General features: G+C 40.5%; 2 protein-coding genes across 4 annotated transcripts; one reads left to right on the forward strand and one right to left on the reverse strand.

The window, feature by feature from the left end:
- Positions 1–12,293: 12,293 nt before the first annotated feature.
- On the reverse strand, positions 12,294–48,397 carry SFXN1 (sideroflexin 1). Of its 2 annotated transcripts, none has more exons than XM_030573364.1 (11): positions 48,330–48,397; positions 32,864–33,038; positions 31,945–32,115; positions 29,960–30,058; positions 29,267–29,342; positions 27,072–27,157; positions 25,501–25,628; positions 23,882–23,931; positions 17,318–17,367; positions 16,419–16,466; positions 12,294–14,653 (listed from the first exon to the last, which is right to left on the reverse strand). In XM_030573364.1, the coding sequence occupies exons 2-11, from the start codon at positions 33,031–33,033 to the stop codon at positions 14,557–14,559; spliced, it is 975 nt and encodes a 324-aa protein (XP_030429224.1). In that variant the 5' UTR covers positions 33,034–33,038; positions 48,330–48,397; the 3' UTR covers positions 12,294–14,556. The 2 variants fall into 2 exon arrangements, with proteins under 2 accessions (XP_030429224.1, XP_030429225.1); XM_030573365.1 differs by lacking the exon at positions 12,294–14,653 and adding an exon at positions 21,195–21,295.
- Positions 48,398–72,415: 24,018 nt separating this feature from the next.
- DRD1 (dopamine receptor D1) lies at positions 72,416–78,155 on the forward strand. Of its 2 annotated transcripts, none has more exons than XM_030573879.1 (3): positions 72,416–72,556; positions 73,279–74,184; positions 74,355–78,155. In XM_030573879.1, the coding sequence occupies exon 3, from the start codon at positions 75,002–75,004 to the stop codon at positions 76,355–76,357; it is 1,356 nt and encodes a 451-aa protein (XP_030429739.1). In that variant the 5' UTR covers positions 72,416–72,556; positions 73,279–74,184; positions 74,355–75,001; the 3' UTR covers positions 76,358–78,155. The 2 variants fall into 2 exon arrangements, with proteins under 2 accessions (XP_030429739.1, XP_030429740.1); XM_030573880.1 differs by having other exon boundaries at positions 74,994–78,155.
- The last annotated feature ends 37,698 nt before the right edge of the window (positions 78,156–115,853 follow it).

A 115,853-nucleotide genomic window follows, 5' to 3' on the forward strand; every position in this document is an offset into this window, starting at 1 on the left:
TACCAGGTTGGCCTAATCTGAATTTCAGTCCCAGTGTATCTTCTCTATTTTCCAAAAACATTCAATCCTTTTACTTTTAGACTCTTGCTGAAAAAAGAGTATAATGAAGACATCAAATTTATAGCTTTTTAAATGCCCTTTGAAAATTCTGCAGCTCGTACTAGTGCTAGTTGGAGTAGATGGCCTCTGCAGTGTGTAATGTAGAGTTTAGAGTTACACTTTTCTCTGAGTAAAGCTTGTACTCCACTTCCAGAGAAGTTTGTAGCTCCATCAAATGCACAAGCAGCCATCTCTTTGGGGTTCAATTTGCAAGCATTTAACTTTTCTAAGATGTGGGTTGTCAGTGATGCAGCCAATGTGTCTTCTATAACCTGAACATCTAGAAATTCATCTACTGGCCTACCACTGACATCAAGATAACATATACATTGACTTAATACTCGACACCCATTTGCTATGATGCATTCATCAGTCATGTATGCACATTTTCTGAATGCGGTGAGAGAGTTTTTCACTTTTTCAACTGCTGTGTCTTTCACTGTTTTACTGCATACTTCTAATCAACCAGTTGAGTTTCTTGCAGAAAGATAGTGAGCATTTGCTAGTCTTGGTTGGAACCAGTGTCCATTTTCAGGATTAACAAATGACAATGCACTTAACATTGCCCTCCAGTTTGCAGTGTGTGTTATCTCTTGCTTAAAGAGAAAGTATGATGTGACAGCCATGTGTATTTGAATAAATTGTGTTGTGTCTCCAGCATTTATAACAGCTTCATTAAATACTTCTAAAATTGGCTTTGACAATGACTGGTTTATAAGGCTTTCTACATGTTGATGCAGTCCAGAGGATTGATATTTTGCAGCCTTTTCACATAGTTTGTCAGTATTGGCTTTGCTGATCAGTCTGGCAAACCAAACTCCTCCAATACTGCATGCAGTTCTGGTCGCCCCCATCTTTTATGGAACAGCTTCCATATGAGGAGAGATTAAAAAGACTGGGATTTTTCAGGTTGGAAAGAGAGGACTAAGAGGGGATATGAGAGAGGTCTATAAAATCTTTACTGGTGTGGAGAAAGTGAATAAGCTCCTTCACATAACACAAGAACTGAGGGGTCACCCAATGAAATTAATAGGCAGCAGGTTTAAAATAAAGAAAAGGAAGTATTTCTTCACACAACGTCCAGTCAACCAGTGAACTTTTTGCCAGGGGCTGTTGTGAAGGCCAAGACTATAACAGGGTTCAAAAAAGAACTAGATAAGCTCATGGAGGATATGTCCATCAATGGCTATTAGCCCAGATGGGCAGGAAAGCAACACAAAGCTCTGAGAGCAACCGTTTGCCAGAAGCTAGAAGAGGATGACAGGCGATGGATCACTCAGTAATTTCCCTGTTCTGTTAAGCACCTGGCATTGGTCACTGTTGGAAGACAGAGTACTGGGCTACATGGACCACTGGTCTGACCCAATATGGCCATTCTTGTGTTCTTATGAAAAAAATAAGTATAATATAATAAAAATGTTTAGTATAGAAACTCCCAACACCAACCAAAACTGGTCACTTGGGCAACACAGCTCTATCTGCTCGATCCTTAGGCAGAGTAGGTGAATTCACGAAAATACCATCTTGTCCCAAAGCTTTCCCCCTACCCCTGGCTCATCATCAGCTGTCCAGGGGAAAGTTCATTCAGACCTTGCTTACAAATCATAATTTGAAATTATAAGGATGGCCAACAATGCCAAAATGAATATGCCAGCATTGTCAGAAAAAACAACAGCTGTGTGAAGCTAGTCGTTGTTCACACTTTTCAAACCTATTATACTTTTTCAGGTACAAGTATTTTATCATACATTGTATCTGCTTTTAAGGTGTGTATTAATGTTTCAATTTCAATTCAAATTTCCTAGCAGTGACTAAATTGGAAACACTGCACTAGTTGACCACTGTGGGGTGTTGTGGAAATTCAGGGTGTGTATGTGTAGGGAAATCACTGTTCTGTCCTGCTAGTTGGCTGAGCCCAGAAGCGGCACTCCACCAAGTGAAGCTATTCCAGATAAACGCTCTGCAGAAGTAACTGCTCAGTGTCATTCTCTTGCTCCTCCTCTACCCGTAGTTGTATTGCTACAGCCTTGGAAGCCATAGCTATAGCCATCTGGTTGCACAAATGATAATTGCTATGCATCAGCTTGTTTGTATTAATGACTGTCACAACTGTGGTGTTCAGCTGTGGGTCCTCCATGCTGCCTGACAGCAGTTAAAAAATGGCACTGGAAAAATATGGGTAAATTATTGGATGCCAGGGAGAGGAATCATGGAAGTTTGTTAGTCTGACCACAAGTCCCAGAATTCCTGCAGGTTCTGGCAGACAACCCACAATGCACTACCTGAAAACTCCCAGAGCTCTCTAGAGCTGAGTAGTAGAACAGTGCTGCAGGGGATAAATGTGCAGAATGCTGCACAGTTAACTCAAACAAACACAGCGCTCTGTGGACTTAATGATTAATAAGGACAGTGCCTCAAACAAGCATAACAAAGTGGTTTGAGTGAACCTCAGTTCAATATAGTTCATTTGTTGCACTTGGTTCAAAGTAATCCAGTGTAACATCCTCACGTAGAGAAGCCCTAAAACGTGCTCAGAGCTGGTTTACAGCTGCAGAAACAGATCCTATTTTAACTGATTTAAGCAAGGTGAAAGCACCTCTTGTCCGCACTCTAAGGAGATGGTACTTTTTCAGAGGAAGGCACTGAGCTACTTGGTTCAAGATTTTTAAATGCAAGTCTGGTTTGCTTTCCTTCTCCACCTGTCCTGCACTGTGTTCTCAAGACACATTGCCCTTCCCTCAGGGGAGTTGCTTTTGCTAGGGTCATACTTTCTAGGGACCTGTAGCATTCTCAGTGATCCCGGTAAGCGAAGGCTTCATTTCTTTGTCTCTTTTATTTATTAGAATGGCAGAAGACATTTCCATGAGTGATGGCGTTCTGCTACTTGGATGAGTTCTCAAACAGCATGGCCAGAAACACACTATATACAGAGACAGAACATTCTTCACTCCCTCTAACATTTGGTGTACTGTGTGGCTGGGAGGTGTTCTGTGATTCCACTGTTGACTGTAGGTAGGGGTGAACTTACTTAATCTTTCCTGTTGGTTAATTGTTTTCTTACATAAAGTAGCAGTAGGGCTGTGGGAAATATTTGCTTCAGAATCATCTGAAATAGAGTGAATTTAAATTCTATTGATACCCATAAATCTTTGTGCACAGTATTAGCCTCAGTTGGGACCCTTTCCTGAAGCTGGACTGTATTATATCCTTCTCCTCACAAACTCCCTCCAGCTGTCTCCCTTCCCTATCACACCTTAGAGACCCTTACCCTCAACTTACTATTTGTCTCCTTGAGGATATACCTCATCTGGTTTAGCCCTAGGGCTTGGGATCTACTGCCAGACGTGGCTTAGGCAGTGTCTGTTGGTTCCGTGCACTAGAAGGGGCACCAGATAAAAATCCCCTCAATCTTTAACAGTGTTCTAGGGGGTAATATGTGCTTGCTTCTTGCTCCCCTAAAATCCTGCCAACTAGATCCTCAAACACCACCCGGACCAAGGCTGAAGCAAAGAACAGGTCACAAGAGTCACATAAAGGCATCAAAACATGAAGAAAATGCTTAGCTGACATTGGGATGGAGCAAGGAAAGAGGGTTCTTGACTGCGCAGAATGTGTAGAACTTGATCATCTGCCATGGTTAGGCTCACTACCAAGCCCTCTGAAAAGGCTGTTATTAATTACTGTTATTCTCATGGTACAAAGCACCATAAAGTCACATCACAATGAGCAGTAAACGGCAATGGGATTATTGGTCAGCAATCTTCCTCCACGTTTTGTGATCTTCAAACAGCCTTGAGAAGAGTACTGTACTGCATCCTGTCCAGGCCTCCCCTGGGCTGGCGCCCACCCCTACAAAGCTTGTTGCAGCAATCTTCCTCATCCGACCTACATGTGTCGTCAACTGACATTTTTTCATCTGACTGTCTTGATATCAGGTATCACTCCAGTTAATTTTGGAAATTACCTTAGCCATGTATGATGTAACCTGGAGCAATCACTTGTGGCAGTTCAATTCAAAAGGCAGAAAGCCTCTTAATGCTCTGTTTCCTTCGCACCCATGTCTCACATGCGTATATCAAGATGCCGAGACTGCAGCAATTTCATTTTCCACTTCAGAGTAATATGTTTGCTTCTCTAAATGTGGCTGAATGTCATTAGAGTAGCAGTTGTGAGTCCAAATCCGTGTGAGATGTCCAAGGTTACGTCTACACTTGGAGCTAGGGGTGTGATTCCCAGCTCATGTAGACATGCTCTCATTGAGCATGTGGTCTAAAAATAGTAGTGTAGCCATGGTACTATGGGCTGCAGCAAGTGGCGGGCTAGCTGGCCCTAGCACAAACCTGTCCGGACCTCAGGGGGCAGCTAGTCCACGTCACTGCTTGCACCTGCCCATGATACTGCAGCTACACTACTATTTTTAGCAACCTAGCTCTCATTGGGTTAGCGTGACTATGTCTATGCATGCTGGAAATCACACCGCTGGCTCCAAGTGCAGGCGCAGCCTAAGTGATGTTTAGCATCCCTTATAATCATGTTACCCAGATATCTGAAGGACTCAATGCTTCCTCATATTTGGGTAAGAATATCTTTGTCATTTTTACAGACTTAGATCTTTTGTCTTGTCTTTCATTGTGAACAGGCTGTATAGTGGCTTATTTGTGTGGCCCATGCAAACCGAACACTTTCAGAGCAGTAGCCACGGTGCGAGACAAAGCAATACCACTGGGTCTGAGGATTTGGCCCATATTCTAGACAATGACTGTAATGTTCCAGGTTTATGAATACCTCTCACATTTGTTCCGTTTACAAGTAAAAGACAGTTTCTCTAGCTGACAGCACTGCAAACCCAAGATGGGATCAGAAAGACAAGCTGTGTTCTTTGACAGTAGCAATGACAAAGGTTCTGCAGCTGGAGGGTCACAATGGACAAATCATACTGGCATCTAGCACTCTTCCCACAGCACTATAAGATGGACTTGCCACATGAACAGCAGAAAAAAATTGTGAAGAATAATTTGTCAGAAAATTATACAGATTCAACACCCGAAGAGCAGGTCTGTTGAATAGGAAGTTAACATTTTATGTCATATTTCTCCCAAAGCCACACTAAATAGAGGAAGTTAGATTAGGGAAATCTTAGCTTGATGCAAAGGTTGTAGCAGAGCACAGGTTTCAGCTCTCTCTTGGGTGATACATTTCATCATCTAGTTCATGTATAGACACATCAGGATTTAGGACACTTTTATTGCTATGTTGTGGTATGACATTAAATACCTACCTAAATCTGCTCTGCCTTTCACCTTCTGTGTCATCAACAATTGTGTAGAAAGGGTACAAAATGCAGCAAAATCAGAATTCTTCATCCACTCTGACTGATGGTACCACCTTTGCATAGGAGGAAGTGAAGGTGAAAAGCACAGGACTGTTGGGCCTTTCTATTATTTGGATTAACTATAAATTTTTTCTGGGGGCGGAGGAAAGCTTATTTTAAGCATTCCAGTGGAAAACATGTTGGATAGGCAGCGAAATCTGCACTAGCAATCCCAGCTCTAAAAGGCAGCCACCACTCATTAAATGCTAAATTATCCTTTAGGTTTCCAGGGCAATATAACTTGACCTTTAACTAGAACTCTATCTGTATTAGGAAACAAGGGTTGTGCAGGTCCCTGGAGGGATCTTCTAAAGGGAAGTTTCACTGCATTTTGTTTTTCAGTGTGCAATGTGTGAGACATTTTATGAAACAAAATAGTCTGAAAACACTGTTAAGCGACATGCTATTTAGTTTTATTTCAGTTTCCTTCCATTTGCTATATATCATTAATAAATGTCAGTTAGGATTATTTTGTCTATTTATTGCACATGCTATTTAGGTCCTTTCCCTATCATAGCTCAGTCAATATACTTTATGCTTCCAATCACTTCACATTTGAACCTGCCCATGCAGAACCTAATAGCCATTGATGGACCTTTCCTCCATGAACCTATCTAGTTCTTTTTTGAACCCTGTTATAGTCTTGGCCTTCACAATGTCCTCTGGCAAGGAGTTCCACAGGTTGACTATGCATTGTTTGGAAAAATACTTCCTTTGTTCGTTTTAAACCTGCTGCCTATTAATTTCATTTGGTGACCCCTAGTTCTTGTGTTATGAGGAGTAAAAAACCACACCCTTACTTACTTTCTCCATACCAGTAATGATTTTATTGACCTCTACCATATCCCCCAGTTGTCTTTTTTCAAAGCTGAAAACTCCCTCTTTTTAATCTCTTCTCATATGGCAGCCTTTCTAGACCCCTAATAATTTTTGTTGCCTTTTACTGAACCTTTTCCAATTCCAATATAAAATCATGCCACCTGCTATTAAGCTTGCCTAACATTTCATATTATAAAACCTTCTTTTCAATTGCTTATAACTTAGGCAAATTTTAGCTGTTTGGGCTGAAAATTTTCATGGCAGGTGTCTGCCTTAGAATGTTATTATTTTTTTTTTTTGAAAATTTCAGTTACAATGGTTTAGCTGTTTCTAAGACTGAAGCCTGAGAAACGTACATTATTTTGGGTATGTTAAAAATTTCTAGTGACCTTATCTTTGAATGGCTGTAGTACCCCCAGGCTGTGAACTAGAGACTTGAAATTTGACAAGGGGGTGACCTTTGTGTCAGGGATGTGCCTTTTGCCACCCATGTGAAAATCTCCCTAAATATGGCCAAGTTATAAACCTCCAGAAACATTGCAGCTTGCAAATACTCAGACTTTTCATTTTAGCAGCTAAAAACCCAGCCTTCAGAGAGCAAAGTGAATGTGCACCATCCTCACTATAAGCAACTGAGCATGCTGCAGCCCAGAAGTATATAGGTGAAGCTGGACTTTCCCTATAATTGCATTTGCATGTGTAACGGGTTTGATGAAGGCAATATGCTAATATCAGGCACGGTCTTTTCCTCCCCCTTCCTGTACCTCAGCTTCTCTTGTTGCTGTAGTACAGACCAGTTTTTTTCAGGACTATATATTACACAGAGTTAAATTTCTATTAAAAAGAGAGTGACAAAATCTCTAAGAGAAAGTTTACTAAATTTCTCTCTCCACATGCAGATGTATGTGACTGCATAAGTTTACTTATAACCCTAAAAAAAAATGTATTATCAATAATGCTTCTAAAGACACTATCATGACTTCCCCCACAAGTTTTAGTCTTGTTACTATCACAAGTTCAAATGCAAAATATAATTATGCATGTGCACATACATATACTGGGCTCTTCTCTGGGAAAATTTATCCTTCTCAGTCTCTGTGGAATGGCATCCACACCCAGGGCCGGCTCCAGCTTTTCTGCCGCTCCAAGCGGCCAAAAAAAAAGATGAGAGGCGGCAGCTCAATCGCACCACTTCTTTGGCGGCAATTCGGCTGTGGGTCCCCTGTCTCTTCCCCTTCAGTGGCAATTCAGTGGCAGCTCAAAGAGGAAGAGAAGGAATGAGGGGCCCGCCGCTGAATTGCCGCAGAAGACCTGGACATGCCGCCCCTTTAAATTGGCAGCCCCAAGCACCTGCTTCCTACACTGATGCCTGGAGCCGGCCCTGTCCACACATCATCTGTAGAGCATGCAAGCTTCTTAACATCTGGGAAACATGCAATAATCCTACACTCTCCTTCAGACTCCCTTTGAATACATTCTGTTCAGAACCACCCTACTGCTGAGATTCTCAGCCTGTCTCCCAGTTTTCATCTATAAACTCCTCCCCTTGAGTCCCCACTGCTTCAACATTTGGAGAGTGACTCTGGGTGTGTCCTGCCAGGCTGCTTGCCCACAATGGAAATCACCCAAGTAGCTTCAAACAGCTAATGAGCATGCCCAGTACTGGCCATACCCACTTTCAAAATGATTCTGGCCCATCCAGCAATGTCTGCAGGCACAGTGTCTGCAACCACACAATCCTGCACAAAACCAAACCAAGAAATTATATTAAGGAGGGTGATGGTGATTACTCCTTTGGGGGTTAGAGGGAAACATGAGGTGACATCATCAATAGCAGTGCTGTAATTAAAACAAAAATTGAAAAAGTAAAAAAACAAACAAACCCACTTTTATTTCAGAGCTATTGTCATAACTAAGCCCTGGAAAAATTAATGATGCAACTGAATGAGCCATTTCCCGGAGTCGGAGAGGTGGTTTTAATTACTTCAGCAAACTATCTTTTCTGTAGCTCTGCTGCCTTATCAACACATATCCAGAGCTTCGAGTATTTTAGAGTATGGTCAGTCTTTAAATCAATGACTCTCAGCCTTTCAGACTACTGTACCCCTTTCAGGAGTCTTGTGTACCCCCAACTTTCATGTCACTTAAAAACTACTTGCTTACAAAATCAGACATAAAAATACAAAACACACTATTAACTGAAAAATTGCTTACTTTCTCATTTTTACCATATAATTATAAAATGAATCAACTGGAATATAAATATTGTTCTTACACTACAGTGTATAGTATATAAAGCAGTATAAACAACTCGTGTGAACTTTTGGTTTGCACTGACTTCGCTAGTGCTTTTCATGTTGGAAAACCAGGCAAATATCTAGATGAGTTGATGTGCCCCCCAGTAAGACTTCTGCATATCCTCAGGGGTACGTGTACATGTACCCCTGGTTGAGAACTGCTGCTCTAGATGCATGTGTAGGTCGCATGCTGGCAATGCAGCATTTACTGGTGTAAATATGGGAAAAAATAATGCCCAGTGGGGAGAATACATAGTTTTTCCTTTCTGCTCCTTTTATATCTCCTGCATTGGCTACCCCCCTCTTTTGCTTAAGAGGAAAAAACAATCAGTATGCTACATATTAGCTTAGTTTTGTGGAAGATGCTGCCCTCTAGTGGGCCTCATGAACAAGCCAGCATTGCTTCTAAATTTAAGTAGGAATTCAGCATGTAAAAACTGAAATACGGGTATATGTGATTGTGACTTTTTCTTTCTATTTGTGAGCGTACTTAGAGCGTATCTTAGCATTTTCTATTGCTGTCCATCACTGTGTTGTCTGTCTGCCTTCAGGCACAGGCCAAATATTGCCCCCAAAGAGCTCTGCCAACACATCTCAATCCTGACCTCCAATACAACTCAGCCAGGAGTGAGCAAGATTTTTCTTTTCTCGCTGTGGTTGGTAGTTTTGTGACATGAGAATGGAAAGGGAGTTTGATTATTTATTCCTATGTGACCCAATCAAGGATTTGAGCCAAATGTTCAGAGAGTAAATATGAGTGCTTACAACTTAGTCTCTGTGATACCCACTGTAATTTTTTACAAAGAACTAAAGCTGCACGACATAGTCATGTAAACATTAAGGACACATGTTGCTTTAACTCCACTTAGGTATTATATTCTAACTGGAATGACACAGTTCATGTTCCGAATGGGGAGTTATGTTGATTTTCTTTCAGTCTGTCTCCATTAAGCGTAAATGGAGGTGTTCATTGAATGTACAATATTCAGCATAAAAAGAGCTGCAAAATACATGTAATGTGAATATAGATTTGAGTTTTTCCAGTTTTTATATTATATAAATCATCTCTCTCTATATATAGATAGAGATAGATAGAGACAACAAAAAAGAAAATGTAGAGGTCCAGAATAAAGGAATGCACTGCATCAAACACACAAACAAGAGAGAGAAAGGCCCCCTTTATAAAACTGTAAGCAGGTCAGAAGTCCCAGTTAAAAATTGTCATGTTGATAAGGTTCAACCACATATATTTAACTGGGCTAAAGGCTTCAACAGTCCAAGGTTTTAATCTTGTGTAAAGACAGGTTAGATTCCATCTAGCTTTCAGCACAACTGTGTAACCATGTCAAGAGACAACTGTTGTAAATGGGTCATCTATCTTAGCCCTGGTCTATACTAGGGGGTGGGACTGATCTAAGTTATGCAACTTCAGTTACATGAATAACGTAACTGAAGTTGACGTATTTAGATTGACTTACTATGGTGTCTTCACCGTGGTGAGTCGACTACTGCCGCTCCCATCGACTGTGCTTGCGCGTCTCGCAGTGGTGGAGTACAGGAGTCGATGGGAGAGGGCTCGCGGGTTGATTTATTGCGTCTAGACTAGACGCAATAAATCGATCTCCACTGGATTGATCGCTGCCCGCCGAGAGAGAGAAGCCCAAAACAAAGTAATCTACCACTAGTCCTGAAAGAGATACCATTTATTCTATTTTACTATTTCTGTGTGATCAATGAAAGGGGCTCTAGTTAACCTCTTTGGAAATCTAGGTGGGTTCTGATTTTTCTAGTATCTTAATAACTGAGATACAAACCTGACTAAATTCTGGCAAAAGAAAGAAAAACCTTTCAAAAAACCCTATGTATAAAGCTTATGAGTAAGTGGCAGATCATATCCTCCATTTGCCCTAACAGAGTATGTTCAGATCACTTCCAGTAAAGTCAGCATATCAGCATCAGAGACTTGCTGTTAATGAAGGAACACAAGTTAGTTTTCATGCAGTCTCTTCTAGATGGCACAGCAGAATTTATTTAACTATGATGCATCAGGTACCTGGACAGGCCTATTATTCACTTATAGCCAAACCCCTGACCCTGCTCCCTGGTGGGAGTTCGAGGGCTGGATAAAAATGTCTGACTCGCTGGAAGTGGCCCGTGGGCTGTAGTTTGCCCACTTCTGCGCCAGGCACTATCTGCAATACAAATGTATGCATCAGTTACACAAACACAATTGTTACCTCTTCACAAAATCATTTTCTTCTCTATCACCAGATGGGAGTAAAGAGTAAAACCACAAGAACAGAGTTTTCACTCCAGAGGTAAACCTACCCAAGTCCCTCCATCCATCGTTTGCATCACTGCAGGACCTCCACGACTCAGAGCTCTGTGGAGGGGCTTCTTCAGGCTACAAGGAAAAGAGGAAGTTTGCGATGGAGATGGTGTTACTCTTACCATAATGCCCCAAATGTGCCCAGGATGGAGGCAGGTGCTTAAAATCACATATTAAAAGCATCTCCGTTCTATACGGAGAAGGAATGATCAAGCTCATGATCAAATTCATGAATTTCCATGAAATTTAGGATTGGAACTTCCTTTACCTTATGCTCCTAGCAGATAAACAATTGTATGTCTGAAATAGGCATTTATGTACAGGATACAGGTTTCCATGGGAGAAATGCCACCAACCATAGAAATTTTGCCTGCTTAAGGACTGATTAACATTCTGCAGACCCTCCATCCATCCTATGCATACATACCAACTGCAAAGTCTACCTAAGGTACCATGCTATTAAGGAAGATTAAAATCCTAAGAAACCAAAGTGGAACGTCTGGGTAACATCATGCAGACAGGAACTTTTGTTTAGTATTGTAGATGACTTCTAGTGCCCTAAATTTGAATTTGTTTCTTGGTACTCAGAGATAAATTTTCCTGGGGCAAAGTCTGTTTGTACGCGATGAAATGTGACAGATTGACGTACGAAAAGACTAGACATATCAGCAAATATGCCAAATTGGTACATGGTTATATAGAGGCTGCTATTGTAAACTGAAAGTTCCAAAATTTCAATTCATTGTGCCACTTGAAAATTTAGAACCTCCAACATGACAGCAGAAAATATGTGGGCTTTTTTTTTGGTGCAAGTACTGTTGGCATGAAATGTTCTTATATATCGGTAGAGGGCTGACAGCCTGGGAATGAACGACTGAGACTGCCACTGAATTTCAAAGGCATAGCTGGGAGTTAGGCATTCACCTCCTGGTAAAAGTCCATGGAAGCTGGGTGCACAACTGCCCTACATGCCTTTGAACTCCTCTCCCCCATGTGCTTTTATTGTTTAACACTGCACAAGTATGTTTTGTTTTTAAATATTAGTTAAATAAACACGTGGGATCTTTCAGCTATGAGTCCAAATATTGTCAATATTAATATTCAGATTTTCTCCTATGACAAATTTACATTAGAGTTGTACCTGCCTAAGACTATTAAAGAAGTTGCAAAACAATTATTTATGATGGCCCAAGCCATTATAAGCTTTATTGAAGCTTATCAATCAAGAAGCTTTATTGATTGCTTTATTATGAATTTTCAGACCTCAGCACTCAAAGCTTCTGAGGTGCAAAAGATGATGAGCTGGAGTCGACTACACCATAAAATTCAATGTACAAAAATCTATATTTAGAAGACAATACAAGAAGAGAAAAATCAATTAATTTCAGTCTGAGTTTATTTAATATTTTTCTAGTTCACTTTAAATGGAACATTAACTCCATCAATACTGGAAAGACATTGTGATAATACTTAAATTAAAAATGTACTCAGTCACTGCATCACTAAAAATTATATTCCCCAAGTGGAAATATAACTATTTTTCTAGTTTTAAGTAAGAGTTATTGCACTTAACTTGGAAATATTTTTTTAAAAACATTCTATTTCTAGCAGATCAGTATAAATTGTCTGATCTTTATACTATTTTGTTCTGCTTAACAATATCATGAAACTGTACAGATCCTAGTTCTGTAGAAAAGCATTAATAGACTGAAGCTTCAAAAAAGAAAGTTAACAAAAAAAAATATACCCATGATTTTTTTTTCTCCTCAGATCTATACTTTGGTCACTGAAGAATCTCCTTTATTGAACTGAAATCTATCAATAATATCCTTTAAACTTGGTTATATCGTTTATATAGAACATTTCACATAAAATATATCTGATTGCAAGAGTTCAAAAATCAATGGGTGGAGAAATGGCATGTTTAAAAATGAGACAAACTCCTTTAAATAGGAAATTGTAATCATTAAATAAATTCCTTCCTGGCTTCTCTGCTGATGTGTGTACACTTCTACATGTATTCCTAAATCATTCAAGCATAAAACAATTTTTTTGGAATTTATGTTTTTTTCATTTCTTCTCATGCAGAACTATTTATTGCAATAAAATATGTCTAGAGTCAGAATTCACAGGGAAAGCAGCTCACTCCCAACTAGAAAGGTTAAGACAAAAATGTGAAGGTAGATAATTACAGAAGAAATGCAGATAAGGCTTAGTGGCATTCAAGGAGACTAAAGCTTCAGATCTGTTAATCCTTTCAGATCAAACATAAACATTACAAGCTATCAAACAAATCTCTGCTTTATGAGAAAAGTCACTCTGATCACAGTAAAGCAAAATCTGCCACTAGACTGTTCTCTAAACTTCCAGACATTAGCTGTTATATAGTCGCGCATAACAACATACTGTCAGTAAAACACTCACCAAGCATTATGTATATTACTTTGAACATCTAGAAATGTGGAACAAAATTCTCTGCTGGTGCAAACTGGCACAGTGTCAGTGGATTAGCATAAATCTGTCCCAGTGGAGAATTTGGCTCTTTCAGCTCTCTAATGTTACATTAAATATACTGTATATTAAATATAGGTGGGCCTTGATAATACAACGGGTGTGTATTGGATACACTGAGAATATGGTGAAATGTAATAGAAAGTGGTCAGTAATTTTGTGCAGTAATTGATTAAAACAGCAGCATACAATATATTTCCTTTGTGCTTTTCCAGGAACAAAGAGGCTGGCCAAACAATCATCATATGAAAAAAGGTTAGGCAGATTGTACTTGCTGCAATATTGATCACTCAGAAAACAAGAGCACTCTTAAAAGACTGAACACAGCAGGATTGTATGTCCTGAATGTAGTTAAAAAGGAAACCGCAGGAACTTTCCATGAAATTTGAAGATTATAAGACATAAGAAAATAAAGCAAAATAAAATTAACTGCTGCTGCCATTTACTAGAAATGGCAAATGAGGCTAATAGGGCATGGCTGTTCTTTTAGCTTACTCTTATGAGGTTAACACTGGACAGGGAGAGCCTGAAGAAAAGGATTTGTGGTCACAACTTCAACCATGGGGCCAAAGACATTTACAAAGAGACATCTGCCCTACATTGAAGGGAAAATCTAAGTTCCTTCCCACTCTGAGTGGAACAGGTTGCCAACCCTCCAGGATTGTCCGGGTATCTCCAGGAATTAAAGATTAACCTTTAATTAAAGATTATGTCATGTGATGAAATCTCCAGGAATTCGTCCAATCAAAGTTGGCAACCCTAGAAATAGGTAGCAAATCTCAGAAAAGATCATCTGATTTTCTTTGTGAGCTTGATTCCCCACCCCCCTTTTGAGGAGTTTTGTCTTTAGAAGCTTGCAAGCTAATGTAAACATTTTGGATATGTGCGGTTAAACTTTCAGTTAAAAAAACTGACGGCTACAAAGTGGGCAATACAACAGTAATGAGTTTGTGATTTAAGATAATTTTATCATAATTTTTTAAAATATATTTATATAAAATAACATGGATGGTCAAAATTGTTTAACAATAAAAGGGTAGGTCAAAATAGAGTTCTCTTCACCAACATTGGCACACAATTAAAAAAGGAGCTCACGAGATTCTCCTAGAAGGGTATCTACCTTCCTCGAATTATAATCCTTTATTAAAGTACACACGTTCTAAACCAGGGCTGAACTCTTGGATCTTGGCTCGCAATTCTGGCTCCAAGCGTGTTACGGACATGGAACTAAACAAAAGAAAGATAGTAAAATGAGTACACATAAAAATGTTTGGATCTAAAATAAAAAAAGATGATGAATCTGCTCAAGGCTTTTTGGACTAGGAAAGCTGGTTCTGGATCTATTTTTCCCTCCTAATATGATGTTCTTAGATCAGAAGCAAAATAACTTAACTTGCTTGGTAATGAGATGTTCTGCCTATTCAAGAAATAGCTGTTGCTCTAGTATCTTGGACTTCAACCGTGATGGTTAGGTTCTCATGTAAATGTAGTGCTGGAAGATACAAACTATACCCTTTTACGAGACTTTCAAAAAATAGTGTATTTGGCTGCTTTTGACGACTGTGTTATTTTATTCTGTTGAATCAAAGGAACTAGTCTGTAGACGCAACATTTATTTTTCATTTGTAAAATGAACTCATTTGACAAGACATGTAACAGCTGCAATTTCTTAAATACATTTTTTTTAAATTAATTTCCTTATAAAATTAGTGAGTCAACTCAGGACACATGAAGGTGAATTTCAAGAAGCACTGATCTGACTCAGAAATAGCATGTGCTCACTACACTGACTTGCCAGTGCAACTGTGTCAATCCAGCTCAACATAGCCCTGCCGTGTTCCTTGCTATTGCAGCTCTTCGGCCTGTTCTTAGCTAGGAGGGCAAACAATGTGTAACTGCATTGTTGGAATCAAGGGAGTTACACCAGTGTAAAAATTATGTAAGTGAAATGAGAATGAAACCCAGGGTTTCCAGAAGAGAAAAGCCGGTGAACTCACCCACTAACTTTGTTAACCAACTAACCTCCAGTTGCAACATTTAAATCACATTAAGTATTTTTTCCACTTGATGCAGTAATCATGACTTCCATTAATGACAAAAGGAAAGAACACATGTCAGTGGAGTTTTTACACCAAGTTTGCATAATGTATTGCATTTGAGCTGACCTTAATATTTAGTCTTTTCAGGCTGCTTCAGGATCTCATGGACAATGAATGTCAGCTCCATGTTTATTTTCAAACAAAGCTAATGGTTCTGAGACATATTAACATGGATGAGGCTCTTACCTGGGGACAATCTTATTACTCAAACTACAAATAAAGCACACACACTTCAGGTGGCATCCATTCAGTGCGAGTTTTCAATTGAAAAAAATGGATCTCACCATTTTCATACATTAAAATGATGCCACCACCTTAAGGCACAAATATGCATCCTTTTGAGCACATCATCTTCCCCTCTTTGAATCCCTCTATTGGTTCCTCACTGTGCTGTGCATCAGATCCAAGCTCCTTGTCCTGACATTCAAGGCCTCACATTATTCAACCCCAATATATATGTCCAACTGTTTCCTTTTCTCCATTCACCCCATTCTCTCTGTTCCATCACTGATGCCCACTTTAACATCTCCTTTGCATCCCCTCCACTCCTGCTTCTGTATCTTCTTCAGATCTGCCCCACAACAGGAATGCCTTCTCAAACCCCAAGTCCTCCCCTCTCATTCAAACCCCTCCTAAAACTCATTTCTGACACCTAGCCTATCAGAAGTTAAACTCCACGCCCCAACTAAACAGAACTATTAATAAGCGCACCTGCCTTACTAAATAACTGTGGCAATTGTCTTCTCTTTCCTCCCATATGTCATATGTGAATTTAGATTGTATGCTCTTTGAGGCGGTGGTGAGGGGGGCGGCATTGATTTACTTTTTGCTGTGGAACGTCTTGCATGCTTCAGGGCTCTCAACATTAAAAGAATAAAAAAACCCACATGTACCTTTTTTGAGGAAACAATGCACAGCACAGAGGTGTAGCAAACACCAAACTATAAAAGACAAAAAGAAGATTACAATATTTAGGGTAGAATCATACTTTTCCAAAAAACATTGCTAGACACACAATTCAATCATTTTATTCTCTTTTCTTCTCAAGGATGGCAGGGCTCAGTCCTGTGACATGAAGTCAATTCTTCACTGCCTTGCACTATGTGTAGTCATTTACACCTATACAGAGTGCAAAGACGGTGCAAAGCACTATCACCCATATAAAGCAGTAAAAATCTGATTTGGTGACATTTCACATCCACTTTGCATAGATGTAAGTGATGAACAAGAGGTTAGGCAATGAATAATCAAGCCCCTTGTTGACTTCCATGTGAGTTGAGAGCATTCACAACATTACAGGAATAGGTTCTATATGATCACCTGTTTAGGCAGTGGTCAAAACAGCAAAGAATCCTGTGGCACCTTATAGACTAACAGACGTTTTGGAGCATGAGCTTTCGTGGGTGAATACCCACTTCCTCAGATGCCTGAGCCACCACCTGTATCCCCTTCTGCCCCCTTTCTTTGCTGGTTATATCTACATTTGTAATTTCTCCATGCTGATGGCTACCATAAAAGAAGCAATGGAAGCAAGAGATTCGTGATTCATTTTTAAAAAAACGAAGAGGTAATACGATATAGAATATATCATTTACATCTGCTCAATCGCGTTAGCACCTCATCTCACAGAAGGAATGAATCGTTGTAAACGAGTAAACGAGTAAATGAGTAAAGCTCATTGGCTTTACTGCCTAAAAACATACAGCCTTGATTTGCAAATTGTGCCTCTTTACATCTTCCAAGGAAGCTATAGTCACACTTGTTCAAAATAGTAGACAAGAAACTCACTCACCAGACTCCAACTAATCCAACTTGAATGGGGGCACTCATCCATGGGAACCGCTGTGTTAAAAATAATTATTACATAGTGAATCAAGTGTGCTTTTCCCTCCCCACAGTTTTGGAGATTTCATGTACTCATAAGAGAGGGACTGACAGCTGCTAAGAGCTAAACATTGTGCAGATATACTGCGCAAGTTCTCCCCACAGCTTTGCCAGCACACTTCAATCCTGACCTCTAACATTGCTAAATTTGAGGGCCTGGTCCCAAGTCCTCTGAAGTCAGTGGAAAGATCCCCATTGACATCAATGTGTATTGGATCAGATCTGAATAAGTCTCCACTAGGAACTAGATTAATAGATGGCTGACAACCCACTTTGCTCATGACCGGATTCTGATTTGAGTCTAGGGCCCAGTTCCATGGTGAGACCACTTTGCGCTGCACTGCTTCAGAATGTAGCAGCAGCATCAGTGTCTGGCCCTGAGAGGATCAGCCCAGTGAAAACAGAACCATATGGCAGAGTAGAGGCTCATATGCTGCCCATCTTCCTACCAACATAAGGAATTTGGTCAAGACAGCCCTATGCTGTATTGAATCCTGGCTATTGTTTCAATCTGTTCTGCACCCTCAGGTTGCTCTAACTTATGCCTGAGGATTTGCCAGCAACTGCTTAAGGATCATGGGAGTGCCAAGGTAAGGTTTTGCACCAGCCTCTCTCCTCACCCCTTGATTTGCTATGTATGCTTCTCAGCTATCGCTGAGGTTCTGGCTCTAAATTCCTATGGATAAAACTAGTACTGTGCAATCGTGCGAGGGAATCACTCCTTTTACAATTAAAGAAAAACATAAAATAGAAGCTGTGATTTGTTTAGCAAAGCAAATTTTTTTTTATATAAATGTGATATTTATGGCTGGTTCATCTCTATTGCACTTTCTTTTGCAAATCTCATCAAATGTACTTGGAAAGAAGACAAAACTTTTCTTGCAGGTCTTTAGATGATTTTTAAAAAAAATACTATGTTAGAATTTTAGTTGAAATTAAATACTAATGAATAAAACCAGACATTTTAATGAAACTCTGCTATGACGGGCTTTTTAATTATCATCAAATGAAGGTCTCTAAAAAGCATGAAACACACAATTGCTATCACAACAACATGTTGATTTGAAACAAAGCAGTTAATTAGCTAAGATTACACACTACAGTTGGTAAGTATAAAGATGATGTGTCTACAAGAAGCATTCCTCAAGCTGTAGGAAACTGGTGAACCAACAACAAAAGTGAATGTCAGTATTTTGGAGGGGAAAATGGAAGCAATAGGGAATGAAGGCAAAAAGGAATTTAAGAAAGTATGACAAGGTTGGTGCTAAAAGATCACATCAGAAACAAAGAAGTGGGAAAACAATACTGGAATTAGCTCTTTCCTCAGGGACAGAGAGAAAATAACATAGCAGATTGTGCCCTTCTTTGTTTGAGGCAGTCTGTAGTCCAGAAATGGCTGCAGGAGAGAACCGTCCAATTCATCAATTACCTACAAAAGTAGACAACAGATGGAAAAAAGCAGCATCAAGGTGATAAAGGAGGATGAATTCAGTGCTGCTGCACTGTTCTGATATTCCATTAATGCATCTTCATCTGACCTTTGCCCCAAATAGATTGGTTCAAAAGGCTTTGGTTTCATACAGTGGGAGAGTTAATGACAAGAGATGGTAGGAACAGCATCACAGGAGCAGAAGTGCTTGGAGACTCTATGCTTATCACAGCTTGTGTACCAGCAGCAGAGGACTGTGGGATTGCTATCCTCTTTGTGGGAATGTTAGTCAGATTCCTTACTGTGAAAGGCTATGATCAAGGGGAGGATTATGGTTGAGAGATTCCAAGTACTGAAAACTGAGGGAGTTGAGATATCATAATACAGAGGCATCAGGTCACTTGGGGTATGTATGACAGATCTGTGCTTTTATCACAGTAAAGCACAGTGGTATATAGCCTTCATCTGAGTGGGATATTACTTTGAAAAACACAGGTGTGTCTACCAGCCTAGGCAGCATCATTAGCATAATCTGGTTCGTTTGATGAAACGTTTTTTGTTTCATGACAGTAGTATGTAAAAAACACCTGTTAGGCAGATAAAGTTCTGACCTTTACTTTCCAAGAATGCTGCTGGACAATGCTAATATTAAAAAGAATAGGCGGAAGAAGCCAGCATTAAAGATAAGTTTTAAGAACAAATATCTGGAAGAGTGAAAAAAATACAACCAAACAAGGAGACATAAGTAAAATACACTTAACTAAAAACAAGTTAGAGGCATCAGACTCAGAATGTGCATCTGTCTGGAGAGAAAACAAAAACAAAGAAGCACAAGCTAAAATAATTTGGCGAATACCAATTCTCTCATTGAACTCAGGAAGACAGTAGTTCTGAATGTACCAGGACTTAACTTCCAGATAGTTTGTGTGGCAGGTGTCATGGTTGAATAGCGCACATAAAGAGGTTGTAGAAATGAAAATTAAATATGAAAACTTAGTATTTTAGTTATTGCTTCTATTCACTGTTAGAAGGACTTATGAATATGCCACCTTGCCCAGTGTGACTATGCACGATTTGCAATTAGATAAATAAATAACATGACTGGAAGCAGTTAAGGAATTAGAGGCATATGGAAGGAACTTGAATGTATCACAGGATAGTTCTTTGAAGAGCAGAACTATATGAGAGAAGACAACAGAACAGGCTTTCTTTCTAATTAGGGGAAAAAGTTTGCAATGGTTGTTACAGTTGCAAACTAAGAAAATCTGATTAGATGGTTATATTACATGAATGAGGAAAAAATACACAGGAATCAACCTGAGTATCAGAAATGATGTATAGAGCAACAGGAGAATGTAGGATGAGAACCTGTATGAGAAATTATATGAATTTATGAACCATGTTAGAATTGGTTTAAAAATCTCCAAGTTCAGGCGGCAACAGCGATTTTCAGAAGTTTATATGGAAGAAGCATCCAAATTGCCTCTAATGGAAGGGTTAGATGAGATGAAAGTTTACCTATAAACCCTGCATTTCTATACTAACATAGTTTATGGCTCCTGCCATTGGCAGCAGCTATTGTGACTTGGTTTTCAGACATATATACCCAAGCATGAATCAATAGAGATGATGAATATAAGTAATAATCATGTAGTCATATGGCCTTTGTTTTTATTTTCAATATCAATGGAGTTTACCATGATACCATTAAAACTGTTAGACAAGAAGAAACAGAAAAGAGATGATATTCTATGGCAGAATATAAAGAAATGAAGACTTGCTGATTGACACGCATTTGTTTATTTTCAGGCTTTTTGGTCTCAAAGGTATGTCTTCGCCGCAAATAAAAACTGGCAGCTGGCCCATGCCATCTGACTTGGCCAAGGGGCTGTTTAATTGCAGTGTAGATGTTCAGGCTTGGGCTGGATCCTGGGCTCTAGGACTTTCTAAGGTGGGAAGGTCTTGGAGCTTGGTCTGCAGCCCGAGCCCAAACATCTACACCATGGTTAAACAGTCCCTTAGCCTGAGTTCTGCAAGCCCGAGTCAGCGGGAACAGGCCAGGTGCAGGTTTTTAACTGTTGTGTAGACATACCCAAAAAGAGTTTTACAGGCACATAAGAATTATTTTTCTGGAATGCCGGTGTGCAAAGCAAAGACTGAGGTACATGTGTTAGTAAAGCAGATTGTAGGTGGTGGTGTCACAATACTGCAGGTGGAATGGTGCTTCTGGAAACCTCAAGAGGACATGTACAAGCTGCTAGTTAAAAATGCAGCTCATTCCTTAATAGTTTTAGAACTAATCTACACCAAATGTTACCACTGACTAATTGCAGAGCAAGATTTCACCTGAACTCACAGTCTGTGAGGCTGAGGGGAAGGAACAGGAGAGCATAAACGATCATGATGGTACCAAAGAACATTGAGTAGCCACTGAAGAAATCTCTCATGTATGCTGATCTGCAAAATTTACAACACCCTTATGTTGATTATACTGCACAATAAATACTTGAAGTTTGACTCCAAAGACACACTGATTCCTCCTTCACTCTTTTTGCCATAAATGTCATGTTTCTGCCATGCAAGTTGATATGACACATGACCATTCTTTCATGCCGTGCACATGTATAACCATTTTTGCTCTAAATTTGCAACCCCCTAGATTTCAGAAAACAAATGTCCTTGCTCTTTATGGACAGTGAATTTTCAGGCGCACTGCTGTAGTTATCATGCCTCAAGTAGTCTAAAGGTCAAAGGAAGTCCATGAATAAGAGTTAGGTCAAATCAATATGTATTTCATTTATACTAGGGAAAACATGATGTGTGTATATGGGAGCTTTACTCCTATCAGTTAGGAGAACCATGCAGTTTAAGTCTCTAGAGTAAAGATTTTCATTCCAAAATTCAACAGCTTTATTCCCTGTCTTAGCACTGTGAACACAATTTTCTGAAGAAGTGAGCATTTCAGGAAAATGTAGTTTTCTAAATTTGGTGTTAAAAGAAAATAAAAATTAAACAGTCTTATGGAAATGCATATTTATATACACATGTGAATGTGCATGTGCACACACAGTGTATATTTCACTAGTGTAGTGGTGAAATCTAAACTCAACATAAAGACTATGAAGAACAGAAATATAAGAAATAATTCCTCAGAGTCAACTAATCTAAAAACTGATTACACTAAAAATATACCTTTCCAAGGAGTGTCGGTAAGTTTACACATAGTACTTCTTTTCTGCTTCTAACAATAAGCATGTTCCTAACTCAACTTGTGTGTTTCCCATACAAAAATATGAGTTTGTCCATAGTCACTGATGCAAAAGGAAGCCAGGGACATTAATGGGCAAAGAAATTCTACCTTTGTAACTAAAATACAGCCCTGGCTCAGGTCTCATGTGAAATCTGTATGATATTTTATTCATAATGTATTAGTTATTACTGCTGATTACAACCTCACGTATATACACAGTGTAAAGAATAAACCAAAATACCTTAATAGATCAGTATTAGATTTATATGAACATAATATGAACAATTAGATAAGGCCATCATTTAGCTTCAATAAAATATGAGAAACATATCATACTTGTTGAAACATGCACACCCAATATTTGGTTTACCCATCATTCTAATGGGTCATTTTCAAATCAGATTTTTTTACACTTCAAGATGCTTTTTGACTGCAGCTAAGCGGAACCTCTCTTTATTGACCAAAACTTAAAAAAAAATATTAAAATGATTTGCGTTGTACTTGTAATAAATTCAGTGTTTACAAGTATTCAACTGAAACAAGCAAATCTTGCTGAACAGAGAAGAATTGCATATTTTAGATTTTTTTTTAAAAACATAGTTATTGTATTTTATAATTTGGTAGGCTCATTCATTTTTTGGGTGGGTGGGAGCAAAGGAAAGGTAGGTGATACAAACATCATCCGAAAACAGATTGCAATCTGTGTGCAGCCCATTGTGCTAGCTGATTCAGATAAACGTTCCCTAGATTTTAACCAAAATATCATCTACACATACATGATGCTATGCAGAGTAATCTACTCAGTCCTTTCATAAAACTTTTATTTAGATAGTGCTGAGATGAAGGCCAGGGACTGTTCAAATGAATTATTTAAATAATTCATAATACTTCGATAGCACCTCTGATCAGAGCGATATAAAGCGCTCTGCCAACCTTAAGCAAGCATAACACCCTATTATTTCTGCTTTACAGATGGGGAAACTGAAGCACAGGCAAGTTAAAAGGGCTAGATTCTATTTGGTGCTGAGCAACTCATTTGAAGTACTTAAGCATATGCCTAAGAACCCACAGACTTCGATGGGGCTTCTGCACGTGCTTAACGTAAAGCATGTTCTGAACTGTGTTCGTGAACTGGGGCTTAGCTCCCTCAACTCCCACTGTCTTCAAAGGCAGTTGAGGGGACTGAATATCTTCAAGGAGCTGCTCAGGTCCTCACAGGATGGAGCCCTAAGTGATATGACAAGAGTCAGAAATTCTTGACTGGCAGAACAACCTTTAACCATTAGACAGCATTTCCGAACTATTCAGTAAAAGATTTAATAATTTAATTGGCAAAACTACATTACTGAAAATATTCCAAATGTTTCTTTATACATATTCAGAAACAAAATGTTTCCTTTTCTAGGGAATATAATAGTTAGCTGTTGGGTCATAGAATCATAGAAGAAGATTAGGGTTGGAAGAGACCTCAGGAGGTCATATAGTCCAACCCCCAGGACCAATCCCCATCTAAATCATCCCAGCCAGGACTTTGTCAAGCCTGACTTTAAAAACCTCTACAGATGGAGATTCCACCACCTCCCTAGGTAACCCATTCCAGTGCAGATATAGACTAACTTTTTGTTTCTGTGTGTATTTGTGGTTAAGTAACTTAAACAATGTTTTGTGAAAATACAAATATTATTGAAAATATAACATTGTAATCTTTCTTCATGTAACATTTACTTAATACTTTGTATATGAAATACATGTGAATACGTCCTATATGCATATATTTAGCAACAGGGACTTACTTTTAAAAAGGCTTTTTTTTCCAAAGTATTCATTATAAAGGGAGGAATAGCTGAAAGTCAAAAAATAAAAAACAAAACAAAACAAATGCTTAATTCTTTGCAAACAACACATATTTTTCCATAAACCTTTTTGTGGCAGTTTAGAACACTAGTTGGAAATCTTATGCCACCTTTAGAATCTGCAATACTTTTTGGTGACTTCTTGGAGTGTGAACAATAACATCCAAATAGCTTAATTATGATGGTTTCAATATTTACACATATCTCTATCAATGTGTGCAAGCATTTTGCTTGGACAATTCAGTCTATTGTAAATTTTCCTCATTCTGGAGCAGACTTATCTTCTCCTCATTTTCCCTAGTGCTCCTTTCCCATTGTGTAGGCTGTTCCAGTGGCATCTCCACATTTCCCACAACTCCAGGTCAAAAAGAGCAGCTGACTTTCAGCAAGCTGAAAGCATTGGTTAGTAGGACCCATTAACACCAGTAAGAAGGTGATATACCATCATCTCCTTCTACTGCTTGGCTTTTGCCAGCCTGCACACAAATTTTAACATTTACATCCATTGTGAGATTACATTATCAAGGTATTCACCTAAATTAGTGTAATACTAAGCACAGAAAAAACAATTTCCCTTACAGTAGAATCATCTTAATTGAGACACCTCAATGGATGACCTATCATCCTAATTAAGCACCTGCCTTGATTAAAAGGAGTACACTTTAAAGCAGCCAGTTAAGACTTAAAATGAAATGAGTACCATATTGAAGATTTCACTGCTTTTCATTTTGATCTGACTTTCCTTTTCCTGCTTCCCTGCTGCCCTTCACAACCTCTCCTTATCTTTATTTGACAACTTTTCTTCTAACACATTGGAATGGAAAATTTCTTACCTATTTAAAATATGGTTAAGCACTCAACAACCCAGCACTGGTTAAATATGTCCAGACTTTTAGCTAATTCTGTTCCATTTGAGTAGAAGTTACCACCACTCGCTGAAAGCAGCCAAAGAACCATATCCTCAGAAGTATTTAGGCAACTAGTTCCTATCGATTTCAACAGCAGTTAGGGAGCTAAATACCTTTGAAGATTTGGGCTTAAGGCCCTGTCTACACTACCACTTATGTCAGTAAAACTTACGTCACTCGGAGGAGTGAAAAAAACACCCCCTCGAGAAACAAGTTTTGTTGCCATAAGTGGAAGTGTGCACAGTGCTGTCAGCGGGAGAACTTCTCCTGCCGACATAGCTACTGCTGCTTGTTGATGTGGTTTTATGATGTCAATGGAGAGCTCTCTCCTGTTGGCATACAGCGGCTATACAAGCCATCTTACAGCGGCGCAGGTGCATCGGTACAGCTGTGCTGCTGTAAGATCCCTAATGTAGCCATGGCCTAAATCTCTTCCTGGGGAATCATTCCAATAAATTCTGTTCCAGTTAAGAGGAACATATAGCATGGTTCCTCCTGGAATGTCTAAACGAAGGTGCAACTATTGTCTCTACAACCTTAGGAGGGTTTGATCTATTACAGAAACATTTATGTAGAATTCAGCATCTCTCTAGCTGTGTTTATTCTAACAATTGTAGGACAATGATTATGTTTGACTAAAGTTATACTAACCCATGCCAGGGGCAGCCATGAGAATCCTTGAGACAACCACCTGAGTTATGGCCTGCTGAGCAGCTTTGGCTGATTCACCTAACCTGTTCCCATTTTCATCTGTAACAGGGATACCAAATTTGAGTTCCCTGTTGAATAAAAAAAAAAAAGTTAAATAACAATTAGTGGCACTCATTTTTATCCTTTTTTGTCATCTGATCCTAAATGATTTTTCTTCCTATAACTATGTCAAATTGAAAAAATACTTCCAAGCAAGTGACATAGGCCATGTGTACACTGCTTTCGTCCTTAAAACTTTTGTCGTTCAGGGGCATGAAAAAAACACCCCCTGAATGATAAAAGTTTTGACAATGGAAAGCACCAGTAGGGACAGCACTCTCCCGGTGACAAAGCTACTGCCCCTCGTTTGGAGTGGTTTCATTCTGTCACCAGGTGAGCTCTCTCCTGGTGGCAAAGAGCTGCTACATTGTGCACCTTACAACCGTGCAGCTGCAGCGGCACAACCACGCTGTTGTAAGGTGCGCAGTGTAGATACAGCTGTAATATTTTATGAACTTTAAGTGAAGACTTTAGAGAGCTTTTAAAAAATAACTGCTTTGGCGCCAAACAAAAATATTTCTTTTGTTATCTTGTAGGCTAAACATAGGGATTTTTTTTGCAGAGGATTAGGGGGTGGAGGGGGGGGGATAAACACACTAAAGAGTGCTTCTCTACACTGTGCAGTCAACAAAAAAGGATTAGCTATATTGATGGAGGACAGGTCCATCAGTGGCTATTAGCCAAGATGGTCAGGGATAAAAACCTGTGCTCTGGGTGCCCCCAGGACCGGCGCTAGGGGTTTGAGCGCCCTAGGCGGATAGCAATTTTGCCGCCCCGCGCACTGGTCCCGCAGCTCTGGTGGAGCTGCCGCAGTCGTGCCTGCGGGCGGTCCACTGGAGCAGTGCGAGGAGCTGACCGTCCGCAGGCACGACTGTGGCAGCTCCACCGGAGCCGCCTGCTGCCGCCTCCAGCAAAACGGCGCCCACCAATTATTCTGGCGCCCTAGGCGATTGCCTAGGCTGCCTAAATGGTAGCGCCGGCCCTGGGTGCCCCTAAACCTCTAACTGCCAGAAGCCAGGACTGGATGATGGGATGAATCACTTGATTAATTGCATTGTTCTATTCATTTCCTCTGGAATCATCTGGCACCAGTTACAGCTGGAAGACAGGATTCTGGGCTAGATGGACCATTGGTCTGACCCATTATGGCCATTCTTATGTTCTATAAATCTCTATATATCAGATCTTGAAGGACAGGTACTTGGCTTTTGAGATCCAAGAGCAAAGATCGATGGGATACTTATCTTGAGAGAACAAAGATGCTCTATTTTATACTTGGGATATTTAATCAAATGCCTTTAAAACCTAAAAAAGGCTGCCCTTGAAATGCCATACAACACTGAAAACAACTAACTTAGGTAGAAACATTACAAAACGGATAAATTAACTAAACAAAACAATAGTTCATCTGCAAGTGTTGCCACAAAAATTACATTTCTTCTAGAATGGATGTATCACATTCTCTTTCTTACCTTTGCCTCATTAATGGAATATTTATGCAATTAGCAGCAGCTACAGCAGCAAAAGGAACAAAACGTCCTATAAGGGGCGAGACATGCTGTGAAAAGGGGAGGAAAAGGTTTTCAGGTTTCACAATCTTTTTAAAGGGTTTTCTTAAGCTATTTTTTTTTTACATATAAAGCAGATTGTTCTCTTTGACTTAAAATTCAGAGAACCCACTGTGAAGTCAAGGGCAAAAAAAATCTGACATAAAACTTTTAACTTACAAAACTGACAATCCTCTCTGTCAGGGGAAGCATTGGCAGGAAGGTTGAAGGAGAGATAGCCCTCGTCCAGACTAACCAGCGGCATCGGCGGGTTAAAATCGATTGCTCGGGGATCGATATATCGCGTCTAGTCTGGACGCGATGTATCGATCCCCGAGCGCGCTTACATCGATTCCGGAACTCCATCAACCCGAACGGAGTTCCGGAATCGACACGGAGACCCACGGATATCGATGCAGCGCCGTCCAGACGGGTGAGTACCTCGATTTTAGAAATTCGACTTCAGCTACGTTATTCCCGTAGCTGAAGTTGCGTATCTAAAATCGATTTTAATATCTAGTCTGGACGTGGCCATAGTCTTGACTATTAGCATCACCGTTGCCTAGAAGTGTGAGCTTCCTGACACACCCATCAGCATAATAGCAAGGAGTGGCACCAAAGCGACCTTCAATTTAATTCCATCCACTGGCAAGGTTATATCCACCAGGCATCAATATTAATAGCTTTGTAACTAAGGGCACTGACTATAAAGAAGCTATTGATCAAATCAATATGTTGTATAATCTGTTATGCTCTACTTAAAATAGATTCTCTTGAACATTTTGCCATCACTGCATTTTATCCAAAATTGAAATTTAACGAAAATATGTAAGACATGCTATTATTTTCTGGGGAGGGGGGGGGAGCAGGTAAAGGAAGAGGAAAAGGTAAAGAATCTTCTTTAACAGTAAATCTGAGGATTTAGTTAAAGAACTAGACAATTTTCAACCTGGAATCACTTTAACAGAAACATCCAGACATACTCCATAGCAGCTTTATTAACTCTGTAATGCCAGTTTGGGACAGAGTTGCAAAAAACTGCAAAAATCGCAAGCAAAGAAATGTGTATCTTCACTCATCACTGAAGAACTCAAGCACATATTAAAATTAAGCATTTGGGGAACAAGAATATATAAGCTCAACAGAATCCTTGTGCAAGATCAGGTGATAAAAAAACTTCAATTCCCTACATTTTAAAAGTGAATGCAACATAAATATAAAAACGGAGGTAGTGAAAACTGTTGCAAGTATTGCTATTGCAAAATATAGTATTCTTGCAAAGTTTACAAGTTTTAATTGAAGATTTTGATTGGAAAAAACTTCTTGCCATATTTTCAGGAGTTTTGACAATAACAATAAGTAATAGTAGATAAACAGGTACATGAATAACTACATCCTACATAAACATTACTTTATGCTTAAATATCAGACTACTTATTTCACACTTTGGCTATGTCTACAATGCAACTGAACTTCAAATCAAAGGTGTGATTGCAGCTGGAGGAAGCATACCCACGCTAGCTTTAATCTAGCTAACCTGGCTAACACCACAAGTACATACCCAGGGACTCAGAAGGGCTCAGACAGCCTACGCCAGGGTCTGTGGCGTCACGTCTTCACCGCTATTTTTAGCCATATTAGCTCGACTAAAGCTAGTGTGGGTATGCCTACCTGAGTCGCAATCACATCCTTGATTACAGTTTGACTGCAGCATAGCCGTAGCCTTTGACACATATGGCCAAACTTTCAGCCAGGCTGAGGTTCAGCCTTCATGTTTGCTGGTTCAGTTTTGCATCTACAAATATGTTCCTGCACATTTTGTTCACCTGAATGGATTATGAGCATATATATCTTAGTGCTTACTGGTCTAATTTCCTGATTTTCTTCCAAAAGATACTTAGATATGTAACGCTGCCAGTGTAAAAATGGAGTACATGCAATTTGCACTAGCAAGAGGGAGGGACGGGCCACTGAAAAATCAATCTTCAGTTCTAAATGAGCAGTAGTAATTATAGTTCCATAATGGGAATTGTGTTTAACAAGATGTAGAGGTACCAGAGGATGACTAAGCCACTAAAATTCTACGAAAAATAAAAGTTTAACTAAGAAAAATTCAATACCTTGGTTAGTGCATTAAGTCCTAGAGCTGTTGCTACAGCACCTGTAGTGGCAGAAACATAGGCTGTTCCCAGCTGGCTAAAACAAAAATAAAAATGATTGCACTTGCATGACCTGCATTTGTATTAACTTGCAATATCTTCAAATTCTAAAACAACATGCATCAATACTGTACTAAAATAACTTAGTTTAAAAACAAAGCTGCATTTTATTAATGTGGAATCAAATTTCTCTCTGAATCTTATCCTGTTCATCGCATTTTAGCTTTTGCTCATATGTCCAACTCTCTGCACTGAGGCTGTGAAGGATCATATGTCCTATATTTAATCTATTGATGTCCTTAATTAAAGACATTAACCAAAGCTTCTGACAAGGTAACAAGCTAATTTAGCATTTTCAAATGACTGGTTAAACAGTGCAATGAAGATCTCTATTAGAGATTATGTTGGCATTTAAAAGATTGTTTAACTCATAGAAGTTATATTCATTTTTAAAAGGTTAAACATAACTGTAATCTTAAATCATTCTCAAGCATCGCTTTGCAACTGTGCTAACTTCTTAGCATGCACTCACACTGATTTGTGCAGTGACTCATGCCCACATACTGCATCAGAAATTACTGAAGCTCAACCATCTTCAGATAGATGGCAGTGCTGGTTACAAAGATATTTGAACTATTTGGTTAAGCATCTGACCTGACAGTAATTGGGGCATCTCCACTTCTGTTGGTGTAATTTACAATAGCGTTGAAGGACTGGTTAATCCACTGCCAGAAGACCACTGCTGGAGTAGTTCTTAAAACAAGAAAAAGTGTTTTTTTTTTAAATGGACATCAACAAAAGAACGATGTTATACCAAGCAAGGTGAGTATGAACCTGAAAAGCTGCTTGGCTGTTCTTATTTCTCTGAGCAAAGTTATTCCGAAGTACTTCTGCCAATCAGAAAGTAGTTTATTAATCAAAATACAGAATATGTTTTTAAACAAACACAACTAAAAACCATATCAGCTGTCAGTATAATAAAGCACAATCTTAATTATTCACTCAAGATGGGAGGTGAACTGCAACAACTGAGACGTTATGGCAAAAGCTTCACTACTAAAAATTGAACAAAAGTATACGAACTTACTTCCACCTTATGACTACATTTACAGACCTGGTTATTTCTCACCCAGGTCCACAACCACACGGATTGGTAGCTTTCTTTGGAGACTCTCTCTCTCTCTCTCTCTCTCACACACACACACACACACACACACACACACACACACACACACACACACACACACACACACACACACACACACACACACATCTTTTAAATCTACTTACTCCAAAATGTTCTTCAGTCTGCTACCATGACATAAAACATGTCCTCTGACACAGAAACATTTGTTTGAGTTCAGGAGTTAACAGGTGATTTTTTTTCATTATTAGCTCAAAGCATAAGCAAACATTTCTGCATGAACTAACAATAAATATTGATGTTGTACAGGAATGAATGTAAAATCTGTTTCAATATAGGATCAATGACAGATTCACTTGAAAAAAAAGTCTCCGAGATGTCCTGTAAATTGTGTGAATGCTAGTAAGGTGATGCCTCAAGACAGAAATCCTACCTTGAAAGTATTTAAACACTTTAGCTGTTGGGATAGCAAGAAAGCTAAAGATCATGCTCAATTTTCAAAGCTACAGTCGGAAAAACTGATGTGACTGCTGTAAAATTATCAAGATGGGTGCTTTAAAAATGCCTATGTGGGGAAGGGGTAACTGTTCTACTGTGAATTCTGAGATGGAAAACAACCCATTCATGTGAATAAAGAATATAGATTAGAACATTCTTTCTATTGTGGGGCCTTTTCCAGATGGCAAAATATTACAATTACCAGGTTGTTCAGTGGAAAAGCTCTAGAAGACAAGTAATTGGCAGAGACAAAGAATCCAGAGATGAGCAAATCTTTTACATTTCTTAGTATGGATTGCACTGATAATATAAGTGATAAGATAAAAGTGAGGAAAATTTTAGAATCACTGAATTAAATACAATAATATTATTGCCTCTAACTTCTCCACTGGTTCTTCTAAGAAAAATAATATTTCAGAAAATAAATAAATAAACTAAAATAAAATTCCAGTGCAAAGATTGCTCACAGAAGATACTAAGACTGGCCATTGAAAGTAGACTCCACTGAATTTGTGAAGGTTTGGAGTAAGGATAATTCAGGCACTTTTGAGGACAAGGGAGGTAATAAAAGGGACGTGGGACTGGACAACTGATAGACTGAAGGATGTTTAACACTTACATTGCAGAGAGCATCCTACATACCAGATCTCTACAGTAAGAATTCTCAGATAGAATCTCCTCCTCTTAGTTCTCCAGATAAATCTCCTACATGGATGTGATTTTGGAACATTCAACTTCTTCAGTGAAATGAGGAAGAACAGGATATTTGGTGAATTATTAGAGGGGGCTAAAAGGTTCACCTCACAGCTACTTCTAGAGGAAACGACCAATAAATGCAGGTAAAAGGGATGCAAGGACAGAAGAGGAAATGAGGCAAAATTTTATATTAAAAAAAGTATTTATAAAACATCTTTTAAAATATTCTGATGAGCTAACTACATTAAATATTACCTACTTAATTTACTGACAATGTTTGTGTTATATTGGCATCACTTACCTATAAAAGGTCATCATACAACCTGTGATAGTCATGTTCATTGGTACCTGAGCTGACATTCGGCCAATCAAAATCATCTTTTCACCGGTGTCTGGGTGAAAAGCTGAATCATACACATATTTTGCTCTCCATAGTTCATCTTCTGTCAACCCAGGGGCCACAATACCCTGTCTTGGAAACAAATAAAAAACGTTGTTATAAAATATAGCAATTAGTAAAAACAAACAAATAGGGTACCAAAGGACTTTTGGATCAACAGAATAAATGTAAAAAGATAGAATTGAGTATTGTACTTTAGCTTCTATTGTACTGCATGTTAAGAATCCCATTGATAAGTGCATTTGGTAGACTAGCCTCTATATAGTTTGCTGAAGAAAGAATCAAAATTCCCTGCCATGGTTGGGAACCTTAGCTGATGCTGCCCGTAACAAAATCCTGCCTGTTCAAAAGAATGTCAAAATTTCAGCTATATAACTTCTATTAAAGTCACTAATAATCACATAGACAAAAACCCATGCCCAAGTCTGAAAATTTATCTTCAGGTATCTGAGAAGCTATTTATCTCAAATAATAGAACAAGTAGTCAAAGTTAGCTCTCAGTATTGCTGTCATACCAACTATTTATCGAAATTAAACAGCTTATCCATAGACCAGAGTGCTTTCTTAGCACAGGATCTCAGACCATGTCATTTGTTAATTCATAACTCTAGATCCTACTATTTTAAATATCATATATATATGTGGCATTACAAGAAGATACAATAGAATACGTAAAGGAAGCAATACTGGTTTGAAAATGTTTTAAATATTTCATTAGACAGATATAATCACCTATTGATATGAGCGACACTAAGCAAACCACAATCAAGAAAAATAATTGTCATTATTACTGATGGCCAAAAATATTCAACTATCATACCTGTAATCATGAACAATTTTTCTTGCATTTTCTAGTTGTTCATTAGGTAATAAAATATTCCTGGGATCTGTTACAGTAAAGAAATGATTGGCTCGTCCAACAAAAGTGCTTTGATCCCAACGGGGTTCCTTGATATTAATGCCTAATGGTATATGTGCTGACATTTTCATGAACTCTACATGCAAAGAAAAAAGATTTCAATTTGATAATTCTTAGCAATACATAATATACCGAGAACCTCTAAGGGTGTAATCTTGCTAGGTGCCAAACATTTTAAAATTCCATTAAAATCTCTAAATGAGCAAGTGCATACTTTGAATGCAATGTATTTCTCCCATATGCTTTCCACAAACAACAAAGTGATTGGCATTAGTCAAAAGTTTATCTGAACATACATATACATTTCTACATTCCTTCTTTAAAATAGCTGCACAGTAAAAGAATGGTTCTCAGAAGATGAGTAACTGAAGAGCAGAATTTTATTGATAATAGCCTCACAAAATAATGGATAATGAAAAATACTAATTCAGTATTTGCTTTACTTGAATTAATTATGTATTCTCTCGACACTCCACCAGATTGGAATAAGGTGACAAAGCAAATTAAAAATTAAATGTTTTGAGAAGACATGCTTTAAGTGAGTTAAACTATTCTTCTGCCACGGTATTTTGTGAGAAAGACTGTAAAAAATTCTGGAACCGCAAAACAAAATTAAAGTTAGAAACACACAATAGAATATCTTTTACTGTAACAGCTGCATTTTCCAGAGCTTCCTGTAGATATTCTTTATTTTAAAAAGTGTTACCAAGCAATCCATAATACTAAGAAGGTGTGCCAGTTTTCCTAGGCATAAAGGCAGGGAACAGCACCTCTGCCAGTTAACCTCACAGACCTAGCAGTGTTCTGCCACCTCAGTAGAAGAGGACAACTTATTCATAGTTTGCAGTAATAACAGTTGCTTCCACACCAAGAACAAATCATCTGCTCAGCCATTCATTCTGTTTAATTACTAAATAAGTCTGTGGAAAATGCTAATTAATAATGATTGGTTGGGGTCAATAGACAGTTGTATTTCAAAGGCAATGCTGTTCTCAAAGCCCTCTAAAACAGGCAGATGGATGTTAAAATACGTCTAACTTAGAAGTTATGTTAAAGACAACCTGCTGTGTTTCTTAAGGGTTTAAGACTGAATGGGACCATAAAAACAATGTTTTTTCAATGCATTTCTAAACTAAACTGTATGGTATTCTGTCTAGTACTGAAACAATCACAAACTTACAGACTTTAGTGAAAAAAGAAAAGTAAACACGTAATACTCAATATGTGATCAAATACAAGAACTTGAGAGAATGATAGTTTCACGATTGACACTACAGCAAAAGTAGGCAAAAGATCATACCAGCAAGAGCACATGCTCAGCTCCCACTGACGTCACTGGGGCTGGAGCATGTCCATGTCCATAAGGGTTAGGGCCCAGAAAATTAAAAGTTTTGTGACTAAAATAATTTTACCATCCTGATGAACGAAGGCAGTTCCTAGTATAATACAGGCTGTATCAACCACAGCATTATTAAAAGCGGATTTCTACAACCTGTTCAAATAAAACCTGAAAGTGGATTTCTACAACCTGAAACAAATAAAAAACCCCAAACAACCAAAGTTAACTAGACTTAAGAAAGGGAATGTTATGTGAGAATGATATTTGTACTATAATGTATTAATTGGTAATATCTTTGTCAGGAGAAACCAATACGCTATGTACCAGTACTCTACCATTAAGATCTAGTTAATAGTCCAGGTGAAGTTCCAAAAGTTAAGACTTTTAATTGTTAAAATGCCAAATTTAAAGATATTTGCATTCCTGATGGGTTCACTGTTATCTAACTGGAGCTTTATTTGGGGTGGTGACTTGCATGCATATTATTTCCATTAAAGAAATAACAGACTTTAAATAAACTTGTATTGTCCAGGAGAGAGCCCAGGACATACATTTCTGGGAGAAAATTTAAGACCAGGAATGTTGGGGTCACCTTGCATTATAACAAAGGCTAGTGGGAGCCAGAGCATAACTCAAGTGTGGCTGGCAGGCTGCAGTTACACACAAACACTCAGGGAGTGACTTGCATGCTGGAAGGCTGTTTGGAAGCATCCCAGGTTGGAACTGTTTTAGCAAGGCATCATAAGGCACCCAAGATTGCAGGGCCAGGGTGGCACAGCTGCTCATTATTCTACATTGTACTCGAGTATGTCACGCCTTCCACATGGCATTCTTTCATATTCTGATCAAAGACAAGCCAAATACTGTTTGTGAGAAAATTAGCGAAGACACTGGAGTTCGGCAATTAAACTTGAGTTGTTGTGTCACTGAACCTGGATAGTTCTTTGCTGTTTTATGTGAACAAATTCTGATGAGTACTTTCATCTGAACTTAGCTTCTCTTTTTACTTGGTTGATGCTTGCTCGCTAATGAAGAAAGATCAGGCACAAATTATGAAAGCTGTTTGAATTGCATGAGACCAATCAAAATTAGATGTGTAGAGAAAAAAGTATAAAAAGAAGCACTATATAACACAACTTCTAAAAACATCTTCAACATATGAAATTTACACCAAAACGGAACTAGTCCATTCATGAAAGGTGGAGAGGTTAACACATCCAATGGACGTGAACGGTTACTCAAAGTCCTTTTTTTCCACCTCAAGAGCACTTTGGAAGTCTTTGGAAAAGCAATTAAGTTATCTACAGATAGAAATTTCTTGGTCTTCTTCATATCCTAAGCAACTCAAACCAGCAAAAGGTTGTAAGAGATATAAAATACCATCCACATTCATACTGGAGATTAGGAAGCTGATTTAGACCACTGATGCTATTGGTTAAAAAATCTCCCAGTTCTTGGAATCAAGAAATTAACCATTTGCGAAAATCAGGCCCTGATCCACAAAGGAACTTTTAGGCACCTAGAAAATCACTGGAATCCACAAACCCTGGGTTAGGCACCTAGACTTCCTATACAATAGATGGGAAACTATAAGTAGGACCCACAAACGCCCCAGCACTCTACGTGGGAACTGACCTAAGATGGCCAATGGGAGATACCTTTCGTTATAATCTTTAGCCCAATGGTCAGAGTACACACCCTGGTTCAATTCCCCCCATCCTCCTGCCTGAAAAGATATTTGAAAAGGGGTCTCCCACCTCTCCTCCAGATGCCTCACTAAGGCAGCAGTGTGCATATCCAGAAGCAGAAACTTGGGTACCTAGGTAACTTTTACAGTGAAAATGTAGGCACTGACTGAGATTAGGCACTTAAAGAGTTAGGCAGCAGCCAAGTGGGGGTTTTGTGCATCACAGTAATACCTAAATCTTGGATTTAGGCCCCTAAATCTTTTTGTAACATAAGTCACGGGGACCATAAATTTGTTTTGTAAACAAAGTTACTACTGAGAACTGATGGCTGTGACAAAGACATTCCCTCTTCATGCACTTATGCCAGAAAAGGTTTTTTAAACTGTAAGATATTCAGGGAAAGAGCTTTGTCTTCCTTTATGTTTACACGGCACCTAGAACCTTTTGGATGCACTTATATTATTTATTGTTTAAATTACAACGAAATGGTCACACATCATGCATAGTTTACTACATTCACATATTATGAAAGATACCATCGGGTCGGCTCTATGTATTTTGCCACCCCAAGCACGGCAGTCAGGTGGCTTTTGGTGGCATGCCTGTGGGAGGTCCACTAGTCCCGCGCCTTCGGCGTACCCACTGCCGAATTGCCGCCAAAGCTGCGGGACTGGCAGACCTCCTGCAGGCAAGCTGCCAAAGGCAGCCTGACTGCCGCCCTCATGGTGACTGGCAGGCTGCCCCCCTTGGCTGGCCGCCCCTTGCAGCTTGCCGCCCCAGGGATGTGTTTGGTGCACTGATGCCTGGAGCCGTCCCTGGATACCATAGTTCTCTAAGATGTTAATCCCCACAAGACCTGTCACTGAGATTCAGTTTGCCCAAATTCTGCCTCACGTTTATCTCCTACCGAAATTAATGAGTGTTGGCACACACATGAAGGCAAAATTGGCTTCAACTAATTTTACCAAGTATGCGGAGCAGCTGTATAATACATGACATTTAGTAGTGGAAAAAGAAGAACTGGCAAACACAATTCATTTGGCTTTCCAGAACACAATAGACAAAGTCCCTCAGAAGAGGTTTTGAAGGAAACTAAGTAGTCAACAGAAGCAAAGTTCTGCCATGGATTAGAAAGAAACTGGTTGAAAGACAGATAACAGATTAGAAGTCATCTTCCAGCATAGTAAATGGTTAACAGTGGAATGACCCAATGATCCATACAAAGACCAACACTGTTAAATAAAACTTGCTAATGATCTTGATGAAGTCATATTTTGTTCCCACTTACCTTTATACTATCCTTTTATGCATGTCCCTGATAATTATACACTATTTCTTTCAGTTAAAACGCCATTCTTTAGAAGAAAAATAATTGAGTTTATAGTGTTTTCAATTAAAAAACAACAAATCATCTCCTGCCATGATATTATATTTTTACATTTAGTCTATACTGTCAAACATAGAAGATTGAAATAACAAGGCCATTATGTTAAAAAGATTTCTGTTTTCAGCCAGTTCCAAGATTATCCTTTAACAAACATTCTACTATGCTAGACAACAAATCCTACTATTGACTTAAACATCAGTCAATACCTGATTGCTATCCTGCTAAAAACTCATAAACAAAGTTTAGGGTATGTATACATATTTCTCCTTGTCAGGAACCACATGGATTTTTGTTTCTAGTCTCCTAATTTATTCTGGCACCAGGAAAACTGTACATTGTATTAATAAATTGACCCTTTTTTGTCCTGGAGGTGCAGAGGTTAGTAGTATAGAGAGGTTGTGATGGGTTGGATCACAGAAACCCCTTTGGGACTGCCACTTGATGTTCTTAGACCTCTGAGCCTGTTTTCCCTGCCATCTTGGGAATTCAGTCCCTTGCTTGGTTTGAGCTAGACACACTTGCCTGCTGCAAACACAGATCCAGTCTGAACCATGTCCCCTACAAGCTGCACGCTTAGCTGAAGACAGCTTAAGAAGTTCTCATGTCTTCCTCACTCAGATACCCAACTACCAACGGGATCCAAACCCCAAATAAATCCGTTTTAACCTGCATAAAGCTTATACAGGGTAAACTCATAAATTGTTTGCCCTCTATAACACTGACAGGTATGCACAGCTGTTTGCCCCCCCCAGGTATTAATACATACTCTGGGTTAATTAATAAGTAAAAAGTGATTTTATTAAATACAAAAAGTAGGATTTAACTAGTAGGTTCCAAGTAATAACTGACAGAACAAAATGAACTACCAAGCAAAATAAAATAAAACACACAAGTCTACGCCTAATACAGTAGGAAAACTGAACACAGATAAAATCTCCCCCTCAGAGACGTTTCAATAAGCTTCTATCACAGACTGGACGCCATCCTAGTCTGGGCCCAATCCTTTCCCCTGGTACAGTCCCTGTTCCAGCTCAGGGGGTAGCTAGGGGATTTCTCATGACTGCAGCCTCCTTTGTTCTGTTTCACCCCCCCCTTATATATCTTTTGCACAAAGCGGTAATGCTTTGTCCCTCTCTGGGTTCCCATCCCTCCTTCTAAATGGAAAAGCACCAGGTTAAATAAAGATGGATTCCAGTTCAGGTGACATGATCACATGTCACTGTAAGACTTCATTACCCACTTGCCAGCACACATATATATGGGAAAACTTAGAAGTAAACAGAGTCATCTACAGTTACCTGTCCTGGTTAATGGGCGCCATCAAAATTCCAAACCACCATTAATGGCCCACACTTTATATAATTACAATAGGACCTCAGAGTTATACTTCATATTTCTAGTTTCAGATACAAGATGATATATTTATACAAATAGGATGACCACACTCAGTAGATTATAAGATACATAATGGTATCTTACAAGGGACCTTTTGCATGAAGCATATTCCAGTTAAATTATATTCACACTTATTAGCATATTTTCATAAAATCATATGGAGTGCAACGTCACAGAGGTATTAACTCAAAGGCTGCAAACATCTGACTAAACAAAAAGCACAAATCATGAGTGCATATTGCAGCCAGTGAACACTATCGTCTGATGTTTTAAGACTGTTTTCCTGGTTTAAATACACTTAATGTGTTAAGATCATTTAAGCATCTAAATGTTTCTTTAGACAAGTTTTATTGGCCAGGCTATTTTACTACAGGAGGTCCGTGATGCACTGCTTGTGCAATGTTGTTTTAGGAATGTCATTGTGCCAACTTGTTTCTTTGCAAGTTCATGAATTAGAAAAGTGTTTCCCCTTTTTGATGAAGGAAGGTTGCCAACTTTCTATTAAAAAAATGCAAATAGACACTGCCATCTCCTAAATAAGATTCCTTTTTGATTTAATAATAGAACTAGATTCCCAAACTCCCACACCCATACTGAGTTGCTTTTATTATCCTTCTAGTATCCTGGGGGACTTTGAGCTTCTCTTGTGCAAGCTGATTGTGGAACTTTGAAATATGGGAGATAATGTAAGTTATCTGTATATTTAACATGTACTGAAACTATATTTACAGTAAGTTTGGACAACAGTGTTAGTGCTCTTTGAGTCCTCTGGTTTATGGTTGCTTATTTTAGTAAATATACAGCAGTTTTGAATATATTTACAATATTTGGAAATGACCTTCCATGTGACAGCATAGGCTTCTTTTTATTGAGACAGTAACAACACCAACTGGAAATGGAAAAGTAGATTAAAATTATTTACTAAAGAAAGATGCATTCTCATTGGTTGATATGACCATTAAAACATATTGAATTACAACTAAACAGAGCCTTTACACTAGATTTGGTACATCCTTTTGCTACCTAGGAAGGTAGACTATAACTATATACATTTATTTAAGCAATTATATAGCTTAATATTTTCAGATTCTCATTAACAATACATTTTAGTATCTTCGAAAATGGCAAATGATATATTGCCTATTTACTAGTTAATTAACATTTTGATCATGATTTGCATCAAGCTGTATTAGGATGGTAACTGGAATTTAATTAAACACACAAAATAGTACGTAAAATTATTTTGATTAAACAAACTAAGCTTAAATATTTTGGATAGATAAACTTCAGTATTTTTCCATGTGCTGGAGAGTAAGTTTCCATGCTGGGTGGGGTCATAAATATTCATAATTTGAGAACTGAGTCAAATCAGAGCTCCAGTAAGGCAAAGCCAAAAAAAACAGGAGTATGAGACCACCCAGTTGGGTCAGTGGATGATCCTGATGAGACATCTGATGGTGTTTCCTGGAGTGAGAGGCTGGGCTCCTGTGATGACATCAGACTCTTGTACCCACTAGCAAAGGATCAAGTCCTACTGTCTATTATGCCATATTTATAAAGTTTGACTTCAAAAGTTAAATATTTCCTCCTGATTCTTTCTTTACATAAAAAAGCAGCCTTGTACTCAAAGTTTTTGATAGATGCTCATGGATTCAGCATATTTATTTATTTAATTTCTTAAAAATAATAATATTAGGCCGTAGCATATTTTAAAGAGGTTTATTTTAAAAAAGAAAAAATATTTTAACATAAATTAAAAGAATCAGTTTTAATAAAAAAATATTGATTTTTATCTACTCTGTCAGATTAACTTAATACACCAAGGAAAGAATGATAAATGCCATGGCAGAGAATGCTCATTACTTATCTTTCAAAAATTATTGTAACCCCACATTTTTCATTACTACAGGTAAAACATTTCAAAATGTTAAATGATTCATGAACAATGAAAACCAACGACAATTGTGTTCACCATTTTTAGGCCCAATCCTGCCTGGAGCTCTGTGTGCGCACAGCTGTCAGTCCACATGGAATTCAGTGAAAGATGGGGAACTTAATTAGCAACTACTTAAGAAAACAAAAAGTTTTCTTCCTCCTCTAGATTTTTTTCTTTATATGGTATATTTGGCAGACACAGAAATCTTGAGAAAAATAAAAGCAAGTATGAAAAATATAAAATACATCATATCATCCACTGAAGTGATGGATACCATCCAAGGAGGAAAGAAAATGATCAAAATCAAGTGAAAATGCATTGATTCAAGATAATGCTATACACTTCCGACAACAAATTTAATTTATCTGAGTGTAATAAAACCCAAGTGCTCTGAACATATAAAGAGTAATAGTGTAAGGAGCCCACAATTTGCAGTCGCCTGAAAGTTGAAAAAAGGCTGCTACACTTTCAGATTTCACAGTGGAAAGCACTGTTAAAATGGTATACATCTAACAAAGAGCAACGATATTTCCTTGCCTTGACAAACTTACAAACTTTTCACAGAAATATTTTTCACACAGAAGTACTGTCCTTGGTACTACTGGGATTGTAAAATCCCAATTTTTGTTTTGTTTTGCTTGTTGGTAGACCATCTATTAACAGCAGAGAGGTAGGTACCAACAGTCTGAATGGAAAAAAACAGTTCATGTATTTCTTTTCTGTTCTGCATAATTTATCATCCACTGTTAGTAAATAGTGAAGATGTACATAAAATCCCATACAAACTAAACTATACAAGCAAAGAGTTTTAACAAATACTTTGGAAACTGTCCCTATACTTAAAGATATTCCTATATATAAAAAATACTTCAACTATGAAACAAGAAATGGGAACTGTGCACAAAATTATTTTTTTCATGGCTATTTTTTAAATGTACTGAAGACGCCTTACTTAACTGGAAGGCATAATTATCTTTTCTGGTGAAATAATGTGCCTACAGTCAAAGGTCCTCTGAACTGGTACAATACCTTGTAGTCATATGGTCCTGTAACAGTATTTTAATCAGCTCTATATTAATCAGATACACTAATTTTCAGAGGGCAAGTTTTAAATTGCCCTAAAGGAATGCCACAGCTTACTTAACCAGTCTGAAGGCACAAAAATCCAACAACAGAAGTGATCAAATAAATTTTACAACAAATTATGTAAAACCTGATTCTGATCTCACTTACACCAGTTTTCCATTTGTTTAAATCCACTCACTTCAATGGAGTTACTCCTGATTTATAGTGCGATCAGAACTATATCCTTAGTGATATAAAATCAGTACCTGAATATTATGAGCAATAAAATTGTAAGAAAAGAAAAATTATGGACATTTTGGTTACATAAAAATAAGATAACTCAGGAAATCAGATAAATTTAAGGAGAAGTTTTTAAAGGGAGCATGCACGGGAAGTAAATGAACAAATCTTGTAAAAAGATTTCAGCTGCCACAGCAATCTGATGCAGCCAGAGCTCAACAGCGATCAAATTATTTACTGTTCTTTTTTGGCATCTTATTTTATTACTTCCAGAGATTACATTGTTTAATGAACACCACCAGAAGCGGAATAATCTATTTAATAAGAGTCTTGAATCAACAGCGCCACAACATTTTCATCCCTGATGCTTCAAAATCTGAGAAAATTAAACACAAGCAGCACAATTATCTCATCAGTTATTCAGCTTCCAGTTATTGTCAGCATTCCTTTTCAAACAGCTCAGAAGCAGAGATGCTGAAAAACAAAATTAATTATGCAGACATGTCAACTATTAACATAATTCACACTGAACAGTCAAGCTGAAGTGACTGTCACAATGCAAGGACACACACTATGGGAAAGTATTAAAAACCCCAAAGATATTTTTATATAATACAGTTAAACAATTGTTTCTGTTGTGGATATATAAACATTTTTTTAATTTGTTACTTTTGGACAATATTTTTTTTCCGCTGATTCCTGAAACACAACACATCCACCACTTGAATTCAAAGTATATTTACTTTTTAATAAAATTCATACATATAGATCCAGATGGTTCTAATCCAGAATTCAAGATTATGAGGAAAAATATCATAAACAACAATATTTATAAAACACCTTTCACTTATAGATCTCCGAATGCTTCATAAAAGAAGGAATCGTTATCCTGAATGTACAGATGTGGAAATTCAGTCACAGAGAGGTTATATGGCTTGTCAAGGGACAGAGAGAAAGGAAATGACAGAATTGGAAATAGAAACTAGGTCTCCTACAACAGTGTCATCCAGTGGTCAGGTCCAAGGTTCCTATCCACTGGACCACAGTGCCTCCAGATTAAGTTAGCTGGGTAAAAAAAAAAAAAATCTGCTATGTCAATTTAGTCTAACTTCAATACAGCCGTATTAAGAAAGAAGTCAGATGCATAAAGTTATGTATAACTTTCTCTCCCGCATCTCTTCCTCCTCCTTTGTCTGCATTATGTTCCATTTAGGCCCAGGTCTTGCAAACACTGACAAACATGGATAATTTTAAGTGTGTGAGTAGTTGGGACTAGGGATGCCCCAGTCCTGCAAAACACACAAACAAAACAAACGAACAAACAAACAAAAACCACGCCTGTGCGTAACTTGATGCACTGCGAGTAGTCCATATGCAATTCTTAGCAGAAATATGGCTTGAGATTAGACTCCTCAGATCAGGGTCCTTATCTTCATACATGGTTAGGTGTGCATGGCACTTTAGAGACATTATAAAAGATGTTTGCACATAACAGATAAGACCTCTTTACAAGACACTTTTAACTCATTTTTTAATTGGCTAATTTTTTTTAAATCAGTTTTTGATAGAAAACTTTATTTAATAGTTTTTATGTCTTTTCTGCTTCCCTTCTGATATTTAGGAGAGTAATTTGAAGGGGCATCTAAAAGCAATACTACCAAACACACTCAAGTTTGCCCCTCTTTACTTACTCTTTGATAAGATGGAAACGTTTGCAGTATTTTTTCAAGCATCCTGTACCAAACTTAATGGGGAATAAAGTTTATAAATATCAAAAAAAGTGACAGTATCTTCCCCTGAAAATGAAATCACAAACCAGAGCAAAGTCTAAACAACAGTTTTTAGTACAAAGGCCACTGTCAGTTTTACCATGGAATCAACAGCAGTGGAAGACTTTAAACTTTGTTTAAAGGATAACAACAGTAGCTGCAACGGGTCTGAAAACTGCATGTTCAGAAGTCATCAGAAATTAAACTCTCAACTGTAATGTTTCAAAGTTCACTTTTTTCTTTATTAAATATAAAATGTTCTACAGCTACTTTGTAACTTGAAGCAACAGTCACAAATGAAGCAGCAACTCTATGTGGTTCAATTAGTCATAGATTAGACGAGTTTTTGAAGGGCCCATACACTTGTTAACTTTTTTACTCACATTAAAATACAAAGGAAAAGCGCTGAAGTTAGCTGTAGTCAACATTTAAGGTTTTAGACCATTTTAAATGGTACTGGTTACTAAAATCACAGTGATAAATTCATTAACTCCTGGGTGAGTAGAAATCTTTTCTGTACAAGGGTTACCAGTTTCTGCAGAATCTAAGCATTCATTGAATAAAATAAAAATATAATTAAGTTTCTAGACCTTATAATTGTGAATATAAACTTCTAAATGTGAACCAAGTGTAAACTGAGGCAGTGATGCCTTCCTAATTCTACAGATGGACATCTCTAGTGCCAGAGTAAAAAGGGGACAGATAATGTTATTACGATGGGTGGTCAGGAGGGTTCCAACAATGCTAATGATTGAGGAGGCAGTGTTTATGTACAATGGGGTCTGCCACTTCCAAAACCTAAGGCAAAGGCACTAGTGAGGGGATGGGTGTGTGTTTGGGGAAATCCTAGAAGAGGGCTCTGCTGAGTCCGTGTCAGCAAAGCCCCCCCCTCAACCCTTCTGCCTGGTAGGGCATTCTTATACAAGAATTCTCTGCTGTGCTGGCTTCACTGTTTCTCTCCTTCACTCTACCCAACATCTCCCTGATCCTCAGCCTGATGATCCCTGTTTCTGGGCAGGTGGAAGTCCAAGAGAATGGCCCCAGATGCCTGTCACCATAGCAGCAGGCTTTGTTGGTAAGACAAGGGTCATCCTGCCACTCCAGCAGAGGACTCTGTGTGTCGGACCAGCATAAGTTCAATGGCGAGGAGGCAGATTGTGTGGGAGGTCCAGCTTTAACTGGAGAAGCAGAGTGCTTGCAGAGGAAGACTACCAGGGATGTATTTAACCTGCATGAGACAGGGAAGGAGGTTTAGCTCAGGAGGGATGCTGATGTTATTTCAGCCTGCTGAATAGGCTTAGTGTTTGGGCTAGTAGATGCTGGGCATGGGCAGTGGGTCAAGCCTCACTTTGGGGACGCTAGCCCCTGGCTCCGCCCCTGCTACTCTGTGGCCAGAGCCCCGAGTCCCCCCGTTCCCCACATGGCTGGAGCCTCGAGACTCCACCCCCTGCAGCCTGAGCCAAGCAGCGGCTGTAGCCCCGAACCCCCTTGGCCCATCTTGCATCCCAAGTCCCCTCCACAGCTGCAGCCCCCTGCCCCCTCCGCAGCCAGAGCCCCAAGATCCCCTTCCCTCCATGCCTGAGCCCCAAGACCCCCTCCCCACAGCAGCCTGAGACCCCTTGTCCCCTCCCTGTGGTTGGAGCCCCAAGACCCCCTGGTTTCCCTCTGTGGCCAGAGCCCTGAGACTCCCGGCCCCCTCCACAGCCCCCCATGGCCAGAGTAGCCCTGGGCCAGTTGAAGCCCTGAGACTCCAGCAACCTGCTCAGAGGAGCTGTGGGCTGGCCAGAGCCCCTACAGCCACACCTCCCCTCCACAGACCGCAAGCGGCCCCTCAAAAATCAAAAGCTCTTTTCTTCCAGAAGAAGAACCTGAGCTTTTGCTATGTCCCATGCAGGTTCTGAGCCAGCTGAGGAAGTGGAATGTGTTATTCAGACAGCAACCCAGGGTTCATCAGTAATCTCCCTGGAGTCCATGGAGAAAATTCTGAGCAACCCAGGAAGCTGAACACCACATACTGCCTCCTCAGCCACCCCGGAACCTGCACGGGGCATAATAAAAAGAAAAAATTCCCCCCCCTTGAACCTGCAACCGGGGTCCAGCAGCCGGGCTAGGCTGCCTCCCCTGGCCTATTATACCTGCCACCCATGATGTTGGGTACATTTTTCAAGCTCTGTGCAACCTTGCCTATTAGAAGGGGAGATGGCATTAAAACAAACTGCTGTGATGCAAAAACTCATTTAAGTGAATGGCAGTAACTATTAATTTAAGATGACATCCTTATAATTTATTATGATGCGCCAAACATCACAGTATGATTTATAGGGATGCTAATGCTATGAAAATTTGCTAACCATTCTCAGTAGCTTAATTTTGAAATTAACACACTGGCCTTTTAAGAACATAAGAACGGCCATACCAGGTCAGACTAAAGATCCATCTAGCCCAAGTATCCTGTCTTTTGACAGTGGCCAATGCCAGGTGCCCCAGAGGGAACAAACAGAACGTATAATCATCAAGTGATCCAACCCCTGTCGCCGTTTTTGGGTCTAGAATTAAAGATCTGTGGCATGGTCATGGCTGGCCTGGGTCAGCTGACTGTGGCTAGGGCTGCAGAGATAAAAATTGCTGTGTAGATGTCCGAGCTTGGGCTGGAGTCCGGGCTCTGAGACCCCTCTTCCCTATCTCATGGGATGCCAGAGCTTGTGGTCCGGCCCAATACAGCAATTTTATATCCTTGCAGCCTGAGTCCGAGTCAGCTGACCTAGGCCAGCCACGGGTGTTTAACTGCTGTGTAGATGTACTCTTTTTGGGTAGTCTCAGTCTTGTCCCCAATGGATATGGATTTTCCTTTCCCCAGGCCTGAAAATGCTCATCGTAATGATCTGTCTTTTGACAGTTTCTGTGGAGAAGCCAGGGACTGAAGACCCTGAGGACCAGACTACTCCCTCCCACCTGGAAAAGGTGACTCCTCTATCTCAAGGCTGAAGCAGTCTGACAAGGCAATGCTGGGGCGGCACACGTTGCAAATACTCATACTGTAACTGTTCTGATGATAAAAAGACTTCAGGCTCCAGAGACATGAGGCCAACACCTCTCATTATGAGTAAAATTAGTGCTAGATTGTTTCAAGGGAGGATAATTTTGGGGAGAGGAGCATCTTTACATGATGCCAAATTTCCAGCATATTTCAGATTTATCTTCATCATTTAGCAGGGCTGTTCCCTCTCTATATTATGCTGGCAGCTCCAGTTTAAAAGATGATAGCTGGGAGTCAACAGCACTGCAAGATAGTGATACAGAAAATTACAAATGAGTTGCAAATGTTTTCTATCCCAAAATCGTGTTTGCTGGTAAATACCAGTTGAAACCAGAAAGCTGGTACTGCAATGTCTACTTTTCCAACTGCATTAATAAAAACACATCACATGCTGGAACCAGCCCCTCCCATCACTACCAGATAGATTTATAAGGCAAAAAGTAAGTCCTGGTTGTAACCTAGCAACAAAAGCAATAGTCTGTGTTAAATGGATAGGGCCTGCCGCTGAGCCTGACTTTTCAATACAGCAGCCATCTTTGGTGTGTAACTTAAAGGGAGATTTCATCATTCTGCACTGAAGCCACCTCCAGATGCTAGAGGTTTGCAGCAGCAGCAGCAGCCAACTCAGCAGCGTGCTTTCAATTTACAACCCCTCCTCGGATCCCTGCCGCCCCTGAATCACACATGGGCATTCACCACCAGTTTCTCCCTTAGTTTTTCCAAGAGCTTCTTTGCTAACGAACAGTTATTTCAAGCTCTTCATTTCATTCCCAAAGGCAATTGCCTCAAACGTGCCTCCTCTGGAGGGTTAATGTGTTTTCTTCCCCTCATCTGTGTCAACAGGAAACTGAACCAGGAATTATTTCTATTTTATCGAGACACTCTATATGACCCTCACCGTGGTACTTTTTCTCATTATAATGCATCTTTCTTTTCCTGAAAGGATTGAAACTGCGGATCTTTGCTGTGACTGGGTATCAATCTGCCCCCCTTGCCTCCTTAATGCCCTCATCTTGATGATACATCGCTCCCCAAACCGGGTGTATTAGTCAAGTCAAACGCGTGTATAGGTGGGGGGTACACGAGGAGCACTCGCTCCAGCAGAGGAACCCACCGGTCACCCAGGGCGCAGGTGCATGCTGCTAGCTAGCTCGCCTCGGAACCCTGGGGAGCCCGGACAAGCACAGACCCCCCCCCCCCCAGGCCTCCCGCTGCAATTTCACGCCTGTTTATTAACTGGGGGGTTAACCTGAAGGGAGGTTGCTGCATTAGCGGATGACCCCCCAGGCCTCCCTCTTGCATGGAGGGAGGGACTCTGCAGAAGGACTTAACCCCCGGTCTTTTGGGGATGCGATTGCCCGGGAGGGAGCTCGCTGCGGAGGAGCCCCCAGTCCCCCGCACGTGGAGGGGGCTGCAGCAGGAAGCTTCGCTCTCCCTCCCGGAGGCTGCCCCGGGGATGGGGAGGGCAGGTGGCGTTAACCCTTGCGGGGTTCCCGCTCTCGCGTACTCACAGCGCCCGCCGCTCCGCACAGCCCGCCGCCGGAAGAGAGTCAGCCAGTGCCGGGCAGGCGGGAGCAGGAGCCGGAGCGAGAGGCGGGCGCCCGGCCCTGCCCGGCCCGCCGAGGGGAGGAGACGAGAAGAGACGAGCTGGGGAGGGGGTGGGCAGTAATGGGGTAGGAGCGGGGAGAGGGAGCTGCGGGCGGATGGCGGGGAAGAGATGAGCGGGGGCAGGCAGCCGGGTGGATGGGGAAAATCATTGGTATTAGCCGTAGCTTGTTGTTTCCGTTTGGTAATGAGGCTCCTGTGCAGCCCCTGGGGGCATTTCCCTTCCCCAGTTCCCTGCGCTGCCCCAAACCCAGTGAGATGTTGAATAAACACAGTCCCTGTCCTGTCCGGTTCCGCTTCCCCAGGGGGCTGGGACAATGTGTAGGGTGGGGGCGCTGCGAGCCATTGAACCAAACTGCAAACTCTGGGTAGGATGTAAACTGCTTCAAGCCAGGGGGTGCGGCAGCACCCCTAATTCCAGCACCTATGCTGCCCACCCATCCCTATGAGCAGGGCCAATTCCACCAATTCCCCCAAATCGGGCCCCGCGCCTAAGAGGGCCCCGCACCCAGTGAGAATCCCTTCCCTGGCTAGAGGTGCCTTTTTAATTTTTACTCACTTGGCGGCGTTTTGGGTCTCCAGCGGCACTACGGCGGCGGGTCCTTCACTTGCTCTGAGTCTTCGGCGGCACTTCGGTGGTGAGTCCTTCAGTGCCGCCAAAGACCTGGAGCGAGTTAAGGACTCACCGCCGAAGACTCAGAGCACCGCCTGGTGAATACAAGCCCCAAGTGTTTTTTTACAGGTTTGTTTTGTTGTTTTGGTTTGTGGTTTTTTTTTTAGTCATCCCTGGCGGGGCCCCGTCGAAACTGTTCGAATTGGGCCCTGCACTTCCTAAAGCCGGCCCTGCCTATGAGGTGCCAGGCTCTGAGAAGTGCTCCATTACAATCATCCTTCCACAATTACGTTTTGCAGTTTTTAAGGTGGAATTTCAAAATCTGACACTTCCCTCCAAAGCAACGCTGGCTGGGGAGACCTGGAACTGCCAGAAACCTCACTAGTTTTTTATTGCAAGGCATGGCTGTCCACATAGCCACACCACGTAGTGTAGGAGTGCTATGAATGGTGAACTATCCGTCTGCCTAGCTCTACCACACATCAGCATGGTAGCTGTGTGCACTGGTGTGACATTTTAAGGCTGCTCAGGAGGAGACATGTTCTGTCTGCACTGATTTCCTCTTGTAAGTTTGCTCATAAGGCCTGCATTGCATTCACAAGTTTATTATTGAATTCCTCCTTTATGTTAAGTAGTCTGAGATTCCCGGTATGAAAAGGGCAGAGGGAACATCAGGACAGTTCACATAGGCCAGTGTTCACCTTGCGGCAACCCTGTCAGGCAGAATACTTACAGGCTAGCTGATTTCAGTTTAACATAACTTGAAGCTGCTGGGATATCATATGCCCTGTGTAATACTCACCCAGGGGTGTTCCTGATTGTGAGACACCTCACCACCTACCTGCTCTTAGTGTGGAGAGTCTTGCCTAATGCCTGATGTAGTTTGGTTCCCTGAAACCAACAGTTTCTGGTCACAGCCAAGCACCAACTTACAGGTCTCTGCAGACCTCACCCTCTTGCAGGCTAATGACAGACACATATCAACATCCTAGCCCCCCTGCAGTGTTCAGTCTGTGTCACAAGACACTCACAGTAATAACCACGTACGCTATCTTCAGAGAGACTGCGTACACACTGCTTAGCTAGCACAACTCAGGATCAGATCCTTTATAATACCACAGCACTGGAATCTACTTAAAGTGAAAACAAATATGAGTTTCTGTACTGTGACAATGCACCTCTTTCATCACATGAGGGCTGAGCATTTCTCCCTCTGGCATTGGGGCTGTGGTAATACTTCACATTGGTTTGCTTAGGGTTGGCCCTAAGGGGCTTCTTTAAACAAACAAAAAAATACATTTCCCAAATCCCACTGGAGTATTGCCTCTTATTAAGCTGGCTATTAATTGCCAGCCACCATCTCTAACACACCCTGGGCCCAGCTATATTGGGAACCTCTCCAAACAGAAACAAACAAGATTTCTTCATATGGTGAAAAAACAGCTGTTTACCTAGGAGAAGTCCCTTTCCCCTCACTGCAGACAACCCTTCTGTAGCTTGCTTCTCATCTTTCCTCTCACCACCCACTAAAAGAGGTTTTAAAAAGTCATTGTATGCCCTTAATTAGATGCAGATGTCCATAATTTGCCCCTGCCCACTTCTCAGAACCCAACAGGACCACTCTTCTAGACGGAGGAGCAGTGGGCTCTCTGACCTTCACACCTGTCCTTGTTTTTCTTCTGTTGTCCCCCTTACTTATTTGAGTCCCGGGCTCAGTGGCTCCTCCCCGAGACCGAGGGAGGGGCATTTAGCTGTGGGCAGGCCTGTGCCCATCCACCTCTGGAACCCAACAGAACCACTCTTCCAGAATTGTCGGGTGTGACTTCATCACATTACAAAGATTAAAATGTAAGAGATTGTAAGCAAGGATAATAAGAACAACAGGTTACATGTAAAACACAAGGGATAATATGCTTCTTAGAGTCTAAACTTAACTGTAACATGCTAAAGCCCTTGTCCAAAGCAATTTCTCACCTAAAACAATATTCCAGCATTACAAGCCCACGTGGCCAGGATGCAATTTTCATGAACTCAAAAAAACCCCTCTGTTTTGCTTTCTTTAGTGAAGGATATGAAAGGGATCCTTTTTTCTTCCTCTAATAGTCTAGTAATGCCTTTTTGATGACCTTCTTAAAGTTCACTCCCAGATAAGATTCTTCTCCCCTGTTGCTTATTCTCTAGTGTACTTCCCACATTGGTTTCAGATGTCCTCCCCCCTATTTTTTGTTGTTGACTTCACATGCAGACAGGATTTCCATTGTGTTGGCTTTACAATGTTTTATTTACTTTGGATACAGAGATAGGTAAATAGACATGATTTTGTCTGGCAGAAGATTTGTTGGTCCACTCTGCCTTGTTACAGACTTTAAAGCATGATTTCAGTATGTGTGTATATATATATATATATATATAAAATGTCAGTACAAACAGTTCATAATGATATTAATGACCAGTGTGACATCCGCTTTCATTTGCAACCTTACAAGATACATTTGGGATAAGTACTATGAAAGCAGTGTGTTGAGTGTAGTGAGTTTGTCAGGCCTGAAGGGAGTTGCTGACACAGAATAGTGATCTCTTTTAGGTGGGACCAATGCTATTCTGGGTCATATCATGAAGCTAAGTGTATAATGAAAAAGCTGACATAACACTTAACAGTATTACTGGTCACGTCTGTAACGAGATACTTCATCTGGATGATGAGCAAATTGGAACATCAATCAATTTCATGAAAACTTCAGAGGCAAAAAATGGGTGGTTCAAAGGTCAATCCTAACAATAAAGGTGGACTTTTTAATTTACTTCTATAAATATTGCAGACAAAAAGAGCAACGGGGAAACGCTCACAGGAAAGCACAAGGAAAGAACCCATGACAGGAAAGAAATTTACTCTCAATGCCTGGTCCTAAAATGTAAGTGAAAACAACTCAACATCACTGGAGACATTTTTGCACAGTGGCTTCTTCTAAAAACAAAAATGCCAATGTTTGACATGATCATGTACGAATTAGTTGGCTCTTTGATCACAAGCATTTTCTTGATCTTTAGTAATTATGATGCTTAACATTTGACCTATAGCATATCATAGCTTTTATTTTTAAATTAAGGACTGGATTGTTCATGAGATTATTGAAAGGTAGGAGAGATACTCAGTTGTGCTGCTCCTGCTCTTCCCTGCCCTCTGTTTCATGATGACCATAATGGAAAAGAGACAAATTGTCTTGCATCCTGGTGTAGTTTTAAAGAAATAGCACAAGTATCTTCACATACGCCCTGTCTCCCCTCCTTTTATTGTTCTATATATAGGGCTGTTGATTAATCAGTTAACTCACGCAATTAACTCAAAAAAATTAACTGCGATAAAAAAATTAATTGTGATTAATCATACTGTTAAACAATAGAATACCAATTGAAATTTATTAAATATTTTGGATGTTTTTCTACATTTTCAAATATATTGATTTCTATTACAACACAGAATATAAAGTGTGCAGTGCTCACTTCATATTATTTTTTATTACAAATATGTGCACTGTAAAAATGATAAACAAAAGAAATAGTATTTTTCAGTTCACCTCATACAAGTACTATAGTGCAATCTCTTTATTGTGAAAGTGTAACTTATAAATGTAGATTTTTTTATTACATAATTGCACTCAAAAACAAAACAATGTAAAACTTTAGAGCCTACAGGTCTACTCAGTCCTGCTTCTTGTTTGGCCGATTGCTAAGACAAGTTTGTTTACATTTACAGGAGATACTGCTGGCTGCTTCTTATTTACAATGTCACCTGCAACTCGAGAATGCTTTCAGATGTCTTAAAAGAGCAACACTCAAATGCAGAAACTACAGAACCTGAACCACCAAAAAAGAAAATCAGCCTTCTGCTGGTGGCATCTTACTCAGATGAATAATGATCAGTCGGCTTTGCTTTGGATCATTATCAAGCCGAACCCGCCATCAGCATGGATGCATGTATTCTGGAATGGTGGTTGAAGCATGAAGGGACATAGGAATCTTTAGCGCATCTGGCATATAAATATCTTGTGATGCTGGCTACAACAGTGCCATGCGAACGAACGCCTGTTCTCTCTTTCAGGTGACATTGTAAACAAGAAGCAGGCAGCATTATCTCCTGCAAATTGTAACCAAACTTGTTTGTCTGAGCAATTGGCTGATGTAGGACTGAGTAGACTTGTAGGTTCTAAAGTTTTACAATGTTTTATTTTTGAATAGTTATTTTTTGTACATAATTCTACATTCGTAAGTTCAACTTTCATGATAAAGAGATTGCACTACAGTACTTGTATTAGGTGAATAGAAATATACTATTTCTTTTTTTTTTACAGTGCAAATATTTTTAATAAAAATAAATATAAAGTGAGCACTGTACCCTTAGTATTCTGTGCTGTAATTGAAATCAATATATTTGAAAATGTAGAAAACATCCACAAATATGTAAATAAATGGTATGCTATTACTGTTTAACAGTGTGATTAATTTTTTTAATTGCGCAATTACAAATAATTTTTTAAATCACTTGACAGCTCTAATATAAACATATATATAGATATAGATAAATCCTTGTCTTTACTATTTGTCCAGCTCTGGTCATATGATTTTCAGAAGGATTTTGTCCACCTAGTATGTATGCATTATTAAATTACAAAGATGTAAAGTTATGGTCTGCAGATTTGTACTCTTCTCAGTAGGGTTATTCTCTCCCTTCACTAAGGATGTATTCTGTTTACCATTTCAATACTCTTCTAATATGTTCCTAAGGGTTGCTTCCAGGTCTCCCAGTCTGCTGGTTGCTTCACCCTGTCTCGCTTAGTGTCACATTGAACTTTTCTAGTTTTTGACCAAAAATTTTTGTTTTACAGTAAAAACTCAAAATTTTCTGCATAAAATTTTTACAAAAGCATTTTTTCCATTTTCATTGAAATCCCTCCCTCCATCTGTAGACCAGCTCTAATTCTGGGTCTTTCCCCAGCCTAAGCAATACCTTCTAGAAGGGGTGTGGCATCACTAACTGTACCAGAAGCAACTGTATATTTATTATACTCTTAGTATTTGCACCCACAAAGAGAAAATACAAATAAATAATAATACAAGGACCTCACAGTTGGAGGCTGCAACTGGTATTTATTTAATTAGGATAATCCCACTCCAGGTAGCATAAAACTTGCAGTCCCCTCACCCCACAAAGACTTGCTACCAATGAGGTCCCTGAGGAAATCAGATGTGAATTGAGCCAATTGACTTCTGTGGAGTTACACCAGGGATGAATGTAGCCTTCTTTGTATTGTTACAGAATGAGTTTCTTGACTATCGGAATCTTCCCTTCACTCCTTAAAATACCGAAGATCTCTGCTTTTACACAGCTCTACCCTCAAAAAAAAAACAAAAAAAATAACAACCTCCTCCCCCAATACTATATTCTTTATTGTATTAATAATCACAGGTATGTTAAGTGTATTTATATCATGGATGGGGATCAAGAGAGCCATTTCATCTTGCTAGTTTATTATTGACACTTCACTTGAGAAAATCTAAGTGTATATCTGCTGCATATTACATTATTGCTCACTATTAACATACATGTCCTGTAAGGGGCACTGCAGGACTAGGTTATCAGCGGCACGGTGTCATATGCAACATATTGAAACAGGTTAACGGCAAAGCCTGGGATACGTCAGGTTTTTCTGATCTTTGTGAAAAGTAGATATGCAGCAGATGGGAAATGAAATGTGCTTACCTCTCAAAAGAGATGTGGATGGCATTCGAAAGTGCTGAGCTGCTGACTCTTCTCAAAGGTGAGTGCTATGGTCTAGTGCTCTATACTGGTTTGTCCCTTTTCAGAGATTTGCCAGAAAGAATCACAGAGGCTCCTAGGAGCAATCCATTAACATTCAGGTCAAGGGAGGGTTGGGGGTGATTCTCTGGTGAGTGATACAATTCTTCCTCTCTCTGGATGCTGCTGAGTTACACCTGCCAGACAAGATCTTTATCTCTATAGCAAAGGCCTTAAAAGCACAGTTCCCAATATCACGTCTTCCCTTTCAACACAAAACTTAATACAAATAACACTTAAAAACAAGACTATTAGAACACACAACGACAAACACTTATAACCAAACTACTAACTATCACTTACTAACGATGTTCAATTAGTCTCTGAAGTGCCCTGTGCTTTCATGTGGACCCACAGGGCTCCCCTAGAACATCGGCACTGTGGCTGTGAGGAGGAGGCAAGTCCTCTTGTTCCAGGTCCTGGTGCTCTATTGTCTCAAATCTGCGCTGGTTGTTGCCTGTCTGAAACCCTCTGAGGCAAAATGGTAGACTCAGTGCCCCTTTATCTCCATCCCTTCTGGGATTTGGAGATGGTATTGTCGCTTGTTCCTCAGTAGTTCATGTCCATCAGAGGTGACAACCTCATATGACCACAGATCAAACTTTTGTGACACAGTGCCGTTGTGTCCCATCACAGAGATTTTCATGCAATGGTGGTAGCTCCTGGGCCCCCAAATCAGATGAGTTTCTTGTTTCGCTTTATCTGTCTCTACAAATCTGCAAGTCCTCAGTGACTGAGGGCTTGTCTACATCAGAAAGTTGCAGCGCTGGTGAGGGAGTTACAGCGCTGCAACTTTGAAGGTGTACACATCTGCAGGGCACCACCAGCGCTGCAACTCCCTGTTTGCAGCGCTGGCCGTACTCCCGTTTTGTCTCGGGTGTAGAGGATCCAGCGCTGGTGATCCAGCGCTGGTAATCCAATGTAGACAGTTACCAGCGCTTTTCTTGACCTCCGTGGAAGGAGGAAGCCTCTGGTAATCAAGCTGGTTTCCTTTCCCGGTTTGTTCTCTCGGTCCCGGAGCCAGCCAGCAAACCGCAGGGAAGGAGACCTGCTTGCTCGGGGTTCCGGGACCGAGAGAGCAAACCGGGAAAGGAAACCAGCTTCGCCGCGGTTTGCTCTCTCGGTCCCGGAACCCCGAGCAAGCAGGTCTCCTTCCCTGCGGTTTGCTGGCTGGCTCCGGGACCGAGAGAGCAAACCGCGGCGTTCCCGGTTTGCTCTCTCGGTCCCGGAACCCCGAGCAAGCAGGTCTCCTTCCCTGCGGTTTGCTGGCTGGCTCCGGGACCGAGAGAGCAAACCGCGGCGTTCCCGGTTTGCTCTCTCGGTCCCGGAACCCCGAGCAAGCAGGTCTCCTTCCCTGCGGTTTGCTGGCTGGCTCCGGGACCGAGAGAGCAAACCGCGGCGTTCCCGGTTTGCTCTCTCGGTCCCGGAACCCCGAGCAAGCAGTTCTCCTTCCCTGCGGTTTGCTGGCTGGCTCCGGGACCGATATAGCAAACCGCGGCGTTCCCGGTTTGCTCTCTCGGTCCCGGAACCCCGAGCAAGCAGGTCTCCTTCCCTGCGGTTTGCTGGGTGGCTCCGGGACCGAGAGAGCAAACCGCGGCGAAGCTGGTTTCCTTTCCCGGTTTGCTCTCTCCTCCCGGAACCCCCCTTGAAGCCGCCCAACAGCGCTGCAGTGTGGCCACATCTAACACCACTTGCAGCTGTAAGTGTGGCCACTCTGCAGCGCTGGCCCTATACAGCTGTACTAATACAGCTGTAACAACCAGCGCTGCAAAATTTTAGATGTAGACATGGCCTCAGACATCCATTTGTAATAGTGCAGGCATTCTGTTTTCTGATGAACAAAATGTCAGCAGGTGACAAACTGTGCTTCATTGATGCCATTCTGTACTTAACAGTGCTAAATACACATCAGAGTCTGACTTCCCAGCCATTTTCAGTAGGTACTTAAGTGTTTTGACACTGTTTTCCACCAACCCATTGGATTGCAGATAATGGGAACTAGTGGTTACATGTCTAAATCTGTACTTCACTGCAAATTGCTTAAACTTATGCCTCTTAAACTGTGGCCCATTGCCAAATATTCCGATGTCAGGTATACCATCACTAGCAAAAATTGATTTGGTATGCACAATCACCTATTTAGCTGTAGTATCTTCTAGTAAGGCTATTTCAGGGAAGTAAGAACAACAATCTAGGACAAGTACATAGTTTATTCCAGACAGCATGAACAAATCTATGCCTACTTTGCTACAGAGGGCTATTTTCTCCTATGCCACCAACATGGGCACTTTTGCTTGAGTTGGCCTGCATTTTTGGTATATGCAACAAGACGTAACAGCTTCCTCAGTGTCACTGTTCATTTGACGTTGAAATGTATCTGGCCCTTTTTTTAACTTTTTCAGTCCTTAAAAATTTTCATGTATCCCTTTTATTCTTAGTATCATATGGTATTCAGTGATCACTCAGTGGCTTAAGGTGCTTGAAAGGGATCTGCTTTCTTCTGAGTCTGGTTCCAGCTGGTTGTGCATAACAACAAGAGCTTCCCAGCGCCCCATCCAGACTCTTCATCTAGGAAACTCAGCCCACTCACAGTACCACAGACTAGATGGATCACTGGTCTCATCTGGTATGGCAATATATATGTTCCATTATTCTTTGAGGACCAGACATTGCTGATTGCAAATGGTTTTCCGCCGAGTCTTTCCACTGGCTTACAGCAATCTTAAAGAAAGCATTTTTATTTAGAAATCACCTCACAATTGTTTTCTATGCAAGGCACAGTAATGATTTTCTTACTTCTGGTTGTACTGAAATTCCCTTTTTGAGAACATGTATGCCCTACATTGAGGCCTTTTCTTGCAGACCTTACTCATGCAATTATTTCCATTGAAGTCAATGGGATTATTCACCTGAGAAAAGTCTATACCAGCTGTTCTCAACCGGGGACCTGCGGCCCCCTGGAGGTCCATAAGCCCTTTCAGGAGGACCACGGGGCCCCGCAGATGAAACCTGGTATCCTGAGTGCTGGCGTTTCCCTACCTCGGGCTGAAGCTGTGAGCGGGGCTGAAGTTGACAACCGCCCCCCACCCCCAGTCTGAAGCCAGGAGCTGCTTCATGTGTACTGTATGTGTTCGCTGAAATTGTTTAGGACACATTAAAGCTGCCCATTGGCTTTTGAGTCATAATCATTCCAGAATATGATTAAAAAGCACTAAAACACATGCATGGGAATTGCCAATAAATCATCCCCGTACCATATGCTTTTCAATAAGAGAATTCAATAATGAGAAAGTGTTGCTTAAACTAAGGGTGGACTTCCAAGGGAGGTACTGAACTCTTGTAGGAGGAAGCACACAAGCACAAGGAAAATTGCAAAAAGGTGTATATATATATTTTTTGCTTTCTGGTTGGAACATTTTCACTAAGGAAAGGACTCAGCAGGCCAGGGCTGCCCAGAGGATTCAGGGGGCCTGGGGCAAAGCAGGGGAGCTGTGGGCAGCACTTGTACTCACCCGGCAGCGGTCCGGGTCTTCAGCGGCATTTTGGTGGCGGGGGACCTTTCAGTCACTCCATGTCTTCATCAGCACTGAAGGGGCCCTCGCTGCCAAAATGCCACCAAAGACCTCTGAGAAGTCCTGCAGCAGGCACAGAACAAGCGGGAATGAATAAATCAGTAAGAGAGGACCTCACTGCTCAAGCTGCATGTTTTAGATATATAACTTGCCTTCCAGCTCCTTTGGTGGTTACATCATGGTAGCATAGATTAAAGTTCTGATGAGAGTTCTTCTATAGTTAGGGTATCCTGAGTATTTGGGGATAGTTTCCGCAAGCTCCATTTGTATACTGCTGAGGATATCAGAATATGTACCTAAAGAAGGAGATACAAAGATAAAGTTAAGAGACTCTCACTTACAAATAGTAAAAAATAACCAAAATCAATAGCTAAGTGAGCTAATATATATATATTTGAAATTTTAATTTAATTTTTAATTTTTCACAATAAATACTGTTTCGAGCTCCACAATTTGCTCCATTTATGGACATCCTTGAAAATAACATGTTAAAATGCAATGTGGGAACCCCATTCATCAGTATTTCCTTTAAGGGTTACTCTGGTCCCTGCTTGGAGCTTTTTCTATAGTTGACAGATAGCCATTTTGTTCTTTTTCCTGTAGCAATGCACAGAAAGTAAAAGTTCAAGGTGGCTGAAGCTGAGCCAGGAACCATCTGTGAGTGGGCAGACAAAAAACTATAAGAGACTGTTTGTAGAGTCTGATTCATTCTGGGGGTTAGAAGGTGCCTGGGGGTGGCGAGGCAGAGGGAAATTGCCCAGAGTATTCTTACTCATTTGAGTTTGGGAAAGGCAGTAGAATTAAATAAGAGGCCATCAGGATAGTTTGGGATAGAGTTGTTTGAATTTTTCTTTACCACAACGCTTTCCTGTCAGAAAATATGGTTTCATCAAAATTGGAATTTTCTTCAGGAAAATGTTGATTTTGATGCTCTTTTACCTCCCACTCTGTCCAAATCAGGAGAATCTAAGGCCTGGTCTACACTGCGGGGGGCGGGGGCTGGAATCAATCTAACGTATGCAACTTCAGCTACATGAATAACGTAGCTGAAGTCGACATACTTAGATCTACTTACCGTGGTGTCTTCACTGTGGTAAGTCAATGACTGATGCTCTCCCATAGACTCCGCTTGCACCTCTCACCCTGGTGGAGTACTGGAGTCAACAGGAGAGTGCTCAGTGGTCGACTTATTGCGTCTAGATTAGACACAATAAATTGACCCTCGTTGGATTGATCGCTGCCCGTCGATCCAGCGCGTAACGTAAACATGCCCTAAATGAAAAATTTCATTTCAAATTGACATTTTGAAATGAAACATTTATTTTTCATTTGAAAATGTCTATTTAAAATGATAAATTTCATTTCAATGTACCAGAATATTTTATTTCAATTGGAAATGTTAAAAATTTCCATTTTGGTCTGATTTGAAACTTTTCACGGTTTTTTTGATATTTGATATTTTGATGTTTTGCCTAGATTTCAAATGGAAAGTAATTTTGAAATGTCAAAATTTCTCCTCTAAAGGATAATTCCATTTTTCAAACAGCTCTAATGTGTGTGTTGTGGGCACAAATAGATGCACTTTACTATTCAATGGATGCATGTTTGCAGGCCAGCTGAAAAGTTGACACCTAATCAGTAACTCATGGTCCCTATTTTCCTATGAGTGCAAAGTGAAGACAAAAATGGTCACTTGTAGATTGCTGCTAGTGAATTCAAATAAAAAATTAGTTTTATTAGTCTACCAAGGAAGATACACAAAGTAGGAAATATTATGCTAATGTGCATTTATTTTGATTTTAAAGTTCAGGAGCAGCACAGTTTGCACACAGATAAAAAGGAACAACAAAGATCTGCCCATCTCCTCTTCAAAATGGCTGACCTGATCCTTCTCCAAGATACCAAAGACTCCTGAATAAGAAAAAAAAAATAAAAGGAGGTTGGGCGTGTGTAGAATTGTAACAAGAACTCTTCAGTGGCATAAATAGTGGCTGTAGCATGGGTCATAGACTCCTTTTATTCCTTGGAGGTCTCCCTTCCAAGTATTCATCAGGCCCTATCTTACTTAAATTACAAGCTCTGATAAGGTTACAACCCTCAGGAGTCAGCGGCTGCTGCTATCAGAGATAACCAGAAAGCCTAGAGCATTAGATTGCCAGCCATCCAATTAATTCACCAGGCTCACTCTAATTTAATTCTAAAAATCATGAAGGTGAAGTCTGTTTACACAATTTGTTCTGAAGCATCCAGACACTGCCCTCTGATTTCCAAAATTTATTATGACTCCTATAATTTATTCATCCCAGGATGCACATATACATCTTCAGTATCAAAATGAAGTTTGAGCAGCGGTCTTCCTGAGTAAGATGTCCAGCACTTTAGAACATATATATGCTTCAAGGATCACCATTCAGTAGATCTGAATGACTTCCTGGCCAAAAAGCATCATTCGCCTTTCATAATGAGAATTATATAAGGCACCTTTTTAATCTTCAAAAAGCAGTAAAATATTAATTCATCTCAATAATACCTAGTTCTTATGTAATGCTTGTCATCAGTAGATCTTAAAGTCCTTTACAAAGAGTCTCAACATAATTTCCCCCCTTTTACAGGGGGGAAACTGAGGTACAGATAGGTGACATGACTTGTCCAGCATCATAGTGGCAGAGTCAGGAATAGAACTTAGCTCTAGTCCAGTTCTTTGTCTGCTAGAAACAGGGGATCTGGGGCCCCCTAGGGGGCCGCGAATAGGTTTCAGGGGGTCCGCCAAACAGGGCCAACATTAGAATTTCTGGGGCCCAGGGCAGAAAGCCAAAACCCCATTGCATGGGGCTGAAGGCCAGGGCCCTGAGCCTCACCAGCCAGGGCTGAAGCCAAAGCCTGAGCAACATAGCTTCGTGGGGGCCCCAGGCAATTGCCCTGCTTGCTACCCCCTAACACCAGCCTTGGCTTTTATATGCAGAAAACCTGTTGGGGCACAGATGGGCCGTGGAGTTTTCATAGCATATTGGGGTGGGGCCTCAGCAAGAAAAAGGTTGAGAACCTCTGTGCTAGACTACACTACCTCCCTATTTAACACTCCCTCTTTAGAAGCATCTTGTTGGTTCCCACCACCATAGTGTCTGAGTGACTAAACATCTTTGTGTGGCAGTTTGAAGTATTTCAATCACCATTTTACAGACAAGGAAAGTGAAAAAGAGAGGTTTGACATGTCCAAGGCCAAACTGGGAGTCAGTGTCAGCAGTTGCTGGCTCCTAGTACTATTCTTAGGTTATAGCTCTTACAGAGCATGGGACTGTCAAGAAACATTGTAAGATGAGCAGGCACTAGTGAATATTAGAAGGTTCCACATCAGGAATGATCAGAGTTGACGCACCTAAATCAGCTAAGGAATTCAAACGTTAACAACAACTTTCTTCGCTCCAAACCAAATGTTTCTCAGCATGTCATATTGACTTCCCCTCATTGAAGATGACAGGTCTGAACTTTCAAAAGCAAATAATTATAGAGTCATGTAAGTAAATAAAAAAATAGTAACACTTAAGAAAAAAAAGTAAAATTTTTACTGCTGAGAAACACTAAAGCATCAAATTCACCTTTGGGCTGAAAATAAGCATGTGAAATTTCAGCCTCAAAGATCTACTTTTGGTAAGTTTAAAGGCATGAAAAATAGGAATCAGCCTAGAATGTCCACTGAACCTTTAAATATGGCCTATACTGAGATCCCATAATATACAATAGCTCAGAAAAGACCCAGCCCCTTTATATGTTCCCTCTCCCATCTCTTATCCCCCACCAATCCACTCTGAGACATTCAACATGTTCATCTTTTAGCTAAAAGAAGTTGAAGGCTTAGATTATTCTAAAACTACCAGAGGGATTTTAAAGCTCAAGGAATGGGTGAAATTGATAGCCCTGATAAACATCCTCTATTTATCTACTATACACATCTAGGATAGGCAGCAGAAAGCATCATCCCATTCCTTCACCACTATGTCTCAAAACTGACCTGGAGGGATCACTTCTAGGGATGAGAGAGGTGCTCCAGTTGATCCTTTGCCGCTCTGCTGAGATTTCCAGTCAGTGTGCCAATCAGTGCCAATTGTGGTGGTGGATTTTGTGATGTGGATGTCTGTCTACTAGGAATTCAGGGTAACTGATTTTAAAAATGCCAATATATGGCCTACTTCTGAGAGGTATCCAGCCATCACTGGCTTCTCTGGGAGTTTTGGTTCTCAGCATCTTGCAGGATAAGAAACTAAGTGCATAACCTCTGTACATCTCAAGGTGAATATCTGATAGACACAAAAGTGTAATTGCAAACACGTTTTTAGTTTTATTCTGCATTAAATGTCAACATTAATTTCTTGCTGAGAAATTGATCATGCTGATAATCTACTGAAAATCTTCCTGAAGCTTCAGGTTGAAATTTAGCATCTGTCTGTGTATTTTACTCCTTGGAGATGATTCTCTGCTACCTCCTTGCATGTACTAAAAGTAGTGGAAACATTCACAATGGAGTACCAGGGCTTAGGGGTTTCACAGTTGACATAGAGTCCCTGCAATAGATCTATACTGGCTTCCTTGTGTAAAGGAATGCCAGGATCCAGGAAGAGAAGGAAGACGGTATGGTCAGGATGTGTTTTGCTCTTGCTATTCCAGGCTGGTGGAGACAGCCAAATGGGAACTGTCCCAGCCAGAACAAAATGAGCCTTATGTTGCTGTAATTTACACCAGAGGCTGAGCAGGCTCTCAGTCTCAGAATTCAGGAAGTACAAAGGTGGCTTAAAGCTTAGCCCTGCACTTTGGTCCAATATTCAATGCAGGAATGGAGAAACAGAAAACCAGGTAGATCATTATGTCAAATCACCATATACCATTGTAGGACAACTATCAGGTCAAATTTGATCCCAAATTCTAGTTCTTCAAAAACACATTTTTACAATACAGTACTTAGAACAAATAGAATTGGTATTATGGCTTTGAAAAAAAGTGATAATTTTTTTAAACAAACAAACAAAACAAATAAACAAGGATTCCCTTTTGCGTTTGCAACCAAAGCATTGGAACATTTTGCTAGTGCCAGACACCAAGAAAACGAAACAGACTAAAACCTGAAATTGAATTGACCAACCTATTTTCATGGCTCAAATTGAAAGAAATGCAAAAAATGTAAACAATCATTGTAAATAATGAAAAATCAAGTAGATGGTGTCAGATTTAACAATCTGAATTAATTAGCAACATGGTTGAAGAAAACTGCTCGAAATTTGTCTAATTTTTAGCCTGAAAATGCCTTTTTTTTAAAAACAAAGCCATTGTACTCCTCATAGCTGCAGAGAGCCTAGCCAGTGTGTCCTTAGAGTGGTATAAATACAAAAAAGTCATTTAGGTTTTATAAGGTTGCCATAGCTGGATTTAAACATGCCATAAAAACATGACCTTGTGCTGTTATAACTAAGTGGGGAATGAGCAGAAGACAGTTTTGAGACATTAGAGGACACTGTCCCTGAGACAAATTTTGACAAATCTATGATGAATCTCAGAGAACATTTCCAGACAAGGAAAGCACCAACCTTCAGTGACTGCTCTGCTAGTTCCACTCGCAGCAAACAATTCACTTAGCAATAGAGGACAGACAAGGAATTAAGGGTATCAGAGCAGACTGTGACTAGCTGAATGTCACAAATTTGGGATTAGAATGAGTCAATGATCCCATCTGACGTAGCAAGTGTCAAAATCAGCACTGGCCCCACTGCAGTGAAGGCTGTGGTTGGAATGGGAATCCTAATGAGGGAAGCTAGAGGGAAAAAGGAGCTGGAATTTTTTTTTATAGGTCAGAACACTAGACTAATTTTTTAATTTTCACCTGGACTTCCAAGTGAGGTAGAAGGGATATTTGTTTAATGTCTCATCTGAAAGATAGCCACGTAGCTCTGTTTGTTTGTCTATGTGTTTTACATCTTGTTGTGAACACCATCAACCTCAGATTGATGTGTTCTGGCAGAGAGGCCCATAGCCATATTGCTGCTTCCAGGAATACTCTATTTCCAAGCCCTGATGGTCAGAACCTGGGCCTAAACAGCTGTGTCATCTCTATGTTGCACAGTGGTCTTGGAGGATCATGAAGGGTACATAGGTCTCTGAGTTAGAAAGCTCCCAGACCATGGAAATTAGAATCAGCTCTTAGAACTTTGATCTCTCATGAGAATGGAAGCTGTGGAGCATTGGTGTTATGTGACCTTGTTTGCTAATGAGGTATGATGTTGCACGTTGTACCAGCTTCAACCCTTTTTTTGTTTTTTGGTGGGGTTGTACCCAACTCTTAATTAGATCAAAGACTCCATTTAGAACCTGCCTACACTAGATATGAATCTAAGTCCTATTATGAGTTCTAAACACCTCAGGCCATATTCTCATCAGCAGCCCACCAATGCTTCATGCTGAGTTGGATCTGTCATGCAAGCTTTGAACAATGCTGAGGGAATAGCCCCCAAACTGGGGGAACACAAACACTGTCACTGAGTATTTGGCCCTGCGTATTTTGGACCATGCTCAATACAATAATAGTAAAGTACTGGGCTGAGTACTGGGTCTACCTGTGGTTGGGCACAACTACTATAAAAAGACTGAAGCAGGTACAGTATGCAGTCTACGAAAATGTGCATTTATTTTGATTTTAAAAATAGGCAGGGTACAACATGAAAAGTCTGATGCCTGTTCTAATGTATGCCAGCTGACAATGGCTCCAGGGATCCTTACAGGAACTGGAGATCAGTGGTGAGCAAAGGGGTTCCAGACATGCTCCATCCTCACCACACCTCCTATACCAGCTACTGCCAGATGTTTGTCACTGGAGCTGCGATGTCAGCTCTTCGCTATCTGATGATTCCTCTCCATAGGAGAGGACCCTTTAGGGATTGGATCTACTGGGTTTAGGATCCACTTTGGGGACCAACAAAAATGGCTGGGATGCAGCTCAGGATTGGGGTCATAACCTCAAATCAAGAATGCCACTTACTGAGCTATTTTCTGGCAACCCATGCTATTGTAGATTCCATTTGCTGCAGTCATAAGTCAGTGTAACACACATCAGTGTGTGAACAGTTTTGCTGCTAACATAACTGTTTATTTGTATTCCATCCTTAGCCATCCAGTTGGGATTGATTATGTCTCAGGTTAATTTCATTTTAATGAATTATCCTCTATCTTTGGCTTTGGCTTTTCATTTTATATTTGCTAATTAATATGCCAAAGCCAGCTTTAAAAGGAAAGTGCCTGACATTTTATTGTTTACTTCATTTTGATTCACATGGTCGTGTTTTTACTTCTTTTTATGTCTAGCAGTGTTGCTTAGCTGGGGTGAACACAAAAGAAAAATCTTTAAGCAAACAAATAATAGTAATAATAATAATAATAATTAATAATGTTGCCCCTCGCCTGAGGTGTAGTACACTCAAACCTCCTCCCTGATGGTTGCTCCTTGAAGTGGCTTTTCCCTTCTCCTTGCATGGGTTGAATATTGGGTTCTTTTTTGTGACACCTGGTGCCTCCACCCCTGGTGACTCCTCACTATGCCTGGGATACAAAGCATGCTGTCCCTTGGGAAAACTGAATAATTCTATCACTGCTGGCAAAGAGTATAAAACTCAGTACAAGAAACAATCAAACACATCAACACAAACCCCAACAAAGAAATGACAAAGCCTGAAGTGGGGTTTTATTGGGGCTTGTTTAACTAGCAGCCCTCGTGGGCCAGATCTGGTCCCTGTGTTCCCCTGCTAGGTGGACCTTTTCCCTTCCTGACTGCAGAGCATCCTCTGAGCTGGAAGGTGCCAACCTGGGTGGGGTGGAGGGACGTGCTCAGAGACAGGTCAGCATGGGGATCCTGCAGCCAGGATGAGCAGGGCCAGAGACACCTATAGCCCTGGGTGGAGCTGCCCTTATAGCAAAGCCCCAGTGAGGTCTGCCATCATCACAGGGCTAGTCATACCATCAGTGCTCAGCATACCCATCAGTTATAGCTCTCATTTGCCTGCATTCATTTGACTATAAAGGACAACGCTGCATCAAGTGTATATTTTGTTGCTTTAACTAATCAGATGGTTTGTTTCATTTATTTTTTATTATTTCACGTTTTTTTTTAAAAGAAGGGATCTTCGCTGCAGGGTCTGGATTTCCAGAGGTGGGGCCCTATTGTTCTGCAGCCAGAACATGGACATGAGTCTTGTGGTTCTGGGAAGAGGGGGTGCTGAAGAAGCATTGCTCTGTAGCATTATTTCCCTCCCCACAACCTCTGGATCATGAATGGGTAAGGTAATGCTGTTCTCATCAGCATTAACTTGCATTGCCCCTCTGCAGTTTGGTATCCGATCTCTGCATTCCCCTGTAGTCATTTAGCTGCTGCATTATATCATTTGGAAGGAGAGTCGGAGAAGGCAGGAGCCAGGGGGAATCACAGGGCCTTCACATCTCTGGAGAGCCAGCAATTTTTGATGGTTTAACCACATCTTCATTCCCTGCGGGAGGAGGCCAACTGAGCCTCTTGTCCAGCTGTGGACCAATAGCATGGAAATTGTATGAAGGGATCCTTGAGGAGTTTCAGAATTCCCTATGTGCACCATTCCTGGCCTGGTGTAGCTCCACTCTGATTTGACTGACTGTACGAGGCAGGATTAAGCTTAGTTCTAACGTGCTTATGGAGAAGGATTTTTCTTTCTCTGGAGCTGGGGAAGGGAATGGGTGAAATCTATTGAAGAAAGTAAAAGGTATAGGACCAGCAGGTTAAATGACATCATTCTCTTCGTATCTATTTAGGCTGAATTTACAGCTTACAGGGCTCCCTGGGTTGGAGGGATAGGGAATTGTTTTGGTGACATCTGTTGCTCAGAGCCCAAAGTATAAATTCTATTGTTTCTCCCCCTCTCTCGAGTGCATTTGTTCAGCTTGCTGATCTCTGAAGAGAATCAATTTGTTATAAAGCACTGCAAGCTGCATTTCAAAGGGATCCTTGGTGGTTTATATTCAATGAATCCTTTCAGAGGTTAGCAAGCTGAATAAACATCTTCTGAGAATGAGAAGAAAATAACTTTAATTTCGGACTCTGAGCATCAGTTATCGCTCACTCCATCACTTGTGCATGCAACAGAAGGGATTTTCATATGTAGATCCTTTGGGCTGTGTAGGCAAAACCATGCAAACAAAGACCATAAGATTTGAAAAATCTGGTATCTTAATCTCCAAATGAAGTAAGCTCCTTTAAAAAAATGATGCAGAGTTTCCTAATGTAAATTCAACTAGGCTGGAGTATTGTCTATAGATTAGAGCAAGACTGCTGGATTAAATTCTCAGCTTTGTCACTGATTTACTGAGTTGCCTTGGGCAAATCATTTAGGCTCAAACTTTCATAAATATCTTCTTGTTTCGAGTGCCCAGTTTTAGACATGAAAGCTGTGGACATTTACTTTAAAGTGGTCGGATTCCACACCCGCCATTCCCCTGTTTCCGTGGGAGCTGTGGTTACATTGCATCTATAGAAGTCTGGGCTTACCTGTTTAAAACAGGGCACATAAAAACAGAGGCACCCAAAACTTACCAGTTTAGAAAATTTGATCTTAATCTCTCTGTGCATCTAGTTCAACATCTGTAGACCTGCCATAACACCAGCCATATCACCAGCCTCACTGTGGTATTGTGTCTTAGTTGTTTGTGAATTATTTTGAGATCCCTGGATGCAAGAGGCTTTATAGTGCAACGTAATAGAACTGTCTGTCACTTTTGTATGATATCCATGATTTGTCATCATGCCCTTCTTACACTTCCTCCCATTTCATATCTTTTTCCTTTGGAGATGCCTGACCCTGATAATAGTTAACTGATGTGGCTCCTGGATCTTTAAGGAGGTTTTTTGTTCAATGTCCGAGAACCACTGGTTTCCAAGTAGGTGACACTAAGACTAATAAAAATAACAAGGAGTTTGGTGGCACCTTAAAGACTAACAGCTTTATTTGGGCATAAGCTTTTGTGGTTAAAAACCCATTTCTTCACATGCACCTTTTGTGATACAGACTAACATAGCTACCCCTTGATACTAAGACTAATGTTGTTTTAGCTTATTAATATAACAGTTATTTGGAAACTTGGCAACTTGTTTAGACTTTATCTATGCTAACATTCCCAAGCTGATTTTATGTCTGATAAATTCCATGCACATGGCCTCTGTCCCAGAGTGAAAAGAGCACAATGTTTAGCCACACACTGTAAACAATTTTCATAAATGAGCTGCCTTCTCCCAAGCTTTAGTATGTGTGCCATTTTGAAGACAGGAGCATATTTATCTCTGAATGAAAAATTCTGACTCAGTTTTCCAAAGACCTTGTGGATTAAAACCATTTGTGCCAAGGTGCTACACAATATAGTCAGAGACATGTATATTTAACCCTTCATGTGTTTTATTACTTCAACAGGAGTTTGTGGGAGTAGTGTTTGTCTGACGTGACTGGTAATGGCTCTAGAAAGGATTTCATCTCTTGGGCACTGATTTGATGCTGGCATAGGTCAATAGTGATTGAAAGACATTAACTAGCCAAATAGCTGTTTGATAACCTGAATGGGATGATCTCTGGTCTTGTTCCTGAAACTCATGAAACACCATCATAATTGTGCTCCCTTGTTGGCTGTTTCAGTCAGGTCCTTACCTCAAAGACAGCTAATCCCTCCATGACAGGTTAAAGGCACATGAGTGGGGAGATGAGTCCATCCTCTGCTGTGGATAAATGATTTCCAAGGTTGTGTTAATCTGGCACCTTACACCAGCACTAAATTCACTTTAATAATACAGGGGTTATAATGACTTTCATTTTATTACTCACCTGGTTAAAACACTATTAAATCATACAGGTTTTAAAAGCCTGCAAATTATCTGCAGTGATGTTTGAGTACCACAGGGCTCACAGTATAAAATGCTAGAATTGAAAACCTGCCTCGATATTTACAGAGCTTTGTTACTCCATCCAAGCCTCTCTTGAACCAAACACAATCTTCATCCACAGACTTGCCACTGGAGGACATTTAGGTTTATGCTCAAGATCAGAGAGACAATTTCCAGGACCGAAATCCACACCAATTCTTGCTTCTGAAACCAACCACTGAATCACTAACCAAGCAGAGAATGTCATGTCTTCAGTGGCTGTAGGAGGTTCACAGGCTTATTATTTTAGATTTAACTATTTTTTTCAAAAATCCAACCCATACAAACAGCTGTAGACTTCCTAACAATTGGTTAAATGTATAGTCCCAAATGAATACCACCCAGCAACAAAAAATAATCATACACAATACTGAATTAATTCAGCCAACCAATAAATTAAAGAAACAAAACAGAACCTTTCCCCTCTGCAGGAACATAGCCTCATCCTCTCCCACAAACCCCGGAAGATCATCTAAACTATTTTGGATCAAAGGATATACCAGTTTAGAGCCAACCTTGGGTTATACTGGCTTCTCCTGGGATAATCTGTGGATGAATGATGACAGCGGTGAAAAGTCCACCTGGAGGCATTACTCCAGATTTACGCTAGTGGAAGTGAAATCAGGACCTGGATCTAAGTCCATATATGTGGCCATGATTCCCTATATCAGGCAGGCTGTCCCATGGTCTCTGCTGCAAGGCAGAAGTAGGAATTTGGAGAGTTTTGAAGGCTAAACAAATGCTCTACTTTTGTGTTTTGAAAAAAGCTTAAATATTTTAAGACGAAAAAAAGAGAAAATGTACAAAGAATTTTGTTAGACAAGAAAACAAATTCTGTAGTGTTTGGTAATCGAGGTTGGCAGTTGCTCTATTTTTTACTCCTTCCTTCAAGGATGATGGTTAAAGGACAGGATAATAAGATGTGGGAACGAGAACTTGCTAAGAAGCAATTTCAAAAAGACGAAGAAGAAAGAAAGAAAGAAAACGAAATGCAAATACAAGCATTTCAGTTATCTAGTCAAGGTTAGTTTCATGTTATCTGCTATAAATGACATTATGAAAAATTACAGTTGGCATAAAAACAACGTTACTAATGATAAACCCTAGGACATTTGTCTTTGATAGTGCTTGACAGCTCAGTGATTTTATTTGTTCTTTTATAAAACTTTAACTCCCTCCCCCATTGTCTATGATGTCTTATATCTTCAGATCCTGACTTCAGCGGAGTAAGGTTGTTGTACAAAGGAGAGTTGCATGCTAAGCAGCATTTTTATGTTCTTTCATTGCATAGAGCAGAGCTAAGCTCGAATGTATCGTGAGAAAAAGGGTATTTTTAGCCCTAATTCTCTTTTGCTCCTAGCCAGAACTCTGCCTCATAATACTGAGTTGAGTATGTGCTGCCAAGTGTTCGCCTGGAAACTTTTGCAAAGACAAAATTGTGGTTGGGAAACAACAGCAAATTTTTGCGCTAAAGAAAATAGAGTCCTTTGGATTTTTAAAACAGACATAAAGCCAAATGACCAAAATTCCAGTTTTTGGAAAAACTCTGCAGCTTGAGGAAAGGATGTTCCTTATGCTTAAGACACTGGACTGCAAGTCAGGAGATCTGGAGTTAATTTGTACTCTGCCAGAATTTTCCTGCATGACCTTGGGCAAGTCACTTCATCTTTCTGTCGATGGGGACCTGTAAATTGGGAAGAATTAATGCTGACGTTCTCACACCTTTTGTCTGCCTTGTCTATTCTAGATTTTAAACTTCTCAGAGCATGGACTCAGGGCTGGCGCTTCCATTTAGGCGACCTAGGCAGTCGTCTAGGATGCCAGGATTTGGAAGGGCAGCAGACTGCTCTGGTGGACCTCCCATAGGCGTCCCTGCGGACGGTCCGCTGGTCCCGTGACTCTGGTGGAGCATCCGCAGGCACGCCTGCGGCAGGTCCACCAGAGCCGCGAGACTGGCGAGCCGGCCCTGCACATAGGGCGCCAAAAACCCTGGCGCCGCTCCTGCATGGACTGCCTCCCTGTAGGTATGAACAATGCTTAGCACAGCCAGAGGTGTGAGGACTCCCTGGTGTGCCACCTTGGCCAGCTAGAGGCACTGGTGTGGGACACATCACTTTGCTGTAGTTGCTCATTTTCAGAAATAGCAGGCAATAAGGCTGAATCTCTTAAGAAGAGTCAGATGCAGCATTTTGTAGTAGCTTGGGAAGCAGTTTTTTGCTGCTCCTTTTCTCTCCAGATGCCAGCTTTTGTTAGCAAGCAGTCCCTGTGAGCAGCATTCAGTGCATCAGTAACCCACAGTTTGCAAGTCAATAGCAGAGCTGTCATGAGGGGAGCAGAAAGATTTAATTCTATGATTTGGTTAAGATTCATTTAAAATGGTAAAAAGTGTGTGCCTGTATGCATGTGCATGTTAACCTAAAACTCCATGTCAATTCCATGATTCACTTTCCTCCTAAGTATATGTGTTTGTGCCTGTTGATTCTGGGGTGAAATGATGAAACTTCCTCCCTTGTATTTTGATAGTGTTTTTTGAGGGGAAAGGGGGAATTTTGGCCAGAAAGTTCAAAAGACTGGTCTGAGCCGCCAATTTACTGTGGGAGATGTGGCTGGAATCAACAGATCTGTGGCATTTTCTGTCTATTCTGCAATCCAGTCTTCAGCTGCATAGAGCTAGCAAAAGGAATTCACTTTTCTTTGGGGAAGGTGCCCTGCATGGTGGTCTTGATCTTTCATACCTTGCTTGGCTGCCTAAGGCTCCTCTTACATAAATCCCTCCGATGCTATAAGGATCTGGGAGTCAAGGGAGAAGCCACCATCCTCCCTTTCTATTCCACCCCTCACTTCGCACACACACAAGGTGCTGTCAAGATAATGTGTGGAAAAGAAACCTGGGTTCATCCAGCAGGGGGAGCCAGGCTCCCACTGAGTCGCTGCACCCCTGGAATGTGCTGAACAATGAACATCAAAGAGTGTGTGAATGTGGAGTGAAAACCGCGAGGTGGGAAAGAAACGAGAAATAAACCATCAGGGAAAGATGAGGCGAGTGTCCTTTCGGCTGGGATCTCCGCCTCATCTGCAAGCCATAACAGCCAGCCTGTGGGATAAATGACTTCTCCCCTGTGTTGGTGAGTACATGCTTCAGGGGAAAGAGTTTGACTAGGTCTTAATGTCAAGTCCAGTTGTGTGTGTTATATCTTTTGTGTCTTTTGTCTGTATAAATATGTGTGTGATTTGTTGGTGTTTAGTGTGTCTGTGCATTTTTGTGGCTGTTTGATTTGTTTGGGAGTTTTCTAGTTTTTTGTAGCTCTTCAGTGGTTGGTGTGTGTGTGTGTGTATTTTGTGTCTGATTATGGGTTGCTGAGCATTAGTGTTTGTGTATAATCTTTACTTGCAGAGTGAATGTATATGTGCACACATGGGCGTTGTCATTTACATTTTTTAGACTATTTCAAAGGGACAAGTTAATTGCATCTGCTTACTTTTCATGTCAATTAATTGACCTTGTCTAGTTTTAAATGGTGAAATACTCTGTGTCACCCCATGTGCCACTGAGATGAATGTTGTTTAGGACAGCTGAAATTAATACCCTTTGTTCAATCAAACGCCACAGTGTTGGCATTTATTACCCTTTTTGTGTCTCCCTCTTTTGTGTGTGGCTTGAGTGTGCAGTATACAGCCTCCGTAATGATCAGGGGCAATGAGACAGGAGGAAGTCATGTGGGATGCTCTGGAAATGCTCCTTTATGGAATAGTGCCTTGGATGCCGGAGGGGATTACTGGGGGGCAGCTGCAGCCTTTGCCCATTGAATAGTCCCATGTCTGTCTTTCCCATTTCTTAATGCTTTAGAAAGGAGACCCAAGTGAAACAGACACTTCCTGGAGAGGCGATGTTGCCACCCGATACCCCAGGCAGAAGGAAGTCTTTGCTATCGGGGTCCTCCATTCAGCAAGACGGAGGGAAAGTCCCTGGGACTGGAGGTAAATCCCAGGGCAGGGTGCAAGAGACCCTGAAGAGCCTGCTGCACATGGGCTTTGTCTAAAGGGAAAAGCATGCTGGGGTTGGACCTGATCCCTGGAATGCAACTGTGAGGAGCAGCAGTTGGAAAGAGGATTATTCCTTGATGATTATGGAGAACTAGCGTGTCAGCAAAGTGTCAGAGCAAACTCTTTCCCACAGGAATAGTAACACACTCCCACAGTTTATGGTAGCCACCAGCCTGAAAGCTACATCAGTGGCTGAAGGGAGCTCCACTCAGGTCTTTCCCATTTCTTCCTCCTCTTCCCCTTATTTCTTCTTCCAGTGAAGCTCGAAAGACAGAAACATCATTCAGATCTTGCTAGATTGTTGGAAATACCGTGCCTTTGTTTTGGATGATTTGTACTGATGTGCCACTTCAATAGGATGTACAAAGCGTGACTTGGGTGATGACCATTTAGCCAGGACTGAGCTGGTTAACAAAGTTTGCAGGCTGAGCACAAAGACTGAGTGGAATGGAAGCAGCCGGCCATGCACTTATAGGCCTCCAGTTTTAAACAAGAGATCTTTATGAAGGAGCTTGAAAACCAGACCTATTGTTCATCTGAAAATTAATTCCAGCTGATTAAACCATTGGCTTTTATTTTTTTCCCACCTGATGCAATGCAGTGCCTCTCTGTTGGTTTTGAATATGTGATTTGCTATGCAATTCAAATACTAAATAAGAAAGAGAGACAAACTTTCATCCCAGGACAAACAGAGAATCAAAGGTGGAAGGTAGGATTCAGTTTTTCTCATTTAATTAAAAATAAATAACATGAGCTGTTCTTTACTGAACGTTTTAAACACACACACACACACACACACACACACACACACACACACACACACACACACACACACACACACACACACACACAATGTAAATTTATTTTCTTTGCTTCTAGGACTGTGAGACCTAAACAATGTGGAACAAAATGAGGAATTGCTCCCTGAAGCTTCTCATAAAGAGAGAACTAATGTATTTTGTAACTGGAATGCACTGAGGGTGAAAAGGGGAGGAAAAAAGTCTCATCAGTTAGAGGTTTGTGAAAGTAAATTAGAAACAAAAGCACCTAATGTAATACGCTTCAGTAGATCTGAAGGGCTAGTCAAATGGACACTGGAAATACTGGATCAATAGCCTATTTAAGTGGGAATATGTGATTGAAAAGTGATTGCCCTCTTGTCTGTTGGATATTTTTGTAGGGGACTCAAGCAGGACATATGCAGATGGCCTGTTTTAATTGGGATATTTTGTGCTTGAGTAGTACCATGTAATTCGGAAGGGATTACTACGAAAAAAAAAAAAAAGATTAGTGCAGAGTTGACTGTGTTTGTAAATTTCAGCTACTTGCCACACAGCTTTTGATGCCTCTTAATGTGATTCCTAAGGAGCATGGGGTCCACCCAAGGGTGAAGAGACTATACCACAAACCTTTGGTCTGCCTGGCAATGAGTAATTAATGGATGCCTGATATATCTGTAATCTCTGCAAGGAAAGGAGTTGGTGTCATCATGATTTTCATGATGTGATTTTCCCTCAGGAGAAGCTATGACTTGGAACGACACCACAATGGATGGGGAAGGCTTGCTCGTGGAAAGGGACTCCTCCTTTCGAATCCTTACAGGCTGCTTCCTTTCTTTGCTGATACTTTCCACGCTTCTGGGGAACACATTGGTGTGTGCAGCTGTCATTAGATTTCGCCATCTGAGGTCCAAGGTGACCAACTTCTTTGTAATCTCCTTAGCAGTGTCAGATCTTTTAGTGGCAGTCTTGGTCATGCCTTGGAAAGCTGTTGCTGAGATAGCTGGTTTCTGGCCTTTTGGTTCGTTCTGTAACATCTGGGTGGCATTTGATATTATGTGCTCCACGGCCTCAATCTTAAACCTTTGTGTCATTAGTGTGGACAGATACTGGGCCATCTCTAGTCCATTCAGGTATGAGAGGAAAATGACCCCCAAGGCAGCTTTCATCATGATCAGTGTGGCATGGACCTTGTCTGTATTGATTTCCTTCATTCCTGTGCAGCTGAACTGGCACAAAGCTACAACCACAAGCTTTTTAGAGCTAAATGTCAGTTTCCAAGGCATAACCATGGACAACTGTGATTCCAGTCTAAACAGGATGTATGCCATCTCCTCTTCTCTAATTAGCTTTTACATCCCAGTGGCCATCATGATCGTCACCTATACAAGGATATACAGGATTGCTCAAAAACAAATAAGACGCATCTCAGCTTTGGAAAGAGCAGCAGTGCATGCTAAGAACTGTCAAAACACCACAGGGAATGGAAACAGTATGGATTGCCAACAACCAGAAAGCTCCTTCAAAATGTCCTTCAAGAGGGAAACGAAAGTCTTAAAGACTTTGTCAGTGATCATGGGGGTGTTTGTATGCTGCTGGTTACCCTTTTTCATATTGAACTGCATGGTGCCCTTTTGTGAGCCCAGCCCACCATCCAAGGGAGCAGAACCCTTTTGCATTAGTTCCACGACCTTTAATGTTTTTATTTGGTTTGGATGGGCTAATTCCTCACTGAACCCCATCATTTATGCCTTCAATGCTGATTTCCGCAAGGCATTTTCAAATCTGCTAGGATGTTACAGACTCTGCCCTACTTCCAACAATGCTATAGAGACCGTTAGTATCAACAACAATGGGGCAGTTGTTTTTTCAAGCCATCATGAGCCTAGAGGGTCTAGCCCAAAAGAGTGTAACCTGGTGTATCTGATCCCACATGCTATTATCTGCCCAGAAGAAGAACTTCTGAAAAAGGAAGAAGAGGGTGAACTATCTAAGACCTTGGAGAAAATGTCTCCAGCACTGTCTGGTATCTTGGATTATGAAGCTGATGTGTCTTTGGAAAAGATCAACCCCATCACTCAGAATGGACAACATAAAACATGAACATAAAACATGAGGTCAGCCCAGCAAAATCCAATACTCAAAAAAGATATACAAGATTTTTTGGTAAGAAACTCAACTCTAGTGAGAATTATACCATCACGCAAAGCTCAGAGTTGATTACTGGGTGTTCAAATCAAACATAACATTTTAAACAAAAAAGATATTGAAAACCCAAAGGTATTTCTGTATTGTTCATACTGAATAAAACAGAGACACAAATTTAGGTACAAAGCAATGTTAAAGAAAATATTTCTTCTGCTCTATAAACATTTGTAGAAACTGGTTTCTATCTTAAAACGGGACAAGAAAAAACCCATTAACAACTTAACAATTAATCTTTGAAGAAAATGAGAGGATTTAATTTGCCATGTATAGTACTACTGGGTGCTACCAGCTTCTAAGTATAGTTTGAGGGATTAAAAAAGTAGGTAGATGCCTTCTAAAATTATTTCTGAAAAACAATGAGCCTTATAATGAGAATGGGTATTTTTAAAGCTCTGGGAGATAATATGTTGATACTGGTTTTATTTATTTATTGTTTTAAATGGATATTTTTCATATGTTATAACAGATCTAGCTTTATTTAACTTATTTAAAATGTCTAAATAATGGGATATTTCAGTGGTCTCACAACTGCATTTTGACCTATCAACTAGTCAGCACTTTAATAATGACCATTAAAAACAAACGAAAAAACCCTCTCTGATAGTCTGGGTAGCCAATGGAGTAAATAAAGAAGAAGCAATCATAAAAAGCACAGCAAGAGATGGGGGTGTTAATGAAGCTGAAGCTGTGTAGAATTTATTTATTTTGGGGGGATTGCTTAAAAAAAATAGGACCAGAGTTGATGGATTGACAAGCTGAGAAAGCTCTTCCCTTATAGAAATAAAAGGAATTGCTGCTATTTATTTTAAAAAGTTTCATGTTACAAAGACTTTGCTAGAATGTCAGTTTGTGGATCTGTAAATACCTTAAATATGAATACCACCTTAAGAAGAATCCAATTTGGGAAGAGAAGCTTCTTATTTAACAATCATTACTATATAATGTTTTGTATTTATGTAAGATAAACAGCTTTCTCAGACTTTTCTTATTTCAAGTCTTGGATATCTTTTCTGAATAAACACAATTGATTATAATGGTAGTAAATATGACAAATTTTGTTACCATCTGTATTATTGCAGAAACACCAGTAGTCAAAAATCATGCTGTCTGTCTGCTAATGTATCACAGCCAGAATAACTTAACAAGTGAGGTACTTTAGTGCTTTACCTCGAAAACTAGAATGACATTTATTTTTCGTCTTAATTATGTTAATAGTACATTGAATAATAAATAGTGCCTCATTTCCATTTTGGATGAAGACATTTCTAAATGTCTATGGAGCTTCAATCCTCATTTCCAGATGTCTTGTGAGCTCCATAAAATTTGCCAATGTTTCTTTTGACAACTGCTACTTTTTCATTGTACTTTGAAATCAAAATCCTTGCCTCTTTCCCTTTGTAGTGTCAAAAGCAGTCAGCAAACATTAGCAACAGCCATCGGCAGGCATTACTATATGGACACATTCCAAGAGAGCCATTTGTTTTTGGAATGTTAGCAAAATATCCTTCAGAAAAACTCTTCACAACCTTTATCAAAAAGTGTTATCAGGAAAAGAAAACCGAGAGAAAAATTAGAAGTCTAATAAAATATATACATCCTGCATCAGGTCTGTGTTATTTATGTATTGTGAATGTTTTCATAATTTTATTGCCTGTATGCTGCTTTCATACATATAATAAAATTATTTTGTGAACAGAAGGTCAAATAAAACAATCTACATTGCATTTATTAAATATATTCTGGTTTTTGTTTCTCATATTGGTTACATTAAAGACAAGGACATATTAACGTTTTCCCACTTGCCCTAATGTGGCATCATACCAATGAGGTTAATAGGAATTTTCCCTAGGAGCAGAAGAAAGCCCTTTGTATTGAGATGACTTCATGTTTCTATTTCAATTGGCTGCTGCCATTCATTCTGGATTGGAATTAGAAAGGGCTCAGATGTCTGATTTCAAATAGCTGCTTTAAAATGGTGGGTCTGAGCCATTTAAATGCATAGGCCCTGATTCACTGGCGATTTGTTGATATTAAAGGTGTTGGACTGGTGTAAAACAGGAATAACATAGTGGTAAATTACACCCCCTGGGGCCTTTTTGTTGTCCTTCTTTAAAGCTCTGTGACACTCTTCAAAGTGATTTGTAAAAATAGCATTGTAAGGTTCCATCACGATTGTCTCTCAATGTGTTCCCGTTCAAAACTACTCCATTTAAAAGTACAAAGAAGGTGGACCAGACCCTTAGTTGGTGTATATCAGGGTTGTTCTATTGACTCCAGTGGAACTATGAAAATTTATCCCAGTGGAGGATCCAGCCTACTGGCTTGTCTCTTCATCAGTCTGTAAATCCATTTTGAAAATGGCAAGTCAAGCTCACTTCTTTCTGCTCCGAGTATTACCAGTATTAAAGATTCTGCAATCAGGACTGAGTCAGAGTGGAATGCAGCTCATTCTCCAAAGCTGTATTCGCTGTGGAATTCTAACACTAGTAAAAAGTAATGCAGATTTATTTCATTCAGTAAAACCAGTAGATCTGATTGTGAATGCACATTTTGGCAGGTCTCTAGAGCAAGGAGGTATAGATTGATAGTCACTTTGCAAAACAGAAACCTACTTTTAGTCTTTTTTAACTTATTGGCCAGAGATTCTCTCTGAGTTTGGGGTGATGCCTGGGTCCTGATATTTGTCATAAATTTGAGAAGTATGAAGGATTGGCTTCCATTTCAAAGAGTACACAAGCAAACGAACTTTCTGTGGTCCTTAATCAGGCAAATCTCTCCTTGCCTTCTAGGCTTTGGCCCTTTATTCCCAAACCCTTGCAATTATGAATTTTGGTCTGGAATATAATGGCAAAATAGATTTTAAATATAACACCCAAAGTAACCCCACATCCATTGTTATCCCAATTACACAGTTGTTGCTTGTGCCCAAAGCAAATGGTGAGGCTGCAGGTAACCAGAGCCATCCCAGTGCTTCCTTGCCCACAGATTGATCAGTTTTTCAAAGTGAAAGACTGAGCACCGGTGGGAGTGCCAGGGGCACTGTCCATGGGGATGTGGCATACCTGGCCTCTGAGGGGCAATCTGGGTTCCCCCTTTCAGAACAGGCACTGGGCACTTCACAAAGGCAAGGAGAGGAGAGAGATTTAACCATCTGAAACAATGCTACTGTTTTCTCTCTCTCAGCCCTTCTTTTTAATTTCTACCTCCTCCTTCAGACTTTCCTTGTTCTCACCACCACGCATCTCATTCTTAACACTACCAGTTCATCCATATCCTTAGTCACCCATTTACCCCATTCCTTTATTCATTTGTCAGTCAAACCTGTGCCTCTCTAGCTCAGATTCTATCCTATCCTATTTGTTTCTCACCCCCTTCAAGTGGTTTTCAGGGGCATGTACAAGGGGACCCATCCTCTGCCTCTGGGGCGCTAATCTGAATTAGCCTCTCAGAAGCATGTATTACCTGCTATGCACCTTGCTCCCTAGCTCTCAGAAAGTTCTTGCAGCTAGAGTGCAGGTGTAGAGCAGATACACTGAAGCCATTGCATCCTCCAGGTGCTGGATAAATTCCAGCTCTAGCTGGTCTCTTAGCACAACAGATAGCTGGAATATTACTGGTGGGTCACAGCCACAGCAGCCTGTAGTGACCAGCTACCTCCAGGTAAAATGCACCTGCTGTGCTGCTGGCAATACAAAGACTCCTAAATGCTGTATTGATTTGAGTGGCATGTGAAAGGATAGCAGCAGCCCAGCTGGTACACTGGAGGGCCTAGCATCACAAAGATTAGCAGCACATAGCATTAGGCAAGCTTTTTCGTTTCCATTGCCTTTGCTCTTATTATGCATTAGTTAAAATGGCTGTGTGTTTGAAATGTTCCCAGTAACACAATCTAATGTAGCCTTTCTTCCTTTCATTGTGACGGAAGATCATTTTTAACCTCTTCCATTTACAAAGAAATGGTGGCCTTGAAGCCATTATACTACAGAGAACAATCTACACACAAATGAACCATATTTACCTTTGTGCTCAAGATTAAAACTTGAATGGACTTGGCCATTTCCCAGGAAAAAAAAGAGTGAAAACTATACAACAGACCTGAAAATCATCTATAAAAATCACATATTAAAAAGAGGGAAAGAAAAACTTAATCTTTGAAGATCAACAGGATGAATAAAACTGTTCTCAGAACCCAGTCCCAATCCTTTTGGCATCAACAATGGCTTGGTTTTCAGAGATGCTGAGCATCCACAAAGCTCACTGAACTCCAGAGGAACTGTAGGTGCATCACACCTGAACTTCAGGCCATTTTAAATGTCTTGCCATCAATTTCTCTGAGAACAGAATTTGTCACTGTTGATTTCACTGAGCTGGTCATACAAGAAATCATTTTCTAATCCAAAAGGTTTAACTATGATATCTCCTTTACTAACTCTTTTTTTATTCTGTAAGTAAAAATATCAAATAAGAGTTTTCTCTAATGTTGTGTAATACTCGAGTTGGGCTTAATGATAGAGATGAATGCAAGCTAGAAAATTTGGATCTAACAGATATGATCGTCACCTCTTTACTAGGGAGACCCAGATAGCAAATGTGAAAAATCGGGACGGGATGGGAGGTAATAGGAGTCTATATAAGAAAAAGACCCAAAAATTGGGACTGTTCTCATAAAATCGGGACATCTGGTCACCCTATTCTTTACAAATGGGGCTGCTGATAGCTTTCCAGCCAAAAACTGGTTTCTAATTTTTCATGCCTCCATTTGGGTGTCTTAGATTGGGTATCTTCCACCTACAAATGGAAGAACTCAAAATCAGTGGCCACTTTTGTAAATTTAGCCTATCTGGCTTCTTAAATGAGATGCAGCTAGGTAGAAATGGAACCCAGGAGTCCGGTCACCCAGATCCGTGCTCAAACCAGGTAGGCATATTCCTTCCCAGAATATCAGACAACTATTATTAAAAATGTGTTTCCTAGGATTTCTGTGAATGTTTAGCCCAAATGGATTTTGCTTATGAACAAGTTGACTGTAATTATGATAACGCCAGGAGAGTGGTTTTAAAAAAATGTATTTAACATGGTAATGTTTGTTTTCATTTTATAGGAGGAAACACGTCTAAAATATAGACGAATGCTGCCTGTATTGGTTTTCTTGTGACTGTGGCTTTTCTCTTTTGAAGACATTTTCCTTTTTTAGGTCCTGTCAGGCTGTAGCTTTCATGGTCCAGACGAAAAATTCCTGCTGCTAAATTCTTTTGCAAAATAGCTTCTGACTTTTTCATAACCAGCATTTATGTCATTAGTGACAAATGATGTTGGCCACATCGGGCAATGGTTATTACAAGTAAAGTTGAACAGCAGCAACTATCTTGGCTCCAGTCTCCTTATAGAAAAATGTGACTGGAGTCAAAAGCAGTGCCTGCCTCAAAAGGACAAAATTCTCAAGACCGATCAGTCTTTAATTTTAGAAATCCTTTGTATGTGACCCAATGCTCATGGCACTCTACAATAACAAATAGAAGATGGCACTCACAAGCAACCCTACAATAAAAAACAAACAACAAAACAATATATGCAATCAAGTACTCAGAGGCAGCCCTACAATAACAAACAAGTGTGTGTGTGTGTGTGTGTGTGTGTGTGCGAGTGTGTGCTCGTGTGAGAGAGAGAGAGAGAAGACAAACAAAAATTGCTAAACAAAACAGTTAGAAATAATATACTTCAAGATCTTTAGCTGAAAAACATTATATTACTACAAAGAATAATTTTTCATTTGCTCTTTATTATTATTTCTGTTTCTGGATTTCTAAGGGTTATTATAAATGGTAGGGTTATTGAAAACCATATGTGTAATGATTTCTAATGCATAAAAAATACGCTGTCATTTCCATATCACTTTGCTTTTCTATGTTTTTGTGAGACTTTTATAGCTAAATCTTTCTATAAATGTATCATTTTCATAACACTCTTGTTGAAGTAGCTTCTTCTCGTAGGCAGATTTAGAACCTCATCCTAAATTCTCTGTGTATCTCACACTCTATGAGAATGGGAGAGAAATGGAAGATTGCTCCCTAAAGAGGCTGTTGCTCATTTTGGAATATGGGAAAATGATTTTGTGAACAATTTTCAAATGCCAAACTCATTTGCATTTTCTGAGGTTCAAAATGAACCCATTTTCCCTTTTTTTGAAATTTTCTGCAAAACTTTTAATTGAATTTTTAATTGACATCATCAATAATGTTTTATTTAATGAAAACTGGATGATTGGGAAATTTTTTAAAAGTGATGATTTAAAATGATTTTGATTAAAATTTCAATTAAAATATCAATGAAATCTCACTCAAAATAGAAAATTTCCACTACTGTTGAGAATTTTTGGCAAAAAAGGCAATTTTTTTGTCTTAAAGAATTTTGTGCAAAAAATTTCCACCAGCTCTATTCAATGTTTGCTTGGAAGGACAAAATATTGTTGATACCAAGACATCACTGATAATCTATGGAACTTGGTTGAAAGGAAGAAATATTTGCCATGTAACAATGGAAAAGAATCCCCTACAACTGAAGAGACTTTTTTATTATAATAAGGAATCCCTAATGCATTATCCTTCTCATTCAGTCAGACACTTTGGCTTAGCACATACTTCAGCCTTCTTCCTGTTCAAAGGGATTTGGAAAATGTGCCCTGTAGGTATGATTGTTTCACAGGTAGAGAATGAAACTGGTAGCCATGATTTTCTGGATTCTAATCCCAGCTCTTCCATTGATTTGTTCTGTGGTCAAAGGCAAGTCATTTAACTTCGCTGTGTCTCATTTTACTCCATCTGTAAAATGGAACTAATAATCTGACCTTGCAGGGATATTGTGAGGATTGAATTCAAGGTTACAAAGTGATTTGGAAAAGAAAAGCATTATGTAAGTGTTAAATATAGTTATGATGACTGTCCTAAATGGATGAAACATGCTACATTACTGGTCAGCACTTTGCTCTTGTGCATGTCATCTGGGTTTACGAGACACTAAGTAATGCAACTTGCATTATTCAGTTTTACCTGCTGTCAGGGGATACCTTACAATGCTGACTGCGTTAAAAAAAATGACTGAACCAATAAATCCAAGTGATAGTTTTCATCATTATAACTTGCATTCATTGACCCCTTGTTGGGAGTCTCAGCAGACAGGCCTAAAAATGGATCCTAGGCCAGTGACTTGTTCTCTCCTCTCACTAACTAGCTTCTTCATATCAGGATAGGGGAACATTAACTAGAGACTAGACAATGTGGACGAAGCTGCTGCTGTCTATGTCTTGTCATGTCCGCTTTCAGCAATGCTACAGTCTTCTTTCTTCGGTCAAGAATAATTCATACTGAATAACTATGAATTTTGCATCTTATTCCATTATTTACCAGATAAACTCATGTAAGCCTGAGTTAAACCAATGTGGTGTGTCCACACAGAAACTTGCACTAATTTAACTAAATCAGTGCAACACAAACCCTTAGTTAAACCAGTGCAACTTCTATAAAAGCCCACGGCTTTAAAATTTGCTCTCTCCTCCAATATTCCTGCCAGTGAACTCATGAGCTAGAATGCTCCCATACACAGAAGGGGTGCGAACAATGCAAATTTGAAAGGGGTGTGAACACAGCGAAAGGAAAGACAGGATGGTATTGTAAAATGTGCCTAAGGAATTTAGGAGCACACGTCCTGTTGACAGTCAGTGGCTATAACGTCAACGCAACTAACTCCTAACTCACTAAGGCACTAAATTCCTTGCAAGTATTTCCTTACAACATCAAAGGATTACGCCTAGAATTTAGTTTTGCAGCATTTTCTCAACTCTAACACACACTATACACTTACATAATGAATATTTAGCCAATAAAATGCAGAGCAGAAAATAACCTATTTTTCCTGAGCTTGGCACTTGAAATAGTAATTGACAGACATACAGGGCTTGATTCTCTTCCCTTTTACACTAGTGTATAAAAGGAGCAACACTACCAACTTTAATGGAGTCACACATACATAAAAATGGTATAAGTGAAAGGAGAATCGGGCCTAAAGTTCCTGCTGTGTAATAATGTTGCCAAATATTTTGCAATTTTTATGCACTAAAATTATGAAAATGAAACAGGAGGAACACGTTGCTGTTTATGCCACAGACTGCAATCAATGAAGCATTCAATATTTCAGTCATTTCCTTTTTCTAAAGTGACTGCTGATTCCATTTCATTTGTATTTGTTTATGCGTGTTCTAAATTAGAACTAGGAACTAGCTACCAGTGAAAAGGCCTCTGAGGTTTACAGTATAACAGAATCACTCATGGAGCATGTAGGAGTGGGGGATGTAACTCTAAAGATGCTAACTGCATGCAGTTAACCTGTTTTGTGTGTGTTTGTGTGTGCGCGTGTGTACACCAAGAGAGGGCCTTTCCCCTTTTTGAATCACACGTTCTCTCTATTTCCATGTAACCTCTCGGTGCATTTATCTGTGACTTCCCCTCACTCCAGGCTTACATGGAATGTAATATTTAATGTATTTTACTTGTCTTTTGTATGATTTAGCAGGAGGAGGAGCCAGCACTGTATGACGAGGTAGTTGTCTGTGGACTACTGGCCAATGCTCCATGGACAACCAGTGTCTCACAAACCAGTCTGGGATTCTCTGTTTTTTGCCCCATTAGCAGTCACTGGATCTATCCAGTTCAATCCTTTGCATTATGTAAAATGCTATGCAGATTAGAAGACTTTCACTCAAGAATATGAGACATATATCAAGACAACAACCTTGATATTAAGACAACATTACCAGGGTGAAGCCTTGGCTTCCTTCTTCTTTGTGACAGCCAGTTCCTGAACCTTTAACATGACATAGGAATTCCTCTTCTAAGACTGAACACATGATTTAATGCAGGGGATTCTGTTGCCTGGCCTATCCACTATTCAAACATTTTTTGGCTGTCATTCCCCCCTGCCCTTTTCCCCACTTCACTGACCAACCCAAGGAACTTTATCACCATGCTCTAACAATTCCTCTGTTAATGCCAGCAAATGGATTTATAGCTATGTCAATAACTCAGGTGCTCACACATTAAAATAAGCCATAATGGTTAACATTGAATTTATACCATCAAAATGCCCCTATATTTTTTCCTTAAGAAAAATAATGTGATAAGACAAAATTAGCCACTTGCTGTATAATATAATGGATTTCTGGAATCTTGACGTTAGCTGTTAGTTGCACGTGAGTTATAGCTTGTAATCTGAAATGCAGTACATAATTTTGGCATGGCTTGTCAAGCAAGTAAGTATGTACAGTGTATGCCATAAAGATATGTACAGGAAAAATAAATAAGCAAACAGACCTTGCAATACACAGTTCTGCCTCATTGCAGACAAACTGGGAGATATTTATAGTGCATAGATGTACTCAAACATAATGGCTTCTGTAATCGCTATGTAGCTACACAATTGAAAAGAATATAAATTCCAAGTCTCAGGATGTCAGGGAAGACCCATTTATTGTTTATTATAGCAGGTTCAGGGAGAGATGTCATTTTATGCATTTTATTGCAGTTCATTCAAATCTATCACAGCATGTTTTGGTGCAGCTTGAGGCTATGAAAGACACACAGCACTTTGGTTTTGCTTTCCTTTGTCACTCTAGTTTGTACCCCCTGGAGGAATCTTGGCTAATATTATCACAGCATCACCCATTAGTGCAAAAGAAATTTGGAAGCACTGGCATTCAGGCTGTTTCTCTGTTCTTAGGTTCATAGGACAACATACACCTGCAGTGCTTTCATCACAATTCCTCCGTTATTTGCCCTACTTTTGGACTGCCAAACCATCTCCCTCTACACAATAAGTGAGTCAGTTTAAAAGTTCCCCAGTGGATGAAATGCTAGTCCCATAGATATTTAAATTTTCCTTCTCCTATATGCTACAAAAACCATTCTCTGTGCTTCCTTACAACCTTCCATTCAAGGATCTCAAAGTGCTGCTTTCTCTCATTGGTGAGGAGTTATTTGCATTGGTGGTTCTGCTGGGACTATGTGTGCAAGTAACTGCTCAGCAGTATGTGTAAAGGGTTCTCAGTCTAGCCCAGAGCAATTTGGATTTAGAAGCATTCATCCTCTGCCTGCCTGAGGAGGTATTATTAATCCTATTTTTTAGATGAAGAAACAGAGGCACAGGGAGGCTAAGGCTCGGATTTTCAAAGGAGTCTAAGAGAATTGGGCACTCAAATCCAATTGAAATTCAGTGGGAGCTGGACACAACTCCTTTGAAAATCCCAGCCTAACTGTCTTGCCTGAAGCTACACACCAAGTCCGTGGCAGAGGCAGATTAGATATGGAAAACCCTACCTCCCAAGTGCCTGCTTGAATCACACGACCTCCATGCCCACAGAACCTCCCCAGCTGAGGGCCAACAGGGGCAGGTTGGACTTTCAGCCTGAGCTCTCATTTATTCGTTCATTCTGTGAGCTACAATCATTCTGTGAGCTGAAATTAATGCTGCCTGGAGGCATGCATTTTTGATTTGTTACACAGAGAATATATTTTTAATGTCATAAGTGCTGCTCTCGCCCAGTGGACTCTCATGTGATGGATATCTGCAGTCGGAGCGCCGTGGTAAATGCATCTCCACTCCAGGATGACAGGGAAAGAAAAACAAATAATATTCTCACTCACCCCATGCTGGTTCGTCAGCCAAAGGGTTAATGAAGCAACTGCCTGCCTGCTCAGCCAGAGCTGATTAGCAGCCACACAGCTGCTGTCAGGATGAAAGGCTGCAAGGCGGAAGGTGGGGTGGCTACCAGAAAGGATGCTCCAGCTGGCTGGTGAGAAGCTGCCAGACAAACCAACACTCCAATGAGGGAGAAGCAGGACAAGAGGCTGGGGAAACCTACAGCAGAGGAGTGGTAGGGAGTAGCAAGGGACTGAGAAGGACTGGCTCTGGCTGTTCCAAACGAGGCCCTGAGCTGGAATCCAGTGGAGTGGGCAGGCTGGGGTTCTCCTACCTACTCCAGCTTTTGGAGGAGTTGGAGGAAATGAAGGATACCTAGGGTTGATTAGTCCCTGTGAGAGACATGGAACTACTAACTCCCCACCATCCTGAAAAGGACAGAGATTACTGAGGAGGCAGGCCAGGATGGCTCTGGTCATAGCAAGGACCTGTTGTCAAATGCCTGATTGGCATAAGGGGAACAGAGCCAGGTTGATGTAGGTCCCCATTTTGCCACCAGGGGACACGAACAGACACGAGCAGCCCCCATATCACAAATATATTTTCATTAATATAAAAAAGCACAGGTGCCAAAGTGTCTCCCCGCCATTAAAACTAAAAGAACAATCTCTGTCCTTTCTCAGAGGTGAGCCAGGGACTGCGAATACTGCCCTGTTGGTCTCTGAAGCAAAGAAACAATCATTTTCTAAATAAATAAATAAATCACAGGAATATTTAGGTGAGGGACATTTGGCATAGCTGAGTAGGGGAGCATTCTATTTCCCTGATCCTTGGCTGGCTGAGCGAAGGATTGCCCCCCGCCCAAAAACTGGAGGCTCAAGAAGGTTTGGGATTAGCACAGAGATCTGCTGGCTCTGAGTCCTGGACTATTAGATTAGAATTGAAACTCACATATTTCCTTCTGTTGTATTCAAAGAATTTCGACATGCATCTTGCAAACTTTTGTGTGGGCAAACACTGCTTGCAAAAATGTTCAAGGCAAGACAAAGTGTCATGAATGCTCTTCCCAACATGCTCAAGGTTTAGCTGATTGCCATATTTGGGGTCGGGAAGGAATTTTCCTCCAGAGCAGATTGGCAGAGGCCCTGGGGTTTTTTGCCTTCCTCTCCAGTGTGGGGCATGGTTCACTTGCTGGAAGACTCTCTGCACCTTGAAGTCTTTAAGCCATGATTTGAGGACTTCAGTAGCTCAGACATAGGTTAGGGGTTCATTGCAGGAGTGGGTGGGTGAGAGTCTGTGGTCTGTATTGTGCAGGAGGTCAGACTAGACGACTATGATGGTCCCTTCTGACCTTAAAGTCTATGACTCTATGTGTTCACCTGGGTAGATCAGTTGAGAGCCTGGCTGCACGTCCATTCAGGGGATCAAGGGGGTTGTGTAAAGAATCTCTTATTCTTCTGCTTCAGAACTGTTGTGGGGGCCAGAGCGGTTGCTAATGCGCAGTTGCTCTTCTCCTGTACAAGGGACTAGTGGGTGGATGAAGCCTTGCACTCCCTTGTCCCCTCCCCAACTTGCTGACCAGTGCACCGGAGTTGGTCTGGATGTGACAGTAAGTTGTGCAGGAAAGGGAGCAGGGACTCCATTGTGACTCTGAGTCATAGTTTTGTCCCTCCTCTGTTCCAAGCTCAGCATAGCTATTGGCTGCTCCTTACTTGGGCTTGATTGCAGTGTGCCACCAACCAGCCCTCTGCAAGTGTTTGCCTAACTATTTTGGAAGTTCTTTGTGTCACCCAGTCAGTGAATAAAACAATTCTGTGTGATGTAAGTGGTGAATCACACATCATGCAGGTAATTGCTCAAAACAACAGTCACTGCATCTCATTTGTGAGCATGGGCTGTAATAAAGTTTCACAAAACTTTCACCAAATAATCGTGAAAAAGACATAAATAACTAAGAATCTCAGTCTGTTTGTAGATAATTCATGAACAGAGAAATGGCTGTGCTATTTGAATGAATTATTCACTGCAAATAATTCACTCAGCTCTACTCAAGACTATCATTCTTCCAAATCATGCACAACAATTGGGAGCAACTTCTTGCTGTGAAATTTTAGGATGGAACACTTGGAATGTAGACCCATGCCACAGGCTCCTTGTTCCTAATGCTGGTCTCAAGCCTAGATAATGTGATAGGGTCAGGCAATGGCCTGACAAGCCATCACAATAAAACATCTTTAGCTTCAACACATGCAAGAAAAGAACATAAAACTTTGGCAGTTTCATCTGCTGCTCATAATGAAACCAAGCTTCAGATTTCATCTAAATCTTCTACTACATGCAGAGACGTCAGACCTTATAACAATGGCTCCTTCATAAACCAGACATGAGGTGAAGTGCCTGATATAAAGATGTTATCCGCTTCTGCAGTGACGTCAGTCTCAGGATGGGAGAGTAGAATTTTCAATCATTAAGAGCCATTGGAAAAATGACTCTCCTGGCTGAAGAATTGGAAAGGCTGTAATGTTGATATATGAGCATGCAGGAGACATGGTAGAATTTGAACACTGAGAGCACAACTTTGACTCAAAACGATCAGACCTTTGAATTGTTGCATGCCTGTGATACACCTGACAGGCACATTGGTATTGCTCTGGGCTTGTCCCCATGTGCGATCTGCACTACTGATTTGGCAGGTCTATTCTCCATGCCTGATAGCTGTCATTTTCAGTTTGAAGGTAGGATGTGTGGTAGTTATTAACTGAAGTGCTCCACATGATGCAAAGCCTGATGCTGAAAAAAATGCTTTCTATGCCATGTTAGATGACATTATATCTAGTACATCATCCTGACTTCATATCGTCATCTTAGCAGATCTGAACGGGAGAATTGGCTATGATGGAACTGGATTTGTACTGGAACTGGGGGACCACACAGATTATCAGAAGAGAGATCAGATAATGGCAAGTGTCTGTTAGAACTTGCTTTCACACATAGACTGTTTTTAATGGATACCTGGTTTCAGTACAATATTGCCATAAGTATACATTTTGACATCCATGGGGTGACAGTGAAACCTTGGATCATGTTCTAGTTTGGAAACCCTTGACTAAACTCACCTGGGATGTATGGGGATTTAGGAGTGCTGATCTTACTCCAGAATCTGATGAATGACTCCTAATAGCAACAATTAAATTCAGATAAACTTCACGATGAAGCTATCATTAACAGTTACGTAACAGCAATTTCCACTATATTGGAAGACCATCTATCTACAGTGGAGAAAGAGAGAACTTTATTTCGACATTCTATCAGAGAGATATCTGAAGAACAACTGGGACTAAGGAAAATGAAAAAATAATCTTGGATTAAAGATGAGTCCATCAAATTATGAGAGAGGAAAAAGAAGTGTGGTTCAGAATGGATGCACTCTAAGGTCAGAGTTGAGTCAGTGAAGAGAGGAGGAAAGAGCAATGAAGGAAAAGAAATGTCTTGAATGAGCAGTGAAGAGGGCCTGTTGGCATGATCATAATCAGTGGTGGAATACTACGGCGCAGTGTAGTGAGAGAGCCTCTGAAAGACGTGACCAGAATTTGAGACTCTGATGGTCCTCACTGGACCTTCCATTCTTGCAGCTTGTGCACTCACCTTATAGTAGGTTAATCTAGGCTATATTTCTCTAATTTGTTTATGAAGTCATGTGAGACAGTATCAAAAGTCTTACTGAAGCTGAGATATATCACATCTACTGTCCCCTCATCTACAAGGCTTGTTACCCTGTCAAAGAAGGATATTAGGTTGGTTTGACCTGATTTATTCTTGACAAATCCATGTTGACTGTTACTTACTATTCTTTTAGGTGTTTACAAATTGATTGTTTGATTATTTGCTCCATTATCTGTCCAGATACTGAAGTTAAGCTGACTGGTCTATAATTCACTGAGGTTTCCTTAGTCCCCTTTTTATAGATTGGTACTGTATTTGCTCTTTTGCAATCTTCTGTGATCTCTTCCATCCTCCAATACTGACTCTGGCGGAAGGAAGTAGATCTGCATGGGACAGTGCAAGATGGTAATCTGTACCACCATGAATATGCCACTGCTATGTGATTCTGCTGCTGCTTAACACGATTGGCCCATCTGGTGGTACTGCTGCTATAGATCACAAGAGTTTTGGTTCAAAGTGGTCCTCTGCCACTGTATGAGATGGCAAGGACAGTCGCCATAGGTGGAATGCCACTAGTTAATTTCACTTGAATATCTGCTTAGCTTGCAGCAACAGGATTAGAAGCAAATATATGGCAATCTCAGCTCTGCTTGAGAGCACATTTTAATCAGCAAGGCCAGGCAAAGAGGCTGAGGCAGATGGAGGGAACAAATAATTCATTTCTGATACTTTATAAGGCAGCAGAGACTGTGTGTGTATTTGAGGGAACCTGTTGCTCTTGGTCTCTTTTTGGCCTATGTGGACATCGGAATTTTGTATTCCCAGGAAAGAAATAGAAATCAAAGCTTCAGATCTGAAACCACAGGAGTTTTGAGGAAATCCAGATCCAGAGCTTTGCAGTTGTACCATTCCAGCAGCATATCTCGTTTGTTTTTGTGTGTGTGTGTGTGTGTGAACGAACCTGAATCCCCATGAGACTGGAGCCCTTTTAGAGCAATTGTGTTGAAACAAGTTTTAAGTGCTTGAAATGCTCCTTTCAAGCTGAATGCAGCTTGTTGCTTCTCCTGTTGTAACTTTAACACAAGAAATGCTTCTTCTCATGGGGATGCATAGTAGTAAAGAGGCTGCACGCACAGGAAGAGAGTTTGGGAGTCATTCAGGGGTGAATTCTGTTCTGCTATACCAGTGTAAATCCAGGCTAATACCATTTATTTCACTGGTGTTGCTCTAGGTTTACACTGGTGCATGTGAGATCAGAAATTGGCCCTGTAAAGGCATGAGTCACCATCCTTTCATTAATGCAATGTAATGCATATGAAACCCCTCCAACCTGATATTATAGGCGGGATGGTAGCACTACCTAATAAAAACTCTATTTTCAGTTGCCTATAATTTTGCCAAACTTTAACCATTCAGGTTGACATGCTCCATGCTGAGTGTCTGTTTCAGGCTGTGTTAAAAGAGTTCAGCCATTCTTGAGAATGAGATTGGGGGAATGTGTACTGTTTTACTCATTTTAAAAAATTTCGTACAGCAATTTTGTTGGGAAGCTCAAGTACCTCCTTGCTTTGGAGCAAGGGCTTGAAATTTGGAAGAAGGGTCACACGGGTGTTATGGATGTGCCTTTTGCTATTCCTGTGGAAAAACAGCCCAAATCTGGCCAAGTTCTGAGCCTTGAAAAAGCTCACTTTGCACATGCTCAGTAGAGTCTTGTTAGAGTTTGGCGGCTCAATTCTCCAAAAATTCTATCTGCACTGAGTATATTTCAGCCTCTCACAGCTCCTGTCTGCCAACTGGACTGTACTTGGGGCATTCCCACAGTACTACAGAGCATGCACTAAGATAAGGACTGCAGAGGCTGAGCCCGACTTTCCCTCCAACTGCTCCTTCTGGTTGCTGTAAGCCACTGTGGCTCCAGTCACCAGAGCTGAGGGTAGAGATATTGTCTGTCCTGTCCTGTCAAAACCCCTCTGCTGGCACCCAGGCAGCATGGGGGCAAAAGCTGCGTTAGTCTAATGCAGAGGGGACAAGAGTAGTTATCCTTTCTCACAGAGAAGTGCCTTATTCCGCAGGCAATACTATGGAATCAATTACAATATTTTCAGTTGTGATTGAGGATGGCAGAATTGGGCCTTCAGTGATTTGATTTATGTAGCACTAGTAGCCACATTCAAGGGGTTTTTATAGAGTTATAGATTCCAAGACCAGAAGGTACTGTTGTGATAATCTAGTCTGACCTCCTGTATCTCACAGGCCGTAGAACTTCCCCATCATAATTCCTAGAACAAATTTTTTAGAAAAAAAAAAATCCAATCTTGATTTAAAAATAGTCAGTGATGGAGAATCCACCATGACCCTTGGTAAGTAGTTCCAATGGTTAATTATTCTCACTGTTAAAAATGTAGGCACATTTCATGTGCAGCCCAACATATCCTATTCTACAAATGAAGAGCTGGTGAATTCTGCTCTCTAATTGATTCCTGAACTCCCTTCCTATGTGTGAAGCCTTTTTCCTAGTACTGCCTCCCCATGGTCTTGTGACAAACAGGGGAAGCAACAAACCACATTTGGCTTGAAGGGAGCATTGCAAGCACTTACAGCTTGCTCTTACAGCTTACGCAATTGCTCTAAATTTCAAGGGGCCCCTTTGCCCCTATCCCAAGATACACTGCTAGAAATTGGTAACTGGCTCAGGCTGCAAAGATCTGGATCTGAACCTCCTCAGAGCTCAACGGGGTTCAAACCTGGGGCTTTGCTTGTATTTCTTTCCTGGAAGTACAAAATTCTGACGTCCACTTTGGTCGAGAAAGAGATCAATAGTAACAGATTCCCTCAAATACATATCTAGCTGCTGCTGCCTCATGAATTATCGGGCTATTTACTCCTGCCCTCTGCCCCAGTCTTGGCCTCGCTGATTTACAAGTGCTCTCAGGAAGAGCAGGTATTGCCATATATTTGCTTCTGATTTCCACAGCACTCCTTGCAAAGCAAATACTACCACTGCATGTGAATCAAGATGGTGGCCCAACGGAAACACAGAAAGCACAAAAAAAATTTAATTGCTTCATCTTGTTACGATAGTATTTATAATGATAATAAAGCTTCAAAACCTCCCGGTAAGCTATTGTTACCTCCATTGTTCAGATAAGGAACATGAAACATATGCTGATTCATTGGTCACCAAGAATGGATGTATGGAACCCAAGAGCCTAGGTTCCTAGTCACCTGCATTAATTATTTAGACTGGATCGTCTCTCTCCTATAATAAGACCATATTAATTGAAAACCATTAATTACTATTGATAATAATAAACAATAGTATAAAAAGTGACTTTTTTAAAAAAAGGAAACACAAAAATCCAGGAAAGGCCAAATGCGACTCTTGGGATTCCATGAACAAATTTGATGGACAGCTGTGTGCTCAGAGTAACTCTAGCAGTTGCCATCCAGGAAATGAAATCAGCAGAAGTGTTTTCTGTTAAAGCTGACACAGCTCAGGGAGGTGAGGGCGGGATCGAGTAAAAAATGAAAATGAGCAGCTGGCTTTCCACCTGGCCTCTGCTGCCTTCGAAGGGAATAGGTGATGGAAAGATTTCTGGGATTTGGTAAACTGGAAAATGATTGTGGCCTGCTGGTATTGTGGAAGCAGCAGCAAAGAATTACATTGATGAAGTGTTGGAACACTGCTGAACTATTGTTCAGTGCTGTGCAGGTCAACACAACAGCGTTCCCATGAAAGGCAGCCTACGGGAGAAATTCCAAGCCAGCCCTCAAAAGGCCAGCTGAAGCGCTTTGCTGAGCACACTAACTTTATTTCATCTTGAAGAGTCATCTGAATTGAGAATTGAGAACTGTGCAGCAGTTCTATGACCCAGCTCCAGTTACTGCAGACACTGAGGCTCAACTTTCCAGAACTTGTGCAGCTCTTCAGTCTCTGGTAGTTTTGCTAAGTACAGTCAGTTAAATGATGTGTGGTATTAACAAAGATGCTACCTCCAGCCATTTCTAGCCTTCTCCCAGGGTTGTTCTGCTGGCGAGGAACGTGCAAACTGATTTGGAATGAAATAAAGAACTAACCTACGGTTTACCTCCAAAATCAGTTCATATCCATTTTTCTGGTGTTTAGAAAGATTGGAGTCAGGCAGGATGTTGCGTGAATTAATTTTCATGTACCTCTGGCCATCACAATGAGATTTAATTTTTCTGAACGGTCTGAAATTAGGAAGTTCTGGAAATCTCATGATGGCCCCTGGAGTTTCCAGCCATATTTCTAAACCAAAGAAGTTTAAAGAAGCAACTAAACTTGTTGCTACTTTCCTGAACCCCAGGAATTCGAACCCTTTAAGATTTCTGCATCACCAGAGTTGCTTGGCAGCAAAAACATGGTGGCTTCATCCGGACTGCCTTGATTTTGCTGTCATCATCAGGCCCTGGGTGGTACAACTGTCTGCAGAATTAGGAGGAGAACCTTCATAACCAAAAGTAAAGCCAGATACCACTTGCCTGAGTTGGGGCCTTGTTACAAATGATAAAGCTGGGTCATATCTGAGTTTGCAAGCCTTTGGATGAGCTGGGCTGAGTTTAGCGCAACCCCTGCATGGAGTGGTGTTTGTGCGTGAATGTATGGTGAATATATGGTGGTTTTAAGTCTTAACCAGGAAAACCTAGCTTTACAATTTTGCGTGTGTTTGAACCTGAAACTCACTAAGAAACTGAGGGGGTGAGGGAGGAAACCCACACAAATGGAAACCTGCAAGGAATTTCCCACAACCCTGGGTAAATGGATGAAATGCAGACAATAGAATCTGTTAACTTGTGCACACATACACACCTGCTTTGACCTTCAGGCCAGATCCTACTCTATTGAAGTCAGTAGCAAATTTTCCGTTGACTTTAATGTGAGTAGGATAGAATCTGAAGCCCTCCAGAAAATCCAGCAGGTATCCAAATATAATGAAAGCACTGGTCCTGTTTCTGACTGATGCGAGTTAAAGTGAGCACATTGGACAAGCTCCCTGGTCCATATTCTAGCAGTCCCTGCCTGGAATTTCTTTTATGTCAAGTGTGAGAAAGTTCCTCTTCTACCTTGGTGGGTCCTGCGCTTATTGGTGGATTTGCTTGCCTCAGAGATTCACCATGTGGATCAGGAAACAGCCCATAGACCTTCCCCTCTGCTAGAAGCCACAGTCCAGGTCAATTCCTCCTGTGTCTGACCAGGAGTTGGGAGGTTTCGGGGGAACCCGGGCCCACCCTCTACTCTGGGTTCCAGCCCAGGGACTGTGGACTACAGCTGTCTAGAGTGCCTCCTGGTACAGCTGCGCGACAGCTACAACTCCCTGGGCTGCTTCCCCATGGCCTCCTCCCAACATTTTCTTTATCCTCACCACAGGACCTTTCTCCTGGTGTCCGATAATGCTTGTACTCCTGAGTCTTCCAGCAGTATGTCTTCTCACTCTCAGCTCCTAGTGCCTCTTGCTCCCAGCTCCTTACATGCACACTACAAACTGAAGTGAGATTCTTTTTAACTCAGGTACCCTGATTAGCCAGCCTGTTCTAATTGATTCTAGCAGTTTCTTCTTAATTTGCTCCAGGTGTCCCAATTAGCCCACCTGCCTTAGTTGGTTCCAGCAAGTTCCTGCTTGTTCTGGAACTGCCTCTGTTACCTTACCCAGGGAAAAGGGATCTACTTAATCTGTGACTAATATATCTGCCTTCTAACACTCTCCTGTAGCCATCTGGCCTGACCTTGTCACACGAGCTATGTTTTACATATTGGTGCACGGAGCTGTCAATAACTTATATGTGTGGTGGTAGAGTGGATAGGTTCCAGATGATTGAGATGATACCTCATAAAAGATTCTATAATTCTAAAAAACATTTATGGATGATTTAGGAAGTAATAAGATAATGTTTCTGTAACTCCGGGGATCTTGGATCTGCGAAATAATCACTCTTGGCTCAGGCATTCACTCATTTAACCAGCTTAGCTGCCTGGGAATCCCATGTAATGTAACAGTATATATTACTGCCTGGACTCTGAAGCAGAAACTAATAATCTCATCATTTTACCCCTCTTCATTCTGCTGTCAGTTAACCTCCACTTTCTCCATTAAATAATAATAAAACTGATATAGCCTGTTCAGATACATTGCTCTCTAAATGAAAGGAAATGATTTCAATTTAATATCAGGTTCCAGTGACAGAAGAAATGAACAAGAAAAGCAAGTATCCTTTTGAAATATTGTTCCCAGGGCAGTCAATGGTGTGTTGTTATCACTCTTTTTTCTCACCAACCCTTTGTACATTTAGGGCCAAATCCTCAGCAGGTGTAAAGTGCTGGCTTTGATGAATTTATGCTGATTTACACCAGCTGGGAATCTAGACCTTAAGCCACCTTGTTAGGATTACTGGCATTTCAACGTGGATGTGAATCAAGTGAAACAGTGGATGCTGTTGTAAGAATCCTTATTGGCCGTAACCCTTTAATTGAAGATAATTAGATTAAGAGGTTCTTGGACAGGCTAGCTCTAAAAGGTGGGACAGATATTTTGGTTCTCATTTCAGCTACGTCTACATTCATGGTTATTTTGGCAGTGTGTAGCAGGGGTGCTGGAACAATTGGTATAGTGGGGGTGCTGAGAGCCATTGAACCAAACTGTAAACCCTGTGGATGATGAAAACCACTTCAAGCCCGGGGGTGAGTCTGCACTCCCCAGCATCCCTAGTTCCAGCAGCTACAGTGTGTCATGTACATACACACATAGCCCCCCTAAATAGCAGTATAGCTGGTGAGGCATGGCTTAGGTGAGTAAAGACATGCCGTATACAACTCTCTACTAGGCCAACCCGTATTTCTCCATCTATACCACTATTTTTAGTGTGTAGTATCCTGCTGCTCCTCCACTACAAGAGCCTTTCCTTACTACATGGAGAGGTTCTGGCAGTGATGAAAGTCTCCACCAGTGGGGAAAATTACCACCCTACTCCTGGAGTCTTTCACTGATACATGTAGCTATACACTGCAGTGTGGACACAGCCTGCTTTTCACTGTAGTGTGTAATTACTCATACCCTACACGCCGCCATCAATGGTGTGTATGGTAGACACAGCCTTGGTTGTTAAAGTTCAAGTCCCTTAACCTTTCCCCACAAGACATATTTCATATAAGTTTTATTTTAGCTTGTGTTAACCTTCAAATTATTATTATCTGTTATTTAGGTTGTGATAGTGCCCAGAACATGCTAGATGCTTTCCAAACGCAGAGGAAGACATAGGCCCTTTGCAGTTTATTGATTTGTCCTAAGGCTATTTTCAAATATAAGAAATAGATCTGATCTTGGGGTGATGGAATACAGGAGAAAGAGACCAAGGCAAACTGAATCAAGAGACTGGAGAATTGTTTGAGGCTGGGGACAAGACATAAAACAGGCTTCAGATTTAGAAGGCTGTTTTATGCAAAGGCACTTATTTCCTTGCTATAATTACAACTTGGGGGTTGGGGGGTTGAGGAGGACTGAGCAACCATTTGGCTGGGTGCTGAAATAATCATAAGGAAATGTTTTCCCATGGTTTAGTTCAGGATCCGTGTTCTAAAATGTATGGGATTAATCTCAGAACTAACAGCCTGTCAAGAGAAAAGGAACTAAGGTGGGACTACACACTTGATTTCTTTCCAAGATATTTTCTTCTTAAACCTTTTCTTAAATAAAAATATAGATCCATCAATGGCTATTAGCCAAGATGTTCAGGGATGCAACCCAATGCTCTAGGTGTCCTTAAGCCTCTGACTGCCAGATACTGGGACAGGATGACAGGGGATGAATAACTTGATAATTTCCGTGTTCTGTTCATTGCCTTTGAAGCACCTGGCATTGGCCACTGTCAGAAGTCAGGATACTGGGCTATATGGACCATTAGTATGACCCAGTCTTGTTGATCTTACGATTATATGCTAGATTTTTTTCCAAGATATTTTCTTCTTAAACCCTTTCTTCAGCATGTTGAGAGCCAGTGAGAATGGCATGTGTGATGGAGCATAATCTTCAAACACAAGCAAGAACCTTGAATACCAAGGTGGGTTGGAAAACACACACAGCAGAATCATTCTGTACTGTAGCAGTTTGTCTACTATGCAATCTGCTAGAGAAAAAGACAGCTAAAAATGATTAAATAGAATATACTATTCCTTCAGGTATCTAGAAGAGATGGTACCCTAGGGCATAAGTTGTATGCTTCAGAGGGAGGGAGAAGTCAGGAAGTGAATCATCTGCACTCAGAGCACAGTCAAGAAAATATAAACATCCTGTAAGGCTGAATCAAGTCTATTGTTAGATGTGGGAACTGTAAGGTATGTCCTTAAGTCCATGCGAAACTAATAAGGAGGCTCAAACCAAATTATAGAATATCAGGGTTGGAAGGGACCTCAGGAGGTCATCTAGTCCAAAACCCTGCTCAAAGCAGGACCAACCCCAAATAAATCATCCCAGCCAGGGCTTTGTCAAGCCAGACCTTAAAAACCTTTAAGGAAAGAGATTCCACCACCGCCCTAGGTAACCCATCCCAGTGCTTCACCACCCTCCTAGTGAAAAAGTTTTTCCTAATATCCAACCTAAATCTCCACCACTGCCACTTGAGACCATTCCTCCTTGTTCTGTCATCTGGTGCCACTGACAATAGTCTAGATCCATCCTCTCTGGAACCCCCTTTCAGGTAGTTGAAAGCAGCTATCAAATCCCCCCTCATTCTTCTCTTCTGCAGACAAAACAATCTCTCTTAATAAGTCATGTGCTCCAGCCTCCTAATCATTTTTGTTGCTCTCTGCTGTACTCTTTCCAATTTTTCCACATCCTTTTTGTAGTGTGGGGCCCAAAAACTGGACACAATACTCCAGATGAGGCCTCACCAATGTTGAATAGAGGGGAATGATCACATCCCTCGATCTGCTGGCAGTGCCCCTACTTATACAGCTCCAAATGCCGTTAGCCTTCTTGGCAACAAGGGCACACTGTTGACTCATATCCAGCTTCTCATCCACTGTAACCCCTTTTCTGCAGAAATGAAAGATCCTTTCTAGACTATGATGTGACTCACAGGAACTGAAGCATAAGACTAAGAGAGAGAAAAAGACCAAGGATTTTCAGCCAATCTGTCAAGGCAGGAATGAGTCATGGAAAAGATACTAGAAGTTAATGATTCCAGAGAGAAAATGGAAGACTTGCATAGCTAGATCCAGGGCTACAGTCATGTTACTGTCTAATTTGGGGCGCAGTAGACATATGTAGGGGACTGCATGGATTTAAACTGAATACAAACTGTGTCTGGAATGAAATACCCAAGGACAGACTTAAATTGTTACTTATTTCTCATGAGTTGTCTTTGCATGTATTTGCAGTAAGACTGTCTTTCTTAAGCTCAATAGCAAAGATGGTCCCAAATCAAAACCCTGGGTTTTAATACTCCCAATCTTTGGTGGGGCTTGGAATTCAAATCCAGACAGGGTTTTGATTTAATGGCTGTATCTTATCCCTGCACTGGTCCAAATCAAACTCCCAGGTCTGAACACAACTGAACTTTCAGTGAGTGGACTGAGTTAAAATCCTGATCCAGGCATGAATTTTGTAGCTCAGGTCCATATGTAATTGATTGGTTAGGCCTATTCCATAAGATACAAGTGTGTGATTATACTGTCTCATCACATGGTTTGTATTTGCTTAGGTTCAGATTCTCAACTAGAGTTAATCAGCTTAGCATTGTTGCTTAGCTGTTATTTCTTAAAGTATTGTAGCCATGATCTAATACCCTCTATTGTGTTATACATTCTATACAACAAAGGAAGAACAAAGGACGTGGGGTGGTCGGAGGTGGATTTGTTATTCCGGTATGGTAATTCTAGTTATTATTTAAGAGGGACTTTAATATAATATGCCACTAGGGAAAATGAAAAGATTTATATACCCTGCACACAGAAATAAATTGCCTTCTTAGTTTTCTTGCAGTGTTCTCTTTTGCAGTTGTTGGAGGTGTTTGTATGTGAAATAGAGCCTCCCAGGTCTACAATTTCTTCTACTCTGTCCATGAAGTCATGATTCTTCACTTCACAGCAAGACAGGACGGCAAGAGTGATTGTCATTCAACATTATGGGTCAGATTTTCATCCCTAACGTCCGAGGGCTGGATCTTGCAAGGTTCCGAGTGCACTGAACTCCCACAGGCTGCAAGAAGAAATGACAGTCTTTGTTCTTGCCAATCATTTGCACGTAGTACATCAATGTTGGTAGCCAGGACTGAAAATTCAGCCTTGAATGACTGTAGTGCACGATCAGATAGGAAGAGGATGGAGAATAAGAGAAACATCCCTAGTTTAAATACCAGCAGCTTTAGAACCAGACCGAGCCTTTAGACAGAGCCATGTATATAGAGGAGTGCTGAGATGGTTAGACAGAGCTGTGTGTATATAGAAGTGCTGAGATGGAATTCACAGTCACAGTTCCTTCCCTTGCTCAGGGTGAAAGTAATTTTCTGCAGTTCTGAAAAGGGGGCTGCCTAATTTTCCCCTCATGCCAGCTAAACTCAGCTGGCTGGCATGCCAGGACAGCACCACCCACTCCCTGTTTTGGAAGGTGAGGAAGCATCACACATGCAGTCCCTACTCACCCCTTCATGCTCAGGCCCATAGTGCAGGGAGCCCTAATATGGCCAGACAGGAGGTAGGGTCTGATTTCCCACTGTGCACTGGTGCCAGATGCAGTCACAATCCCAGCTTTAATACATGGCAGACTAGGGAGGATACTTGTTAACAGGAAGTGGCTGCTGTAAGTCTGATCCATTTTAAAGTTTTCCAGTGTCAAAGTCCTTCTAAAATAAGAGGTGTTTTGTTTAACCATCCTCAAGGCATTTCAAAGAGAATATGCTGCATTACGTAACCTCTGCTATTTTTCAGATACTAAAAACCACTGGGAAAAGAAGAGTGGGTGTGTGGTTGGTGAGTCAAGGAATTATCATAAGAGATGGTAATGAACCAAACCTCCAGATGCAGTACATACCACAGACTTTGGGGAGTGGAGGATTGTTGGCATCCAAATCTGGGTCTGGATGAAAATTTCATGAATAGTTCCAATATCTTATCACCCCCACAGATCAGAACATCCTTGAACTCTGGAGGGTTTCACAATATGAATCTCAATCTAGATTGGGCAGCCCTGGGCCATATCTATTTGTCATGTAGTCCACATTCCCATTGCTGACTCACTTTATGTTGTGAGCACAGATATGGAAACTATGAGGTGGTTCAAAAGAACACGATGTCCCCAGCCCTACAGGAAGAATGCACGAGGATACAGATAAATTAACTTGTAGGACGTTTCAGCTTCTGATGCTTTCCTTCAGACACACAGAAAACAAAAATATTCACTGCTTTTCCTGCTAACACTGCATTCTTTTAGTGGTACTAGAAAAACACAAAAGTGTAGCCGATTGTATGTAACTGAATAGATTCTGAGTTTGGATGAGGAAATTATCTTCATACAGAATACATAAGAAGCTGGGTCTGATCTAATCAGCAGAAATCTGAGCATTTTGCACATTTTCCTGAAAATTGGGCTGTTTTTGTGAGATTTTCAATGGGAATGGGCCTCCCTTTATGAGCTACATTTTCATGGCTGTTCCACGTGGGAAGTTGCTGTCTTGCATAGTTTTTGTAGCAGAGTGACCATTTGCACAAACATGGAATTTCAAGGGTGCACCAAACAAGCAAAATAAAGTTGCTGCAAATTTCACACACACATCCCCAGAAAGGGGGTGGGAGGACTCAGAAAAGAAAAGAAGGAAAAATGGTTTATAATTCCCACAGACCTTCTTTGCACACAAACATCAACTGAAAGAAAATAATTATTAGAGCAGCACTAAGTTAAAACCAATGTCACCAGCACAAAGGGCTCTGAATGTGTCTGGATTATTAATGCATTGTGTATACAAACTGTTTAAAAAAGGTAACTTGAAGTTTCTGTTAATGGTAGTTTGTGTTTTCCTTTCTTTCTATCTCCTCCAGCATAAAAACACTTCCCAGTTCAGATCCAAATGAAAACATTTCCCCTAAGTATCAGTATTTAACAATCAGCTAGAAGAGTCCTCTTAGTTCACAAGGATCATTTTTGCTCTTATGTAGCTTAGTTTGTTTTCGGTTCTCTGTTACAGATAGTAATTCCGCCTGCCCCCAACACACACTGATAAAGAAGGAGAATTTATTTACAAGGCCAGTCTTTTCTCTACCACAAGGGAGATCTACGGTTGTATTCAGTGTACAAACAGAAGTGAGTTTGTGATTATACTTCCCTTGAAAACTGCAATTATAAAATGTCTCTTGGACGCTCATCATTTGTGGCTTCAATGCCTCTAGAACCTAAACAGCGCTCTCATACAGACGCACATCCCTGTGACCTCCAATACACCTGTTCACCGTCAGTTAAATAAATGCACTTCAGACCTTTAGGCTTGGACTGAGCAAAGAATTTAAGCACTTGCTAATCTTTAGTTATGCAAGACTAGGCTACAGTTCTCCGTATCTTGCAGGATATTGTTTCTTAATATTTCATCCACTATTGAAGCACTGGTTGAGGATTCCAGCCTTGGAAACTGTAACTGTCGCTTCAAAAACAGGTTGTACATTGATATAACATATTGAAACCTGCACAAGAGATTACCTCCTATCTTGAGAGGCCCCTGAAAGTTATCCCTAAATGTACTGAGTGCAATTCTGCTTCCTTTATTAGAAGACCAACTCAGAGAAGCATGCATTTTTTGTCAGTTCTTTGAGGAGCATTCGTAAGACAAGTTTCATTGTATCTTTCATTAATACAGCTCCTTTCAGCCCAAATGATCCTCCAAACAATCTATATGGAAAGAAAGCATTTTTCCAACTCATTGCAATATAGAGAGGCAGAAAGTAATTCTTTGTTAGCCCCAGTGTCTTGATCACAGGCAAGGTTTGGCTAATTACAATCTACCTTTCCCTTGCATTTTCAATACAATAAGGCACTATTTTCACTTCTGCTCCTAAAGCTCTTGTGTACTGTTGTAACATGTCAGATGGGACAAATTGTGCCATCTCATTGTTCTAGTGAAAATTGCACAGTCATGTTTGCCCATTTCCTACATCTTGTTGGTGATAACTAACCATCTGTCTGTTTCTTCAAAAAGTGCAAAATATTTTTTACTCTCAGCTGAAGCGGCTCTTTTGCTGAGGGGGAAAAAAAAAGCAGAAAACAAAAAACATCCTAAACTACCACCACTGTCAAATAACTTACATTTTTTTCAAACCCACCAAAAATCCAAACTGTCTGAGCTTGCCCAATGTTTGTCACTTTCAATATATTTGGTATTCAGAACCGTGCTGCAATCTGACTGTGTAACATCTGTTATTATGGGTTAACAACTCATTCATCCACTTCACTTTAATAATGTTCACAGCTGTTTTTCTAAACTTTAGATCTGGAAAGCAGATTAATTTTGGAGAAAGTTAGATGTTAAATCACTCACTAGCACATTGAATACATCTCCTGTTAACCCATCAACATGGGTTTTTTATAGTGTCTTTATATAAATCAGTGGTGCAGCTTCATCTGGAATATTATGTGCAGTACCAGCCACCTCATCTCAAAAAATGGCAGAAGAGAACTAAAATGATGAAGAGAAACAAAAATGAGCAAAGGCTTGGATAAACCCTCATATGAAGAGAGATTGAGAAGACTAGGATTGAAAACTTTAGGAAGGAGACGAATAAGAGGGAACCTAATAAAAGTATATGAAATAATGAATAGTCTAGATAGGGAGAACATAAGCTCCTGATCTACCTTATTTCATAACACGAGAATAAGGGGATAGTACATGAAATTAAAATGTAGGAGATTCAAAACTAATTATATGTTGTATGGAAAACTGTTTCCTTTTATTAATCTGTGGCACTCATTTTCACAGGAAGTCACTGAGACCAAGAAGTTGACAAGATTTCAGAAGGGACTGGGTGTTGATATGGATATCAAGAATATCCAGAGTTGTTATAATTAACAACAATCACAATTTTGGAACATAACATAACAATGGCCATATTGGGTCAGACCAATGTTCCATCTAGCCCAGTATTCTGTGTTCTGACAGTGGCCAGTGCCAGATGCTTCAGTGGGAAAGAAAAGAACATGGCAATTATTGAGTGAGAGATCCTCTGTCATCCAGCCCCAGTTTATGGAAGTCAGAGGTCAGAGGCACCCAGAGCATGGGGTTGCATCACTGACCATCTTGGCTAATAGTCATTGATGGACCTATATTCCATGAACTTATCTATGTCTTTTTTGAATCCAGTTACAGTTCTGACCTTCACAACATCCCCTGGCAATGAGTTTCACAGGTTGACTGGACGTTGTGTGAAGATTTCCTTATGTTAGTTTTAAATCTGCTGCCTATTAATTTCACTGGGTAACCCCTAGTTCTTGTGCTACGTGAATGCGGAGTAATACTTCCCTGTTTACTTTTTCCACACCACTCATGATGTTATGGACCTCCATCATATCCTCTTTTAGTTACCTCATTTCTAACCTGAACAGTTCCAGTTTTTTAAATTTCTTCTCATATGGAAGCTGTTCCATATCCCTAATCATTTTTTGTTGCCCTCCTCTATACTTTCCCCAATATCTTTTGTGAGATGAGATGACCAGAACTGCACGCAGTAATCAAGGTGTGGGTGCACTATGGATTTATAGATTGACATTTTGATATTTTCTGTTTTATTATTTATCCCTTTCTTAATGGCTCCTAACATTGTGTTAGCTTTTTTGTCTGCTGCTGCACACTGAGCAGATGTTTTCAGAGAACTATCCACCAGGACTCCAAAACCTCTTTTTTTGAGTGGTGACAGCTAATTTAAACCCCATAATTTTGTATGTATAGTTGGGATTATTTTTTTCATGTGCATTACTTTGCATTTATCAGCAATGAATTTCATCTGCCACTTTGTTGCCCAGTCACAGTTTTGTGAGATGCTTTTTTTGTAACTCTGCATTCAGCTTTGGACTTAACTATCAAGTAATTTTGTATCATCTGCAAACTTTGCCATGTCCCTTTTTACCTCCTTTTCCAGATCATTTATGAATACATTGAACAGCACTGGTGTCAGTACAGATTCGTAGTAGACCCCACTATTTACCTCACTCCACTGAGAAATCTGACTGTTTATTCCTACCCTTTGTTTCCTATCTTTTAACCAATTATTGATCCATGGAAGGAAAGGATATTAAAACTTGTGCTTCAGGGCTTAAGACCAGATATTACAGAATGACATCTCAGAGACTTCCCCCTCTAAGTCACACATTGATATTCAACCCCAGAAAGTAGTAGCTGAAAGCCGTTTGTTTGAATCACTAATCAGTGGCCTATGTGCAATAGATTGGTGGTTTCGTTTCAATTCCCAGTGATTAGATTTGTATATCACAGAAAACACTGCTCGCAATTAGCATCCTAACTAGCAGTCTCAGCAGTAGGGTGAAGGCTGAATGGCTTGTGGAGACTAAACTATTCTGTCACCCCACAAAAGGAGTCTTTCCAGGTCAAGGTGGCCTCACAAGGGAGGTAACATAGGCAAGCTTGATCTGCTGCGACCGTTGCGTTACCAGTTTGGAGAATAGGGAACTTCTGTCTCATTTTAAAAAAGAAAAGAAGAAACGCTAATAGTCAAAAAGTCATTCATTCCTTCACATTATTGCTCTGGAATCCTCTCACTGTAGTTCTATTTCTAATTCTGGATGAGTTAGGGATTGAGAAATTCCCCAAATGACGAAAGGGGCAAAGAAAGAACAGGACAAAACATGGCTCACAGAGACGTGCTCTTTAGTCCCCCTCTTTCCCGCCCCTTAATCTAGAAATTGGACTGAGTGAAAACCTTGGATCCAGACACCCTCCAACTTTGGGAAAGTCTGTCTCCAGGTCTGAAATTTGTGGCTCAGACCCATCTCCACACAACACCAAGAGTATCAATGAAGTTAATGATTAAACTCCAGGAAGAACAAGATTGGTCTGTGTTCATTTGGAAACTCAGACTATGCATAGAATAGAAAATGGGAGCATGTTATGGAAATATGGATCTAATTAATATACATGTTCATGGATCAAACTTTATCCACACTTATTACAAGAAGGCTCTCATCTTTGTGTACCTAATGTAAGTGAAAATGAGCCATCTGTTTGAATGGTTTTGCAGCACAGAATAACAGATGTATAAATGAAGCATCACAAACAGCACTGATATTAAATAGTGCTGGAGGTTAAAAACTCCTGTAGGAGGCCAGATTGTTTAAAATCTTCATTCTCCTGGAATGATTAATTGTCCCACGTGTATAACTCAGTGGTGTGTCTCCCATTTTAGCTAGCATGAAGCAGATTACATTGAATTAATAGATTTTAAGACCAGAAGGGACCTTTACAATCATTTAGCCTGGCCTTCTGCATAACATAGGCAATAGGATTTCACCAAACACTTCCTGCAACTAGCCCATACCTTCTGCTTGAGCTAAAGCATGTCTTTTAGAAAGATGGATCAAATACACCCCCGCTTTTCAGTGTTTTAAGGATTCAGATGTATTTCTTTGGACAAACTAGACAAAACAGTCTCAAACTATCCTTAATGAAGTCTGATCTCTGAAAACTAAGAACACTATTGGGATCAGTTGCCATCACTGGTACATTTCAAACGAATATTTGGTAGTTTAGGTAATCGTATATTAGGATGTCTAATTTCAGCATCTGTAAATGAGACTAGAATGTATGTTAATTAAAATACCCACAAGTCACTTCACCTTGAAGAACTGGAATACAACCCTGAAGTGTATTCTCAGTCGTTTTAGAGTATCTGCTTGCTCTCTCCCAGTGTTGTCACTACATGATACAGATGGTGGACTAGGCCCCCTCTTGTCCCTCTCTCAATGGAGTCTTAGCTCTCCTGTTATCTCTTAAAATTAGCCCATGAACAAATTCAGAAGCATTCTCTGAAAGGATAGACATTTCTCTAGAGCCTCACAACAAATATACAGCATTCCCCAAGTCTCATTCCTTTTTCTCTTTCTTTATTCCTCGGTGGAAATACCATGCAAATACATTTATGTTCACTGGTTAAACTCCTGCAGGAAGCCGGTTCATTTTTCCTTTAAAATTTTTCCTGGTTTTTAGATGTAAGTATAATTGATTTATTGAAAGTGTCTTTTTTGGTCTACTGACATTCTTAAAAATCACAGAATATTTATTTAACCCCCACCCCCCACCGCCAAGCAAACAAAAAATACAAAGAAAATTCCAATAGAGATTAGAGAAAGTGCATTAAAAAATCATAATCTATCTTGGAAATTGCTAAGGGTACAATTTTCAAAGAAGACTAATTAGGTGCCAAGATTCTATTAAAACTGTGGTTGGGCATTTAATTCCCTTGGCTTCTTTTCTAATCCCAGCACCTGTTGTTAAATGTTGCTGTTGAAATAACTTTATTGACATGAATGCTTTCATTTTTTTAAAATATACATTTTTAATTTGGTCTCCTAAGGAGCAGACTGATGTGCTCTTGGGCTAGTTTGTTAAAGCCAGTACTCAGTTAAACTTTTGTGTAAGAAATACCCCATTGCTCTAAATGTGTTGGAGGACTAAGTGCCTGATCTGAAACCCATTGAAGTCAATGGAAAGACTTCTACTGGGTTCTGGAGCATGCCCAAAGTGCAGGTTCTGGCTGAGTACCAGCTTTTCATCTCTGGAGACCTCTCTGCCGACCTGGCTTTCAATAAGTCTCTCTCACAAACACAAAGGGGTTATGAATGAAGGGGTTATGATCCTGTTCATTCACAAAACCACAGCTCATTTGGCACGATCACCAGTATATCTGCTCAAGGGAGGCCCAGTACTGGAATAAGACATTTTTCAATTTGTGACTGTGGTACACTGCCATAGACATGGGACGGAGGACTTGAATAATAGGGGATGCTGCATATCAAGAATGAGGCACATTAGCAGCATTAGGGGTGATATGGGGCTAGGTCAGAAATAGAAGGAGTGAAAAGAATTGAGGAATAATGAAGCCTAACCCTGTAGGACCCCAAGCTGCAAACACTTCTGCATCTGAGTAACTTTGTGCTTGCAATCACTCCAGCTGATTAAGTTACACACATATCGAAGGGGCTACACACAAGAGTTGTACTGTTTTAATTGTACAGGTATAGTTAGATCACTAAAACTCCTTAGCGTATATGCAGTTATACCAGTATAAATATGCTTATCTCTTTATATCTAGTCTTGAAAAGATGAGATTTTTTATCCGTAAATGTTCATAATAGTTGATTTCACCGTACACAATACGACGAAAAATATTTCCATGAATAATAATCAGAATTTACAAATAGGCAAAGTAAGAAAAATGCTGCTTGAGAACTTCTTAGCATTTGGTTTAAGGTTGTTTACTTTGTATATTTTCACATGCTGCTGACAACTTGTATTTTAACGGTTATGAAACTTTAACTTTTTGAATGTCAGCACCTACTATCATTAAATAATTGTCTGACTTCCTCCTCCATTTCCTAATATTGTGAGCACTTAAATCAATACAAATAAAAAAAAAAGTTTAAAACCCATCATTTTGCGTGACTGTGAAAATTGAAATGGATAAAAATTGGAAAAAAAAGATTAAAAAGAAACATCCATATTATCCATGAAAATTATAAAAACAATTAATTCTGCCAAACCTATGTATAGCTTATTTCAGTATAGTAAAGGCAATAACCTACGCCGATATAAGGCACTGTTAAACTGATATAACTACATCTAGTCGAGGGGTTGCACCAGTATATCTATTACAATAATAAATCACACCCTTTACCAACAGAGTTATATTGGTACAAAAACTGTATGTGGATGAGGCCCAATGTCTGTAGGATCAGGGTTTTATCTTGATAATAGGAGTCTGATCCTTTAGTTGTTGTGCTCCTAAAACTCCTAAGGAAGTTATCGGGCATTCTGAGTGCAAAATGACAGCACAATTGTAACCTTATCTGTTATCTTAAGCAGTTCATTATCAGTCCTTAGGAATAACATCCTGAAGCTGTATTTTGCAATTTCCCCTAAAAGATCTTACCTTGTTTTTGTTTTTCTAAAGTTTTGCAGTTCATAGTCAATTACAATCTTTCCTATGTAAATAGCATGTTTGTAACAGGTGAGTTTCAGATATTGTGTTTGCAGAGCATACAAACAAACCCAGACACACTGGACACATTTAATACTAAAAGAGACTTCAATATTTTAAGAAGGTTCATTATTTTCCCTGCCAGAATTATTTGGCAAAAGCAGAGTGTTAAATGCTATTGAAGTAGAAAGCAAAGCTTCTTAAATGTCAGGGGAAGATTTACAAAGTGTCTAAGTACCCCAGAGGCTGACATTAATTTCCTAGCTATCAAATGCCCAAATATGAACTATATTCCTTATCATCCTAGCTTTTCCTCGAACTTGCAATGGGGAGTTGATAGGGTTAAGCATAAGCCAACTCTTTCAAATTACTAAAAATTTCAGTAATAAATGCCAGGGACTTTATTAACATGTACTGTAAAAGCTCAAGGCTTGACATTAGCATTCTACTGTCAAAGAGAAACTTTATGCTGTGACATTTACTACATGGTAGTTTCCTGAATATTATTATAAACTCATGGTCTTGTGTGCATCAGATACACAAGAAGTGTATTGCTCATATTTTATTATTCTTTTTAAAGCACAGTACCCCAAAAGATGCAGAATGTTTGAAAAGGATGCAAATATACAATTACTTGGTTTGGACAATATTGCTAAGCACTCTAGGAATTCACAATAGTCACTGTGCTGCATTCAGAGCTTCACAGTAACAGTGGGGAGAACTCTATGATTCTAACTCCTAGACCTGCATGTTCCAAAAGGACAATCCACTTCCACTGAAGCTAAGAAGAATTCTCATTAATTGCTAACTGTTTGAGGACTGTGGCACATAGTTCATCTCTTCTGATTGCATCCAGGAGAGGGCAGGGGTACCAAGGCATACTAGCCAGTACACTGTGTCACATTTTCTGTAATGCCAGGAGAGTTGCAATCAGGAGCATTACTTGAGATAGCACAGGTTAAATGGGAAAGTGTTGGAGGCAGGCTATTCTCCAAGAGGGGACCCCTGCTCCTTAATCCTAACCCATTCCTCCCATATCTAGTAGTCTGCTAGAGCCTGGATTTGTTATGCTTCAAGACATGCTATGACTCACCTATTTTCCCAAGCATTATTTGGAAAGAGAATGGGTTTATGGGGTGGATGATAATGGAATAAGTTTGCTTTGAGGTTGGGAAGGTCTGTCTCACCATGGTATTTGGAATTATGCAAATTGGATCATTGTTCATGTGCTGTGTGTTCTGTTTCCAAACACAACGTAATGGCAATACATTCTTGCCACTCTGGTACTCACCAGCAGCATGTTATTGCGCGGACAGATGACTATTTGAAGCAATGGTACTCTGATGGATATTTGGCTTTAATTCATGGTAAACAGCTAGACAGGTTGGCCTGCAATTGGCACTAACAGCCATAGTCCTCTCCAGGGCTGCCCAGAGGATTCAGGGGGCCTGGGGCAAAGCAATTTTGGGGGCCCCTTCCATAAAAAAAAGTTACAAAACTATAGAATATTATATTCTCATGGGGGCCCCTGTGGGGCCTGGGGCAAATTGCCCCATTTGCCCTCCCCACCCCGGGCAGCCCTGGTCCTCTCGTCATTAGATCCACAGTGCTAAACTAGAAAGGGATTCTGATTGGAAGCTTGGCTGTCATACAAACCAGAGCAGAACAAATGCCTCAAATTGGTATAGAGCTTTGAGTGTGAATATTTGCTCCTGCTCTGGTGCAGTATTTCTAATTCTAAGTGGTAAAAACCCCATTGGGGTTGTCTTAAAAACCATGAGATTTAAAACCAAAAAACCCTCCAGTTCATATGGTTTTTCATCTGCCTCAGCAGTTAATTACTATCTATCTCAGGGACTGCAGTTTTGCCAACTTTAATGATTTGACTGGAAATATTGTGACAATTTAGTTTTCACTAAAGCTCCAGCTTCTGGAGTCATGTATCAGAACCTCTGCTTCCATTTTTTTAAAAGTGTCTAGCCCTCCTGGTACCAGAGAAAATATTTCAAAAAGAAGCCTAAAAACTTTAAAAAAACCCCAGAATTCCAAAACTATTGATTTTTAAATAATGATTTGGGGGGATCCTAGACACTTAGGGTTGACAATATTGACTGTATTATGCCTAGAGTCTTGGATCAATACTCTTATACATTTAAATAAATCTATGAGATGAGGATATTAATACCTACCCATCACAGTGATGAAATGATTCATTACTGTAGTTACTGTTTATATAATAATTTGAAAATATCAAGAACTGTATATGGAAGAGATGATTTATTCAGACGTATGCATTATAGAAGCCTTGGGTATGTCATGCACACCTGAGAATTACTCATGTTACAAATCTAGCCAAAAGAATTGCTCCATTCGTCCTTGTATCTTGGATTCCCATATGGTTAGTATTTGAAATGATAAAAGCAAGCACAGTTCATGTGACAGCTTTGGAAACTGGAGTCAATAAATCATCTAGTGGCCAGTTTTACATCACAACATAAAATGTCCAAATCTTGCTTCCACTGAATTCAATGGGAGTTTTACAGCTGATTGCAGTGGAACTAGGATTTGGCCCTAGATGAAAATATTTATTATTCAGGAAGGGTATTGACTGAATAAATGCTTTCAGAGTTAACAATGGAACAGCCTCCTATTTACTGTTCCTAAAATCTGGTCCCTCTTTAACTTGCATTATTCTTTTCACACTTATCTCTGTACTTTCCCTTCTGTCCCTGTCACTGAATTCATTATTCATTTTTCTGACACATCTACTAAGTGATCTAAGCCCCATTATGATTAGCTTCAAAATATGTTAATCACAAAGCCCACTGTATAAATATTTAAATTTTATATTTTAGTAAATCTACCATATCAAAAGCAAGAGGAAAAAGAAAGAGAAGGGACTATGCACATTTATTATGTATGCTATTATTACAGGGGACCAGTGCCGAAGAAACAGAGCTAGTTCTAGAGACATGCAAACCACAAAGTAGCACATTCTATTCCACTCCCCGTGGTACCTCCCCATCAAGGCCTGATGTACAAGCAGCTGGGACTATCAGAAATGAATGTAGTCCAGATCCGCAATGCAGCTATGCCAATTTACACCTGCTAAGACTCTGGTTCGAAGATGGAAGGGATATGAGAAAGGCCAGAATCCAAAGGGAAGGAGGATAAGGAAATTTGTATGGACGGGAATGAGCAATGGGAACCTCCGAAAGGAAGTGGGAAGGAGAATAAACTATTGACCCCTGAAGGTGATTTTCACATTGCCTGTTAGAACAGCACTAGAAAGAAGAATGAGTGATCTCCTGGGGAAGCCTGTTCCCATGAAATTTCCATCCCAGGTTTGCCTATTCAAGACCTGCAGACAGTCAATATAATAAACATCCAAACTTTTGTGTTCTTCTCTCTTTCAGATCTGTAATTGCTTTAATAGTCTACCTTTATTTGATTTAAAAAACCAACAACCTGCAGCTTTTGTGTCTGGGGTATTTTGAGTTTCCAAGTCCAGCTATTTTGCATGTTGGCACTGATATTTAAAATTCCCTTGATCTTTGGGTTGGTAGAGCCTTAGGCCTCATTTCAGCATAGTACATGAGAATGCTTATGCAGAAATATATTATGGCTTAAACATGTCCTTATGATTAGATGCATGAGCAATTGCTACTCGTGTGCCTGAAGTTAAGCATGTGCTTCCTTTGGCTTGAAGCCGTAGAGGATAAGGATATCTCTGCTCCCATCTCTCTTGGGGTACTGGGGAAAGCATGGACACAGAGCAACATTGTCTGCATCAGTTATTTCCCTAGAACTCTAGGTGGGCAAAAGCAGCAAAGTGGAAGAAGCTCTGTCCCCATCCATTGATTTACAAGGGAAAGAATGGCCAAAGAGAGAGAGAAAGCTTCATTTACATAAACTGTCTTCCCCGATTCCTCCACTGACACTTCAGAACCGATGATAAGTGCACACAAACTCAGCATTGATGAGATAGTAGAACTGAACAGAAAGAGCCAGGACTCAGGATTCTGCATGCTACTGGCTCCCTTCTGCTGATTATTTTGCACTAAGAGCGTGTTGCTGTGAGATCCATTGCAGAAGACTGCACAATGGGATGTAACTTTTTTGCTAAAGGCACTCAGGACAGCAGCAGAGCTAAGTGAACTCTAGTGGGTCCCCTCCTTGAGAGTGGGGAAGTGTTGCCTATTAAGTGTGTCCAAGGGAGGTATCAGTGATCCCAGAAATTCTTGAGCTTGAATTAGTGCTGTTTGTTAGTTTGAAGACGGGTCCCTACCTATTTGAATCTTGCTGCTGCCAATGTCTGGCAGAAGGGTTACCAGGCTTTCCCGACCTGGAACCTTGGAACCATGGAGACATGGCTAGGGCAGTTCCCCACTATCCTGATTGACCCAGGCCTAGAGGAATACTGCTGAGCTGCACAGGAAGGGTCACCACGATCATCTAAAGAAAATAAATCCCCTGTAAGAGGGTAGCTGCTGCTGCTGCTGCTGCTCCAAGAACAAGCAGTTATTAGCTCACACCAAGGATTCAAGCCAGAATCAGAGGCAGAAGTCATGCCAATGGTTAAGTCAGAGTCAGTAACTGGGGTAAGGGCAAGGAAGCATAAACCAGGCAAGGTAGCAAGGGCCAGGAGTAGGAACCAGGCAGGGTCTGGGTCTCAGACATCTAGGCAGCAACAGGCCTAACAACTAGTCACAGGATAGGACAGGAGCAGGAAGCTTTATACCCAGTGGTGTCCAATCAGCAATCTGCTGTAAGCCATCTGATCCTGCTAAGTCATGGATTGTAGCTTCTGGGGGTGGGGATTAGCAGCAGTTCCCTTATCAGCCCTGACAGTTTGGTGGTGCAGTGGATAAGGCTCCCTTTTAACAGCCCTATTTGCCTGGGTTCCAGACCTCTAGTACCTGATAACAAACTAATAAGGGCTCCCATCTGATGAGGTGAAATTAAAGTAGGTGGTGAGGACATGACATAGATGTGTTCCCCTTTGGTAGGGGACCATCAGCCACCTCAAAAGGAGTTTCTTTTCTGCAAAGTAGCTAAACAACCACAGAAAGGACTGTCTGATGTGCTGGTTTCAGTCAGGCTAAGTCCACACAGGAAGTGCAGTTCCTGCCAGTCAGAAACCTGCTTCTCTAAGGACCTTCTCTCCCCTGCTGGATAGATTGAGCCACAGCTGACAGCCCCTCTCACCAGACCTGGCAGCTCATACATCCTTCGCAGCACAAGGCTGAGCATTGATTCATGGCAGAAACCACAATGAAATCAATGATACCTGCACATATAGTTTTTGATCACACAATCTTCTGTCTGAGCTAGTGATTCATGAGAGGCCATTTATTTCATCATGCCCTGGACAATAAGTATTTGGACCTTAAACAGTTAACTGGGTACGCAAATGTGGGCACAGAGTTTTGCTTATGGTCGAGTGGCATGTGCTACCACCTGGTGTACATGTCCAACCCTGAGTTGTGTGTGTTCATCAGGCGCCCAAATTCTCAGTTGACGTAGTATATCAGTGTAGCTCCAATTAAAATCAATGAAGCAATGTAAATTAACTTCATCTGGTAGTTTTGTACATACATCTTGTCTCATTTGAAAAATCAATATGCATGCTTTGAAAATATGACCCGTAATGAGAAAAGCAGCTCTGTCATCCTTATATTGGGCTATTATTTTATTAGCCTGCAACATAAGGTAAAAAAAGGAAATTAAAGCACAAAATTCTGTATCACTCCTATGTATAATGTTAAAAGTTCTTATGTATCCAATACACTTTTACACATAATTAAAAAAGGGAAAAACCTCAAGGTAATAACCACTATACTT

Source organism: Gopherus evgoodei, chromosome 8, assembly GCF_007399415.2.
Source record: "Gopherus evgoodei ecotype Sinaloan lineage chromosome 8, rGopEvg1_v1.p, whole genome shotgun sequence".
Classification (NCBI taxonomy): Eukaryota; Metazoa; Chordata; order Testudines; family Testudinidae; genus Gopherus; species Gopherus evgoodei.

Bases quoted from the DNA above. Each gene is read 5' to 3' on its own strand.
- DRD1 (XM_030573879.1), top strand. From the start codon at position 75,002: ATGACTTGGAACGACACCACAATGGATGGGGAAGGCTTGCTCGTGGAA.
- SFXN1 (XM_030573364.1), bottom strand. From the start codon at position 33,033: ATGAAAATGTCAGCACATATACCATTAGGCATTAATATCAAGGAACCC. The intron at 25,629-27,071 runs GTAAGAAAGAGA...TTTATTCAACAG, and splicing joins ATTCCATTAATGAGGCAAAG to GGAACTCAAATTTGGTATCC. The intron at 23,932-25,500 runs GTTAGTATAACT...TTTGACTTTCAG, and splicing joins CATGGCTGCCCCTGGCATGG to CTATTCCTCCCTTTATAATG.